This window comes from Cyanistes caeruleus, chromosome Z, assembly GCF_971803275.1.
Source record: "Cyanistes caeruleus chromosome Z, bCyaCae1.hap1.1, whole genome shotgun sequence".
NCBI classification, from domain to species: Eukaryota; Metazoa; Chordata; class Aves; order Passeriformes; family Paridae; genus Cyanistes; species Cyanistes caeruleus.
Genome location: NC_141732.1, coordinates 35,052,020 through 35,196,198, shown reverse-complemented (window position 1 = coordinate 35,196,198; position 144,179 = coordinate 35,052,020). Strand labels below are relative to the sequence as shown.

At 40.6% G+C, this 144,179-nt stretch overlaps 2 protein-coding genes and 2 long non-coding RNA genes across 5 annotated transcripts; 1 reads left to right on the top strand and 3 right to left on the bottom strand.

Annotated features, from left to right (window-relative positions):
- Positions 1-23,614: 23,614 nt before the first annotated feature.
- On the bottom strand, positions 23,615-129,319 carry CPLX1 (complexin 1). 2 transcript variants are annotated; one of them, XM_023944896.2, is made up of 4 exons: positions 129,046-129,319; positions 128,145-128,246; positions 64,299-64,474; positions 23,615-28,407 (listed from the first exon to the last, which is right to left on the bottom strand). In XM_023944896.2, the coding sequence occupies exons 2-4, from the start codon at positions 128,173-128,175 to the stop codon at positions 28,210-28,212; spliced, it is 405 nt and encodes a 134-aa protein (XP_023800664.1). In that variant the 5' UTR covers positions 128,176-128,246; positions 129,046-129,319; the 3' UTR covers positions 23,615-28,209. The 2 variants fall into 2 exon arrangements, with proteins under 2 accessions (XP_023800664.1, XP_023800665.1); XM_023944897.2 differs by having other exon boundaries at positions 128,960-129,210.
- LOC147648344 (uncharacterized) lies at positions 38,880-42,709 on the bottom strand. The gene is made up of 2 exons (XR_015280069.1): positions 42,232-42,709; positions 38,880-42,034 (listed from the first exon to the last, which is right to left on the bottom strand). It is a non-coding gene; the product is annotated as an uncharacterized LOC147648344 (long non-coding RNA).
- Positions 75,082-80,508, bottom strand: LOC147648343 (uncharacterized). The gene is made up of 3 exons (XR_015280070.1): positions 80,250-80,508; positions 79,998-80,129; positions 75,082-76,880 (listed from the first exon to the last, which is right to left on the bottom strand). It is a non-coding gene; the product is annotated as an uncharacterized LOC147648343 (long non-coding RNA).
- A 5,650-nt stretch (positions 129,320-134,969) lies between the features above and the next one.
- Positions 134,970-137,148, top strand: LOC147648342 (uncharacterized). The gene has a single exon (XM_086866909.1). The coding sequence runs from the start codon at positions 135,744-135,746 to the stop codon at positions 136,536-136,538; it is 795 nt and encodes a 264-aa protein (XP_086723035.1). The 5' UTR covers positions 134,970-135,743; the 3' UTR covers positions 136,539-137,148.
- The last annotated feature ends 7,031 nt before the right edge of the window (positions 137,149-144,179 follow it).

Below are 144,179 nucleotides of genomic sequence, written 5' to 3'. Positions count from 1 at the left end.
ATACTAATGTCAGTACCATTTTTCTCCAAGGATGGGTGAATGATAAACCTTCTTGAAGAAGAGGTGATACTATTACGGCAAGTCCTAAAATACTTTTGCAGTTCAGAGTAAGTAAAATTTGCCACTGTGCTATTTTTATTTTCTGTGCAACAAAACATTCTATTTTACTAGCTTTATCCAAATGTTACATTTCAGTTGGAGCTGTATCTCTGTGAAAGATGCCACAATACCAATACCTACACTATGACTTCATGCAGCATAAGACATAAAAGAACCAAATTAAGGCTAACATGCCAAGTGTTTACTATGAATCTTATGAAGACTTAACTAGAAATGATAGTAGCAAGAAATTACAATACACATGCATCTGAATTCCAGACTTTCCTGGACTTTTTGCCAAGTCATCAAGACTCAAGTAGAATGAATGGAAGTATGTCTATGAATAGATGGGATGAACTTTGTTTCAGTCAGAAAAAAGCTCCACAGAACTAAAGTATTCTGTGTTAAACAGCGAGAAGGATTTAAGGGTTGTGAAAATTTACAGGCTTACTCTAATAACTTCTGAGTAGGAAGATGCCACATTATCAGTAATTCCTACACTTTTGAAAAACCAAACTAAGATTCAGCCACTGGGAGTCATTTCCCATACTTGTTCTTAACATCAGAAAAGATTGGTTACATCTGGCATTTCAATGGGTTTCTACCATTCATTGTAGCTGCATATATTCTGCGTGATGTTGTTGATTAATTAGATTTCTGATAATAAATGATAGAAGAAAACAGATGCAAAAATACTGAACTCTGTATGAAGGGCAACTGGCAACTGGGCTTGGTACAAAAGTCCTCTTTTTTGCTCTGGCAAAGCCTTCAAAGTTGTTCAAAAGCCTCACAGTTCATGATGGAAATACAAAATTTTTGTTTCTCATGACTAGTGATAGGTTGGGAAAAGAATTTTTAAAAAAAAAACAATAAAACAAACCCATACAAAACCCCAAACAAACAAAAACTGAACAACCAAAAAAACATAGAGACTTTCTGAGCATCCAGCTCTTCTTCCAGGGGAAGCTTTGTGATCATGCTCAACTCCAGGAAAATAATAAAAAACCAAAATTATGATGTGTTATTAAAAGGAAAACAAATCCCAGAAAAATTGTCTAACATAAATAAAAGAAGGCAATGTCCCTGGCCAACAGGTTGAGTGTCTTTGAAATACCACTGAAGTTCTTGCTTCTACGAAAAACAAAATACTCTATTGGAAGTGAAATGAAATTGAGGCAGTAGAATTGTTTGAAAAAAAATAAAGTAATAAAAAGCACACATGGAGGGAAGAAAGGCAAAGCCACTTGAACTCTACGTGAAGTGTACTTGTGTTAGGCAGACACAAAATGCATATTGCTGATCATGTGGCAAACAAAGAGTAGTGTTTTGCAGACTTCTTTATAGGACAAGGCAAGACTCAGAGGGAGGGAGAGAGGGAGGGGTGCAGAAGGCAGGGACCTTCCAGGTTTCAGAGAAATATCATGTGTACTGCAGCTTGAAGACATCCTTATGCCAGCTGCAAGACTAAAATGATCAGTGATATTCAAAACATGTCCAAAGAGGTACAATTGAGGGAAGGAGAAATCTTGTATTTTGCCAAGTCTTATACCTGTGGATTGCTATATGACTTCAGCTGGAGGCCACGTGGGTACTGCAATGTCTTCTAAGGTCTCTTAAAGTCATATTTACAGACAAGGACTAATCCAATCAGTCATTTTTCTCAAAATATAGGTGGTCCATTCTGGACACAGTAATGCAGAAGAAACCTTTCCCCCTCCTCTGGAATGCTGATTCAAAATTCCTATTAACACAACCCTAAAGAGGTGCAGCAGAATCTTGCTGTTCTTTGTGAGTTAGTTTCACCCTCAAATCCCTAACATTATACTAGCCACCTGGCTGTCTTTCTCTCTCATATGTGACATTTGAGTTTTGACCCTCAAAATATATCACTTGTCTCTGTGACATTTCATCTTGTTGACCCCAGGTCATCTGTCCAATTTGTAGAAATCATTTTGAATTCTGTTCCAGTCCTCCTGTGTGCACCTTTCAGTTTGTGTCATCTGCAAATACTGTAAATGCACTTACTCTTCATCTTCCTAGTCATTAATGAAACAATTGAATAACACAAGGCTCACACAGTGTCCCATGGGGACCAATTTGCATCTCATCCCACAAATTAAAGTGATTCTTCAGTAACTATTCTGACTGCCTTCTAAGAAACAAGCAGACCACCACCTAGCCAGGTCTCAGTTCCCTAGATAGCTCCCTAGAACCACAGGTTCATTGTGTGCTAACGAGGAGGTGATGTGCAGGTTTACTGATAGTATTACACACACTAAGTGTACCCTTGCAAGTGCAGCCAGCTACTCCATACTTGACAAATGCCTTCTTCCTGTCTTTGTCTTCCTTTCCTCTACAGTGGGCTCTACTTAGTCCCAAATTCTGTGGTTTCTGCAGCTGAAGTTAGAGTGGTTACCTCAGAGCTCTCAAAGGATCAGATTTCCCTTTTACAAAAGTGGACGTATGTTTGCCCTGCACTTTCACAGGGCTTCACATTTCCTCTACTACTTCCCAAAAACAGTAATCTTTATGATTACTGTGGCTATTTCCATCACCATTCTCCAAACTTGGTTAGGTTTCACAGTATTTTTATGCCGTCCTTTTCCTTACTGTAGCCAGTGTTTTTTTGTACTATAATGTTGTCTAACAACTGTTTTGTGAAGATTAGTGAGAGAAAGAGGTCCAATATTTGTTCATATCACCCATTGTTTGCTTTTTTTTCTCATGTAGTAACAGATCTATACTTTGCTTTCAAATATTCTGTTGTTCTTAAAGAAGAGTAATTTTATTGCTTTCTACATGTCTCATACATATTCCTCCCTGTTTATATAATGGTACTGTAGCTTTTGAGCCTCTAGGGTAACATTTGTAGTAACAGCTCTGAAGACTTCCATCAGTGGATAGGAAATTCTCCTGAAGATGAGATTACCAATAAAAATGCAGATGTGATGCTATAAAAACGCAAAATGTGCAGAGCTGAAGGGGCAAATACTGAGTGTGGTTGGTAAGGTCATAACAGACCAGTAGAACATATCTGTGAGAGGTAAGACAAGAACATACCCTCATGATTTTGCATTCCCTTTGTGTTGCTTTATTACCTACTTTCCTGGTGTTTAGATGTGGACTGATACGATCAAGAAATAGATCAGAAAATAAGAGAACCCAGAGAATTTGGACAGTACGCTTATTTTTTCTGATGTTTTTGCTTTTTTCATGTCATGTTTCTAGGCCACAGACTCAGCTCCAGTCATTTCACTAGGAATAATCACATGTAGTTTGTGTGAAGACAGCTCTAAGGACAGCTGAATATCTAAAATGGCTTGGTGGCATAATGGTTTTATATGTCTTTCTCAATGCGAAGTTTCAAGCTAATGCATATTGCAGACTGTGGAACTTCAAGTGTAAATTGTTAATCAGAGTAACTGGAAGCAGTTTAGGACTATGACATTGATGGAGAAGTAATATTTGCAGTTTTTCAGACTAATGTAAGAAAATTAAAGACCAATCTTGCTGTTGGCCCAATCTTAAAAAGTAAGCGCCCACAAAGTGACAGCACATATGGCTTGCAAAGCTTGTATGAGAGAATTGGCATTAAATGCAAACCTAAGCTGGAGAACAGTTTCAGATTCCTACTGTTTAGTAGGGCTTTCTTGTCACAAGACTAGTCATTACGTATCAAACTGGGTATGAAATATATTTCCACTGGCTTGGTACTTAATGGGTAGAGGTATGGGTGACAGTACCTGCTCACTACAATGCTCATTCCCTGTTTGCTGTCATGTCTGAAGATGCCACAGGTTCATGAAACACCAGAAAATTATTTTTTTCTTAGTGAGGGTGAGTGTCACAGCTTCTTATGCCATCTGCTTCCCTATTTAGAAATTCTGACCTAAGAGCCCTTATCAGCATATACCACAGTGATGATCAGGAATGACTGCACATGAGGAAACTTCTTCAATCAGGTCAGCTTCTGCTCATGTGAACAAAAATACAGAGATGATGTGGTCATACTCTGCAGGGTCACATCTGCTTGTCTAAATAGCTGGTAAGCTGGCCTTTTAATTTCTTTGGAATAAATATGGGGATTCATCCAGATGGCCTCCTTGAGGATTCTTATTAAGATACTGGTCATCAGATGTGTGCTGAGTAGGCAACAGGCAGCAGATATGTGTATATACTTAGCTGACTGACATTGTGTAGCCTATTTGGTTTAAGTAAGTTTGGAGATATGTGTTTTTAATTTGGAAGTTATTTCTGTGTAGAATTAATTTTTTGTAGGCAAGACAAGAAATGAGCAATAACTGACACTCAATGAATGTTTACATGTAAGTGTAACTGATCCACATTATGACAGAGACCATTCTTCTACAATACTACTTTCAGTGAAATAGTATTATGTATAGGATGCCTTTTTCCATCATAGAAAATGTTTTGTCATATACAGCATTCCTGCTTGGGAAAAATACTCTCTAGTCTGAATTAAAAGAGCCCGGTCCCCATTTTCCAGTGTTGTGTTGAATATGAAGCCAATTGGTACTTGTTTAATGAGACCTGGACAGTGCACTCGGGAAGTTAAAGATGCAAAGTGTTTGACACTGTCCCACACAAAACACTTGTCTCCAAATAGGAGAGACAGGGATTTGAAGGATGGATAAGCTGGTGGATAAGGAACTGGCTGGATGGCTACACACAAAGATTTCTGATTTGTGATCAACAGCTCATTTTCTGTTTTTCAGTGACAGGCGATGTCCCTCCGGGGTCAGCGCTGGGGCTGACACTGTTCAACCCCTCTGTCAGTGACATGGACAGTGGGATCAAGGGCACCCTCAGCAAGTTTGCCACCAACACCAAGCTGTGTGGGGCAGCCAACATGCTGGAGGGAAGGGATGCCATCCTGAGGGGCCTGGACAGGCTGGAGAGGTGGAGCTGTGCAGACCCCATGAAGTTCAACAAGTGCAAGGTCCTGTACCTGGGTTGTGGCAATCCCAGACACAGCTACAGGAGGGAGGGGATTCTGTCCCTCTTGTGAGACCCCACCCAGAACACTGCATCCAGCTCTGGTGCCCCCAGCACAAGGAGGACACAGAACTGTTGGAGCAAGACCAGAGAAGGGACACAAATATACTAAGAGGGTTGGAGCACCTTTTTTATAAAGACAGACTGAGGAAGTTGGGTCTGTTCAGCCTGGAGAAGACAAGGCTGTGTGCAGACCTCTTAGTATCTCCTGCAGTATCTGAAGGGTTCTACAGGGAAGTTGGAGAGGGACCTCTGCTTCAGCAACTGCTGTGACAGGACAAGTTGTAGTGGGTACAAAATTAAAAAGGGGAAATTTAGGTTATATATTGGGAAGTTCTTTACTCTGACGATGGTGAGACACTGGAACAAATTGCCCAGGGAGGCTGTGGAGGTCCCAACCCTGCCAGTGTTGAATCCCAGGTTGGACAGGGGTTTGAGCAACCTGATAGAGTAGGAGATGTCTCTTCCCAAAGCATCAGGGGTTGGGACTAAATGATCTTTAAGGTCCCTTCCGACTCTTAACATTCTATGATTCTATTCAGCTTTGCCTCAGTTTTCTGCACAAAGCTTCATGTCTCCTTTCCTAGAATTTCTCTCCATTGGAATAGGCAGTCTGCAGTCCTGGGGCTTCTCTTTATTTCCTTCAGCACATCTCACCACTGATGGCTGCTGCCTCTCCTTTCACTAAGTTCCAGATTATTTGGTTTTAGTCTGGGGAGTACAATGAAAAATTATAACCTGTAAATTCTGGTTCTTCCTGCTCAACCAGTAGGCACTTCCTTTTCTGTCTTCTGTCAGAAAAAACCCAAAAAGGAACCTGAGTCTCTGGTCCTGACTTTATCTTCAGGAAGTCTTAATTTTTCTGCAGTTTTGCAGGGTGAGACCAAAGACGCATGAGGCAAGACTAAGGAAAAATTTTTTCATGCTTGCTCTTCTCTTTCATGCATACTCTCCCCTTCCTCCAGACTGAAAGCTTAATGTCTTTCCCTTTCTTCTCCTTTCTTTTTATTCCAGTTCTCCTCCTTTTCTTCCATCAAGCCCTTGATTTATTGCCAAGAATTTATGCATTCAGTCCCATTCACACCAAAGCAACTGGATGGGAATTTGTCAAGAAGGAAAAACAGTTCTTGATGACAATATCATAACAGAAGAAAAAAGAGGTTATTCTGGAAATGTTCCCCTTTATCATATTTCTTCATAACATCTGTGGAGACAAGCTTCATTCCAGGTTCCCTGAGGACATATTTACCAAGTATGCTTCAACAGGAAGGTAGGAAATTGAGAAGTAAATTTTGGAGTTACAGAGAGTCCTGCCTTGCAGATTAGATCCATGTGAGACTATCAGACTATCTTTAGCATAAAACTGGATGTGATGTGCTCTCTTTATTAATGGTGAACAAAAAGTCTTATTGTAAAAAAAGTGCAGTTTCCAAGGAATAAAAACATCTTCATACTTAATTGACAAATACCATTTTTTAGAAAAGAAAAAAAAAAAAGTCAAGGGAAAGGGTACATATAAGATTTGAAACATTATTTTTAAGCTATGAGGTTTCTTTGAAGTTTGACTTTAATATCAAAAGATTGCACAATCAAAGAGAGTATTAAAGTCATGTATTTGTTTGTCAGGCACAACACATCAAAAACCCAGACAGCTTTGGTCATAAAAGGTAGAAGAATTAAGGGGGAGGAAAATAGTCTTGCTGTTCTACACTGTTTGCTTCTGCAACTGAACGTGGGCCCAGCGTTCGTGTATGAAGGGAGGTTTGCACTTCTCTGGCTGAGAGCATTGTAACAACGTGTGCAGATGTCCAGCACTCCCTGTTGTGCATGGCCTTTGACAAGAAACAGGTTTACACAGTTTGGGACAAAGTGCAGATTATACTGGGCTATTTATGCTTAGCACTGGGAAGGCACATCAGAGCACTCGTGTGGTAGGCAGTGCTAATAATGCACATTAAGCAGAGAAGGCAAAAAGAAAGAAGGCAAAGCAGCAGGACTCTAGGGATAGCTTTGGACAGAGATTAAGGAATTCACAGGGATAAAGAGCTGAGGAATGTTTCAAAATACCAAATTCTGAAGAGGACAAGGTAGAAGAATCAGTATTTGCTACAGAATGCGTTGACCTGCTCATGAAAACTTCATTAATTTAACAGCTGTTTGTTTTTTAGCACTAATGGAATGCATTCATAAACATAAGAAGTTAAAAGAAAGTTTAGGAAAATCCTTAGGAAGGTATGAACGAGAAGGTAATTAAAACTTAATGCTGTACTTTGACTAACATGTAGAAAAATATGGCATCACAGCTTTGTGAAATGGGATGAAACATAAACATTTTTGAGATGGAAGAGTATGAAAACTTAAAATATTTTAGGAATTAAGATTTTCAGCAGAAGTGGTTATATTTCCTAGTGAAAATTGCTTCTGAATGAAAACCAGGCTTGTATTTATGGAAAATATTTTCTGTTAACAACTTCAGACATTTTTTTACACCTTTGATAGGGGAAGAAACATGCAATAAAAAAAAAATAAATAATTCTGACCAGGAGTAGCTAAAAAACAGTGAGATTGATTTGTTCTTCTCTTCGACACTATTAAAACAAAATGCTATTCATGTAACTGTGTCTTTTGAACACTGTGCTTCTGCTAACAGCATAGATCACCAGGATTTCCATGTCTTTTGAAGTTACAGAATAGTGAAAATGAGAAGTCAACCAGACATTGTGTTAAGCATAATCACATCGAGACATAGAAAACAAGCCTGCTTTCTGTCAAAAAGAGCTGGTTTAAGAGAGAGAAGAGGTCACATACCTTTTATCCAGGAACGGTTCAGAGTGCAAGCTATATAAAGAGGCTGGGGTATAATGACTGTGCATTTGAGGCTTGTTATCTGATTGTGATAAAAACAGGGAACAATTGTGCCAATTAGACAGCCATAAGACAGCCATTTGAGGTTAGATGTTGGTGGAATCAGCAGGAAATAATTGATCATGTCTGTGCAAGTATTATCTTATTTCCTGGAAGTGGGTAAATGCAAATGAACATGGAGAAGGCTAGTCAAGTGTGTCTGCCAGGTGTGCTGGGGAACACTACCAGTTGTATTGTGTACTGAAACAGACCTCTAGAACTAGATTTTATTTTCCTTTGTCTCATTTCTCTGTTTCTCTCAAAGGCTGGAAGGCAGGTCCTGGCCTCTGTACAATTAACAGATGTTCTGATAGTCATTTCTGTTTTGATTCTGGTGTTTGGTCTTAGCTTTCCCTGTTAATAGAGCTGCCTGGAAGAAGCCTAACTGTTTTCTTCTCAACAGTAAATAATTAAGTATTAGGTTCTTTGGGGTTTTTTTTATATAATGTCGTGATGAAATTAGCAATTTTTTTTCACTGTCAGTTTCTAGAGGGGAATTTAATTTTGCTTGAATTTATGGGAAAAAGAAACTTTTGACTGGCAAGTTTCCTCACTAAAGAGGACATAGTAAAACCTCAAATGGCATGAAATATTTACCAAAATAAAGCTGAAATATTAACCAAAAGAACAAGAAAGCGTTTGATGCTGCTACTGAAAAACTGCAGCAAGCACATTCCCTTTTCATGTTCTTTCATCTTGTCTGAAAACTCAGAAGAGAATAAGAAGTATTGTGGAAGAATTCTCATTGCCTCTGATAAGATTCTTTCTCCTTACTCTAAAATCCAGAAGATTCTTTCATATTAAAGTGAACATTTTTAATGAGTTCAGAGCACTCCAAAGACATTGATGTCTCTGCGATAAATCTGCCAAAGTGAAAGGACCTTCTCTGGGATTTACTTTATTGAGTTAACCAAACTACCTCTGGTGCTGAACCAAACGATACTGAGCATGTGCTCAACAGTCTTTCACCTGAATTTTTGGAAGAGTGAAGATCCCAGTTTATTTCAGCAGAATGAGTTCTGCTGAAAAAAGTCACAGAAGAGTTCAGAAAATAACCTCTGGGAACCTGCAGCTCCTCATGTTAGCTCTTTGACTTGTTCCATCCTCATAGACACCAGCTGAAGGGGACCTGAAAGGTACTTAGATCAGTATGCCTTTACTACTTGTCTTTTTCCCAAGTTCAAGCTTCACTTTGGAAGGTACTCTACCATGCTTCATGTCTTGAGAGGAACCTCCAGCTCCTTCTTTCTTGCGCTCAGAATTGCACATGGTACATGCCCTTTGACTGGAATCTGGGAGGTAGCCTATCCAGATGCCTTTGATGGTTCAGGTTTGTAAGGTCCAGTGGTATCCCATGCAGGAATCAGGGGATAATGGCCACTGCTTCTTCTTGCCTGCATGAAAATGAGTGCCTAGAGTAATGTCACTAAACATAGACTCACCAAGCCCATCTTCTTCCACTGTGGAACTGGAAAATGAAAACAGGCTACCCAAGAATGAAGGATTTCTTTCTTCAAACCACCTCCCCTTGCCCACAGATCTGCTTTAAGCAGAAGCTACTGTTAGCAATAAGCACGAACTGAAACAATGGGAGATGTATCATAACCTTGAATTGGGGAGTAGATGTCCCACTTGGGCTGCAATGGCCCTGTTGAGCATAGCAGCATCCCCAAGTTAATTTATTATCCAGTACAACTGGGAGTTACAAGGATAAATATCTGATGGAATCTTTCAGTGTGAGCTAATGCGATTAATTCATTTGGTTCCCTATAAATCTTGGCACAGGCCCTCTGAGACCAGCATCTTTGAGAACTTTTTCCTGTGAAATTCTGTGATGGTAAGTCATTAAGGAACCTAGCAGGAACAGGTGGCAGCAGCAGATTCTTCAGCTGTGCTCCCAAAACGTTTGTTTGTGTTCAGTATTACTTTGATGTAACAGGTTGGGGTTTTTTTTATATTAATTTTAATAAATACATGGATCCTGATGACTACTCTCAAAAGTCTCTTACCTGAGCTACTCCAGTTCAGGAGATAAAACTGAAGAAAGTACTTGGATTTGAGCAAAAAACCATTTAGATTATTGTCCCAACCTTAGTTGTAGGTGACAGACTGACATTTACATATCCTTGGAAACAACAGTATTACAAACAGAAACAGATTTCCCAAACTGACATGAAAATTATTAAGGCCCTAAAGCCTGTAAAACTGCAAAAACTCCTTTTATCAGAGATTCCAACTTATGGTTTCTAGGGAACAAAGCAATTAATATTTGCTCAAGGAAGGGATCAGCCTTCTGCTGCAGCTGTGCTTCCCTGTACAGAAAGATCAGAGCAAGCCACAAGGATAGTAATGTCAGCAAATGACCTCACTACTTAGTATAGACTTCCATTTCACTGCCTCTGCATGTAATGCTGTAAGGTTCAAAGAATGCTGTGTTCTGTACAAAATGAACTAAGCAATTTTTATAAAAGTTGGTATCTTAAAATTATTTTTGCAATTTTATCTCCTACGTAGTGATGAATCTGACAGCTCTGTATCACTATTAAAACCATGTACAAAACCTTCACTCTTGCATCAGGTTTTGGTTTTGCTGTTATTCATTCTTCTTAGTCAAAAGGATACCAAATTAATGAATAGGAATAAAGAATGGCAACAGAAGGGCCAGGAAGTAACATCATCTGCCTGGAGAAGCGGGCTTGGTTAGTAGGCTGTGCTAAACAAAGGCTAAGGATTTTTCCACATCTGCTAGGTAGGAGGGTCCATGCTCTGTAATCCAGTTCACAGCATTATTCTGTGTGGCCTGAATACAAGATAATCCTTGGTTAACAGCTGCACTATAAGAACACATACTTTGAAACCGTTGTCAGAAGGAACTGGGCAAAGCTCATACAAATCACAAGAAATACCATGATCTTCACGGCTCATCACAAGAGCCCTTCTCTTTGTCTTGATCTTCATAACATAAACACAAGTATTTTTATTTTACCATCCACATAGATAATATTCTGCCCAGAATGCTGGCCTGGGGATTATGTGAGTGTTTTTTCTCTGATCTCTGGGGCTGCTACGGGAAGAAACCCAGGATGAGAGCTCATCTGCTGTGCAATGCAGCCAAATTTTGGTTATAACCTTCTTATAGCCTGCCTATTTGTAGTTTTATTTAAGATGCTGATGGGTCAAAAACTCCCAGTCTCTCCTAAGAAACTCCCAGTCTTGAATGCAAACATCCACGTTAGCAGGAAGATAAGCAATTCATAGCCAACACAAAAATGTTCTGTGGTCGTCATGATGGCTGTCACAAAAGGAACTATTGAGAAGGAGTCAAAAAGGGAAAGAATCAAGGAATTCTACAACTGAAGTTTTAATTTAGCAGAACAACAAAAAGCTTAAAGCTGGATTTTCTTCTCTCCTCAATGGTCCTTTGAATATTTCATGTCTTCATGGAAAATGCATTCATTTTGATGGAAACATATTATTCATTGTTTCACTTTACCTATAAAGGCCACAGACAAATGCTTATTATAAAGAAAGCACTAATGTGAAACAGGAACGTCATGATACCATCTATAAAAATACCTGGAGGCAGTAAAGCCCATTCTGAATAGCATTTCAGGCCTAAAATTTTCAAAGCTATCCAAGAAATGCTGAAACTTTTTTCTTGATTCCCTTATCTGAAAAATATGTTAAGCTTTCCTTCAAACTCTCAGTGCTACCACTCAGAGAAAAAGTGTGAAACAAGACAGAAATTAAGCTAAACACTACTGTAAAATTTTCACTCTTTCTCCACATCTATAAGGAAGAAGTAACAGTGTTAGTGACAGTGCCAGAGAACAAATACAAATTTCTTCTGGTTGAGGGAAGAAAGCAGAAGAAAAAGAAGGTAAAATAATCTTTTTCACAAAGCAATAGCTAGACCAGTTTTTTTTACATGAAGTCCATGGAAAACAAGTTTATGGAAGAAGAGTATGCACTGGTCTCCAATTTCCACAAGACAAGTGACTAATGACAGGGAACAGTTTTTCAGAGTTATTGGACAGCCCACTCAGTTCTGACTACTGAATGACGTAAAAAACCCATACTGGGTTATCTTTCACATTTTGGATGAAAGACCTGGAAAGCAAAGAATTATGTAGGTTTAAAAAAATCCCCTTTATCAGACAATGAAAATATCCTTTCCTTTGATGGTCTTAAGACACTTTAAGTTACTTTTTAGCTTTAATTTTTGTCTTACTATAGCTGAATTGGAGGATTAACACGGTGCGCATTTCATAAAACTATATATATCCTCTTCTGGGAGAACACTGTCCCTGCTGTGCCTTCCATAGCCAGCTTTCTCCTGGCAGGCCCATTCAGATGATTGATTGAAAACGAGTCATTCTAAAAATACATTGTTTTTTAAATCCTCTTGCAAATTCAAGAGGATTTAATAGTGCAAATATATCACTGTGACAAATTTAATTAAGAAAGAAAAAAAGTCAGATAAAACCAATGTCTTTCCTAAATGATACAAAGTTACTTTCAGCCAATTAAGTGATGTCAGCTTTTGCTAACCATTTTCTTGAGAAATACCATTAGAAAAAAGGCCCCTCCAAAGATAGCTGAGAATGTGTAAAAAATGTTCAGATCCACACCCTTTAAACTCTAATTTAAAACTATTCTTCTTACCTGCATCTTTATGGGACTGCAGCTGATGAAACCCTTTCATTCTCAAAGGTAAATAATTGCTCAGCTGGAATTACTTTTGGCATGCTAGGAGTGTAGTGATTCTTTGTATCCTCAGCAAGTTCTGTCAGATAGGTGAGATTAGCTTGGGAACCATGCTGGTCCAAATTTGACAACATGCCATCCTAGTTTGCTTTGCAAGAACTTCCTCTTCTTCCCTGTGTTGTGGCATGAGAACTGCGCACAGGTAATGTGTGAGACTGAATTGGCACAGACCCCACTACTCAGCCTAGCATGAGCACAAGGCAAGTTTAAATCCCCTGCAAACCAGACTGGAGGAGGGAGAGAACAGAAAATGACAGAAACCGGATTTTTAGTAGGCATCAGGCTTTATCCATGAGGAAGAAGGAATGAAAAGGGATTCAGAAAGAGCACATAGCAGACTTGAAGACAGCAGCTGTTGAAGCAGGAGTTCAGAGCTGTACAGACAAGGTGAGGGATGTTAAGGTCAGTATCAATCTTCCACCAATTTTGTTCTGCAGAGAGGAAGATCTGAAAAGCAATGAACGATTAGAAGATTAGAGCAAGCACTTAGCAGCAACGGGGATTAATAGTATTCTTAACCCCTGTAAACTTGTTCACGCTTTTAATTCAGTTAATGCACAAAGACATGGAAAACTACTCTTCTACTAAATTCCTCCATGGAATCTGTTAACATCATAAGCAACACTTAGAAAAGCCATAGAAGGAAATTTATTCAAGGTTTACAAGGTTTAGAGATGGTTTCAGTTTTATGTCACTTACTTTATTACCATATGCATAAGTTTATGAATTACATCACCCCCCAAAAATAATATTTGACACAAAAATTAAATACAAATTGATTAGTAAGAAGAAAATTTCAGTAAGTTACTGCCTCTCTGCATCATTAGAAATGCAAGAGGTTTTCTATCTCCATTTTCTCACCCCATATTCTATAGCTCATTAACTAAAGATCCTCTCATTGCTCTGCTGCAGTTAAGCTGTGTGACTCTACTCTGGTATTCTCATCAATTTAAAATAGCACTGTCATTTCTTAACATGCAGCACACTGAAATGCACAATAAGCACATGGTGAAAATCCAGTATTGCCCAAGTTTTGACAGAAAAAGTTTTTACTGTCTGTGGATCTCTCTTTTTCTAAAAAGTCTTGATGATTATAGATCTAAATTTTATGCTTATTCTTTTGTACAAGTCCTATCTTCCAGCATGTAACAACATAAAGATGAGAGAACATTTCTCTACGTGTAGAAGCATCCCCTTGAGCATTTTGATAGCTTTAAAAATTTGATACCCTCATATATTTTGCATTTATAATTCATGCAGATTTCAGTCTGAAACAGCCTCTTTCTGGAAGTTTCTGCAGAAGGAAATCTCCTTGGAGTCTCAGATGTTGCTTTTTCCTTGCAAAAGGAATCCAATAATTAACCCATGCCACAGGATATAAACACCCACTTTCTATGGACTTCAATTTGTCTTATTTTTAAAGCAGCTTCAGCTCTGCCTTAGCAGTTTTCTTCTTCAATGTAAATAAATATCTTTATCATGATTCATATTCTAAGAGCATCTCATAGTCCCAGACACCTGAAGCCACGGTGGCACAGAGCACCTGAAAAACACCAGTGCAAAATTCCTAGATTCAAGGTGAAAGTAAACAAAAAGAAGAGGCAGACAAAAGTCATCCAAGGCTGGTCTTGTGACCTTGCACCTACTCCATTTTTTTTTCTCCAAGCTAGTGACATTCCACCATTCTTCCTCTGGGATGCAATTCACCACCACTGTAACAAGCCAGTTGTACCCCAGGGCATGAAGAGGAGAGCATTGTTCCTCTGTCACCCTCTTCTCATTCAGTTTCGTTTTGTCTCAGACAGAGAGAATCCTCAGAGCAGGATGAGACACCAAACACTGAATCTTCATCTTATTTTAGTGATATCTTTTGCTAGCCAGGTCCCAAAGCTGAGAAAAACGTTCAAGGAAAAATAAGCATTTGTGTCATGTTTGTCAATGAGAAAGGAGAATTCTGCTAGCAAGAGCTTTGTGTTTGTGGCATAACTTTAGCAGGTTTTCCAGTGGGCTGGGATATTTTGTCTGGCATATGTGTGTATCTGAGTGTGTTTGACTGATTGCACGTTCTATAGCAGCCTTTTCTCCTAGGAGCTTCACATGGCTTGTGGACTTCTGGGTGATTTGAATAGGTCAGACTCACTCATAGTCAGCTCTGAGACATGCTTTCATATGCCATTTCCTATTAGATCTGCAGTGTTTATTCAGTTCTTGTCCTTAGTATGGGAGGGAGGTTTTCAAGGCTGTGTTTATTGCTGTGGGATTAGTTCCTCCACTACTCCCGTCAGTTGCAATTGTTATTTTCACGCAGTTCCTTGACAGTGACAAATCTACACTTGCCTACAGGTTTTCATCCTCAAAACTGTGACTGCAATTAAATCCAGATCTCATTTGTTGGTCTGCTCTGCCTTTCTGTCCCCTCCCCCGCCAACCTTTGTCTTGAACAGTTTAACTTTTGTCCAGCTGCAAAAGTAACCGAGGTTCTTTTAAAGTACTGCGAAGATGTAATGCTACAGGTCAAAATAATGCCTAGCTTGAATACTGTGATCCCACTGGACACTTCACTGCAGTGATTGCTACTAAAATATCAGTGCTTGATAGTGACTGCTGCATTTAGAAGTTATTTTCATGTGAAGTGGATACAGTTTGGTTATTGTGTTTTACCCAACAATCTCACTGTAAACAAGCACTGCCTTTTACAGTAGGTTTTGTATGTGGAAAAGGTCTAAGGCAGAGGCTAATAGGAAAAATATATTCATTTAATTTTTACCATTTTACATGCAATGTTATAAGAAATCATCCTATGTTTTATGTCTGATCTTGAATTTCAGAGAAAACTGGTGAGTAATTGCCAAGTAAATTGATGTGGTTCTGTGGAAATGACAGGGAAAACATTGCTAGCTGGGGCTTCAGCTTGTCACTTAGCTTTAGAGCATGAGTTCACAGAAAATGTGCAGGACATCAGAAAGGTGTAACCTTGTTATTTTTAATTTTCTTGTCCCATGCTCCATCCCATCTGATATTCTTTTGGAAGACATCTGCTACTTCACATAAGGACATTTGGTTTCTCTGTTTTCTCAAGGTCTTCTTGTCAAAGAAGAGCCAAGCTGTATCTGGTGACTCACAGAGATACAATATTGTATTATCTTCTTAGAAAGACATTTCCACAGCAAGCCTGACCACAAGGGGAGAAGGAAGGAGCTATGGAGGAAACCCCTACTCTGTGGAGTCAAGTCTTGGTAGTATACCACAGCCATGCATCCTCTGCTTTAACCTTTCACAAGATCTCATGACACAGTTGGAATATGTTCACTTGCAACATGTCCTTGGAAGGCAATTTGTAGCACTTAGACTGCAAAGTCTGGTAGTTTCCCAGTGCTGTCTGGCTCTCCCTTCCATTAATCTCAACATTATTTGTACCACATTCTTCCCACACTGCTGCCTTGCAGTGATTAATGTTACAGCTTCTATTTTGGCACGAGGGCATGCTACAGTCACACGGCACCCATGGCTGCAGGAGTGTGTTTCTCTAGAAAGTCTCACTGCAGAGGGAGAGAGAGTAACACAGTCATGTTGAGATGATGCCTGCTCACTCGACCTCAGTGCCACTCAGAATCACCTTGAACTTAAAGACCTGGCTTTGGATGCAGGGCATTTTTTGTTAAGACAATTCAAAGTTTTAGGCATTGGAGGGTTTTGTCAGATAAGTATCTCTGATCCCACTGGGAAATGGTAAGAAGTGCACATTGTTTGATGAATCAATTAAAATTAATTTCCCCACAGCCAAGCCATCTTTGGGCTTATTAATATGGGTAAATTTCTTGTTAATCTGTCATTTTTCATCACATTAATACCATCCCAAGAGCATGGAAATCTTAGTATAGTTAATCCTCTTGAAGATGAGAGTTGTTGCTTTTTTTCCTCTCCCTTGAACATGAAGGTCTTCCTTGGAGAAGCATAAATAGAGTTTCTTCACTGTCAACTGCCAAACTCTATTGGCAATAGCAAGGCAGTCTGTGAAAGATGTAAGCTTAAGTCTCCACCAATTAATGAACCAGAGCACTGTTAAGTGCCTGCAGAGACCTAGGGTGGACCAGAGCCAGACATTCTCTGCCAAACAGCAACACACTAGGGAAAAGTGGATGTGCATTACCTCCAAATATGAGCTTACAGATGTGGCTGTTATTTTTCTTATTTAAACATACCAGGGTGACTGCACTTAAAAATGTTGCATGAGTCTGGGTGAAGTCCTGACTTGGTAAAAAAATGGAGCGAGGCTGGCGGAGAAATGTGCTTCTTAAGCCTACCACTCACAATAAACAAATCCTAGGCTCCTAGGCAAAAGGAACTGGAATTTTTACCTCAAATGCAAGGAAGCTCAGTGAGACTGAAGTGTCCTATTTAAGGGAAAGGATCTTTTTTAAATTTTCCTTTTTCAACCACTAATACCCAGAAGTTGGAGAAGACCCCAGGTTCTCAACAGGCATATTGATAACCAAATAATCAGGATGCCACTGGGGAGAAGGAAAAAAGTACAGAAGAAGTGTGAAGATTCTGTATGCTGTCACTGACCTTCTGTGTTCCAGTGACAGCTGGGGAACCTGCTGGCACGGTGTGCAGTTTCTGGGGATGGTCTCAGAACAAATGTGGACATCAGCTTGCCAAGCTGCCAATGAAGGCCAGGCTGTACGGTCCGCTCCACTGCCTGAAACTTAATCCTCACCACCTTCTTTTCTCCCTGGAAATAGCTTCTAGCATGCTTGACATGGTTGGCATAAAGTGAAAAGGGAAAAAAAAAGTTACTAATCCTGTGGTTTGGAGGTAGTGAGGGTGGAGGTCCCAGCTTCAAATCAATAGACACAGAAGGAATGAATCCTGCAAACACGGCAATGGAGATATGAGTCATTTAATTCAAGGGCGGAGTTGGCCAAAAGTGTTTTCACCTGGAAATTTCTCATTCTTTCTCTTTCCAGGTAAAAAGGAGAGGTTTGGAAAGCCAGTGGTGTGATATGTAGGTCTGGGATTTGGAGTAGGCCATGTGTTTCTTTGTGATCACTAGGCAGAGCAGGAAACAGCTTTCTTTGCTAGGCAAGGAAGGCAAATATGTTTTCTGGCAGAGATTAGTTGACATGAGAGATCAGCAGACAATGCTGCAGCAGGAATCTCTTCCAATATTTCCATATCCAAGCACTGAGCTTCCCCGGTTTATGAAACCTTTCCCCTGGCAACAGCAAGTCCTTCACTCTCAGCAAACAGGAGCACTGCCAAGAGTGACTGTGCAGAGACTCACAAACTGCAGAAAGGAGAGGTATGTACCCTAGTCTTGTCTCTCCAGAACATTTCAAGGGTCCTTCAGCTTTGCTGAGCAGCCATTCCCTGTTCCATAACATGCCACATCACTATTAACACGTGTTTGTGCCCTTCCTCACATCTTTTGCTTTTATTTAGTCATAATATTTGTGTACCCTGGAGAGAAGCAAGCCAGGAATTTACAAGCTAGGGCAGTCAGGGCTTAAGAGGTCTTTTATGGTCATCAGTGGAGAAAGGTGTCTTAGCACAGTAAGCCATGTCCTCAGTGCAGTGCTCTCTCTCTCACACTCATTTCTGCTCTCTTGACCAGACAGTCATCTTCTGACACAGGAGATCTGCTGGGCAGTGGGCTCCTGGCAGGCCTGTGCCTCTATCCCAACTGCAGCTGGTACCTGATATCTGAACCTTGGATGCAGCCCAGCCTGCTTCCATGGGGAGCTGTTCTTCACTGGAGACTTCCATCACCTTTAACAGTGACCGTGACCAGCCACAGGACTGTGGAACATCACTCATAATAAACTTGGCTTTTGTTCTGTACCTAGCACTGCTTTCCATGCTGACTACAGCCTCTCTTGGACCCTCACTCAGAACTACTAATGAGAAACAGGCAGGAAGCGGGTCTTGCAAAAGTTTTGCTCTTGGTTATTCTTACATTATGTATTAATATGTAAACCATTTAGAGTTTTATTCTTTATCAGCTTTGACTAATTTTTTATTTTTAATTTTTTTTAAAAAAAGGCAAATAATTTTGTCTTTTTGCTGTTCCTGGAAGATCCTTGGCCCTGACTTGGAAGAAGAACTTATGTAGAGGTACTTGACATTCTATTTCTGCTGAGACTTAATTTAACAACCATTTAACAACCAACAACATCTTCTGAATTCCTCAGGTAATGCAGGATGGTCTTCTCTCAGCATTTAAAACAGGAAATGAGGACTGAAAGAAATTTTTTGAGTGGAAAACACTTATAATCCCCGAGAAATAAAAAACTCCTAGGTGAAAGATGGTCATTCTCTGGTCACCTTTAAAGAGGCTTAGATTGGCTCATGCAGAGGAGAAAAAAGTCACCAACAGGTAAATTTTACCATCAATGAACTTTTAATTGTATTGAACTGACTATGTCTCCCCTGTTTGCTAAGCTTCTCTAAGGGAGCACTCCATGTGCTCTACTACTTAAGTATTAAGAGTGGAGTCTACAGCAGGTAAATAAATTTCCATCTAAAAATACATGTATTTAAATATGTGACTTTCATCTAGGTTGCTCTAATTAATATTCTTGGTGTTGTAACCTGCAGCAACATTTGGTAAGTGGTATCTTTTTAATCTGTTTCATCTCATTGTTTCCAGGAGTCTTTCTGACATAGATTCCTTTGATATTGTTGACATCTGTTTCAAGAGTCCTCAGAGAAGCCTGTTTATGTAAAGAGCATGAGTCTTGCTGGAACAGCTCAAAGATAGCTCAGTATCACTATTCTCACTTCACCAGCAGCTGAAAATGATTACCTCTGTTGCTCTAGCCTCCCCTACCCAGGCAAGTGAACTAGACAATGGGCAGTGTTCTTCTTGTTCTGCACAAAGGTAGATCTTCACAACCTGTTTTTGTGCATGACTTTAGTGTTCATGCTGAGCCATCCTTCATAACCACAGTAGATAAGAGAACTTGCATAGTCTCTCTCTATATATATAGGAAATTTCCGCTAGAATATTCTACTCTAATTTTTCTCCTCCAAATGTGTGAGTGCAGAGCTCTGTTGAGTTGACCAAAAAAACAAAAATCCCAAATCTATGAGCAATTACCATCTGCTTGCCCATTATTTTAAATGTTTTGTGGGCATTTTATTTTTCGTCTCTTTGTCATAGCCTATTAAGCTAGTCTGGCTCATGTCCACACTAAAAAAGACTGCAGTACCACAAAAAAAGGAATTATCTTATTTTTTAGGTAAAAATACGAGATCATTAGGAGTTTCCTAACACTATACTATAACAAAATGTGAAAAATTTCCAAATGTCTTGCATCTCATTTCCATTTAGCAGTGTGAAACCAAATGTTTTATTTAATCATCTAAATATGAAGGGCTTTCAATCTGTAACTTGATTGTCAGTTGGCAATACATGTGTTGGAATTTCTTTAAATATTACTTTGAAACAGATAATAATGGCTTTTGTCCCTGAGTGTCCCAGATGGATTTTTTTTTGTCAGTAGCAAGATAATTTTTCAGAGAATCAATCTCTATTAATCTATTTATTTCTGAGTGCATTCACTTTCAAACGTTCAGATTTAGTCTGAGATTCCCGCAGCATTCTCCTGGTGAAACCGTGTTTCCATGGTGCGCTGCTCGCGGGTGAAAACCCGCCGGGATGGCCAGGCCCAGGGAGTGGCGGTGGATGGATGGACTTGCATCCAGCCGGGCACCGCTCACGGGCGCCGCTCCTCAGGGCTCAGTTTTGGGGCTGCTCCTCTTCACTGATACCTGGGTGAGCAGGTCCAGAGAAGGGCAGTGGAACTGGTGAAGGGTCTGGAGCGCTTTTCCTGTGAGGATCAGCTGAGGGAGCTGGGGGTGTTCATCCTGGGGGAAAGGAGGCTCAGGGGGGAACTTACGAATCCACAGCTGCCTGAAAAGAGGGTGTACCCAGGTAGGGGTGGGTCTCTCCCCCAGCTAGCAAGTGACAGGGTGAGAGGAAATAGTCCCTGGTTGCCCCAAGGAAGGTCTAAACTAGATAATGGAAGATCTATTTATTTATTTGACTATTTATTTATTTATTTATTTATTTATTTATTTCCAGAAGGAATTGAAGAACACTGGAACAGACCAGAACAGGGAAGTAGTGGGTGGAGTGACCATTCCTGGAAGTGTTCTAAAAACGCCTGAATATGGCCCTTGAGGACGCTGTTCAATGGTAAGCATAGTGGTGGAGCTACATTTATGGCTGGGCTTGATGACCTTAGAAGTCTTTTCCTTCTAAGATTCTATGAATTGCCATGCTCAGTCTTCACAAAAAAAAAAAGAGGTTTCTTTGTGGCTGAGGGGTGGATATCTGATGAGCATCTGCTGAGGTCCTGATAATTGATTACCCTGAAAATTTGTCACAATTTCAATAATTTAAAAGCAAGCTTTTAGATATTGGGTTCATATGAGTAGGAAATTCACAGCTTATCCAGCTATGAAACTTATAGTCCCATATCAGCCATGCACTGGCTTCAGGTTGATGACACACATAAACAAATTTGAAGTGATTGTACACATACTTTGGCTATTTTCAGCAAAAGTAAAGTGAAAATTGAAACAGAATATGAAGTATTAATACCTTAATTACATTTCAGTACACATTTTCCCTTTCTGTACAGACTGGCCTTTTTTCAGTCTGACTTTTTTGACCATCAGCTGACAAATTGGAAAGATATGTTCTATTTTTCTATAAAAATATTTTTTTTTTCATTAAAAATGTAATAGAAATGAACTATGACTTCAGTCATACAGTTGTTGTTTGTAATGATCCAAACCTCTCACAGCCCAGGTGAAATGTTTACCACATAGGTTTTAAATAAGTTCTTTTCTAATTCAGAATACACTCAGCTGCTGCAGCTCAAGGTTCCCAAATACAATGTTATATCTGACCCTCTCATACAAAAATAGATTTTCTGAGAAAAGCAAATCTCAAATGAAAAAATTGTTTCCATCTCACAGCACTATCAGAACTCAGCTTCTCAGTACCAAAGGCTCAGGAAAGCATGGGTGTTTGTCATCACAAGTTCCAGCCATTTGTCTTTTTCAGATGTATTTTTACCACCTATCTCAAACTGTCTGTAAAATAACAGGTTACAGGCTGTAGCAGAGATATCTTCAACAAGGAATACCCCAATGCAGTTACATTCTTGATATGAGGGTTTTGGTAGGTGTTTTGCTGCTGCTGCTGGTGTTGATTTTTTGTTTTTTTACTGAAAGGGGGAGGGTAATTTACAGAAGATATAAAAATCTCAGTTGGGATTTTTTAACTGGGGATGTTTATGGCTGTCACAAACCTCCTGGGATGTTGATATACAGAACAGCATCGTACCAGCATTGTTCAGTAGCCTTCATTCAAATCACATTTTCAGAGAGAGCTTTATGGACCCTAGATCATCCATGGACTTCAGGAAGAAAATGAAATTAAGACATCAAAATGGACTTTTTGGGACCACGATGAGTATCTTTGTACTTAGATTTTCATTTGGAAGTTTATTATTTGCCCCAGGTATGTAGTCCATGCCACCACTGCTGTCTGTAAAGAGAGGGAGCTTCCAAGTAGGGCTAATAATTTCATCCCAGGATCAGTGTTTGAGAAATAAATCATGAATGCATCTTCATAACTGGAGTGATTTTTCACTCCAGAGGCCCTCATGGTATTTTTTTTTTTATTTTTTTCTCCTCTAGAGAAGATTTTACCTTACAAAGTATACTTCTAAAATGGGAAAAGGTAGACTGCACCAGCCTAACCACTGGAATTTATCCGGGGTTTTTTTTGGTTTTGTTTTGACTTTTTTTTTTTTTTTTTTTTTTTTTTTTTTTTTTTTTGGTAAGGAAGCAGAAGCTGTTTAAAAAGAATCATTTACTTCCATTACAAAATGAAGCCTGTCAAAATCACTTGCTTTCCTTCTTCCATATCTAGATCTTGTCCCCAACACTTGTCTGATATGATTGCTCTGGTTCCCATAAGCTCTCTGTTTCTTAGGGAAACTAGGGAGAAGTGTTTTCTTGCCCTGTTATCTTCCTCAAACCCAGACCTTGCCTGGAGCCTGAAGTACATGGAGACTCTGCCCTTGAAGTCACAGTCTGCAGCAGCATTACTGTGTGTTAGTTTTAGCAGAGATAGGCTCAGATTCCGAGTAGGTGTTCTGGCATGTAAATAATACGTGTCGATTCTTCGTGACAGTCCTGTGGCTGCTTCTGTACGTAAAACACCCCCAAAAAGTGAAATGATCAAACAGTGGTCCTAAGGAAGGGTAGGTAAAAAGGGTAAAAACCAGGTTTTCCTATGAGATGTGTGGTAATATTTTTTTCTAAAGTGATGCAACGTTCTCATGCTGAATGTAACAACTAATGATTTGTGCCTGGGCAAGAAAAATGAGGGTTATCTGTGTGGAACTTGCCATTCAAAGAGTTTTGTATATATATATCATGAATTCTGGATCCTGAGATACATTTAATGTCATTGCAAATCAGTGTTTTACATTTTTTGTCTTAAGATCCAAACACATTGTCACTAAACCGTAGCTAAATGTCTGTGTTTCTTTCAAAGGAGTGTTGTTCTGCTCTTCCTAAGGAAAGCTAATTCCTAGTAGCAAAACTTATTTAAAATTTGATAATGACCTGTACACATCAAGTGTCATCAGTGTTTTTGACAAATGAAAAAATGAGCATATTTATTCAAATAACGTCCATGTTGCTCCTCAATTTTGTTACCATTCTGTTTGTATATGAGCAACCATGCTTTGATTTCCAAATGTAGCCTGGTAGGAATTTCACAGGAAAGCATTGCAAACAATTTATGAAATCACTGGGGTTTTTATTGGCTGTGATTCCATTTTAAAAGAACATCATACCATTTACCCACATCATGCAGGAAAAAATACCAGGAAAATAACAAATTAAAATCACATTCACAATGTCTCTACTTTAAATCATCCTCAAGTACTGCATGCATCTGAAAGAAAGCTGGGGAGCATTTCTACTAGAAAATGCATGACTAAGTTAAATTTTGCTCTGTGTGTGTGAATGAGAAAGAGAGAAAACAGGCAATTTTTTTAATGACAGTACTAAAACATTTTACTAACTCAGTGCATGAAGAAACAATTACCTCAATAACATATATTCAGAACAAATACAGACAACTTTCAAATACAGAAGACGTTACATTTAGATCACAACAGCTAATTTCTAACAATGCTTGTTCTAGCACAAAAAGCTTGGCAAAAAGATGTATTCAGCAGCACTGGTATGGTCTTTCTTGATGAAGGAGAGAGGTTGGGAGGGATCTAAGCCAATGTATGATACTAGAAATATAGACAGAGGAGCTCCAAAGTGATTAAGCACATGATCTTATATTTTGTTTTATTAATTTTAAACTTAATAGTAGCATTGATAATTAATATTGCAGTCTGATTTCATATGGCTTTCTCTACATATAAATGTGAGTTCACAAGGTCAATGGCAAACTAAATCATTTACCCTCCAAATGTGAAGGCCCTTTGACTATTTTTTTACTAACCTGTAAGGTCTTGGAGCTGTGAGGGAAAATGACTGCAGTGTCTAGCCAACAACCTTTCTGTGTAAATAAAAACTAGTTATAAAACTAAAATTCCTCATTTACCTGAGATTGAACAGACCAGTGATGCAAATAAAACAATGTCATGAGAGACAAAAAGATATTCAGAATCCAAACAATGAACCATGCTTCTCTTTGGTCTCTTGTTTAAGTGCTTCATCACCTGCCATAAGTGCCAAGGGGAAAAGTGTGTGAGACAACGCTTCTGACTTCCAGACATGAGTCAAAGGTGTCTGTGTCCCTTGTTACCAGTTCTGAGTAAGGGAAATAGATGGGCAGAAGAGAAGGGAGAGTGCCTTGCTCTCAAGTCTGTTCAGCATGGCTTAGGCACTTTGGGACCGTGGAATGACTTGAGGAAAGGTCCACCTTCATGCAACTTGCCAAAAGTTATGTGAGGCAAAACCAAGCAAATCTATCCAGTACCTATGGTGGATCTTCTGTCATGTTTCTTATGGCAAGAAAAGGAAAATGAGAACTGCCAGCTCACACTCGGATGAACTCTCTGCTGTCAAAGGAGGAAGGGCTGCTGCAGGTGTGGCCAGCTGAGATAACAGAAGTGATGCAATGGCTGAGCTGGGAAGATCCCACAATAAAAAAGACTCGGTAAACACTATTTAACAAACCACCTTCCCCTACCCTCCTGCTTGGTGAGCCTGGAATGAGGCCTACCAGACTCAGTATAGCGATCCTATGGCCCTCTTCAGGGGTTCAATCCAGATGTTCACTCAGCTCAGGAGCTCAGCTCACAAGGAGAGTATTTTTAGTGTTCCGAGCCCAGGGATAGCACTACCTGCTTAAGAAATTTGAGTACAGTCTACACAAGATCCTGACTTAGGCTGGTCATTCAATGCCACAGCTACTGAGGCATAATTATCTAAAACAGTACCAAACATACTTTCTCTTCTCCTAGTCTTCTCTGATTTCTTCACCTTCCGCAGATGTGTGCACAAACATGCACATCAAGCTGCCAGAGACACTGTGAAAACAAGCAGCACTAACATTCTGAAAGGAGAATGATAGGCAGAAAATTCTGATCTTACATTGGGAACGGTATTTGGTTGGATGAAGAAGGGAATCAGTAACGGGGGTTAGGGAAAGGTGAGAAAGCAAGTGCTAGAGGAAAGCCAAAGTAAAGTGGAATAAGCTTAACTTCTCATTTGTTTGTATGTTTGCAGAGTTCTCCAGCACAAGGCCAGGGAAATACATGAATGGACATGCTCATTTTAGAGCAGGCACATTTCTGCTGGTACTACTTATGTAATAGAGGATGAATGCCACAGAGATTAATCAAGGCATTTCAAAAGCATTGATGTCTGTATGTCAGTGATCCAGGTTAGGATATCTAGCAACCAATGAATGGCTGAAGCAAAGAGCCAGGCTCTGCCTTTAAGCTTTCAGGGATGTTGGATACTCTGGCAGAGAATCAAAATGAGCTGCTGCCCTTTTGACAGAAAGAGAGTTCTCAATTCAGTGAGATTTACTTAAACAGCCTCAAGTTACTAGTTGCTGAATTTGCATGGGGTGAGTAGGACATTTCCTAGAAAATAGTAAATTTCAGCATTAATATGCTGTACCCGAGCACTGATTCACTGATTCATAGAATGCTCTGGGTCATTGAAAATCTCAGGAGGGAAGCAGTCATCTTGTTTTAAATGAAAGTTAGGGGGGAAAATGTCCCATTATCATTATCCAATGAGTAAAACCTGACTTCTCCTTCCTCTGGATAGACCTTGGCAGGTTGTACTTGAACAAACAAGGCTTGTTCCTAGATCCAGCCTGAAACAAGCTGCACCTCTATCAGCTTGTTCTGACTTGCATATCAGTCAAACCTCTTCAGCCTCCACCTTGGATTCAACAGAAGGTGATGTTTGAAATTATTTGAGAAGAAGCGAGGACTATAACACCTGAATAAAAATTGTGCCAGAAGGGCATATTATATTTATTCTCTTTCAAAATACTCTTTTCCTCTTACAATAGATGCTACTGGAAGGTACAGAGCTCTCACACTCAATTTCCTAACCATGGTACAGATTTCTTCTGCTTGCCTGAAAAGGTGATAAATGTCTTCTAAAATATCTTATTCAGGAAAATACTGAGATGTTTGCCTAAACTCAGTTACACCGAGCCAGTGCAAAGGAGATCCATTTAAGTAAAACATTAAATTTAGCTGCACAATGAAGTGTCTGATAGTATCCCCCTTTTCATTGTGAGCAAAAAGAATGTATTTGCCTTGAAATCTCATTCATGTACTTGGGAAATTTTTGCTGTTCCCAGGACAGGGACAAGCAATGCTAGTTCTGCCAGACAAACCCTGATTCTCCTGACAAAATTGTGAGACTGAGATGGCATGATACTCTCAGAGCATTGACTACAGAGACCTAGCCAGATGCAAAAATTGAGGATCATGAGGACCTGTGTTCAAAGTAGGTCTATGTATTGAATCTGTGTAGGTATTGAAAGTCAATATCTCCCTTAGAATTTGAATTTTCTTATGGAATTATGTGATGTGTACAGTGTGTCATTGAGGAGACTTCTGTATCTGTGTCTGCAAAAGGCCACAAAGATAATTGTGAGAAAAAAATCTTCTCCCACCCTGCTAGCATCAAGGGATACCACACACTTCTGTAATATTAATTAGCTCCTGCACAGCACTAGAGAAGCATCCTCACTGTATGTCTTTACAGTAGGTAGAGACTGAAACCTACATTTTACAGGTGCAGAATCTCAGTGGGGCAGAAAATAAGTGACCTCCCAAGGCAATGCAGTAATTTAGCACAATAAACATCATGGATATTTATGGATCTGCCATGACTAACATTCAAGCCACCACACACTCCCACACACTGCAGGAAAGGGACAGAGCCACGACAACATGCTGGAACCCAAATGTCCAACCTGCAAGCACTGCTGGAAACGGGATGGTTGAATACGGCAGAAAGAGAAAGATTGGTTAAACACAGCAGCAAATACACTTGTCATTGGCTTCAGAGGGGTTGGGGAGGTCCTCTACCAGTGCACTGTGCACTCTTCTATGGTTTCAGCTCTCTCAGGCAAGTGCCTGACCAATTTGCTCATTCAAGGTAAATGTATGGCTAATTCCCAAAGTAACATGACTCTTGCTTAGATTCTGAGGCATTTAACTTCTACAGCATCTGAGGGCAGATGACTCACTTCTTCTACAATTCTGAGTGATGTCAGCTGTGTAAGTCATGCATGATTTACTTTCCAAATGATCTTTTATTTATGTCACGGATAGAATTAAAACAGAAAAGCTCTGCTTTCATGGCAAAACTGAGATATCCCTTCTGAGAGCAGATGTGCTCAACAAAAAATGGCTGATGTGACCCAATCAATAGGAACATTATAATAATGATTAATTATTATCAATAATAAAAATAAGATAATTTAAAAAATTAAAGAGGCCACTGTTCATATTTAGTGAACACTCCTTCTTGCATTGGATGGAAATGAGATTGTTCCTTTCCTATGCTTGATGTGCAGTTGCCTTATTTAACATACATAGTACTATGGCTTATAATAAAAGTTGTGTAGTCTGCAGCTTTTTAATCTTTACATCCATTCAGAGGCATCTACTGGATGTGACTATGTACAAAATTAAGGAATGGATGAGTCTTGGGGCGGAGGAAAGGGAAAGAGACAATTGGAAGGGAATGGGAAGCAAAGGGACTCCTAGTGAGCAGTAGAGGGCAGAGGTGGGGAGGACTGCAGGATGAATGGCAAGATTGTAAATCCCCATTGGGCAAAAGAGAAATCCTTTGCAGTACTGTTTATGCCCATCTAACAGTCTGCAGCTATTACTTCTTGAACATGTCCTGCAGGGGCCCTGGTAAGTATTTGATGACTGTGTCTAGGATGCTCTCTTCTTCTTCCTCCTCCTCATCCCCACAGCCAGGAGGGATCGCCTTCTTTGGGCGTGTCAGACTCCCTTCAGCGTTAGCTTCCAGTGCAGCCTGGGCCTCTGCTTCCTTTTCTTCCTTCTTCTTTATCCCATACTGCAGGGGAGAGATAACACATTGTCTGAATCATAATATGAGAAATAACACATCTGCTGACACAGGAAGGCTGATGAAGCCAGCCATTGCATGTGGTGCCTCATATTCTGCAGTGAGAACATCACATAGTCTCATTTTGCTCTTTTACACAGACACTAAAAATATCCACAGTAACAGCCCTCCCCTAAGTATAGCCCAGTGGATGGATAGACTTCACAAGACAAGATGCTGAGATCACTCAGAAATAAGCACAGAGGAGAAACTGGCACTGTGCAGACCCAGGGGGTCTCTAGTAAAGGGAATATAAGCTCTGTGTCAGTAAAGTGTTAGGGTGGCATTTTACTGATGTTGATCCACCTGTTTTCTGTTAATAAGCCTGATGCCCGGGTCCATCATCCGCAATGATTTTGAAAGTCCATCTGCAGCATTTTATAGTTTATAGACGTGGCAAAACTTCAGGGAAAAATTAGTTATCAATAAAAGAAAGCAAACAGGTCAGGACAGACAGAATGGCAGTGAAGACAATAGTTTTAATATTCTCATGTGGAACATATCCTATATCATCCATCCATGTTCTCTTTGTATAAGTGGGACAGAAGGACCTCTGTGAAAATAAACCATCATGAGAAAATAAGCTGACTCATACTGTTTGAAGAGAAACATTCTGAACTCTGTGAGTAGAATGGGTACTTGAAATTTTTGCTAATTCATGCCACTAAGACAGTACATGAGTAACCAGAATCTTATTTAATGATATTACATTCAAAAGGCTAGATTTAATATAGGACTAAACATATGCATATGCTGCTCTTCCCATAAAGTTTGCAGTGCTTCAGATTAAGGTATACACCATAAAAAAAAAATAAATCAACTCAAATTGTTACATGCAAACCTAAAGTAAGAAGTATACCAGCAAGCTATCCTCTGTACTGTCAAATCACAGGATGGGTTGGCTGGAAGGTGCATTTCAAGGCCATCTGGCACAAGCAGTGAGTAGGAACATTTTCAGCTAGGTCAGATCAGGTTGTTCAGAGACCTGCTCTGTTTATTCAGATCAATTCAGATTTCCCAGACTGCTTCCACTTTTTTTTTGATAGCAAATGGAGGCTAAACTTTCTTGGTACTGTGATCATGATGCAAACTCAGGAAATGTCCCATTTCTCACTGCTTTCAAGGGTGCTTGTAGTTTCCAGGCTCACAGCTCCCTGTCTGGCAGCAACACTCTTCTGCTTATCCTTTTTAGTTTTTGAAAAGCCACCTTCATGGCTGCTCACTATCAGCTCCTCAGCCACCTCACAAGCTTACAATTGCTTACAATTCATTTTGCATGAATATGCTTGAAAGTAAAATTGAACAAAAACTAAATATGACTTAAAAAACATTGAAGAATTAAGTTGGTACCATGTACTCAGTATTTTCAAAAACCAATAAAACCTTACTGCTGAATAGACATTAATTAGATGCTATTTTTATTATTTTTTCTTTTCATTTTTTCTACTTCTAAGATTAGATCAAATTGTTAACCAGTAAAACCAAACCTGCACTGCTGCTCTCATGACTTCCTGATTTCAGAGGGCTGTTGGGTGAGACTTTTCCTCCTAAACATTTCTGAGCAAAGGCATTATTTTTGATTCCTTTCTCCATCATCATTTATATCTAAGATGACAGCTGGCAAAGTTGAAAGCAGTGGTTTCAAAACACTCTAGTTCTCTCAATAAATTCTCCCATGCCAAAATGTTCATTAAGGACGTTTGTCTTGAGATTTTTAAACCTACTGGGTATAACCTATACCTACTGGTCACACCTGATTTCATGGGAAAGATATTAAAGACAAATGGTATCTCCATCCACATGTGAGACAAGGAAAGAATTTGACCAGCTTGTAGTTACAGGGCTGTACACCACAAAGGAGATTCAAGACAGGACCAGCTACCACGCAGATGGAGTGACACACAATGCTAGATTGTAGTCAGTCTGCATGGCTGTGCTGACTCCACTCTCCCTCTCAGGCCACAGGCAGATGTCTCTAGGTGATTCCCAGTGTAATTTGTATGCGGCTTGTGCCTTCCTTTGGCAGCTAAAGGAGAACAGTAGCAGAGACAACATAAATCAGAGTAACACACAGGTACCCTGCATGCTTGCAAATCCTCCATCTCAAAGCAAGTATCAGCTCAAGATCTGATGATCATCTAGCTGGATGAATAAACATCCAGCTCACAGGAAAGAGTGGACCAAAACCAAACAGTTATGAGAATTCAGTATTATCATTTAAATTTGGTGGTATTTTGTAATGCTTTGCATTAACAAAAATGTAAGCTGTGAAGATTCATAGGTGAATAAAATGTCATACTTTAGTTTTGAAATTGTTTCAGAGGAAATAAAATTATAGAAAGGAAAGTCTTATTCTAACAAAAATTTTAAAATAGTCTACACATGAAATCATCCAGGTGAAGTTAACAGATAATTTTTAAAAACATGACTAAAAATAATCTTCTTGGTGCTCTGGTTTTTCTGAGGGCAGGAAATATTTCATTACTTCCATAATATTTGAAGGATGAGAATAGTTTCATTTTTATTCAAGGTTCAACTCCACAAAATTTAATATCTGAAGTTGTATCATTACCTGCTTGGCCTTCAGTCACATATTCATGTCTTCTACTATGCATAGAATTATGGACCTAACCAGGAAGATACTGAAACATTTTTAGTATGTGTAACCCCTTGCCACTCCTAGAGTTATTACTCTGTGGCCACATGGGAGTTGTTGTCACTGGGTCATGTTAGAGAAGCCTGGAGTCCTCAGTCATCAGGTGGGAAAAGCAGGGAAAAAATACCTGGGCCCTTGGCTTAACCCACACCCACTGACTGTCAAGAAAAAGACCAGATTAACATACTAACATACAACATCAACTTCCTCCCCTATCTCTTTTCTTCCCTATTCCCCCAGTTTTTCACAAGGCAAAGTAGGTGCCTTTCTAAAGCTGGAAACATTGTGGAAATTTGATCTAACAACAGTAAGAGGGTCAGGGAGGACTGTTGAGCCAACGGGATCTGCAGCCTAAAATGTGAACCTACCATAAACGTAGTTACAATTTCTTAAGACAAACCAACAGTTGCTACTAAAAATGAACATGTTTATCAAGCAAATATCTAGGCCATGGAATGAATAAACAGTAATATCATAGTTAAGACACTTGCAGAAGTAATGGTGTATCTTTGGGTCAGGAGTGGAACTGACTGCAGGAAAACAGCTGCAATCAACGTGCAAGGGAGCAGCTTTCCTTGAATCAGATTTGGAACTGCCTACTTAGAAACAAGTGATTTATCTGAAAAAGCTAAAGAACAAGAAAATGAGGCTTGTGGGCGATACAAAGACAACTCAAAGACTATACGTTGGGATCAGAGAAGTCAGGAAAAAGCTCTTCCTTCCAAGGTGCTTTGAGAGCGTGACCTCAGTCCAAATATTGCTTCATATGAAGTAATACTGCATGAAATAATACTGTGTATCACATAACACTGAGCTTTATCTTCTGGGAAAAGGCTGGCATGTGAATTATAGTGGTTACATTTCTCTTCAGGTAATTTTACTTCAAAGAGGTTTTGCATAGCTGCAGGTAGTACTGAAACTGTCTAACAGCTGCAGCAGATACAGCTATCTTTAGAATGACTATTTTATTTACTAGTTAAGTAAATAGCTACTAAAATGCTACTAAGATATTTAAATGCATACTCCTTATCTTGCTTCCTATAAAAGTTATGGGTGTCTATACTAACAGCTCTGTCTGTTAAATTTCATTCATATTCAGAACATCAGTACAAAAAAAGAAAAAAAAACATTCAGCCAGACTTGAAAGCATATGGTTAGAAAAGACACTGGAACAACAGACAACATGCACATCATTTTATCTCAAGAGTTAACTTGACCTGAGTAAGTTTTTTTCTTAGAGACTTCAACTATTGAAAACCTCTCACGTGTTCTGGAACTTAACTACCCTTTGCAATTAAAATATTTCTCTTCATGTCTAATGTGATTTGTCATGAAATACCTTAAAAAAAAAAAAAATCTGGAAAATATGCAGCTACTGCAAAAATATTTGTCTTTCATCTGTCCTTTTGGACATTATTTATCAATTGTGCAAAATTCTTATTTTTCTCTTCTATTACCAAAGAGAACATCAGCCCAATTCAGATCTTAATGCATGGAATTTTCTGCCACGAATATATGCAGGACTTAAACAAATTGAGAGCAACTGGTAGAGTTCAGCACTGACCTTTAGTTCCACAACTGTGGGAATCTAGGGTACAGAAAAAGACTCCTCTTTTATTTGACTTGTACAAACTTGGAAGTCTTTCTACATTATTTCTTTGGTCTCTCTTTGAGCGAGCAGTCTTTCAAATACAGGAGGTGAGGGTGCTGAAACCCAGAGCCCCAAGTATACTGTTCTCACCACTGTTTAAAGCACAGAGCCTACTTTTGATGCAGATCTGCCCAAAAATGTGCCCTGGCTTTTCTTTCACCTCAAATCTGCTGATTTCATTTTGTGTTAAATTTAGCTCTTTTTGCTTGTTTGTCTTTGTTGGTCTACTTGTCTTTCTAATCAATTCATTTATCCTTAGAGATAAATATATATATATATATATATATATATATATATATACACATTAGAGAGAGGTTTAGTCCCCAGGAAACTTCTGGGGGAGCCTTTTAACACATATGAAGGGAGGACACTCTGTCAAGTAACCCATTTAAGTTCAAGGTCTGCCATGAAGTGTTAGAATTACACAGAACCATTTCAGGCAGCTCAGACACACTGACCCTACATAATCTCTGTGTTTCCTGAGGAGTAATGAACTAAGAACCACAACCTGCCACACGGGCAATCATGCAAATTTCAAGCTGTGGCAAGGAATGAAAGGCATGAGAGAGAATGGTGGGTGTCTCAGAGGGTGTGAGGGGAGCGTGGGTGGGGGCTGTGTGGAGTGAGCGTAGGTGTGGGCATTTTCCTGTCTGTACCTGATACTGCACACCTCTGCTGACCCTGTCAATGTGTTAGTGGAAGAGAGCTGATTAATAATGGAAAAGAACAAGGCGAAGTCTGGCAACCGCAGTCCTAAACTACATTGTTCAATTGCATGGGAGCCAAACAGGAGCACAGCTCAGGAGAGAGGTGTCAGAGAGAAAGAAAGGAGGACAATTAAACTTCAGGTAGGGGACACTTGAGATGCAAAGGCAGGACCTCTCCTGCACAAGATGTTCTGAAACCATCTTCTTGGGGTTGTCAGAGTTTTTCAGGCAGTTTTCCAGCAGCAGTTATTTGTAAACCTGGCTCATGTCCTTTGAATCCTTTACCTCATCCAAGGTTCCATCTCTCCATACGTTCCCTGTGGCTACACATGCCTTGCTACTCTGTGCTAGCTCAGTCTTTTATCTCTGCCAAAATCACAGCAATTCTTCTTGCATGACCTGTCTTGTTTCAGCTGTTCAGTCTTATCCCCCTGTTTCTCTCAGGGGGCTCCCACAGCAAACACAGAGGCCTACAGGTTTTCTCTTGCACCACAAACACAGATCAGATGCAAGTTCAGATTTCAAAGGGCTCATCTGAGCCTCATCTGCCTCCCATCACCATCTTCTGGTGACACTGGGTGAATCTAGCAGTCTTTCCTTCTTCCCCTATGGCAATATTGCTGCCTGAGAACCACATCCCTGGTTTCCATTCCAATTATCTGTGGACCTGCAGAACAATCTGATAGGAATATCCAGTGCCCCAAGCATCCAAGGGTAGTGCTACCTTAAACAATAGATATGAAATTTGCTTTTCTACGGCTCTGCAACAGATGGAGTGCAAGATAAAGCACTACTCTCTGGAGGAGATCAGATCTGTATTCAACAGGCTTTGTTTGTTTACTTTGATTGTAAACAACATCGTATCTGTCCACTGCTGCTATTTAAGTGAAAAACAGAACTGCATCAGGTTCCTGGTTGCAAAAGCCATCTCTGAATTTTCTGCAAACTCAGATCAAGCAGAATCATTTCATTGGTTTCAGTGGAGACCAGCTCAGACAAACCTAGTTAAAATAAAGGGATCATAGGATTATAGAATGGCATATGCTGGAAGAGACCTTGCAAATATCTCCAAATCACCCCAAACCCCCCATAGGCAGGAACACCTTTCACTAGACTAGTTTGCTTAGAGTCCCATCCAACCATGGGAGAGAGAATAATCATCTTTGTGACACTCCTGTTGGACTTGCTCCAACAGGTCCATGTCCTTTTTATCTTCAGGATCCCAGAGCTGGACCCAGTGTTCCAGGTATGTCTCAGGACAGTGCAATAGAAGGATAGAATCACTTCACTAGATCTGCTGGCCGAGCTGTTTCGAATGCAGCCCAGGATAGGGCGATTTTCTGGACTGCAAGTGCACATTGCCAAGCCAAGGCAAAGTTCTCATCCACCCTCAAGTGCATCTCCTCAGGGCTGCTTTCAATACATCCACTCCCCAGACTGTATATGTGTCTGGGATTGCCACAACCCAGCTACAGGACTTGTTGAACTTCATGGGGTCTGCACAGCTCCACCTCTCCAGCCTGTCCAGGCCCCTCAGGATGGCATCCCTTCCCTCCAGCATGTTGGCTGCCCCACACAGCTTGGCGTTGGTGGCAAACTTGCTGAGGGTGCCCTTGATCCCACTGTCCATGTCACTGACAGAGGGGTTGAACAGTATCAGTTCAACACCAAACACTGAGAACAGCACTCATCTCTGGTGTCTGCTTGGACACTGAGCCTTTAACCACATGTAGAATACTAGAAGACAAGGAGGCTAAATTTATGTGTCTCAAACACTGATAGCCCAATAGCTGTGGAGCCAACCATGTTGGTAATAACAGAATTGTTACTACTACCACCAAGAATTGTTGGTAGTAACATGCCATGGGAAAGAACAAGACATGGCTGGAGATGGGGGCCATGTAGAGGTAAAGTGCAGAACTTTTCCAGAACAAGAATCCTTGTTCTGGCTCCTGTAAGATAAGCCACACACAGCACAACACAAGCACAGGAAAGAGGTAAGGAAGTGAGTATGGACTGTAAGGGGGAAACAAGACCACCCAAGATCCCTGACACTGGAACCTGTCCCTGGTGATTCCTTCCTCTTCCCCCTACCTCCCTTCCTCACTCTCTAATTCATCTCTTCTCTCTTCCTTTTCATCTCAACCCTTTACCCAAAATCCACTGCCATGTGCTTATATGGTAGGTCAGGGGCTAACTAATACTAATTTCCATGCCAAGTGTATAATTTACTAATAAAACACTGTCAGTTATCGAGGACCCTCTTACTTTTGTTGACACTTTTGACCACAAGCATTTTTTAATTTTGCATGCTCCCTTCCCCTTAAGGATGGGATGTTGCACCACAGACCTTCCTGCCCATCCAACCAATTCCTTAACCACCAAGTGGTCCAGCCATCAAATCTGTGTCTCTCCAGTTTAGAGGATCTGCTCCATGATCCTGCTGAGCATCTTTGTTCAGATTCATTGCTCCTGAGTTTGGATGCGGAGATCTGTGTATACTGAACAGATTTTTTGGCCTGCTATTCACTCCAGGACTTTATCCCATTGTATTCTACCAAGCAGATCTCTGAAGAGCCTAAAGTTTGCTCTCTGATACCCAGTTACAGAAGCCATCCACCACACCCCTCTGTTCCAATAAGATCCTGGCCCTGCAGGCGTGCACACATCTCTAACTCCTCTTGTTTTGTCCCCATGCTGGGTGTGTTTGCAGAGAGGCAGATGGGAAACACATTTTGGATTAATTTACTCTGTGTGCTGACTCTGCTGAAGCAAACTGGACATTCTGATCACTGCCCAAGTCATTGGACTATGCTAAGTTTTCCCAGTCAAATGCCCTTTTTCCCCATTACTACATACTGCATACAGGCAGTATGAACTAAAATTTGTGAACAAATTTACATGTCTTTGGAAACCCTCTGAGAAGAAACAACAGACATAGATATTACATACCACGGATTTTTCAGAATACTCAACAGAAAACATGTTTTCATTTTCTCTGTGCTTGCAAATATGTTTATTTTCTTCCTTTTGTGTGTGTAGCATCCATATTAAAACAATGCCCTTCTGCAATATGGTCAGCCTCAGTGAGAGGGAATGAGGTCTCGAAAGCTTCAGGAATGGAGATAATCAAATTACTGCTGACTAGCAAAGTTCTTCCATCTTGTAATCAGATATGAAATCTGCAGAGTAAGCAGAGAATATCTGGCTCATGAAGCAGAGCATGTGATCAGAGGCTCCAAAATACCAATTTTAGGTACCTGGAGGGTGGACTGAAATCAGTGCACTGACTCATGACCACAGAGCTCAAGATAAGTACAGTACATACTGTAATCATAAACCTGTTGGGCCCTGTGGAAATATCTCTCCCCCAGAATCCAACTTGCAGCTTCAGTTAAGAAAATCTGGGTCAATTCAATTCTTCAAAGCAGTTAAGCAGGATAAGAAGAAAGAAAATTTACATATTCCACAGTAACAACTGCAGTTAAATTGCTCATAAGTTCCAGTGAAAGTTTAGATTTGCTCCATGATCACCAAGAAGGTTCCCATGAGAACAGAGGCATTTTCCAGTGATGCAGAGCAGGTGCACTCCTAGCCAAAGCAAGTACTGATTTCTTGTGTTTCCCAAGTCTACATTTAGTTTTCCACTAGGAAAACTTCCCAGAAACAATGACAGAGTCCTGGAAATGGATAAATGCAGTTGCTTGTATGAGTTTAGAAGAATTTATGTTATAGCTGTGTATCTGATAGCACAAATAAATCCATAGGATATATCTTTCTTTATGCTTGTGCCACATGGGGTATAAGCTGCTCATCCTTCTTCCTGCCTCCTGCATTTATTTCCTTTGCCAAATGAAAGCCTTTTTTTTTAGTAAAGGCTGGTAAAATTATTTCCCCAGGATACTGAAGCAATTTAGATTAGACACAACAATTTATTTTCCATAGCCTGTGTTTGCCACATGTGACAGCTCTTTTTTGTTTTGGTTCTTGTTTGGTTTAGGTTTTGTGGGTTTGTTTTCATTTTTACATTACTAAATCTTATTTTGAAAGCTCTAGTCCAGTCAGTGTGTTTTTACAAGAACCTAGTACAAGTGCTCCAGAGGATACGGAGTGGTTCACCACAGGATGAGGAGTAATATTTTTTCTTGGAGTGCAAAAAGCATGATGAAGGTCCAGATAACTGCCAAAAGAAATATGTTTGTACTCTCCAGGGCAATGGGGAACTCATTGTTAGCTCATGAGGCTTAAAAACTTGTTATTATCCTGCCTTACAAGGTTTGTTCTTGGCGGGGTTCAGCATTTCATTGCCTTATTGATCACAAAAACTTTGGCAGATTGGAGCTTGAAGCCAGCTGAAAATTCAGAGGTTGAGCCCTAAATGGCTGATTCATTTTAAGTTCAGCTTTCAGTTGGTAAACTGTGAGCTCTCTGTGTCTCATCTCTGCAAATCCTTGGGAAGCCACAAAAGACATATTTTTTAAAAAACAGTTTCTTATTGTCAGTTTTGTTTCTAGCATATTGCTAGAACATTTCTCTGTGCACATATTAGCTATAGCTACTATGAAACTTGAGGTACTCCTTGACATTTTGTAGTACACTAAAAAGTGCTCATGAACATGTAGGATGGTATTATCAGTAGAATAATAGGTTATCAGAGCTCATCACAGAAGAGCAAGAAGGAACTTAGAACAGATTCTGGAAGCAGCACCCCTGTATGTGACTGAAAGCATGCTCCAGTTAAATTTGTGTTCCCTAGTGTAGTCCAGCACTGTGAGGGGCACTTTCATTCAGCTGTACTCTTCTACTAGACAGCAGGTTCGAGGGAAGTGAAAAAGAATTTTCTATCTAAAAAAATTCAATGGATCATAAACATAGACTATTATGCCAAAAAAACCCAAAAAACAACAAACCAAAACCAGGAGAAGAGGAAAAGAAATTAGAGAAAGAGCCAACTAACAGGCCCAGGTATAAAAGTAGCACACATATCACTACTGCTGAGAATTCCAGGAACTAACCTGGGAGCAAAAGAGGCCCTTAGACCAACATTTAGGTATGCATCTGCAATTTTTTTCAGCTTTCTGTGTGACCATATGGGAGACAATTAATTTCTTCTTAGTGAACAGAGAATTTAAGTAAGATTCACCCTTCTAAAGGGGCTACATTGAATCTGCTCTGAAACACAGTCGTTGCTTACAACAATGCATACTGAAATAGTAGTTGTTTCTGTGCCATTTATATTATACTGTCCTCAGAAACTCCCCTAGGTTGAGATGAATTTGACAGGACAATAAACTGCCTCAAATTTTCAGTAATAATTTTTTTTTTTTTCAAGTAACCTACAGCAAAGCTGTAAATGCTGACTTTGTTGACAGCACAAGATAATGTAATTCAGAAATAGTATAAGATAAGGAAAGATTAGTTAGGTGATTATCTTTAGTCCTTGCTTTGAGACTATTTAGTTGTTGTCATCAATTCCTTGGGGATTCTACTGTGTGGAATAAATCCTGCCATTGCAGCTAGGATCTAATTAGCACAACCACCCTGCCGGTACATTTGTGGAGACCAAGGCGTTGTCACAAACTCTGAGCCAAGACTCAGTAAAATCAGAGGTAATCAATTAGTTTCAAACCTTTGACACACTCTCCCCTCTGAAGTACAAAGAGTGTTTCTCAATCCCATTAACTGGCAAGTGAGAATTCTAACTCCAAAATGCTTTAAAAATAGGAAGAAAACTTTGACATACAAAAGAGAGTAGGAAATTATGAGTGTTAATTCATATGCTGCAGCTTTTCAGAAGGGCATGAAAAAATGAAGGGCAAGTCACTTCTTTTTCTCTAGCCCTTTTTTAACTGGCATATCAGTGCCTCTTCCTTGCATAATTGGAGGTAGTCTTCTTGCTTTCCAGGAGACTAGAGATGACATGTTTGTAGTGAAAGCTGGTAAGGGAAAATATCTGCTTCATCTTAACAATCCAACCAAACAGCAATAATGGTGTTGAAGTGAGACCCACTCAGTCTGTAGAGTGTTGCAAGGTTGGGTTGCTATGACAAACCTGAAGAACTGTTTTGAACTGTAAACAGCCAAGGCATAAAAAAAATCTCAGACCATTGCAACAGCAAGCAACTAGCTTGGGCTGATAGCTCAAAACCCATTCTGGAGATGAGGTGCACATTTTCTTATTTCCTCTGTGTGGAATCAGCTGTTGAGCTTTGTCCTTTCTCTCAGCTGGCCATGGTCAGAGAACAAATGTTTTGTATTGCCAGGGATATGTGAGCCGAGCAGATGGAGCTCACAGCCCACATCGAGCTAAGAGCTGCACAGCAGAAGCAGGAGATGAATGCTATGCAGAGGAGCTTGCTCTACTGCACATTTTCTTCAGGCACACCTTTTTTCTATGGCAACAAGACAAAGGTGTTTCATCTCCTACCAGCATCCGTTCACTAAAGTACCAAAAGGAGTCTTTTCAAAGGCTCTTTAACAATTTTTATAAACTGCAAAAGTTCTTGAGGTCTTGGTTGGGGTCTCCAGTTTTTCTTATGCCCTCTCCATATATGCAAGACCTCATAACAATTCAGACAGAAGGGTATGGAACAGCTGAAGTGTAAACTTCTTAATGCATGGAAGACATGCATTCCAGACAGTGAGTCAAGAAAAGAGTAACAGGGCCATTTTCTTTCTCTTTCTTGATCTAGTTGGGTAGGGATCTTCTGTCACAGTAGTGAGTGGGATGCATGCAGCATGTTGAATTCTTGTTGTGCCCATGCCAAAAAGCAGCAGTTCAAAGAACTTACTTATGGGGTAATTGACACCCAGCCATGCTTGTCTTATTCTCCTCAAGCTAGGCAAAGGGAAGCTGGCTCTCTATTTTATTTTCATATTGTCTGAGTACTTTGATGTCATTAATGAAACTTCCAGTAGCTGAGTGTGGGATGTGGGAGGCAGGAGAAGAGGGACCTTAAATCACACCTTGAATGACCTCAAAGGGCAAAGGAGTGTTGGAAGAGAACACTAGAACACATCAGGAACTCAGCCTGCACATAAATAGGACCATGCCTATCACCAACATGCTCAGCTGATTATTCTGTTCTGTGTGCCAACCACTATTTAGTACCTTCCCATCATAAAATATCTGTACATGCCTAACAAAGCCATGAGCAGCCTGTTACTTAAGAAAATCACATTGCTGCAGGCCATTAATGAACAACTATTCTTCAGATGTAAAAAAAGGAGTAATTAAAAAGATCAAGTAAGAATACACTTGACTAGCTTTTTTGGGAACACATGAGCTTTTTTGGATCAGCTGGTTGGAGGTTTTGGCCAAAGCCTCTGTTTTTCTGGTAATGGCCGTAGTTATCCAAATTGCTGTTAACACCTGGAATGTTTTCATGTAAGTTTTTGTTGAGAATCTGGGAGAAAAGTCCTTTCAAATCTCAGTGTTTGCTGCCACAAAAGAAGTTCTGTGTTAGCAGAAGCATACCTTTTACTAAGAGTAGAGTTCTTTAAAAGTTACTACCATGCAAGTACACACAGAAGAAACTAGCACAAACACAGTGACAAACCTAGGAACTCTTACACTGAGAGAAGGAGCACTGTGGCCTTTGAAAAGCCCCTGAAAGGAAGGGCTCTATGTGCAGAACACAGAAGCTATCAATAAGCTCAGCCCAGACTACAGCCTGGGCAGAACAAATAAAAAAGTAGAAACATTTCTCTGGGTCTGAGCTGGCTGGGCTGCAGGAATGAAAAGAGATGTTGTTTCATGCCCACTGACGGAGAGGTCCTGGCACCATGACAACAGGTCAAGCTTATACCCTGTGCTTACCTTTCAGATCTTGCTTAGCAGATGCTGAAGTGTGTGAGTTCAGGTACTTATTGTTCTTGACCTTATGCGCTTCAAGGGTGGAAATCCGTCATCTGCAGGATTTTTGTCAAAGAGATTTGTAGAGTGTGGGAGGGTAGGAAGTTTGCACATTGGCAAAAATCTAGTGTGCAGATTTTTAAGTTGGGCACAAGCTTCTAATTCTGGAGTACTTTCAAGAAGAGTGGGAAACATGGTGTGCATCTCTTTGCTGATAGAAAATCTTCCTTTTATTTATATATTCATGCATTCTTGGCATCCTTACTGGTAACAGCTTGCCTGTCACTTTCCCAATGTGGCAGGTTCCTCAGCCCCAGTTCCTGCTCTTGTTTGACTTCATTCTCACTCAAGAAACTAGCCCCTCCCACTTAAGTGTCAAGAGGAAAAAAGCATAAGTCTTGGAGATACACAGCTTCTGATTGTCTGAAAACAAGCACAGCTCAGTAACATAGCATGATCATAGCTGGCTCTAAAAGAACCTGCTTGCTTTCTAGACTGCCCATCAACATTCCACCTCTCACCCGCTTCCCAGTGCAGCCACAGCAATTCTGAGGACTCTGTGTTGTTATTCAGTAATGCTGTGCGAAAATATTATTTATCTGGTTATTCAGCCTTTTGTTTGGAAAATTACTTTTCTGGGGCACTAACTTCATCAGCCTTTATCAGAGCAAGTGTGTGGCTCCCAGGAGAAGAAGGTGCCAGTTCATCTGCAGGAGATACAGAAACACAGCAGACAATGGAGAACGTAGGAAGCAGAAAGATGATTTGCTTCAATGAATTTAATTAGGAGACATTAACAATTTTTTCTTAACAAATATTTTCCTGTTTTGATATAATCTGAAAAATATATTTAAAACGAAAAACAAAGCTCCAGACACTAGAACAATTACCTTCTAAACCTTACCTTAGAAATGCAGAGCAGTTCTGCAGCAGAAGAGACAAAGCCTGGGAAGCTGCACAGCATTGGGTTCATATGTCCAGGTGCTGACAGCAGGGGTCTTACAGGGGTGGCCTCTGTGACAAGAACTCAAGGGCTGCCCTTTGCCAGACACCTCCAGAGACAGAAACAGACTGCAAACTGTTTTAAGGCCATGACTAAGATTAACTAAGCTGCCTACTTAGCATGATGTCCTCCCATTTTGGGCACCCCTCTACACATGGGCTTTGCAATGAACCTGGCAATAGAAGACAAGGAGTGACCACTTGCTCAATAGTTTGATAGCTACAAGTTAAGCATCTGTTCTAAGCTCTTCTAGTCAGTGGGGAGAGGCATACACTGTGGGCAGCAGCACACTCCATTCTGAGGTGTGCACCTGGGACATCATGTTCTTGAGTATTCATTTCTCCCTAGTGGGTACCAAGGAAGAAATGACTGCCAGCTCAGGTGGAAACAATGAACAATTGAAACAATGAATGATTGCTAAAGTTTGGTAAGGCAAAATCATTGGTGGACCTGGTTACCCCTATAATGATCTCAAATATTCCCAAACCTTTCTCCTCACTTGAATTCATCTCTTACTCACTCTGATCTCCGTAGGTGCCCATTTTGAAGTCCTTTAATTTTTTTATAAACTTACTTAATTAGGTAATTAATTACTTAATTACCTAATTAACCTTACTTAATCACCCATCCTCATTCTGTCTGATTCACTAAAACTAGAAAGAATTGAGTTTCATCTTCCATTTTCTCTCTCCCTCTCTCTCTCTCTCCCCACTACCTCCTCTTAGAGGTATAATCCATAATCCATTCCTTCAACAGAAATGGAAGCAACAATAAATTTGGGCTCAGCTAATGAAAGCTGGCAATAGCAGTGAGATAGACTTCCTGCAATTCTCATTTCCCTACAAGACCTTTTTGTTGCATACCAGACACCTAGCTCTTTTTGAAGTGCCTATCACTTTGAGCAGACCAAAGATCAGTGTCACTAGCTCTGATGACTAATACGAAAGATCTTCCACAGAGTTAATGGGTTTCCAGTCAGGATGATAATATTCACTACCTGCCCAAAATGATAATTTCAGCAGGCAGGAGTAGATGAGCTCTAGCAATGTCAAAGCTTGATGTCAAAGCTTGATGTCCCACCTCACTAACTATCCCTGGTTTTTTTTATCCTGTTATTTGTGGACCTTTTTCAGTGATGCTGCTAAGCTGGATAATTCCTCCCAGGAAAAGGTCAAGAAACAAGCCTGGAATGTTTTTCTTTGCACATCCTGAGCAACAGTGCCACAGTGCAGTACGAGTCATCTTCCAGCAGCTCTTCTCTTTGGGTTCTGACCTGCCATTACTGCTCTCCAGCACTCTGAGGCCCTTGCAGACTCTCCTTTAAAGGAGCTGGTGGATCTTAAGCTTTGCATGGCTGCAGGGTACTTAAATTTCATTGGTTAGTCAGACTTTTGGAGAAAATTTTCTATTTCTGGTGAGAATTAAGATATCAATGAGATTTCATCAGGTGTCCCTTTATGACAATATGGAGAAATTATGCCAGTAGCTGTGTGTTGGGATAATCCAATGTATGTTTCTTGCAGAAGAGTGGGGATAAGACTGAAAGAGAAAGGAATCTTGGCCGGAGTATGTGAAGATCCATAGCTGTCAGAGTCAAGTTCAGAAAGATAAAGCATAATGCTGTGTAAAAATATTATCCCCTTAGTATTTTTCTGTATGTACTATCTCAAAGACTGACTTTGTCTTCCAGCCATTACATTAAAACTATATAGCCCTCTCTTAGCATCCCAAGTTCTTTCCAGTCCTGGAACTCCCCTAGCATCTGTTTCCTTCACTGCAGAAGATTAAAATCATAGCATGGTCTTCTTCTGAGCTTTGAGCAGAGCAGTTGTGCTGTGGTTTGAACAATGGACCCCATTCAGGTTCTTTCCTTTATACCTTACAGTAAGACACAAGACTGAGATATATTCCTTAGATTCAGGATGAATAAGAAGGAAATTTGAAGTAGAAAATACTTTGTGGTAGGATTTGTCGCAGAGTGATTTCCATGCCCACCAAAAGTGGAGAGAAGGGAGTCACCAGTGTTAACAGCCCAGACTTACTTGCTTCTGTATATACAGTAGAGATAAATCACTGTCTGGATTTAGAAGGAAAAGAAAGGAGAAAAAAACCCCACCACAGCTGAAAATGTGTAGCAGAAATGCAGCAGCACAGGAAAACTAAATACTATGTTACAAGAAGAGTCCAGCTAGCCAGAAGTTGCTGCTCTGAGGAGGATTGCAAGAATTAGGGTAATATTAAATGATTCTGCCTCTGGCAGCAACTACTTTCAGCCATCAGCAGTTTAGGGTCATCATGAAACAAAGCTTGCATTTGGGTTGTCATATTTATCTCTTCTCCATGAATGGATGTGGGTTTGTTTTTTTGGTTTTTTTGAGGTTTTTTTTTTTTTGTTTAAATCCTGTTATATTTCTCATTTTCCATTCTATTTAAAGACTTCAGAAATGATGTTTGAAAACAGATGCAACCTTCACACAGAACCACTGCAACCCACCTGAAACTGTGACAAGGATTTTATAAGATCTGCAAAGTCTTATATCCCTCCTCCTCTAATGAGCTGCTAGGGTGACTTGCCAAATCCTACTCTTACTGGGCATCTCTAAGAATTGGCTGAGATAGGTGCAATTGTCATACATTCTTCTTAGCTTTCATTTTGCAGCATCATCCCTCTGGTGCTTTTTCAACAACAGCTAAAGACAGAACTACTGCATTAAGATTAAATTTCAGAGAGCAGGAAAGTGAGTGTTGTGGGTGGATGTAAGCACTCTTCAATCTGAAAGAGCACTTGTTCAGTAAAAAGGTTATTATTCAACCAAATATAGCACATTTAGATAGCCTGTTAATAGTTCACTATATTTATTCAAAGGTATATGCATAGGGCCAACTCTACAGAATTCCACATGGAAATCTGAGTTCTGGCAAAGATTGAGTCCTGGAGGACATGCCTCCTAACTCATTTTTCTCACTCAAAGCTTTAGTGCAGAGCTGGGACATATGCTTAGAGAAATACTTTGGTGCACAATCTCCCTATTCTGTGCATTTTAAATTTGTAAAAGTTTTTAAAAAATCAAGGGACTCTTAAATATTTAGTGAAATCAATTCTTTACAATTCCTCATTTGTCTTCTCCGTCTCCTCTAGGCAAAACTGAAATAGTTTTCCAGTGTGTGCATGTCACAAATACTGGTAATTTGGTAAAAAAAGCTCAGAAACACATCAGCTCTTTGCTGTGTTTTGGAAGTGTATAATTAGAAAAAAAAAAAAAAAAAAAAAGCTTCTGACATTTTACTAAATGCATACCAAATAATCATAAAATCTATCCTATACATTTGTCATGCTGCTCTTTATAATTGAGTTAAGTGTTGTCATAGTAAGACTTTACTGAACTTCCTTAATACTAGTCTGTAGGCATAGACATAGGTCAGAAATTACTTTCTTATTTTCCAGATGTAGTTATTTCTAATTGCTATTCTTAGTATTTTCTGAGGTAACCCCATCCATATCCTTTACCAATTTACATTTTATAAATATTAAAGACACTGGGGCCATATTTTATTTATTACTTTGTGTCCTCTCATCTTCACACAAACTTTAATTCCTTAATGTGTTTCTTAATATATGATTGCATTTTCAACTTTGATTTCAAACTAACTTAATGCTCAAAAAAGATCAATTCATTCCAATTAACATTAATTAAAGTCTCTCAGTGATTTCTCTGAGCAGGGATCAGTCTTGGGACTCTCCTACTCCTTCTTCTCATCTCTGCTCAGTCGAATAATTTTTACAAATATTACTCTGCTAATCTCTTCAGGGCACTTGCACAAGGCAGTCTGTTTTGCCTAGTCTGCCAAGATCTAATCTACATGAGTGCTTTGCCTTTCCCCACACCACACGAATAGTGGCTCAATCAGATTCCTTCTTTTCTTACAGTATTGGAAATCAGTGGGATTACTGACTCATGCTGTAAAGCCACACAGTTAAGCAGGCATAGGTGTTCAAGGAATATGGAGCTTTTCCAGCTTTGCCACTAAATTGCTGCATTATCCTGATCATATCACTTAACTCATTTTGCCTCCATGTTTTTTGTCTTTTCTTAGTTATCCTGAGCTCCTTATGATCAATTTTTTTGACATTCCCTAACACCACAGAAGTCAATGGTACTCTTGGCTTTAAAAAATCCTCAAACTTCTGCTATTTTCAAAAACAATTTCCCATGTTTGATTTCTTTTCTTCCTCGGAGCCTGAGTTGATCTGTTCTAGTAAAATCAAGACATTCCACTTACACTGATCTTTTTACTTGCTGTCAACAAGTCCTTATTTGAAGATCTACTTCAGTGCTACAGAAAACCATTTCCTGCGACAGGGATGCGTCATCAGGCCACAAGCATTTGGTTCTTCTCTTGCTAGATCAAATCTCTTTCAAACTGATGTATTTTCTTCAAGGGTCTTCAACATCAGTGTTTTCAGCAACGTTTCCTTCTCTGGCAAGGGGTTGATGGAACTTTCAGAGCTACCCGCTGCATACATTCTTTCTGCTGAACAGTGATTTTGCTTTAGGTCTCTAATGCTCCTTTGACCAGAGTGGAGATATGCTTTAGTCAGTCAGTTTAAATTTGTCTAAAATTCATCCTGCACCTCTCTGCTCCTCTGGGAGAGGCAAAGAGTTTAGTCCAATGAGGCTGCAAGTACTCATACCAGGAAAGGGGAAAAGCAACCTGAAACCAATTCATATTTCAGAAAGGTTGGTGATTCAATTCTGGTTGAAAGCATCAATGGCTTAGGGGTAGCTAAGTGAAGTCATTAGTAAGCACAGCTGGTCTCCTATCCCAACATCATCCAAAACATAATTAGGTGTTTCATTCTTTCCTTTATTTTTCTGAGAGAATGCAAAGCAATTTCCAACTGTAGGAAACATTTTTGTCATTAAATGCCTTTTTCCCCTTTTTCTTTCTTTTAAAAATAATATATAATTTTAATGAGATTCAATAACAGTTCTCAGTAAAGCTGCAACTTTTGAAAGAATTAGATCTGCCTTTATTTCCATCACTGAACCACAGGCTCAATGGCTGAAATGAAATTCACAGCCATTGTTAAATCACACGATGATTCAGATGAATTTTTCATGGGACGTAATAGTTCTTAATCTGTTCTGCAGAAAACAGATTTTCTGTTCTTTCTATACACAACTGTCTGTCTCCATAATAAAAACATTCATTAGGTCTAGGGCCAAGGGCTAATCATCAACAGACTTAAAAGCTACCTATTTGACAAGGATTCTGTTGGCAAAACCTTTATTCCTTGAGTATGTATTTCAGGCTAACAATTCGGAAGAGAAACCTAAGAATGTCCTACAACAGAGTGAACCAAACCTCTAACCTCACACAAGAATCAATTCTTCCAACCTCATATCATCAAATGCAGGCTTACTGGCTCTATGTATTTTTAATTCTGTTCCTGATGTACCCACCCCACCAGACTGATATCTAGTATCTACAGTCTTAGTCATCCAAGTTTCCTCTTTTCACCTCAGTGCTGTTATCGTGCATCATCTTTGGCTGTGAATGACTTTTTAAATTTTCATCTCACATGCATTGTTTGTGTCTTCTGTACCTGGAAAGAAATGTCCAGCATTATAAATAATTGTGCAAAATTTATTTAATAGACAATTAATATTACTGGAACTATTTTTTGGGGGGACTGGGTGTTGTTTTTTTTAAATAAACATCTTATTGTCTTTCATTCTGCCAGTTCCAGAGTTCTGCTTCTGCTTTTATTCTTCCATTATAAATTCTGGTACATTTTAATAATAATCTTGATGGTATTATTCTTTCATTTTTTCTTCATTCCAGTGTCTTTTCTATTTTTAATACTGACTTTTTTTCTCTCCAAGACTGCCAGGATTTTTGTATAATGTGGGCATGCACATGAAAAAATTTCTTCAACAGTCTCAAATTACCGTTTCAAATTATTAATTATGTTTTCCTAGTTAAATATGATGTTCTAGCTCATTTAGCCCATTATTGTTTTGAACTTTCTGAAGCCACCCACCAGAATATTTAAACTTAGCCTTGCAAACATATTCAGGCAATAATCAGTTGAATCTGAGATTAAGCCACCCTTAAGTATTCAGATAGATTCATACTTTTCTGTCAAGATGAGGCTTTAAGAATTTCCCTGTGACTGGCAGCTGCCCAATTGGCTTCTGGAACAAGTGGCAGAGATCTACTACCATTTGCACACACATTGAAGCTTCTTGCATTAGTTACTGACAGAAGTAAAGCAAAATTCATCAGGACTTAAAGAGCTGAAGGACAGAGAAAACACTTTTTAAAATATACTCTTTTTAATATATAGAGAACATCTGCACTCTTGTAAGAAGATATTACGTATAACATCCAGTTATGACATTATATTATCAGTTGACATTGTTTCAGGAAAGAAAAATCACCTACAGGTTGTGTGGAAAGCAATCATGGGGCAGAAAGACTGATACCTTGTGTCAGATAAAACATAAAAAGCTATCCCATGAACAGGCACACCAGCAAACATATTTAACTTTCCACACAGAAAGCACTGCAAAGCTTCCTCCTTTGCACAGCATGCAATGTAAATGGCAAAACAACCCTGCCCTTTTTCCCAAAGAATGCTCTGGTTCAGAACAAAGAATCAGAGCACAAGAAGTTCTGAAAGATTCAGCAGACAGGAAAAAAACAGCCCTCAAGTGGAAAAGACAAAAAAATATTTAGATCAGCATAACAGTACAAATGTTCATGTATTGTTCTATAAGTTTTCCTTTAAACAAGTTAAATACTGTAGGATATTTCTCTGAAGTTTCTAAATAAAATTATAAATAAAACTGATAGCTACTTTGAATTGTAGATAATATTTCAGGCTGTTTTTTCTGAGTGGAAAAATATCCATGCATTTATTATCCTGTTTAAGCTTATAATCAGCAACCTACTGTGACTTTGAATTAATTGGCATTCTTTTTTTTTTTTTTCCCCTGCTCTGGGGGTGGTGTGGAATCTAAATGTGATAAGGGTCATAGACTCAAAACAAGCTTGTACCTGTTCTTGTTATGCTATGTGATGGTCTCCACAGTGGGATGTCTTCTTAAATGAGTGGTGTAGCACGAGCGATAGGAAGCGTGACAGATTTAGGTTCTGCTGTCATTATTAGGATGACACTCTGTAGTAGAATGATTAATAACACTTCTCTATCACTGTATTCTTCTCTTAGCTGTGGTATCATCTTCCTAAAATGTTCTGCCCCTCAGCTCAAGGCAAGCAGTTGAATAAAGGAGCCAGAGAAGGAACTGCAGCATCATAAACCAGTGGTTCAAGCAGGATGGAAGAAATCACTGATTTCTAGCAAAAGTCCTGTCATGTACCTAGACCACACCACAGCCCATCTCTGCATCTGCTTTTCCTGTCACTTTTCCCAGCTCTCTAGCAGTGCCCACAAGACAGCAAGAACTGTGTAGACCACATCAACCATCTCATAGCCTTATCTCAGACATGAGATGGAAAAAGAAGCCAGTCTGAGATCATAGAATCATGGAGTCATTAAGAAAAAGACCTTCCGGATCAACAGTCCAAGCTTTTACGTAGCACCACTACATAAAGTGAACACCTACATACAGTGTTCACCTCCAAACCACGTCCCCAGACGTGGGATGTCTGTGGGCTGCCACATCCACACATTTGTTTAACACTTCCAGGGATCCTCTTCTCCAAGCTATATTGGGGGTGAACGGGACATAAATGCTGCTTCATGTTTCACCCTGTCACAGCCACCATAACTTCTGTTTGGAAAGCCTGAGGCTGCTTACCGGGATAAAATTTACTGCAATTCCAGGTTATAAAGCTGCTGCAATTCCTGAATTTTTACATAAGCACTACCCATAACTACAAATTAGGATCTTGCTGTTTTTGTAAACTAGAAGCCATCAGAAGTTTTAGCCACTGTGACTAGGATCATATTGCATGCAAGACCAGTGATTTTTAAATGAGCTGAACTGTATGAAATAGCATAATTGCTAGAAAGTGCATGGATTACACTTTTAATTTGACTTGTGATAATAGTTTTGTCTTCTGTTATCAAAACCATGATAAAAAAGTCCAACATAGCCTTTCTTTAGTTCTGCACCAATTTAGAAATTAATCTATTTCACAGGCATCATGCTGTGCAGCTTTCAGGCTGATTTTTCATTCATATTGTGATGTTGTTCACTGTGCCCTTGAGAACAGTAAAGCCAGGGCGACCTGGCATCTCCTAGCGAGACCCAGGTGCTTTAATAACTTCTATTCCACTTAGCCAACACTTCAGAGCTTTCAGGTTTGATTTTAATTAGAGGAGCTGTGACATTTTTAGTATCTTTTAAGCAACTTCCTTACTGCACAATCATGATGCTCTGATTACAGAAGACTCAGCAAACAGGCACTGTGCAATGCTGTTTTAAGATAACTGCAGTAGAAAGAGCCGTAGTTTTGTCCTACAGGGCTATTACCAAACTCCTCCAAGCTGTAGTTACCTAGAGTTAAGCTTTGAACTTTTTATTTTGGACTTCTTTGTCAGAACTGTGTGCTAAGTTATATGTGCACAATAGTGCAGAGCTTCTGAGTCATCACTGAGCAAATGTCAAGAAATTCTCCTAAAAAAACTAGAGTTACATTTTTTTGCTAAAAGCTTGCAATGTGTACGGGTGAGGTAACAGAATGGATTTCATGCTGTCTGGTGCTATCAGGACAGACAAAGCATCTGCAGTGGTTTCTCTGCATCTCAACTACCTTCACCCTCTGAAAACCAAATAGCTGATTCCTCAACTCCATATCACATCAGATTTTGGTGGAATTGAAGAATTTTTGCATTTAGATTTTGAACCAAAAATTCAAATTTATTTCTGAACTACTTTCCACAGCTAAAGTTAAACAGTCCATGTCAGCCAAATAAATAACTTCACTAAACTTGAGGTATACGTTTTTCTTTTCTGGATATCCTTACTAAAAACAGATGACAAATCAAAGACAGTTTTTCATAGAGCTACTGTGGTTATGCCAGTGCTCTTATTTGCACTGGTCTGTGGTTAAGACACTTGCCAAGATACATGCTGTAGAATTAGACAAGGAGGTGCTTCACACTATCTTCTTCTACCAGGACTTCAAATATTGGTTTTGTCTGCCTCAATAATATAGGAAAAACACAACAGGTACCCAAAGCACTGGGACTGGAAAACAAGTTGTCTCCAAATTGCCCAAATGGTGAGACTTCTTAAAAAACATAATGTCACTGAGCTTAAAACCTTTCACCGAAAATGTTTTATCAAAGGTATGGTTCCATAATTGTCTTAAGCAGGTTTAATTTATTTTAGTGAGTTCAAACTCCATGTTACTGTCATGTTACTGTTACTTGCTTTTTTTACCTGTTATGTGGCACCTCTAACACACATGCATTCATGTATGGATCATTAAACTGAACAAAACTTAGGTCAGTTCCCAGTTACAGTGTGGGAGTGCAGAATCTAAAGTCTGCCTTTCCTGATGTCCCTGGAAGTGCTCTCAGTACTCAAAAGTCCCAGGTTTTTCCTTGAGAAATAGCGATATTTTACAGAGAGAAGCTGCCTGTTGGAAACCCAGAACAAGCCAGTAGAAGGAAAGGAACACAATCTTGTTTGTTTTGAAATCTGATTTTGCATTAGTGAGCCAAGAAGGGATCAGAAGCAGAGCTGGAAACATGAACTGACTGTTTTATTTGAACTGTACAAGTGAACGGCCAGAAGGGAGAAGAGAAAAATCAATACAAATGTTGGTCTGTTGAGTTCTCTCATAATCTGTGATTTCTTTTACCCTATCACTGTGATGGCTTCTGCCAACCAAATTCACTCACAGATTCTTGTAAAAATATTGATGATCAGACCTGTGACTCCAGTTTCTGGAAGGGCCCAGAAGATAGAAAATGACTTTTACACAGCTCCAGTGGGACATGTCAGAATCAGAGGGAGATTATAACTAGCATGACAGGCCTTTCTCCTTGACACTGACTGAGCCTGTCAAACAAGGTCAAGTGCTAAATCTCTGAGAAAATTGAAGCTGAAACAAGGGACTGCACACACTCATCAGGGGAAAGAGCCTTCAGAGTAGTCCTGAACCAGTTAGATTCCTGTTCCTTCCCTCATAGTGTCAAATGCCCTGTAGGAACACGGGTATCCTTATCTCTGGGCATAGCTTCCACGCTTCTTTGACATTCTCCACACTAGCTTCAAAGGGAAGCCCTGAAGCACCCCCTACCTCTCTCCACCTCCAAATCTACACCTAAAGCATACAGCGCCACAAAGTTGCCTTAAACGACTTGCCAGACACCCAGTCTGAATTACAGAAGGGTGGATATTCATCCAAAGGTGGATCCAGTGCTTTTCCACTTGTTTCTGTTTGCAGATCACCCTTCCCTAGCAAGCAACTTGGAAGAGGAAAGAATACTGTCACCATGCACTGAAATTTGACAACACCACATTGCTTTGCAACAACTTGTAAAAACTATATTTTTATGCTAACCCCATACTTAAAACCATTGTTTTGGGATGGTATGATTACCTTTCAAATGTATATAGAGAGAGGTACAGTGTTCGCACTGTCCAGATCACTCTAGTGAGAGCTTAACATAAAGCCCCTTTGCAGCTCTCAGCTCAATCTGTGGCCCTCAATTCCTCCTCCGAAATCCATCTTCTTTCTTAAGGCAAGGGACAAAGGCAAATGAAGAGCGAAAGCACACATCAAGACTGAGAGACTCTTTCAGGACCACATAAAGGTTATTGTCATCTTTATTGAAGGTTAGGATGAAAACTGACTCTCGGTAACAGGGCAGATTTGGAAAGGCTGGAAGACCAGCTGGCAGATGGACAGGAGTCAGTGGTGATGTACTTCCCAATATAAAAAGCACCATCGAACTTTCAGGAGTTAACTAAAATGCTTTTGTTAAACAGCATCAGACAGACCCTGTGTGAATTCAGGGAGCTGTTCATATTTCCAGAAGGCTCTGCGTCATCTCCAAGGCTTTGTTGAGATTCAAGCATGCCTCAAAAAGATCTTCCTCTGTTTGCTCTTTATAACTTTCCATTCATCTCTCATATCGGAGCTGACCAGAAGAAAAAACACTGCAGAGAAGAGCTGTAGTATTAGCAATGAGGTATGGATAGAGACTGTCTCAGAAGACCTGGTCTCCTAAAACTCGCAGCCTCAGTTCTGGATTAAAAATCAGCTACATTTAAGCCACAAATTTGAATTCCCAACTTGAGCCCTAAACTCCCATGTTATTGGAAAATAACTCAATGTGGATGGAGGCAGAAATGTCTTCCTTGTCATTCAAACAGACATTGTCTGCAGAAATTGGAGATGCTGCCCTTACTTCATTGCAGGCAGTTTACTAGATCCTTCCCTTCTAAGCAACCCTAATCATCCCTGCAAATTACAGTGTATGGAAAACTGTGATTACAACACCAGAAGGTAGGAAGAAAGAATTTTCTAGCCAAATATGCAGCTGTATAAAGCACACAGCTTGATGCTGATTCTCTGCTTCTCTGCAACACTGTTTCTTCACTTTTACCTTTGCAGGACAGATTTATAGTTTAAATTGGTAGGTTCTGCCTAAAACATCTTAGTCACTCATAAAATAGAAGAAAGAAATTCTTTCAGCACCATCCACTAGTCAGCATCCAGGGGTTCATCAGAAACCTCAGAATATGAGAGAACAGTTGAAGGATTTTCAAGAAAGATACGCTGGGATGCCTCTATCCCCAGAACAACTCGGCAGCAGCTGGAATAAACTTTCAATCAGGCATGCAAGTCCTGATTAAAAAACACCTAGAAACCCCACCGTGCTTTCTGTATTATCCAAGGGGCAATTTATCAGCTGCTTTTCTCACATCAGGCCTTGGACTATTTCTATTTCTGGAAGGAAGGATCCTTCCTCTAAATTACAGTCAACCTGTTAAACGAGGAGACAGAATTTACCTCCCTGCAAATGAGATTGCATGAAAAATGAAAAAGCATGACAGAAATAATCCAGCAGCTGTAAAATTAATAGTGAGATCCTACAAAACGATATGGTGCCAGTTTCAAAAGTAAGCTCTGCCCTGTTATGACCCTAAATTCCTAAGGGGCTGCTGGGAGGTCTGGCTTGGGACCAAGAGCATAAAAGCACTGTACATACTCTATACCACTTGGTTTAGGCTGATACTCTTGTGAAGACCATGCCAAGAGTTTCAGAAAATTATGGGAAAATTGAACATGGTGGCCTGGAACTGAAAGGCTGCATTCTTTCTCCCTCCATCCTAACCAAGGAAAATAAATTCTTCCATGAAGCTTTTCTCTCAAATGAACAACCCGAGTCTGTGCTTCCCAACAGGAGCAGACAAAGAGACAAAATTCAAGGCTGTACTGAAAGGGAAAGGAGAAAACCCTAGAAAACCACAGACAGTAGAAATGATGAAAAATCAAATGTTTCCCCAAAATTCCCTGCTTCTCTCCCAGCAGCAGCCAGTCTGTCTTCTCCAAACTCTCACATAGTGAGAGGAAGGTCACAGCCCTCCTTCAGCATCAGCAAGAGGATTATACTGGCCTGGAGCCCCAGAGAGGGCATTTTGCACTGGAGTCTGGTAAGATTAAGCTGGTTCTATTCTTGACAGCCTCAAAACTGGCCAGTGAGGGAGAGAACTCTTGAGACCCTCAGGAAGGCCATATGAATTACCAGCCACTATGAATGGGGCATCCAAACTGTCCTTTCCTTTCCCAGTTTAACCATAAGCAACAAGCATCTACGGGGAATGAAGACACACAGCAGGCAAAGCTACACAACTATGACAAGGAAAGCATGGTTCAGACTTTATCACCCTGTCCCATGCACAAACTCAGACCTTGCCTTGGATTAGGCCTTTCCTTTTCAGGCATGGGCTCGCTAATCCCCTCTGACAGTCTTAAATCCCAAGATGATGTAACTGGGAGCACTGCCAGGACATATGCAGACCTTCATGCTGGTTCCAGGACAAAGTTGTATCTTGCTCTAAAGAAGCACCAGCATTTCAAAAGCTGAGCCTGGCTCTGATGACTTTCATCAAAAGTCAAACAGAATGATGCATCCATTAGCTGAGCCATGAAGGTGCCAGGCTGCATTCTCAAGCAGGCATAACTCCACTGGTCTCATTAATTCCTGGTGAGTTATCTGATCATTCAGGACTCAGATAACAAACTGCCAAAAGACGAGACATAATGTGGCTATTGCCTGATTTGAAGCACTAATGGGAGCTCTTTGGCTGCAGCAAAAATGGAACAGACCTTTTAATCTTGTTTGGTGACCTTCGCAGTCCTTGAATTAGCTTGTCATAAAAAAGAATCAACAAATGTACAAGCCTTTCCCCTTCCATCTGAATTGTAAGCTAGGAAAAAAAAAAGTTAAAAATGAAAAAATGAAAAAATGGTGCAGCTGTACTTTTTAGAGGCAACTAATAGAATTATTCTCTTGTAATTGTCTGCATTTTGAGCCTGACACACGTAGTATGATCCAGAAGGATCCAAAGGACAGAGCTGTCTACTTTTAAAGATAAGATGAATGGAAGATTCTAAGTGGCTGTATTGGAAAAAACTCAGAGCTCCTGCAGCCACTTAGTCAAATTTTATACCATCCTGACTAAGTGGTTTTTTTTCCATCAAGGAAACAATATTTTATTCTCCAAAGCAGTGGAGCAGCAAATAAGCTCCTCTGCTTTTTGATGTTTTTCCTTGTTGGGTTTTAACCAAGAAATGATTCCATGTAGTCTTAGCTCTACTAAGGAATTAAGGCTAAAGGAATTCCAAGTGGACAGGAGTGGGCATGGCAACCAATTCTAGAGACAAGTGGCAATAGGAACATGGGTCATACAGACTCTGGGATGGCCTTCATTTTCAGGTTGCTCTGTCTGCTCCCTGTGGAGGTGTCCATGTTTTCAGGAGGACAAGAAACCCTATTTACACATGGGTTAGACTATATCCCTAGGCCTTCAACACAAAAATGTGATTTCATACTCAACCATGGCATGATTTTGGGCAAACTGCCCAATTTCTCCATCTGCAAATCACACACAATAATGCTAAGTAAAAATTAATATTAATACATTATTAATTAAATTAATAATTACTATTTACTACTGCATTGTAATTATATTATTGTAATAATACTATCTGCATTGTATTATACATTATATAATCTATATAATTTACATATATAAAATAGAAATAATTAAACTAACTAATAGTCATTTAAAAATTAGATTTTGGAGATCTCTTGGGAGAAAAGCCTTTCCTCTGTGCTCCATTACCAGCTGATGTGAGTAAGATTCAGCCACATTTACAACCACAAAGAGGCATTAAAAAGCCAGAAACGGAGCTAAATGGTATTTCTGAGGTGAATGCAGAGTTGCACTGGCACAGGAAAAGAGCTTGCAAATGATCATTTGTTGAGGTACATATTTCGTGACTTTCCAAATACACCAGCCAAATGCCTGGAGTTTCAATGAGTCACACCCAGGACGGTCTGAGACACCATTCAGATACCCTTCCTAGTTAAATCACAGCACTTGTAACTGTATGTCATATGTTTGGGTTTATTTTGCACCCAGTCATGAGTGACTGAACTTCTCAGTTCCACGTCAGCAATGTGCACAGGTTTTGTCAGCCAACAAGACAAAAGTTGTTTATATGAGGATTTCAGCTGAATCACTGTACAGGACACCCTAGTCAGTGAGTAACAGTAAAATAGGCTGCATTTCAAGTGACAGTTCAGTAACTTCAGAAGCATCACCCAGTGGGATTTTGTTAGCAAGTATCCAAAGTGACATCTACTGGTGCAGATTTGGACTAGCGCAAAACACAGAAATCAGGTTAGAGCAAGGCAGAGCTGCACAAGGAAGAGCACTAATGAGCACCAAATGTACTTGTAGGGTAGTCAGCACCTGCTGGGTTCTGCTGGATTATTGAACCTCTAACTGATAAGGAAGCAAATGAAAACTATGCCAATTTTCTTCTGAGCTCCAAAGGTTTGCTAAAGATGCCTTCCCATTATGAACTTTAAAAAATGGCCTACAGCTACAGCATAGGAAGGAATGCATGCAGTATTTCCTGGAAGGGAAGTTCTGTTATTTTAATGCGAAGAGATAAAGCCTGGAACACATGTTTTCCTTCAGATCACCTATGGAATTCTGTAGATCTGCCTGGTTGGATTCAGTCTGACCAAGACATGGTGCATATCCTGGGACTTATAAGGAAATAGAAAGATGAAACTTCTCAGTTTAGGTAGGAACAGACTCTCTAAATCCCCCTGAAGATGACTTCGTTTATTAATGGACTTGGAGGTCCTTGGAAGGAACACCAATCCCTGTTCTGTGCTGAAAAGCACATCTGGGAAGGCATCACTTCTCTCTCAATTTGCAAGAGACACTGTTAAACTTGGGTATACCCTCATAACTATATCCATTTTTTTAAATTTGTGATTGTATTTCCTCTTACAGAAGTAGGCCAGTTGGTTCACCCTTTCACAAAGAACAGTCACTGCCTTACAGACAAGAGGATGCTTTTGGAGATACAAAACAGAAAATTAAATTATGTCTGGTATTTTCAAAGGTAAAAAGTGCTAAAGAAGTGGGTGGTTTAATTAAATCGCAAAGGACTGCAGTTTGGAAACAAGTTTGATGGTAAAAATCTGTGTGCAAAACTATGGAAAAAACTGATACAGAAACTTCAGAATCTGACTCAGAGGCAACACAGGCCAGTCAGTACATCCTTGCATACAATTGGTTGAGGGTAAAAGTTCTGGCAGAAAGTCAGAAGTCTAGTGCATCACTGTATCCCCTTGGAAGCCTCTGAAGACCAACATGAAAATGATCTGCAGGGTTATAATGTTCTTGAATCACATTGCAAATGTGTTTCTTTCTTCCAAATCTGCCTGGACTTCCTACAACCTGTCCTCAATAACCAGTGTATCAAATGTGGGCAGAACACCAGAGGATGTTGTCTTTGCAATGTTCTTCTTCCAGGACAGCATGTGACTTAATGCTGCAAAGAGTGCAATTGTTACCAGTTTTCACCCTTAGCACTGTTAGGACTGTTCCCACTCATCCCACTCATCTGTTTCACTTCATGGAAGGCACAGTACAATCCCTGCCTTCAAAGTATCACACCAGCACTGTCATAGCCAAGTCTTTTGCTTCCTCATAGCCAGAGGACCTGTGACCCAGTTGTAAACACTTCTCTCTATACCACGAAGAGAATCTGCACTGAACTAAACTAAGCAGGATATTTTTAATTTTGTTTTTTATACTGAATTATAAAAATCCACTGTAGAAGCAGAAAAGTCCAGTTAATGATAACTCTCCATTTGCACAATACATTTAGATCTCAGAAAATCTATTTTAAGGCCCCAGTACTGAACAGTAGACTCATCTTCATTACATCACAAGGACTGCATAAAAATTTACATCACTGGTTTAATATCAATTATTTAAAAGGGAAGAGATCAAACAATCTTTGTTCTGAATCTTTTCCAAACCTGATTCTCTGTTCAGAATCTTCTTTTCATAGTAATATTTTTATCTTTGGAATGAAGAAACGTGATTTATTGCTGAAGAAAATATTTTAAGATCTTTCATATTTTGGCATGCAATTAATACAACATCTACACTTTTTTCAGTTGTCAATAGTCTCCAATGACAGATGTACTATATATTTCTTGCTCACAAGGCAAAACTGCACTATCAAAATTACATTTTCAGGCAGTGAAATTTCAATCCTTTGTACAGGGATTTTTAAACCCCTTGGCAATATCTGCATCTGAAGTTATACAAGAATGAAACGCCGCATTACGTCAAAGAGTTTAGCTAACAGCGTGAAACTATTTTATATCAACAAAGTTTTATCAAATTTAAGTTTGCACTCCTGAGCTGGGAATTTAGTTTCAAAGCTCTGATATTGCTGAAGAACAAACCCAATTCACATTCTGCTATTTTTCTTGTCCTAAAACAGGATTTTAGGAGCTATGCAGCAGTTACATAAGGAAATATGCTAATGAAATATTAAAATTAAATAATTATATGATGTTGCATCTTGATTATCTCACATAAAAGACTAGGACTGCAGTTATAAATCCTGATTGCCTTTTTGTCTGAGTGATTTAGTGCTAAAAGTAAGTTCAACAATTGGATTAAAAAAAAAAAAATTAAAAAAAGAAAAGAGAAAAAAAGAGAGGGTTCATCATGACAACACATTCCCACCGGAAAAACTAATGACATTAACTTACGGCTGCTCCTCTTGCCAGCAACCCAAATGTTTCTACATTCTTAAAAGAGTAAATTCCAATATCATCCACCTTGACCCATGGAAGACCATGAATTACATGTCTTAAATATCCACAAGGAACTGAATTGCTGTCATGGTTTTCCTGTGACACAGAGTGCTGTGTCCAGCTCTGGGGCCTCCAGCATGAGAAGGACATGGACCTGCTGAAGTGAGTCCAGAGGTGAGTCACAAAAAGGAGAAACAAGGGCTAAAGAACCTCTCCTGTGAAGACAGGCTGGGATGGCTGAGGTTCTTCAGACTGGACAAAAGAAGGCTTCAGGGACACTTGGAGCATCCTTCCAGTGCTGAAAGGGGGCTACAAGAAGGCTGGAAAGGGATATAGACAAAGCCTTGGAAAGGTAGGACAGGGGGGAATGGCTTTAAAATGGAAAAAGGGCAGGTTTATATTACAAAACAAGTAGAAATTCTGTACTGTGAGGGTGATGAGGCACTGACACAGGTTATCCAGAGAAGTTGTGGATGCCCCATCCCTGGCAGTGTACAATGTCAGGTTAGATGCGGCTTTGAGCAACCTGGTCTAGTGTCAGGTGCCCCTGACCACAACAGGGAGGGGCTGGAACTTGATGATCTTTCAAGTGCCTTCCAACTCAAACCCTTTTATGATTCTTTGGATAATTCCAAATACTGCAGAGAGTCTTACTGCCTAATCACTCAGAGCATTAAATGGCCCAATAAGAAATATGCAAAGAATTAGTGGCACACTTCACACCCAGAGACAGAAGGGACTCAAACAGAGCAAGGACTGCACATTCTCGTGCTGTGTGGTAATGGTGCCTGCAGGAACAAACCTCAAACCCAGATTTTGCCTTTCCTGTATGGCACAAGCAGTTCTGAGCATTTCCTGTTGTGCCATTGAGGCTCACTGATGGAACAAGTTGTTAACATTCTTCTGACACCAAAGCTTTAATCACATAATGACCCTTCTGCTTTCATAGCTCACAAACAGAAAAAACTGAACAAAACTTTGTCCCCTACCTTGATAAATACCAGAAGAAACCGTGTTTAAGATGAACTCCGCTATGTTAGTGAAGGCATAATAATAATAGTAATAGAGAATTAAACCCTCAGATGAGGAAATTCATTTTATTGCCATCAGAATTTTGATATTTCATAGTAAATGAGTTTGAAAACATATATTGTAAGACACGTCAGAGATGAAATGCTGAACATCTGTTTATTAAGGAAACAATTAACTTTGTATTATGCAATGGGAGAGTTGAGGTTCTCAGAAGTATAAATAAATGATCATGCACTGTGTCATACCTTTACACAGCATCCAACAAGGACAATTACAATTGTAGAGACAGCTTTAATTCTTTCGGATTAGAATTTTCCGTTTGACACCTTTCCATATTTTTCATGCAGATTTCATGGTCCATTGGAAGGGCAGAAATCCTTATTAATATAATTAAACTTCTGCTTTATTGGACATAAACCATGTGCTGTGTAGGACGTGAATCCTTAATAATGTAAGCACAGGAACCCTTATTAATGTAACTGATTTCCTACTTTATAGCACATAATCCATGTGCTATAAGCCATATGCTATATAGCATATGACCAGCCCTTAAGGTTGGTTAAAGACAAGCTGGGTCAGAGACACTTTACCCTTTTACTCAGAGAGCTGAGTATATAAAAAACTACTGAAGCAGCTCATGCTCTATCTCAAGTACAAATTTAAACCTGAATTCTGTCTTGAAGTCAAGCCATTTAGACCATGCTTCCACCCTCTGTGGTTTAAACCCAATATTGTATGGCTATCTCTGAGCTTCTGCTACTTTACAACAGGGGTTCAGCAATGCTGACTGCCCAAAACATGTGAGATTTTCAGGAAGCCAAACTGTGGACATTGTCTCACTAGGACAAGCAGAGTGTTAACTCCTGAGCATGGACTAGGGGCTCCTCAGGACTGGGCTCTACCACAGTGCTGGAAATAATTTATTACATAAATAACTAGTTATGGATTAGTACACAAAGAAATTAATTCACTTTCGCTGCTGAGGTGTGCACATACACAAATAACTTGTTTATAGAAGGCAGTACTCCACACAAGAGCACTGAAAACAAGAAAGCTTCTGCAGCATGGCAAGCTGACAGTGATGGCAAGGTAACAGGGGTATTATCCATCCACAGCCTCACCTGCCAGACAAAGGGCACTGCAGGTCTCTCAATAATCCTGCCTGTGTTGGTCAGGTGTGGCAGCTCAGCCCAGGGACAGTGGTGCAGGGCCCAGAAGATCTTTGAGGCATTAGTGTCAAGATCAAAACCAGATCAGATCAGAATACTAGCTGCATACACACCTCCTGAGCTAGGAGGAAGCTGGAGTGTACTCCAGTTATGCTCTTTACATTCTTTCAATACATTTTCACTACCAGATGCTGAGCTTTGATATTGAGTAGTAGGTCAGACAACTGGTGGTCCAGTTATTTCAAAATGTCCTGTTCAAATGTTATTCTAAAAATTAATTTCCTAATGAAAATACAGCATATTTTTAATGGGAGAAGCAAAAAACAAAAAAACAACCAACAAAAAAAAAACCAAAAAAAAAACCAAAAACAAACAAACACAACAACAACATAAACTCACAACTCATTTCTGTGTAATTCATACTACCCTCTCCCTAATTTCTATACCCAGCTGCCATGCTGGGTTGAGGGCATACATATCTCAATTAAACAGATAGGATTTAAAAGTTAACACAGGCTGGAATGTATATGTGGTATCTGTCATCATTCCTGCTAAGCCCTGCCATAGCTCCCACATTTCCTGAAGCCCTAAATAAGAGACTGCATTTGTAACACTTGTTGGAAAGCCAAGGCAAAAAGTCCAGCACAACAAGATCATCTTGTCTGAAGAACAAAAACATCCTTTCTGTCAGCCTCACCTAGAGTCATATGAACTCACTGGTGATGCTGTGATTCCCTGGATTGCTTCCCTAATATCCTGCAGCCACACTGAGGAATAATTGTGACTGTGGGTTCATAACCTAGGATACACACTTTCAAACACTTATTCTGCATAAATAAATCTGTTCCTATTCAGTCACTTGAACTAATTGCTCATTTTCATATGAGAAATGAGCAAATATCATAATGGAGCTTTCTAAAACTTAAAATGTCTTTGATTTTACTCATACCTGCTAACACCTACTTGCACTTGCACACATACCAGACAGAACATCTGCTTCAGTTTTCTTGTTTCCTACATTTTTGCTTTTACTGGAGTTAGAGAAGAAATAAAGGTAGCTTCTAAATAATCAAATAATGAAGGAAATTATCCAGCTATTTTTAAAAAAATATTTCAACATTTGTTTCATATTTCCAACCACCAATCATCACAAGAAGGGGAAGAGAAGAAGAGAAGGGGAAGAGGAAGAGGAAGGGGAAGGGGAAAGGAGAGGGGAAGGGGAGATAATCTGGTAAAAAATGTCCCTGCCCATGGTAGAGGGACTGGAAGTAGATGACCTTCAAGATCATTCCAACACAAACTATTTGACAATTCTGTGATTCTACAATTATAAAACAACAATACTTGATCAAGTAGAGGTTCCGCATTTGTGTCAACCAGTGACCACTTTTAAATTATCATATCAATACCCTTCTCTGGCAGTGTCAAAGGTAGACAGCTCCCTCTAAGTAATTTATTTTCTTAGAAGCATAATCCCAAATTTCTTTATTTGCAGAACAGTTCTCACTAACTGGTGCACTGTGCCACCAGAGAAATTTACCCTTATTCATGTTTCTATCATGAATCATAAGAACTGGGTCAGAAGTTTGGCCCAATGCAGATATAGGGGTTTTTTTAATATCTGTTTCCAAGACACGTTCTTAAAGCACAGAGGTAGGAACTGCACAGGGGAACACCTCTTATACTGAACAAGATTCTTCTGTTTTATCTACAAGTATGTTCTTTGGTACGTGATGTAAGTCACCTGACAGCCCTTCATCACAACCCACGTTTCTTTCCAAGGTATCTAAACACCAGGACATCTGATAAATATAAGTTATTCAAAAGAAACAGTTTTGACCTGATCTTGATGGTGAGGCATCCAAACTGTCTTCTCCCTCCATACATCAATCCCTAGTAGTTAAAGTATAAAAACTTTCTTTCAGATTAATCCCATGTGAGTGGCAGAAGTGCTAGCAGTAGAGTAGATTTGTCCCACATCACTGGTCAACACAATAAAACTTTGTAATCAATAAGAAGAAAGCTGCAACATATCTCTCAGAAATTCACTGAATTACGACTCTTCTCACAAACCACAAATGCAAACTTGGAAAGCATCCTCAAAGGGAAAAGGAAGCTTCTAACACTTAATATAATGTGAGTGCTTAATACATGGTAAGAAATACAGATGGATTTCTTCCCTCACCTTCACTCTATTTCAACTTTGTAGGGCTTTGCTCTGTGGGAGGTGTGTTTAAACAGGAACAGGGCTTGAGGAAGAGTGCACAAAATTAGAAAGTTCTGTGCGGCAGAGTAGCTACCTGGTTCTATCCAGGTGCCTAGGGAACAAGTCACAAATCAGCAGAAAAGAGGTGTTCTTCACTGGGCATTACAAGTTGACCAGTGTGTGCTGAAAGCAAGTTACCTACCTTGTCTCGAATCCCTTGTCTCATAACTTCTCTTTCAGCCTCCATCTTGGCATATTTGGCTTTCCTCTCTTCCTCTTGTTGCCGAAGGGCTTCCTGTCGTTCCTCTTCCTTCTTAGCGGCATCTGGGTCTTTCTCCTCATCCCCACCCAGCATCTTTCCCATGTCTTTGGTAGCCCCTAGAGGAAGCACAAAAGAAAGTCAGCCCTGTAAGAATGTGGTGAAAACCCCCAGGATGACAGCTCTCTCCTTCCCCACGCTCAGGGACATCTGTCATTCCCGCTGCACCCGGAAAGGTTTCTCCTTTCACTGAGGAGGCAGCACACTCTCCCCCCAGGCAGGAGGTGGGAAAGGCACTTAACCTGAACAGATAGGTTACCCAGCACTGGCAGGAGAAGCACAGCAGCAAAAGGAAGAGACTATACTTGTAGATTTGTATGATGGCAGCACAGTTTGTTTGCAGTCCTGAAAAGGACAAGCTGCCATCCATACCATGTTTTCACTTCATCAGCTCAGCCAAGTGACTGAAGGTTGATTTTGAAGGATATTTAATGTAATAGGCAGGTAACACATCCAGAACAAAATGACACCTGGGCTGGGAAAGGAATTCGAAATTTTGCAGGGATGAGTAATCACAGTCTTAATTGTTGTCAGAAATTACACATCCCATGACAGGTAGGACCTCATGGCATTAGCAAACAGTTGGAGTTGATGAATTCTAGACTCCTACCATGGATCAGAAAGAAACAGCATCTCTGCATGTCTCTTACCAGTTCTTTGACACCACCACCTGTAATGCTTAGTACCAAAGTGAGATCATGCCTTAGTCTTGTTCCACTGCTCCATACATATTGTTCCCAAAGTTTCAGTCCCTGTATCTTCCTGAGGCAGTTTTTTGTTGTGCAAAGCCCTTGCACAACCATGCAAATGAGGAGGTTTCCTGCATGCCCCTTTATCCCCTAAGTGCTGCGTAAATCCATTTATCCTTTATTTCAGAGACATTTTGATCAGTAAATGGCTGTTAATTGTCCAGCCAGGGGGAAAAACAGTTGCTAAGGAAAGGGGAAGAGCATGTACTGTGATACAGCATCATCAGGGCACTGGAGGGCAGCAGGATCAAGCCTGGTTGCATGGATAAAGACACGTACCCTTTGGGAGCAGTTTTGGGCCCTGCCTGCAGCAGGAAAACACTCCACATCTTTTACTAAAAGAGGTTCCTTCATCCTGAAAAAACACCGGAGGTCTTTAAATGCTGAGTCAGGACACCTCCACATTGGCTCGTTGCTAGCTGAGATTCAACTGAAGCAAAGATTTCTGGCCTGTACAAAGGCTTGGGCTGGAAGGAGACACTATCAAAGACCTGCCAAGTAATTGTTTGTTGGCATTATCAAAGGCTAAGTAAAAGAAAAAGTTCTCACAGCTCTTTATAAATTATAAGTTACTCTTCAGTGTGTCAACACGGTTGGAGGACTGTGACTGCTCTTGCTTTCCACATCCGTTCCTGGGATAGTGATTGGGAAACCTTGATCCTAAAGGGAAGAAACATCTGCAACATCTGTCGGAATGATTCCTCCTGAACTGCCATCGTGGTGGCACTTAACAGATCAACTATGGCCTCCAATAACCACCAAGGAATTTGTAAAGGGGAAAGCAGATCCCTTTTCTCCCCACATTTCTTTTCCAGGTTACATATTTTCCCAGAACCCTAAGCTGAAAGCAACCCTGAATCGAAACAACCCTCCAATCCCCCAAAATGTGACAGAGAAATGCCCCCTTTACATCTCACACAGAGAAGCATGGGGACACTGGTAATTTTAAGCTTTACAAGATCTGGTTGTAATACACAGGATTTTTTTTTTTTTGCCAGGTGGGAAATAACAACAGTAAACATGACTGTCTCTATTCAGCTGCCTAACCACAAACCTCTTGACACTTCCATTGTTAGGAAATCTGTGGCTTGAAAGAAAAAGATACCTAGGGCACCCCAGACGAACCCCCTATCTATTGTCAGCCTTCCTCTCCAACCATTTTGCATCCTTCATTGCAGGATCAGGGTAGTAGAGAAACTCTTGCATATTGATGGAAAATTTACCCAGACCATCTGGTGATTTCTCTCCTGTAGTGCAAGGAAGGCTAACTGAAATTGCAAGTAAGCTAAAATTTCATGGCAAGCAAAACTGAAATACAGCCTAGTTGTGTCACACATCCCTACTGTAGGAACCTCTCTAGGCAGCTTTATTGTGCAAATGTCATTGATCGCAAATCTTACTAGCACCTTTAATTTCTGGGTCTCCCCTCAAAAGATTTCTCCACTGATGATCAAACTCATTTGGGTTCAATAATCTACTGAGTTTATCCCTTTTTTAGCTTCTCTCCAGTTAGAGCTACCCAGACAGCATAATACTCTAGTTACTTAGGAAACAGAATTCAGCAGCAGAAAGAGATTTTTTTTTTTTCCCCCCTAAGCACTACTTCTAGGCTATCATTAAACTATAATGTCAGCTCAGCTCATCACGTAAGAAGTGAAATTGCATAACTTTCTTTTATTTCTTAGACAAGACCAAGCTTTTAAATATATAAGGCATTTTTTTCTGCAGCCATTCAGCATACAGGACACTTAAAACAACAATAATGTAGTTTCAGGATCTTCATTGATTCTCTTAATTCACCTCTGATTTCAAAGACACCTTCTAAGTGTTCAAAATGTTAACTAATTGAAGGAAATGTATTATGAGAACCAACATTTTACACTACACTTTAACTGAGGGATCTTGAATCTCTTTTAGAAAAGCTTTTTTTCCCCATCTCCTTTGTTCTTCATTCTAAATGATAGACTTTGTTGTTAACATTCCCTGGGTAACAGCTTCGGTTTTAGCAGTTCATCAGCAGAGATTCCAAAGAATTTATCTAGGTGCAACTGAGGTGCCTCAGTTATGGGCACCAGCAGAAGGAAAGAGCACCTTAAGCTTTAAACCCACTTTTGAACCTTCCAAGGAAACAGAGGAAGGACACACTTACTGAATTTGTTCAAATTATAAACCCAGTGGGTTTTTGTCTTTATTTTGTCTTTTTGTCTTTCACACCCCAATTATGACATATGCCTTGACACAAAGAGAAGCCAGAGACTTCCACGCTGTTCACTAATCAGTAAGGCTTTCAAATCAACATTATTTTTAACATCTTTAGACAAGGCTACAGAAAGGAAACAGAAATGGCTAAAGCTCCAGGACAACACGTACCAACTGTCATCTTTCTGGCTACAAGCAGCCCTGCCCTCACAGGATAAAAAAAACTTCCATATGGAAAACAATCCCAGAAGTTGTGTGAAAACAAGTGGCATGGCAGTTATTTTAAAGTAATAGTAATTCCCTCAATCCATATAGTCTGAATAGCTAAACAATCAGTGTTAAGCCAAATACTATGGGTGCATTCAGATATGATGTTCTGGTTTTGGCCAAGGTAGACTTAATTTTCTTCACAGATAACTACTAATGGGTTGCATTTTGGATTTGTGCTGAATACAGTGAGGATAGATACATATTTGATACCACTTACACTGTGTAAGTGTGGGCTTACACAGAGACAAGGCCTTTTCTGCTTTCTTCCTCACACTAGTGAGGAAGCTGGGGGTGAAAGAAAAATTGGGAGGGGACATGGCCAGGACAGGTGACCCAAACTGCCCAAAGGGATATTCCAGAACAGTATTTAAAGCTGGGTGCAAGAAGGAGGAAACATCTGAGTGATATCATTTGTCTTCCCAAATCACTGTGAGGCATGAGGGGCCCTGCTGTCCCAGAAATGCAAAACACCTGCCTACCCATGGGGACCAGTGAATTAATTCCTTGTTTTGCATTGCTTGCATGTATGCCTTTTGCTTTCCTTGTTAACTGCCTTTATCTCAAACCCACCAGTTTTCTAGCTGGTGGTGGGGTGAGGGAGCACTTGCATGGTGCTTGGTTGCTGGCTGGAGTTAAAACGTGACATTTGCATTCCTGTGAGTTTTGCTGGGATAAATTGTCATGATGCATCTGAAAAAAGAGTAACATGGTTGTTTCAGTACATGTGGGAGACATTCCCCAGTGAAAGAGCAGAAAAGCAGGTCACCTGTCTGGAACACAGTTTTATAGTAAAGGTTTTGTGGTGGACAACAAGCTGACCACGAGCTCACAATGTGTCCTTGCAGCAGAGAAGATTAACAGTCTTCTGGGATGCATTAGGAGCACTTTTGTAAAGAGGCTGAAGGATCCTTTCTATCTACTCAGCCCTGTTGTGACCAAATTTGGAGTGATGTGCCCAGTTCTGGGCTTCAAGATACAAAAGAGAGATGGAGCTACTGGAGTGAGACAGCAAAGAAGTGAGACAGCCATGAAGACATTTAGGATACTCAAGAATCTTTGAATCAAAAAGAGCTTGAGAGAGCAGGGACTGCTTAGCCTGGAAAGGAGAAGGTTTAAGGGGTTCCAGCAGTATGTGTAAACACCCAACGAAACAGAACGAATATGAGGGATTCAGACGGACAGTCAGTGAGAGAATGTGTACAAACCCAAGTAAAGGGAACACAATTTAAATATTAGGAAAAAAAAAAAATATTGAGTTGCAGAAAGTCACCGAGGAGTCTCCATCTGTGAAGATATTAAAAAATTAGTAAGCCACAGCCTTGAGCAACCTGCTGTAAGTAACCCTGTCTGAGAGTAAGGCTGGACTAGACAACTCTTGTAGATGAGCAACAACCTCAGGTATTGTGTGACTCTGTGAGACCTCACAAGTAAGTGTTGTGAATTACATCTGAAAATGACCAAAGTTAATTTTGCAAGGAAAATAGTGAACAGTACATGCATGCTCAAACATATCCCGTATCTGAAGAAAAGTAAATTCTTAACTGTCAGACCTCTGTTACAGAAGCACCACCAACCATGAGCTAACCCCTCAAGAGCTGACTGACATCAATCCAGCTTTCACACACAAAACCTAAACTCACAAATCAACTTACAAGAGTGCTGTTGAATTTGCTGCTTGATAAAAAAAAAAAAAGTCCTAAATAGGCAGGGAAAGCTACAGGATTAAGATTGCTAAGGATGATTTACAGAGAAATATCAACTCCTTAGGCCTTCTTAATTAATTAAAGAATGATGGAAATTTGCACACGCCATTGTTTCAGGTAAGATAATTGCACAAAATCAAATATCAAATTGCACAATTCTCATTTCATATTGTAGACAAGTAATACCCAAACCTGTCTTTCAAAATGAGTGCATGTGTGCATGCTTAGGTCAGAAATGGTGCAGATGTTCTCCCTCTCAACCACAGGTTTCAGAGAAAACAGCAAGAGGTTTACCTGAAACAGGCATGTGCTGAGGGAATTTTACTGGGATTTATTTTTTTTTTTTTTCTTGGAAGTACTATTTGTGGCTGAGCCACATTTAGATTGAACAGACAGGACAACAGATTCCTCAGAGTCTCTAAATCACAGCATGTCTCTATCATATCACGCAAACATAAGGAGCTAATCACAGAGTACTGTTCTAAGCAGGAATGGGTCACTCATTTTTGCAGAATCACTTCAAAACCAGAACTAAATACATTTTATTGGTATCAGTGAAGACCATCAAGGTTATGATATAAAGCATATGTCTGAAAAAACAACCAAAACATCTGACTTCCTCCTGCTACAGTTTCAATAAAAGTGAAACAGCCCTTCAGGAAGGTATTGTGTAACATTCGAAAGTGGTACTTCCATGAACAAAAAACCCTGTTTGTATATTAGAAATGAATAGCTCTAAAGGAACCCTCACAATTTTTCAATTAATGAAAACTAATACACCTACTGAAAAGGATTAGTGATTCCTTTTGGAAACAAAGAACTGATGCCAAGATCAGTTGAGGAACTCATTTGAGAAATCACAGTATCTTGGAGAATGCTATTTTCTCGTCTTTTTGGTGATGTGGGGATCTTTGATAAGGATCATTAACATTTTATCAAATGAAGAAATTCTCAATGAAATTTAAAGCTCAGAATAGACATTAATATCTCTCTCTGCTTACTTTTCCTGATTCACTCACCACAAAGTGAGACAAGATGCATTTGTATGCATTTGTGCTTCCTGGGACAATCTGTGAGTTGACGTTTATTTCCAGGTCAGTGAGAAGCCTGTCTTCTTCAGCATTAACTTTCCTGTGATACCATGGGAAAGATACTGGAAGGATTCCATGAGCTTCATTTAGACCTAACAAATGATGAACCATGGGTTGTGAGTCCTGTGCAAGTTATGTAGTGGCAGAACACAAACAGGTAAGAGGAGGGAGTAGAAAAGGAGCACCCAAAGCTTCAGTTCACTTTGTTTATAAATTAACACTACTGAAGAATGGTGTGCTACTGGGGACCTTTGTTTCAGCCATTCCCCTTCCCCAGACTCAGCTTTCTCTGTCTCTGGCATTTTACTTCAGTCTTTTTCTGTCTCTCAGTATCCAACCCAGACAAACTGTATTGCCAAACAAAACGTTTTTTCTTGCAGGGAAACAAACTGGTAAGCTGAGCAAATTCTCTCTAAAGGTACATGAGATATTTAAGGATATTTGAAGGCATTTAGAACACCAACTATTTTGAAACATCACCACTATGGTAATGTGTCATTTCTCCTGCAGACATCAAGGTAGACTTTAAAGGCAGATGTTGAAGGGCTTTTTGCCAGCTTGGTAGAAAGGCAAATGGAGGCACTCTGAATTTTCTAGAAATTATTTTTCCCACATTATTTGAGGTAGTAATAGGTTGTAATGTGTGCAAGATCTATGTTTCACTCTGCAGATGGGTCTTGAAGCCAAAAAGTGAATGAGGATAGATAGTCACTTTAACAGAAAATGTTTTTCTTACAGGAGGATGAATAGTCTTCTTTGGTGGATAATGGAAAATATGTTTGTACTGCGGGACACTGTCAGCCTCGTTAAAATAATTTTTTAGCTAAAATCTTAGTCTCCATGTTTTTATCTTCACAAAGTCTTCATCTCTATACATTGACAGTTCCTCTCTAGCTACACAGGACAGTACAGTACTTGCACGCAAACAAACATCAGTCTCCTAGTACCTACACATTTCTGTAACAAGTGGATAAATCTCTTTCCTATTGTCTCTTTCTAGGTTACAACTAGCAACTCATGTTTGTAAGTGAATTCTTCACTTAGTATATTATTTACTGCTTTGCACAGGCACATGTCCTTTTAATACAATTTAACTAAAACAATGAAGCTCCCTATGAAATTTATGTGGAGACATCATTTTTGGGTAACATTTGATCTATATTAGACCTGCAGTCCAATATCCTGGACCTTTGGAGCTCTCTTATTTTTCATTAAATCACAGGATCATGTAGGTTAGAAAAGACCTTTAAGATCATCAATTCCAATGACTACTTAACACTGTGAAGTCCATAACCAACCATGTACCTAAGTGCCATGTCTACACATATTCCAAATGCCTCCAGAGATGCTGATTCTACCACTTCATTCGTACACTCTGTTCCAATGTTTGAGAACCCTTCTGCTGGAAAAATTTTCCATGATATCCAAGCTAAACCTCCACTGGTACCACTTGAGGCCATTTCCTCTCACCCTGTCCCTTGTCACCTGGGAGAAGAGACCAACACCCACCTGGCTAAAGCCTCCTTTCAGGCAATTGTAGACAGGTAAGGTCACCTCTGAGCTTCCTTTTCTCCAGGCTAAACACTCCCAGTTCCCTCAGCCACTCCTCATCACACTTGTGCTCCAGACCCTTCACCAGCTCCCTTGCCATTCTCTGGATATGCTCTGGATATGCTCTGGATATGCTCCAGCTCCTCAACATCCTCCCTAAACTGAGGGGCCCAGAACTGGGCACAGCACTCGAGGTGCGGCCCAGGGGACAATCCCTGCCCTGGTCCTGCTGGCCACACTATTGCTGATACAGGCCAGGTGCCACTGGCCTTCTTGGCCACCTGGGCACACTCCTGGCTCATGTTCAGCTGCTATCAATCAGCAGCCCCAGTTTTGTTATTGTCATTTGGTTACTGTTGTTTGGTTATTCTGTGGTGGTTGTCTCTCACTTGCAAATCTGAAAACGTTTGTCCTGGCAAGATGCAGATTCAGTATGAAACCTTTACTCTGCATAAACTTCCATAAATACGTTGCCTTCACAAGCATGTAGCTAAAGAGTGTCAGAATGTGAATCCAGGTCCTTCTTTGCTGGGCGGCTTTCCAGACACTCTGCCCTGGTCTGTAGCACTGCATGGGGTTGTTGTGACCCAACAGCAGGACCTAGCACTTCGCTTGTCATTTGTTTTTGAGGTTTTTTAATTTGCCAACCACAATTTCCACTGTACGACAAACTAGAAACCACCACTGGCCTAATACATATCTGTTATTGAAAATGATCCTATAGGTGTGTTTTTCCAGGTTGAAGTGGATACTGCATTTTATAATCAGTTTCTGAAAGATGTCAAACACTCTTGATGGCTTATCAGTTATATCTGATTTGTATGCACCACAGTTAGCGTTCTTCCTATCTCATACTGTGCCTTGCACTTTTGATTTAGTTTAGTTGATATCTCTGAGGAGTGAGATATTCACTTCAGTTCATTCATTAGCTTGCAAAACTCCTCTGCTGCAAATAAAACAAAAACTAAAAAAATAAAAAATGCACACTTTCTAGTTGAAATATATTCTCCTAATATTGTCTGATGGACTCATTCATTCTCTTTCTGCTCTGTGACCTTTCATTAAGCCTAGAAGGAAGCATGAACAATTATTTTCTGAAACACGAGTGTATGAAAAATAACTATAAATATAAATATTAAGATGACACCATTTCATGCTGAGAACTACAAAATGGTGGTACATGATGAGATGATTAACACAAACATACAACACCAATGTGCAAAGACAGAAGATTATCAGCTACCTCTGGCCTGGGCAGGGTAAGGCTTTGCAGCAGAAAGAAATCTACTTTCAGTTCCATATGTAAACCCATTTCACATTCTGCGTGGATTTCATTTTCATCTGACTGCATCATTCTGCAACTGAAACCATGGTGAAGCACTTCTGCCACTAACACAGTCCATTAGGATAAGCTACTGCTTCAGTCACTCATGAAAGTAATAATTGCATTGATTGGAAACAGATCGTTTGGAAATGTAGTGAGTTCACATAAGCAAGTCCTGTTGAAGATGAAAACAGACAACTGGATCAAAGAATATAATTTTAAAACATAATTTATATTCCAGTTTTGTTATACAAGGTTTTACTTTGGTGTGGATATGTGTTTAAGTAGCACACCCATAACTACAAACTTGTTACAAGAAAACACCTGATTATGCACATGCAAAGGTCAACATTAGCAGTGTCAATGTGTCTGGGTCAGCCTGACCCAAAAATCTGGGTCATTTGCCTTGGGCTGGGGGCACACCATCAGACAAATGCAGCTCATCACATTGCTGGCTCAGATGTCTCCACAGACAGAACTTGGGCTTTCGCTCACACATGCTTCACACAGATATTTCAACCAACAGACACCATGAAGGAGCACTCTCCCTTCCCCATTCCACACTGATGCCTGTGTCCACTGCAGAAGAGCACTAGGTTGTGAGTCTTCAAGATCCTGCAGCTGCACAAAGAGGGGCCTAGAGCAGATATCTTTGCTCCTGAGATCCCTTCCAGTTAAATCCTGCTACAAGGCAGCAATAGGAAAAAGCAAAAAGCTGGAAACAAAAGCAATCATCAGTCTCCAGCACCCAGCACTAGGAGAATATTCAGCCACTGTGCCCCCACTGGCTACAGGCAGCTTGCACAGGAAGAGAAATGAAAATGATGCAGACATAATGGCAGACATAATTCTGGGGTACCAGACTGAGCTGCCAGCTGAAGAGTCCAAATCTATCTCTTCTTTTGGAGGGATCATTACTACTCCAAGATACCTGGAGGGCCACAGTCTTCTACTTATGCTGCAAACTCTGTGCAACCCTAGTTAAAATGCACTCTGCCTTGCTTTCAGGCATACTGTATAAATACATTTCCACATGCACTACATGAAAACAGAAATCCACGCACTGTTCTTTTGAACCACTACACAAATCTCTTCCCTAAAAGGCAAAGTGATGTCTTTTATTACTTGGCAAGGGATTAAGAGACATTTTAAGATTAAAAAGATTTACATAAATCAAGATAATATAAGTTTCTGTTACTGCCTCTGTTCTAGAGCTGCTGCACGCACCTTTGGGAAGTACTCCCATTTCTCCTTCTCAGGAATTGTGTTGATCTTCATTATTGCATTGTAAAGTCTCTGGATGCAGGCAATTTTGAGCCAGATCTACACCTGGAAAGGTGCAGTCCCTTTTTCAGGGGAATATTCCATAAAACCCTACAACCATAAAGCAGGAACAGCTTCCTGTATCACATAAATGCAGAGGCTTCTGTTCTGGTTTTGATCAATAATCCCTGGCAAATGCTTGTCCTGTCCTCCTGACCACTGTGACCCAGCTAGGATTTAGCTGTAAATAATCTCTAAACAGGTTCCCTTCCTAGTCCATGGAGGTCTATTCCAGCTGGTCAGGGATCTTGGGATGAGATTCTTCAGGCCAAGTGGAAGCACCTACTTTAGGAGGAGAATCTTCCTCTGGATATCAGGCTTGCCTGATATCTACTGATGAAGAAATGAACATAGACATCTTGCTCACAGGAGCCCACCTGCACTGCAGCATTCTGGCATTAGTCACATGCATCTTGCAGTTCCAGCAGAAAAAAAAGCAGAACTTGAAAGCAGATCTGCTTGCCACAGTATTTATTTGCCTTTAATTTATGATTGTTCGAGTCCTGCTTTCCTGCCTCAGAAAAATTATTCACTTCAGCACAAAAAGAACAGCTGAATAAAAAAAAAATAAAATAAATAAATTGCTAACTGTGTAAATCTCTGCTGCTCTAACAGATTTCCTAAATTCATCCTGGTGACAGATTCCAGATCTTCTCTGTTGCCTTGGAAAATGATGGTCTTCTCCATGGTTTCTGACTGACAAGGTTGATGAGTCTCTTCAGAAAGCCCAGAAACATCAGTCTGTAAGATAATCCTGCTGACTGGAATCTTCCTGTTGCTCTAAAGAAAGGCTAACAGAGACTGGAGCAACACCATAGAACAGCAGATTCTTTGACACATTTAGTACATATACCTAGAATATTTCTCCATTGGCAGCCAGCACAAACCTATGTAAAGACAGCTGAGATGGAGGAAGCCAGAAGAACAAGACCTCCCTCCGGTGGGAAGCAAGTCACCTATCTCTGCTGCCATAGAGGGGCATTAAATGCTGCTCCTATAAAGACTTCCAAGTTCCAGATTACTCATGTTATAGCTGGGGCAGGGGTGGAGGAAGATGTGGACTAGATAACTTTTTAGAGGTCCCTTCCAACAAATTATTCTGTGATTTCTTACCAGATTCCTCAAAATAATATGTTAGCACCAAAGCCAGCTGAATTTGTTAAGTAGTACTAAGAGCAAGAGAACATTTTTTTTAAAAAAATAAAATTTAAAAAAAAAAAAAAAAAACCAAAAAACAACAAAACCAGAAATGCAAAAAAACCTAACTAACTGAATAATACAAAATAAACCAGAAGACCAGACACGTTAGCAAGATACTATGGCTGCCTCAGTTGCTTCCTCAGGGACTTAGGAAGGAGATTGCAAACTGCTGCCCTGGCCCCTTGCAGATTTTCTAAGAAGGCATGTCTCCTTGAAGGAGACTAATGCATTGGCAGGAAGAAATGACACTGCATAAGGGCACTGGGAAGAGCCGTAAGATAAAACATAACTGAAACCATTCTCATACAGGAAAGTTCTAAAGAGAATCAGTCAAATCTTTTAGAATCTTTATAAGCTTCTCCCATGCAGGTGAGCTCTTACGATGCCATTAGGAACTTCTACATAGCAGCAAGAGAAGTTTAAACAGCTCTAATAGAGCAAAGCTGGTAAAAATATAACAGGAAAGGTAGGAACTCCTTAGAAATAACTACTTCACCTTCACTTATTTTCTTAATATACTTCAAGCAATGTGGATCCTTGGTAACAGCAGCATAGCAATACCCTGGTGCTTCTTGGTAGCTACAGTGATTTCAGTGGGATGATACTGTACCAGAGAAAAGCATTCTTTGGAATGCACTTTTACTCTAGTTAGGCACTTGTAAGTCTCATCTTATTGAATATAATCAAGTTTTCTTTGAAGAAATGCTAACATAATTTCTGTCAGTGATCTGTCATGTTTTCTCAAGCCTGAGGGCCAGTAGGCAGGCTGTGAGTGGAGACAGGGTTGTCATAAGAAGGTGTGGAACTTCCATAGAGAAGCAATACCAGTGACTGCAGACACATCGTGCCCAGGAAGAAATCTTTAAATTTGGGCTGTTCTCAGTGGTTTCTTCATACACCCACAGACAGTAACATAACATACACACTCACATACACACAAGCATTGTATCTGCTAGCCAGAGTAGCTCTCTCTCCTCTCTCTGCAGCTAGGGTTATTTCAGTTCTATGTGGGAGTTCCATCTAGGATGCAGCACTGATGGAACAGACCAATCCATCTGGAAGAAAAAATTGAGACAAAATGTCTAAGTGTGCCTCCAGGACTTCAAGAACAGAAACTATCAAAAATCCATTACCTTTCCTTAATAAAAAAAAAAAAAAATCACTTCAGAGAGGTGATTTCTCAAGTCACTTCTGTTGTAACCACCACAGGTTTATTAACAGATCTAAGATCCCATGACATCATTGAGGATTCTTTGTCAATGCCATTTAGTGGACTATTTTCAGAAAGCTGCAAAAATGAATAAAAGTACCCAAAAACAGGAGAAGAAGCACTGCTAGAGTACTTGGTCCCTTGTAAGTTCAAAGCTTTCAAGAGATCTGAGATGCCAAAACTGACATGAGAAGAAAGTAACTGAAGTCACTTTCAGTCTAAGAGGTAGGGGTTTATTTGAAACAAAGTAGTAAGAAAAATCAATGGCAAGATGGTGATTAATGTATTAAATTGTGTCATATTCTAACAGACTAGAGATGCAAATGCAAAGTTGAAAATACGTTTTTAAAAATAGGGGATTAAAAAAACAAAACAAGAGAAATAACTTATAGGAAAGATCTGCTGAACTATTTTTCATGCTTCAAGTATGATAATTAGGTAAGAAGCGTGAGGTTTTCAAAGCTGTCATTTGGTTATTCTGCATTTATGTGATACAGGTGGTTGTCTCTCACCTGCAAACCTGAAAATCATTGTCCTGGCAAAATGCAGATTCAGTATGAAACCGGTGCTCTACATAAACTTCCACAAATAAGTTGCCTTCACAAGCATGTAGCTAAAGAGTGTCAGAATGTGAATCCCTATGCCTCTGGACTCAGGAAATACAGCTCCTGTATTTGCCCTGTGGCTATTGTGTCTCTTTTCATGTACACACTCTGGTTTAGCCTTTAGCATTGATTAACACAACTCTGAACCCCACATCATTATCTTCCCCTCTATGAAGGTGACTTCACACTTTTTTCACTGCCTGCAAATGCTTTTCAAGGACCTCATTATGCAGTTTTCAAGTCAGGCCTGTGAACACCTCAAAAAAAAAACCTGCCTCTTAGGCTGTGAGCAGTAAATCCGATCTGACATCCAGAAAAAAAATATCTTCTAGGACTAAGAACATCCATTTCCTTAAAATATCTGGAAAAAGAAAGAAACATCTATTCCCAAATAGGTGTGTTAGCTTTTTTATTGAATATGTTCCTGCCTTGCAGTTAAGCCTTCTCTTTCACTCCAACATTTGTGATTCTGGGTCCTGAAGATCCTATAGGTCCCATCCTCAAAACAAAGGCTGCTCTTTCTTTTTCCATGGACAGAAACAGATTTGTGAGACAGTTCCCCAGTCAGGCTTTATTTGTTGACAAGTCTAAGGCCACTCCAAACTATGTAACATTACTGAATGAACATTACTGAGGTCTGTGCCTCAGCTTTGCTCTTGGTGCCTCCTCCATATCCTGTCTTGTTCAGCCTCCATCACAGTGGGAACTGCACAACCCATTTTGAATATTCAGATATCATAACAAATGTTCTTAAAGGAAGGTAGGTAAGTTTTCTTGCAGAATTTTACAGTCATTTGCTTCATGAGAAAAAAGCCCCACAGTGCTGATGAACACTCAGGGAGCAAAGACCTCTTGTAAGTCACCTTGTAGCCTTGATTGAACAAGATGTGCTTGTTCTATTTTCAGTCTTCCATCAGTAGCTCTTTCTTTCACCCTTTTTAATATATAGGCCATGACTGCTATTCATCCATGTACTTTACAGCATAGTATGGAGTTACCTCAGTCTATAGAATTACTCAGAAAAGCTCAAGGGATCAGGAGATAATTGAGCAAGAAAAATAATTGATGTAATTTTTGTACTTTTTACTTTAGGAGAGTCAAAAGAAAATTGAAGGGCATGAAACACTTTTGAACCAGAAGAAAATGTTTTTTGAAAACTTTCTATGAAAGACTTTAAACTGTTGCCTAATTTGAGATTTTGCATCCTCATTTAGGGATAAAAGATGACAAAAACAAGATTTCAAGAGCTCACAACTCTATATTAACCTCAACTCAGAGAAATAATACATAAATGAAAAGGTAACAATACAGTACTAAAGCAAAAAAAAAAAATTTTATGTATGCCTATCTAGTGAAAAGGACAAGGGAAGAGTTGTGTAAGACTGTTGCTCTCACTCCTTGAATTCATCTAGATTTACATGGAGAAAGCTTACTGCATAAGCAACACAGCTTCATTCACCCTGCATTCTTTACTTGTATGAATATCACCCTCTCCTTTGCTCCAAAGGAAGTATTGTAAATGGTGGTCAGCTGCTCAGACAACTACAGATCAAGCAAGCACTTATTTTTCCTTTGGGAAATGTTGTCTATTGTTGTAAGTCTACTAAGCTGGTTCTCCAGAATACTCTGTCCCTCTTGTTTCCTGAATGGAAGGTACAGAAGGAACGTAAAAAGAAGTCCTCCACAAGGCTCTCTCTACAGGCCACAACCACATCTGTTGCCTTATCTTACCAACAGAAAATCATGGTTTGAAATACCCTCTGAGGGGACAGACACACCCAGAAACTTGATACTACACTCCCGTATAGGTAGGGCAGGAAGCACCATACATAGTTCTAAATACCCAAACATCAAATCCAGCACAATCTAGGAGAATTACATCCTGCTGTTCTTTAAGCATTTTAAGGTAGGGGCAGCGGAATCCTTCAGAGCCATGAAGAAAGGACAACCATATTAATTTGGTGTATAAAATGACTGCTTCCCATATCATGCTAAGAAGCTGCAGGTTTTTTCTGTGGCAAATAGATATTCTACTCAGGAACACTGGTCCTTTGTATTCACAGATTCACATCTGAATTACTACCAAACCAATTGTCTTACAAATTGTATTTGGTGGTTTGTCAAGTAGCTTAATCATGTCACGGAAGCATCATAGCAGGGTCTCTAACCTAGAGGAAAGATGACTACTAAATTATCTTTTTCCAGTTTTTTCACAGTATATCCTCTATGGACTATACTGAATGTAAATATGACTTCATTTTGTCATTACTGCCAAAATGGAACCAGAAATAGTAAAATTCAGACTTAAGAATGGGCTAACTGGAAGATAACATGAGATAACATTGGCAACAGCTTACCCTGAACAGAAAATTCTGCAGGTCCAAGTTTGGTCCTGTTTGATGTTTCTGTCAGCTATCCTGTTGACTCGGGAATAATCCATATGTACAAACATTGGTTACACTGACCTCTCCTTGCTGTGATTCTGAGCACTGCAGTATTAGCAGAGAGAAGAGAACACTGTCATCAAATGTCAGGACAGTATTCTTGGTGGCTCCAGAGTTTCTCCTGTGTCTGCCCTAGACAGACACTCACAATAGTAGCTGATGTACCTGAATTAACCCAGATGAGACATATTCAAGGTAGGTCCTCTAACACATTCCTTTCAAAGCCCTCCTTAGCAGTGCTGCTCAACCCAGTCATTCCCAGCCAGCTGGGAGCCCACTGGCCACCTAAGGCTTCCAAGAGAGAGCAGGGAAATATCAGAGCATTTCAACACATCTGTGATTATCTGCAGAGTCATCAGCATCCAGAACCAGAGTCTTCACTGTGATGTCCTTCCCTACCCCAGGCCAAGAGAAAAAAAGCCCTGGAATTTTAATACCTACTTACTATGACAGAATGTGGAATTACCATCTCATAAAGACCCCTCATCCCTGTATGTTCTACAGCTATTACACTGCTTTGCTGTTCTCCACATGTCCACAAACCCTGAGACCCAAGGGAGAACAAGGACCAAATATAAAGCTTTCATTACCAAAAAAAAAAAAAAAAAAAAAAAAAAGGTGAAACACAGGGATCCCAAGCCTTTATGCTTCAACTGGGAGAGACTGGTATGAACTCCACTGTCAGAAATGCAGTAAAACCATAGTGAACCCAGTGCTGATAAACACAATGCACCATTTGCGACGAAGAGACTCATTCAGCATTAATTTTTTTGTACCCTTAGTACTTGCTCTGGAATCAAAGGTCACCGGAGCAAGGCTGAAATGACAGTGTGATCAGAATCCTGTCAAGGCTATAGCTTGTTTGCTGTTTGAAACATAATCCAACATGTAGCCTGATGTACTAGCTGACATGCAATGCTGTAATCATACACACAGACATGCACAGGAAAGGAGGGAAAAGCACAATTAAAAGCTTTGTACAGAGAAACAAATACTGGTCACTCCAATAGCAAATTAAATATATTTAGGATCCTCACTTACAACCAAGAACTGCAGGCATAAGCAGGGATATCAGAAGGGCAACTTCAGCACTGAGATTTTTAATAAATGCTCTCCAGAAGAATCAGGAGGAGGAACTGTTATTTTCAGTCTGTCCACAATCACAACTGCAATTGGATTCAACCTCATTTTTGCAGACAAATGGGTTGCAATACTGAAAAGCCACCCATTTTTTCCTGTGAAAAGCCAAGAGCTTGTCATTCACCCTATGCTTGGGGGGAAAAGTGAATAAAAAACATATTTAAAGGTAATATAGTCTCAGCTATAGGAAATGAACATACTTTAAATAAAATTAAAAAGTGCATCCTAATCAAAGATCATCTTTGAAAAGATCTTACAGTAGAGGAATAAAGTTTATGAATTCACTAACAGCAACAGTCTGAAGGAGTAACCTAAGAGAAGAACAGTGGATTTTGTGGGGTGTGTATGCAGACGGCATCTGTCATGAACAGGTGCACATTCAAATAAATAGGTAATTTGCGCTGTGCAAAAGGTTTGTGCAGCTTGTCAAGGTAAGTGAGATGCCATGAAAGTAGGCCATCAGGAGTGATAGGAATGTGACAGTTTGGCTACAAGAAACTATTAATAGATGGAACTTTCCAGTCAGGGAAACATACCTTGCTGGAGCTCGTCAGAATTGGGAATGACTGGGAGAAGGAATGAGTTCTCACTGTCTCTTTAAACAAAGGACTTAGACAGAAGGCAAGTTTCAAACAGTTTCAAACAGTCTGAGGAAACTCTGAAGAAACAGAATAATGTGGTTGTTCTTAAAGCAAGTAACTGGCCTATGAAACTCCTTGCCACAGGATATTGCAAATCCAATAAACTGTCATGGCATGGAGAGGAGAACAGAGGACTTCCAGAAGAAAAAAGAGGTCTGCTAAATATAAAGAAGCTGCTTCCTGTGTAAGAAGTTCTGGAACCAGTATGGCTGGAAACGGGGAAAATATTTTGTGAAACATTATTCTAAGCTTCCTCTATTCTTACAGCCTTCACTATGAGCAGCCACAAGCAGCCATGAGCAGCAATAACATGTAGAGTTCAAATGATATGTGATCCTCCTGGACTGCTGGTCCAGCTATGCATGATGTCAAGCCTACATTAGAATTAATTGGGAATTGTATCCATAGGTTATTAGGTTTCGACACTGGGCTGGGAACGAGATAATGAATGGGAATTAAGGCCTTTGTGTTAGTGTTCTTAAGCAAAAAAAAATTATTTAAAAAAAGTTACAAATTCTATTACACTTTATGGAAGGTGAGGCACATCATATTTCCTAGTATCCCAGCAGTACATGATTTTTTTAGTTGCCATTTATTTTCCAAAGAGAAAGCAGTCTGTGGGTATTTGTGTGAGTATTTTATTTAATTTATTTATTTTATTTAATGTTGCTACATGACATGGATAATTTTTTTGGTGTTTGGAAGTTTCAAACTTCCATTCCAGTTTCAAACTGATGGCTGTTACCATCAGAACACTTTGACATACCTAGACTGTTCTATCAGAAAGACCCCCCCTTCCATTTCTTTCCCAGTTGGGGAATGAATCCTTCAGGCCACAGGAATGGACTCTGTCAAAGGAAAATCATGCTGACTTTCACAGATTAACTGAATGCTGCAACAAAAGTCTCTTGCTTAAGATTGAACTACTCCTTTCTGTCCTTCAAGTACACCCACTTCTAATAGGATTATTTTGTCCTTCTTGTTTAGGAAGAAACTGTATGCAACAGTAAGGATGTAAAATGCAAGATGTAATGACAGCCTGACATTACACAGCTAAAATCTCTTCTCATCTCCTCAGGACAATTAAGAATAACCTTCTAATGTTTGTTTTTTTTTTTCTTTACTTCTCATATATGAACTGCATTTGTGGATGACTACATAGATAAATTAGGTCTAGACCATGTAATAGTTAAATAACTGTTAGTGAAGGTGAAAAATAGAGCTGGAAGGAAGAGAATATTATCCTTTAGCATGTGGAGCATGTTACATATTAGCTAATGAGTTTAAGAAGATAAGCATGCTGTTCAAGCTCATCAGCTCTTTGGTTACAGACATTTAAATTAAGCTTCTGGACATTTTTCTGCTAGTAATTTAGGTGGCACAAGCAACCTAGTCACTCAGGAAATGTGTCTGGAAAATAGCATCCCCAAAACCAAATAAAGCCATTTCTGTCATAATTTTGTTTTGCATTGAGAGTTCACACACTCTGTTACACGTAGAACATGCTCCTATCAAACAAAAAGCTTTGAAATATCTAGATCAATGAGACACCCAAGAATACTTCAGGTTTTTGGAATTCAATATGTAGACTAACACTGTACTTCAGTGTAAAACTGAAGGTTACAACAGAAATTAAAATTAAATTAAGAACACCATCAGAATTTGTAGCAGGACAAGGAGATCATTCCAAGCCCATCATCAAACACTTTGTTTATCCCTAAAAATAGATTTTATAATTGAACAAAAAAAAGGGAAGTTACTTATTATTCATTACAACTTCATTCTTTTGCAAGAACATAGATGTATGTTCTTTAATCCTGCCAAGTTCAGAAGTTTGAAAACAGCTCTATTAAAAAAAAAAAAAAAAAAAAAAGCCCATGATGTACATGATGTAAGCATTTTACTTCATCAGTATTTTTCCATCAGCAGTTGTCGAACTGTGAGGGTTCATCTGTGATGTACAGTGTGTCGTCTATATGGAATACAGCAAGCAAGAATACCTCATCTCCCCATCTGCTCAGTGACAGAATTACAGGGCACCCCACTGGTCATGTTTTGTCAAACACTGACACAAGTACTTCCAATTTAAATTGCAAATTTTGAGGAGCTATTTATCTAATACCAGCTCTCCTCAAAGAAGCATTTACAGTTAGTGGACTGTTCCCTGAAGAGGGAAGAGGGGAAATATATATAATGTATAGATATTCAGAATTTTTCTATTCTGTGCTTTATTTTGGCACTTCCTTACATTCCAGGTTCTAACTTCATGCATATGTGTGTGATGTTTGCCTGTGCTAGCCATTTGGTTGACTTACTTGGGATAATGGTGTTTAGCTTTGGAACTGGATGGTTTCAGGTATTATGGCACTTGTAGACTGGAGTTGGATTTCAGTTGTTCAGGGGTAAATAATTAAAGAATCTCAAAGGTTCAGCAGAGTATTGATGTCATTTTAAAAGGTTATGTGTGTAACTCTAGACATTGTATTGTGTGTCTTTGTACTTTCTAGCTGGTTTTGAGTGACATTTTCATTGGTGACAGACTTTACCACATCAGGCCCAGTGATGAATAGGTAGGATGTGTCTTTCACTATGAATGTGAAATCAGCTAAGGTAGGAGAATACACAGTTTGACCAGCACAAGGACTCATGATGAGGGAGATTTGGGGAATGACACTAAAACACAAAACTTCTTTTAAAAATAAGTTTGAATAGCTTGCTAAGGACTTTACTCTTTCTTGGATATGGGCTCCTCCAGAATTATTCAGCTTAATTATGGGTGCTCTAATTATGGTAGCTTGATTTATAATTTTGCAGATTTTTTGAGCATGAATTTTATATAAACTTCCTCTTGCAACTGTGCCTCCTTCCTACTGTTGTGCTAAATGCTGCTCCACAGTGTAGCTGAGATACACAGATGTAGAAAAACTTGCCATGAAAGTGTCTGGTGCCCAAAATCTTCTTGATTTTTTGTTTTTTTTTTTTCTTGAAGCAGGCAAAGAGTCTGCTGCCAGGCTAATAACCTCTGCTGTTATTCATCAAAATACACGCACTGGTGTATACTGATATTTTGCCTTCAAGCACTAAAATGGAAGAATTCCCAGTTCATTCCTCTTACTCCATCCTTCTATTAGAATCCTAAACATCCCTGTACAAATCTTTCCAGAGTTCTCCTGAAGACTGGGATCCACTATAGGCCACCTGTTCCAGGGGAGCAATGCCTTCTTGCTTCAGACACAGGAAGCATCATGCTTGCAAGCTCTCATCCTGATGGGAGACTTCAACCACCTGGATCTCTGCTGGGAAAGTGGCTCAGCTGGCTGCAAGAAACCCAGGAGACTCCTGGCATAAGTAGAAAACAACTTCCTGGTCCAGGTACCATACAAGGCAGCCAGAGGTGAGGCGTTCCTGCTGCTCACCAGTGCAGAGGGGCTCAGTAAAGAGATGCTGGTTGGAAACAGCCAGGGCTGTAGAGAGCAGACACCCTGGTTGAGCTCAGGATCTCAAGGAACACGAGGTGGCAAAGAGAAACTCCAGACCCTAAAACTTGGAAGAGTGAACCTCCAGCTGTTTAAAGGGTTCGTGGACCAGATCACCTGGGAAACTCCTTAAGGACAGAGGAGCTGATTAGAGCTGGCAATTCTTTAAAGAAACTTCCCTTACAGCACATTCCCATTTTTAAGCAGGGGAGACAGGAAAATCCAGGGAGCTGGTGGATGAGCATCACCTTTGTGCCAGGGAAGATCACAGGGTAGATCCTCCTTGCACATATACTAAGACATATAAAAGACTAGAAAGTAACCTGAGACAGCCAACATACCTTTACTGTAGGCAAATTGTGCCTAACCAATCCAGATACCTTATGGTGTGATGGCAATGGCCTACAAGACAAGACCAATGAATTTCACCTACCTAGACTTCTGTAAGGACATTGGTACAGTCCCGTATCACATCCTTATCCCCAGATGGGAGAGACATGGTTTTGACAGGTGGACTATTCAGTGGATAAGGAATTGGCTGGATGGATGCAACCAGAGAGTTGTGTTTCCATGTCCAGGTGGAAGCTGGTGACAAGTGATGTCTGTCAGGGCTCTCTGCTGGGACCGGTGCTCTTTAATATCCCCATCAATGGCACAGACAGTGGGACTGAGTGCATCCCCAGCAGGTTTGGAGATGACACAAAGCTGAACAGTCCAGCTGACACAACAGAAGGATGGGATGCCAACCAAATGGATCCAGTCAAACTTGAGAGTTGAGTCTATGGACTTCATGAAGTTCAACAAGTCCAAGTCCTGGTGCTGCACCTGGGTCAGCAATCCCAGATGTACAGACTGGGAGATGAACTCACTCGTTGAGCACAGCTCTGCAGAGAAGGACTTGGGGGTTCTCGTACATGAGAAGCTGGGCACAAGACACCAGTCTGTCCATCTAGCTCAAAAACCCAATTGAATCCTGGGAGATGCATCAAAAGTAGTTTGGCCAGCTGGTCAAGGGAAGTGATGTTCCCCCTCTACTTTGCCCTCATGAAGACCCACCTGGAGTACCGTGTCTAGTCTGAGTTCTTCAACACAAGACATGGACCTGTTGGACTGGGTCCAGAGAAAGGTCACAGAGATGATCAGAGAGATGGATCTCCAAGAGCGCTGAGGTTGTTCAGCCTGGAGAAGAGGCTGAGGTCAAAGAGACCTCATTACAATCTTTCAATACCTTTAGGGGGCTTGTAAAAAAGTAGGAAAAGGGACATTTTATATGGACAGATAAGGGGCAATTAAACTGAAAATTTCAAACTGACATAGGACAGCTTTAGATTAGATGTTAGGAAGAAATTGTTTACTATGAGAGACGTGAGGTCCTGGCACAGGTTCCAGTGAGAAGATGTGAATACCTCACCTCTGGCCATGTTCCAGTTCAGGTTGAATGGGGTCCTAAACAACCTGACTTAGTGAATGGTGTCCCTGCACATGGCAGGGGTTTGGAACTAGAGGACCAAACTTAAACATTCTATGAATCTATGGATGGGAACCTGTGACAACAGAAATTGCTATATTGAGGATGCCAACATCCTTGGAAGCACATCTTGCACATAAAAACATTTTTCAAAAGCCTCAAAAGTCCCATAGCAATTAAGCACTTTTCAAAAGGCAATCCTCTTTGTTGTGTACAGACCACATACATATTGCTAGGATTCATTATGCTCAGGCATTAACTCCTGTCCCTTCTTTTTCCCACCAGAAATTATCTTCCTAAAGTCTTCAGTTCCAACCATGTGGCTGTGATCCAGGGTGACTATGAAACCTAACTGGCAAATTTTATTGGTCTGTGACGCCTCCAGTGTCAATGAAGCACTTTTCTTTTTTGAAAAAAAAACTTTTCTGACCCTTCAATATATTCAGCTGCACAAGGAATCTTGCTATGAAATACACAATAATATAAAGGTGCTTCTAATCTATTGTTAATTTATTCCAGGACAGGAAAAGATCAGGTTAAAAGAGTTTAAGTCACTTTGATACAACACCTGACTGTGTCTTTGAATGCAGTCATAATATCAGCACAATTATGTAAATATATAATTAGGTAAATATACTGGCATATTTTCATATTCATCTAGCAATTTTTATTTGAGACCACACTGCCTAGTACGAAAGCACTAGGGCTACACAAAATACAGTTGTCTAACAATAGACTCAGAGTTACCCATCATATAGTCCAGGCTGCAGTAATAAGAGACTCTAGCTTAGTATTAAGTGACTATTCTCAAAAGCAGTTACTGCTGCTAGATACAGCAACTTCCTGCTGACCCAGGTACCAGAAACACCACCAACAGCCACAAAAGGATGTCAAATTATTCCGTAAGACACATCCATAGTGGAGCATCCAGTCTCAATGTGAGTAGCACCACAGGCCATTCCTGGAAGTGTACCTTTTCCAGCTCCACCTAAACCATCAAGGACTATCAAGCAAAGATTTTTCACAGCTAGCTTTGTTCTTATCCCTGCCAGGCTAACCAAGGAGAAAACATGTAACATGCTCCAAAATAGAATTATCACAAACAAAACATTTAGAGCTCTCCATACAATGATAGGGTTTGTAGAGACAATCTCTCACAGAGGGCCTTTGTTTATGGAAACTGGGAAAACAGACATCAGAAGGACCAAGATTCTTGTGATGTACTGGGACAGTCTTTAGAAGAAGCAGTGCAGCTTGCTCACATATTCAGGCCAGAGTGAGTATTCAGGCTAGAGAAAGTCTGACTCATGCTGAAGCAAAAGTTGTAACAAAAACAGTGAAGAGACACTTACCAACTTCAGCACATTGTGGAACATATTGCATCTGTGAGCACTAATAAAACCAGAGATTTCCTAATAACAGGAAGCCTAGTGCTTACAATGTCTTATTAGCTGAATAGGATTCTGAGAGGAAACAAAAGTGCTAATAACTTCTGACACTATTTTTCGGTTAGACAAAAATTGCCAGTACTGAACTTCTCTAATCCTTTGGAGACCTCAGTGACTCCTGCCTCGGGAAAAATTATCCCTTCACAGGTCCCCCTGACCATTAATTACTCATCAGAGGACAAGGTAACCTTCAAACTAGCACATAACATACAGAAATAGTTTATTTCAACTAGTTTCTAGGTTACCACAGCATACATGCTCTGTACTCTTCTGCTTTTTGCTTTTCATAGAATATAGAACACCAAGTTGAAAGTATCCCCAAATATCTTTTGGTCCAAAACTTTCTTGACAAAAACACAGGCTAGGCAACATGGGCAGCCCATTCAGATGACTCTTAGAAGTCACCAGTGCTGAAGTATCCATCACTGTCCTGCGGAAATTACTGCAATTGCTGATTTTTCTCATTGTGAAAACTTTTCCTCCTATGGCCAATTGGAATCTCACCAGGAGTACTTTGTACCCTTCTTCATCTTTTCCATGTGATTCATTGTAGAAAGGGAGTCTTCATCTTCCTTGTAGTCACACTTTAAATACTGGAGTATGTCTACCCTAAGCCTTCTTTCCTCAAGGATGAACAAACCCAGCCCTCTCAGCTGCTCCCCATGTAACACGTTCCTCTTTCCTTTGAACCTCATTTGTTGTGCTTCTCCAGACCCTCTCCAGTCCACTCATAATTTTCTTCTTAGAATCACGGGATCATGTAGGCTGGAAAAGACCTTTAAGATCATCAATTCCAATGACTACCTAACACTGTGAAGTCCATAACCAACCATGTCCCTAAGTGCCATGTCTACACATATTTCAAATGCCTCCAGAGATGCTGACTCTACCACTTCATTCTTACACTCTGTTCCAATGTTTGAGAACCCTTCTGCTGGAAAAAATTCATGATATCCAAGCTAAACCTCCACTGGTACAACTTCAGGCTATTTCCTCTCTTCCCTGTCTGGAAGAAGAGACCAACACCCACCTATTGTATGTGGGTGGTGGCTAAAGCCTCCTCTTGGGCAATTGTAGACAGGTAAGGTCATCTCTGAGCTTCCTTTTCTCCAGGCTAAACACTCCCAGTTCCCTCAGCCACTCCTCATCACACTTGTGCTCCAGACCCTTCACCAGCTCCCTTGCCATTCTCTGGATATGCTCCAGCTCCTCAACATCCTCCCTAAACTGAGGGGCCCAGAACTGGGTACAGCACTCGAGGTGTGGCCCAGTACAGGGGGACAATCCCTGCCCTGGTCCTGCTGGCCACAGTATTGCTGATACAGGCCAGGTGCCACTGGCCTTCTTGGCCATCTGGGCATTTGATGGCTCATGCTTAGCCAGCTGTCAATCAGCACCCCCAAGTCCTTTTCAAGTGGATCCCTTTTCATTCCCCAGCCTGTGCCACTGCCTGGGGTTGTTGTCACCCAAGAGCAGGATCCTCTCACAAATGGCCTCAGCACTGCCCAAACCCTCTGCAGAGTTCTCCTACTCTCAAGCAGATCAGCACTATTCTTATTTTCCATTACATTTGCTGCTGGCAAAATACACAAAGCCTTGAACATCTTCTGGGCTTAACATACTGACTCCATTTGTCATTAATGACACATCTCAAAATGTAGTTGTTCTCAACAAATTCAGGAAAAATCACACCCTTCCTTCTCATCCAAATTGTGAAATGAAGGGATTTTCCCTGCTTTTCCCAAGTTGTGGGGGTTTTTTTCTTTTTTTTTCCTTTTACTAACCATCAGTCCTAAAACATTACATTTAGCTGACAAGCTCTATCAGGCTTTCTGCTGATCTACATGCAATGTCAGCTTGCTTTTTCTCCCTCTGTCATTTTTCTTGTCTGTAATATAAAACATGAACAAGGTCTAAGAGAGACTTGACAAGATCTTTATTTACAGCGTAGGTAATGTAAGATTGGTATGCAGCCATCAGAGAAATGTACTCTGAATATTAATCTGATATTGCTAAAAAACAATATATTGGTACAGCAGCTTACATATTAACTTCAAAAATCCATGCAATGAACTTGTCAACATTTATAACTCTAAATTAACTGTCATAATAACTATAAATACAATCAATCCTGTTTCTGGGTTTCAGGCAGCATTCAAGACATCAGTCAACAAACTGCAGTAGCCTGGTACAGCCTGATCTACCACTAGCTGGGCTGTAGCTCAGAATAAGTAAAGCACACCTTTTTTGACAGAGCTTCCATCAATATTTCTAGCCTTTCTTGAGCACTTCTTCAGGTACCTTGAAAAATGTCTGGTCTGAGTCTAATGTAGATTGTCATGTAGGATAAAGAACAAGCAAGGAAAGAAGACCTCTTCTTATACACTTGCATGGACTTTCCCATCTTACTGCTAGCCCAAAGCATAGACAGCTGGTAATATTTACTGTCATACTGATCAAGAACATATTTCCATTCTAATGCTGTACAGAGGTGAATAAGAAGGTAAGAGGATGGGGAACTCTTATCTGCTGTCCTATTCTGACCATGCTGGAAGTACAGTTTCATTTTAAATGAGGCTTATGCTTTCACAGCTTAAATTTGAATACAGAATTCAGTTGTTTACACCACAAAGCACAGGCAGGCCCTAGAACACAGTTCTACCCTTGGGAAGAATGCTAGGCCTGTTTAAGCTGTCATTATAGAGTACATAGGCAATCCTATCCCATCACTAGAAAGTGATCATTCTGCTGTTTGTCCCAAATATCCAAGGAGCCACTGGGAGGCAGAACCCAGGTTCCCCTTATTTCACAGCCTGGGCAACTAGTTCCCTTCATTAACAGTAAGGTGAATACATCAATACAGAACATGGAATCTAAACCTTCTGTTATGGACCTCACTATGCACCTCTCCCAAATCATCTGTCTGCACTTGCAGCATCCTAGAACAGCTGCAAAGCCTTTCTTGGCTAATTCACTTACTGAAAACATTAGCTGAAAAGCGATTGGGCATCACACACCTGGAAAGAACATTGCAGATAATATGGGAAGTCTTGGCAAATCTGTGTACAAGCAGCCCTAATTCTCACTGAAAGCCATTAAGCCATTACTTAGTACCTGGGATCAGTGTGCCATCCAAATAATGCAGATTTTTGTGGCACTTCACAGGGTCATGAGACCAGCTGAACAAACAGCAGCATGGTGATTTACCTCTGCTTTTGTCAATTCAGCACAGTCTCACCAGCCCTTCCCTTGCCAGTCAATTAACAGTACACAAACTCATGCCTTCTGTTTAAAAGGACATTCTGAGACAGACCAAGGATTCAGCTTTAGTCCTTCAGAATATATTCTAAAGTATTCAAGAACACTTTATATCCTTATATAGTCAGTAATAGCATGCAGTGCCTACCTTCCTGTGTTCCAGAACCTGAGGTAATCAGGTTGCAACAACACTGCAACTCTGTCTTGCATGTCATCCCATTTCCAAATGGACTTGGCTTAGCATGACATGACGCAGTTTTAAGAAAATGCATGTTAACTGGCATTGATTAAATCACACACGTTGAAGTATGCACTTACCTTCCTTGTGTCAGACATTTTCTTGGTCTTTCCAACATACAGATGAAGTTGGGTCATCCTTTTTCCTTTTCAACATTCAACTGTGGAAGTAATACCAGTTTTCTTCTGGACTTCCCACAGCATTCAAATAACATACCATGAAAACACAAGCTTACTTTTTCAGATTTCCTTAGGAAGCAATTTTGAGATCTTGCAAAAGCTCTCCTTAAAGCTCCATCTTAGAATGGAAATATTTCACCAGTCTTATGCATTGTGACTGTACCATTTGTTCTAGTAAAAGTACCTACCAAATGTATTCTTTCCTGTGCAGAACACTCCAAGCTCAAATGTCATTGAAGCAACTAGGTGTAACTATTTGCCTACCTGGTAATTCTTCATGTCTCCCTTTGTGTCTGAGTTGAGTTTTCCTTTCTATGCTAGCTTTCTCCATTTTGCTTATATATCCACATAATTCACTCTAATTTATTGTTGGAAAAATATTACTCGATTGGAAGTTTTTTCTCAATACTTAAAGAACACACATATAATTTTAAAAAACAAGGGTGAATGGTGATCAGGCAAGAAAGGTGAATCTCACACTAAGAGAAGTATTTTATCTTTCCTGAGAAAAAATATTTGCTGAACTGCTTTTAATTATTGCTTTTACAGTTCTTACCAGTATGTAGATAGTTTGGCACTCTGAAATGCATACATATTATCTCACTTCCATTTCTAAGAAGAAATGTTTTTATTAAAAGAAAACAAAACATACACACAAAAATGCCCTCCCATGCACACCATCTGATCATTTCTGATCTGTCTTTCAGCTCTTATCCCCATAGTGCACAGGATGGGCTGGGAAACTCAGGTCTGGATCACTAGCTAAAAGAATAAAGTCTGAAGCACTTCAGGCATTAGTGTACCATCTTTTGGCTGTGGGTACAGACCATCAAGCTGAACATTTGGGAGCTCTAGAAGAGATGATGCTGCATGCACAGCCAGAGTCACACAGGCTGCAATGAGGTCTTGATGAGCTCGCAAAACTGATTTTAATTGCACTATTTCTCATTTATGTCCCAGCTCACTTTTTTTACTTCACAGCTCAAGGGCAGAGCCTGAGATTTCACACTCAGTACAGAAGACATTAGCAGAAAATCACATCATGTCCAGAACTTTTTAATGACATTGGGGCTTTTGGAAAAAACTCAGTGATTGATACCTCCAGTTTCTAAGTTCAAGCATCCAGCTCTGATAGATCAGACCATCAAGATTTTTCAATTTGATACTGATAAACCTCTGCAGTCCCTTGGCTTTCTGCTGTCTTTTGAGAAATTAATGTTTCTGAAAACATAAATCCACATCTATATTCTTTTTCTCTGCCTACCTTACCTGCTAAGATCAGCTTTCCACCAAGGACAGAGGTACAGTTTGTACAGTGAACTCTTTTTTCTGTGTTAAATATTTCTGTTCAGTGGCGATGTGAGACAAGATGCCTTTGGGTGTTGCCCTACTGCACTCTGGTAGATTCACAATCTCTGCAGTCCCAGCAATTCATTCTTTTTTGTTGTTTTTTTTTTAGTTTTTTGGGTTTTTTTTCTTTTAAATTGAGGAAGATATTCCTGGGGAAAACCAGGGCTTTGCAAGTGTGGCATCTAGAGCAAAACACACAGTAATAGGTCCAGAATACCCCCCTACAATTCTGGCAATGGCTAAATCACTGAACACTTCAAGATGGAAGGGATCTCTGGGGACCTTTAACAAAAGCTTTCTCTAAGCAAGGCCAGCTACAAAGTTAAGTCAGGCTGTCTAGAGTCTTGCCCACTCATGTTTTGGAAATCTCCAAGCATAGGAATACCACAACCTCTCCTTTTAGATTTATTTTCTAAGTGAAAGCACAAGAAACATAAAAGCTTACAGAGGGTGCTTGCTCACCGAAAATAACTGGAGGACAAAGCCTCTTCCTCATCCAGATGTCTGGTATTCTCCAGCATCCCCAACCCTTACATCCCTGACCAAAACATAGAGTCATAGCAAGATGCTCAATAATGCCTTGAGATGTTTATATCTGCCCACTTTCTATCATGTACATTTGTATTTGCACATCCTTGACTCCCTTTGGAAAAGCACAGTGAAATTCTGCTTTGAAATTACAACAGACTGGTTTACTCTTCATCTTGGTTTATTTCCAAAGGTCTTCACCCTTCTGTTGCAGGACATCTTGTGTTGCTACTATCATGCCCCACCCTTTGTTTCCCCCCTCTAATTTAGTGACATTACTTGTTTCTATCCTAGACAAACAGCTGTCTGTCATACTCAAGAAAGTGCTATCATCCAGTGCACTCCCCAGCTCTGCCACTGTAATTTTTATCACCTTATGCTTTGTAGATAAATTAAGGACTTCAAAGAGAAGATCTAGGAGAGAGTCTTTCTTTTCAGCTTTCTCTCCTATTTCTGCCAGACCTGGTTTGATGATGGCATAGACATTCTGCTGTCCCTGAAACATAATAAATAGCAGCACACAATGAACTGCATCATGTGGCTCATAGATTCAGTTAATTACTTAACTACTTAATGCCTCAAAGGCAGCGATTATTTGGGAACTGACAAAATGGCTCAGCCCTGCGAGAGAACTTCTCACATGTTCTCCAGGCTCCTGGTTTCTTTGCAGCCTTTTTCTTTCATCTTTGCATTAGGTGCTTTTAGTCAAATAACACAGTCAAATAAAATCTACCTGACTTCAATTTTATTTTTAAATATTAGCAGAAGGGTCAGATTTTCTTACCATTTTAAGATTCACTGTACCCTAGAAAGATAAAGAAAATTTATTTATTTTACTTCATTCTGTTTAAATAGAAAGGAGAAATTCTTAGCAAATAGCACCATGGCTTGGGATTGCTTTTTGGGTTTTTTCTATTATAGCACAGACCTATTAGGCATGAGCTCAAAACCAAATATCATACCAAACACTGAGGAACTAACCCTAAAAAATCCAGACAGCTCTTATACATGTCTCTATCTGAAATTTGTTGAAGGCTTACTTCATGAAAATAAATTCTGTGTCTCTGTGGGTTTCCAAAAGTTCTCATCATTTCATGGTCCACAAAATAATGCTTTTGTGCATTACCAAAGTCTCATTCCCTGGAACTTTACTGAGTAGAAATACTACATTTTCTTCTGTGGTTTCCAAGAGGAATGTCTGAACAAAAAGTCGATCCCACTTTGCTCCATAGTGATCATGAAGAAGGAAACTCTTACAACTCACTTCAGGTCTTCCATCATATTGATGCTATTTCTTCCCACTGCTTAGGTGGGAGTCTAAGAAAGGACTAAACTTTAGAAGTTCTAGAGAGGCAGTAGCAGGCAGATACCTTCCTACCTTCCACCCGTCACGTATGTCTTCTTTCTGCTGCAAAGCAGGCCCAGCTACCAGAGCTAAGCAAACAATTTCCAACACAGATACAGTCAAACTCAATATAAGGATATGGGCTTTGTATGAGGGGCCATCCAGAAACCTTGCAATGGGTGTGGGTAAGTTGATTATGGCCAACCACTCCTCCCATCCTTATGGCATTCAGTCCTCTGCAAAGACTGCTTTGCAGCCAGGTGTAACCCATGCACAGGTTGACCTCAGGTTTCACAGTACAGAAGGCCTGCTGATAAGGGATGTGGCCAAAGCAAAACTGGCTTCTTGAATTTGGTCACCAGCAATCAGAGCTCACAAAGTGGAGAGAGAGCTCTGTCAAAGCAGAAGAGTTTTCTACCTCAAGTCATTCATGCCCACGTATTTTCCTTCTACTACTCTCATTCCTCCTTTATTGCACCTTCCAAGGACATGACAGAAGGCCGTGCAGACTTTGCTACATAAGTAATGACAGAACAGCCTTCAGCCCCCCTGAATGAAGAAGGGGGTGTCATGCTGCTTTTGGTGTTGAATAGTGCTGAAGCCAGTGTGACTCATCAGTCCCAAAGTTAAACATCCTGATAGTGAGGTGAAGATGTGTCAGAGTGGGTAAAGGACCTGATAAAGGAACAAACAAGGGATACTACTGATGACTTACCTGAAGATGCTGAGCTGACACAGATGGCCTGGAGACATCTGACAGACAGTCAATCATCCCAGTCCCATTTTCTAATGGCAGAGTATTTTAATATACCTCTTCTAGGAGTGTGTATGGAAAATGTTGCTAACTTTAATATATTTGCTTCAATATAATTGCTTTAATATAATTGCTTCAGTATGTTTCAAAAATAGTACACTATACTATATTAGTAGTTATAGCTACCTGAGCTGTATAGTAAGTAATTCTGATTAAGATGTCTTAGTTTAATGAGTATCAAATCACTTCTATTTATATAAATATATCTGGTTTACCATGATTAAATGTGCAATACATAAATTCAATTTTTATAAGTTGTATAGATTCAATTACACCTATAAAATCCTTTAGACATAAACCACTGACAAAGTCTGGGGCTAAGAGAGTACCCAGCCACACATAGACTCCTCCCTGAGAAGGAGTTTGAAAAGCAAGGCAGTCCTTTCTTCACCTTGTGACTTGTCACCTTGTGTGGGGTGTTAGCTTCTCTAACCAACTTTGTCTTAAACTCCCATTCTGCCCACAACAACCAGGGAGAAAACACAAAGGTTAAAACAAAGGTGAGAATGTCTGAGGTCCAAGTTTCAGCATCCAGTCTTCCAGCTGGGCCTGTTTCTCATACACTTATACACCAAGTAAGCTGAGTGGATCACTCAAGCCTGTACAAGGCTTAGGGAGTCAGCAAAATGGCTTTACCTATTCGTGCACCACTTAGTCTTCTAAACACTTGGGATTTACATCCTAGATTTGAAATCCTAAAGAGATGTAGGCCAGAATGGAGAAGTACCTGTTTATCAACAGTAAGTAGATGGGAGGTTTGATCCAGAGAAAAGAAATCTTTCCAGAAAATGCCTGCCTTTGGGATGTGCTCATTGAAAAGATGGTTAAGAGCTGATTATGTACTAGAGTTTTGCAGCAAGATTATAGGTGTTCCCTCAGTTGACAAACAAGCAGATCCATAAAGGTTCTGTTCTCACTCATTACACCTCCTTTCAAAATCAGAAAGGAGATTCCCTGTATTTTTCAAAAGGGTAGAAAATGGTGGGAGGTGTTACTCATTTCAGCCCCCAGCATTGGCAGAGGCCATCTGGACTCTAGACTGCAGCTAGACTGGACAAGGAGTTGAGCAGCAGAGCCCATACCACTGTAAGCATAAATGAATGCAGGTATGCTTCCACCCCTCTAAAAACCATTCAAAACAGGATAAAGTGACACAGGTATGACATATACTCTGTTTGATTTCATGCTCTTACAGCTTATTGCAGAAACCAAGAGATGAACCAGTGCTGTCAGGTTGCAATCCGCACTTTCTGCAAGTTTTCCCAGCACAGGAGATTAACAGGGACTTGTAAAGTAACTTGCGGCTCTATATATATAAAGAAACACACACACACGAGTGGGAGGCAGGCTAATAGTTTTGTAGGAACCCATTTGTTCATTAGCACAGACAAGAATAAACTTTAACACCGTTTTAAAGTGCAGGTGGCTGCCGGTCCTCTCCCCAGCTTATTATCAGGGCAAAATATGTGACGCTTTATCTGCCTCCATGTAACAGAGGTCACACAACCCTCTCAAACAAGGCATTTCTCTTCCCCAGCATCTCCTACACTCGAGCACAACAGTGTGCTCAAGTGGCCATCTTTCTAATGGCTTGTTAATGTTGATCTTCACCAGCAAACAAGTACTTACTAGTCAGATCTTCTCTTTCCCACCAACTGACAAGGTCAGCCCAGATCTTTGAAGGATTTGGGAGTAAAACATATTTTGTAGCAATGGAAAAATTTACCCTCCAAAGCTCTACTCTGTGCCTCTGAAAGTGACCAGGAAGAGAGGAGCACAGCATTAGGCACAATGACAAATCCAGTCCTGTGTTGGGAGCTTATTTTGCCAGTCAAAACTGTCTCTTAACCAACCACAGAGAAGATGAACTCTGCAAGTTTTACGACTGGTAAAAATTATTCATTATTTCCCTGATCACGTAGGCTGGGAACCTGAGTTTTGGATGAAACCTAGTTTCTCTTTCAAGTTTGGAAAAAAGAAATTATAGTCTGGCATACTCCTTATATTTCTCTGTGGCACAACGGCAGTGATTCAGTGAACCTAATGACCAAGCTTGAAGAGTTGAGCAAGATCAGTTAATTCCCTGGTTAGGCTGTGAGCCCTTGAAGTGCTTTTCTCATTATCCTCCTACTTTGATTTCAGTCTCTCCCACTATGGAAAAACCTGACTTAATTCAAACTAGCAGATTTTCTCTTTTTCCACTTTAAATGAGAAAGTGGTAAGACTAGTAAAGAAAACTTTGCAATCTAATAATAAGATTTCTGTATATCAAGATGTTCAAAGAACACCCCTGCAACAAGGGTCCTAGTTCCCAAAATACAGCAAATCCCTGCAAAAATAATAATATTTCAATCAGTGTTCATAGTAAGATATTCATAAACCAGATGGTTTATTCATCTACAGGCTTATTTTCTACATCTTTTTAAGTGATTACTTACTACAAAAGCATTACTGTCCAGGGGAATCCTGAGAAGCAAATCCCAGTTTATATTCAGTTAAAAGTATCTGGAATAGTTTGGAGCACTGTCTTTCTCTGAAAGACCTCTCTTGGCAGGGCTGGATAGGACGTTTTTATCTCCTCAGAAAAAAATACCAACTATATTAACTTCCGCATCTTTCAGTTTGGTGTTTTGATTTGTTTGGCTAGGTTTGGATATTCTCCGACTCTTAGCTTGCCTCTTTGGAAGATTATTAATATGACACCACCCTGTGGTATAAACAATGCCACACCATTCTTCTTTCTGCTCTCCCACTGACAGAGGGGTAGAGATGATTTCAGCCCTGTTTTCCAGTCATGCACAGGTAAAATGGAGCAGGCCACGAGCACTAGCTTTCTAACAGTATCCCGGCTACTTTTCATATCCTGCTTGTTCCCACTCCTCATTTGCTTTGTTCTTTCCTATACTGCCCATCTGTATGGTCAGCGTTGGTGGCTAAAGAAATGCAGACTGATCTTCTGATCAATGCCTCTTAGGATAGTAAAGGTCATCACCTCTGTGCCTGTGGATGCTCATTTCAGTTCATCAATCTTTCCTTATTCTTTCCTTATTGTTTCTTTATTCTTTCCTATTCTGCTTTTTACATAACAAGTATCTTATAAACTTACCATGACACCATGACACATAAAATTCTGACAATTTTATGATCCACAGAGGCCTTGTTCTGAACAGTTTTACTTCCACCAGCAAGCACTTACTAAGAACACCAAGGAATTATGCTAGCTATTACCTTCTGGTCTAGGAGTAGGAGTATTCCAGCCATGGAGCCAGGAAATATTTCCACTCTCCTCATAATCAGCTAGCCATGCACCTGGTGCTGACTTCACTCACAGAAATAGCTGTGGTAGGAGCCAAGCTGGGTCCTTGATTTCACATCATGATGACTTACCCAACTTCACTGATTAACTCTGGACCTGTATACTGGACACTCAAAAGTCTTGGGGATGACATGTCAAATTAAAATGGTTTCAGAGCACTGAAACCATTCCAGAAGAATAGCTATCTACCAGAGAAAAAAACAAAACACCACCTCCACCCTCCCCCAAAGCCCTAAAACACTTCTTAAACATGTTTTGTAAAAACATGCAATACCAGATGCATCATATGGCAGAACTCAGGCTAGCTCTACAATCAGAGCAAGAGAATTCCCACTAACAGGGCCCTTAATGAGATATTTGGAAGTCATTCCTCATTTTAGCAGTGATCTCATCATTGATTCATGCTTCTGTTTGCCCCATAATCCATCTTATCATAAACGAAGGGGCCAGGAGGAGGAAATTTAGCATAACTTGAACAGACCAGGTGAAAATGCATCATCCAAACTGCACAGTGAGAAAAAATACATGTATCTGAAGGGAAAAAAAATCAATGACAAACAAACAACAGGGGAAAAAAAAAGGAATTTGGCAGTTCCCAAAGAACAAGTTAATTATTACTAATGAAGTAATTAACACTTTTTTTAAAACCTCTGAAAAAATGAAATTGGCTATGCAAGTTCTAATTAATGCTGTAATAATTTATCACAACGTAAAATGAGAAATCTTTGCTCCTCATTAAAGCAATAACTCAGTAGAATTTTATCAGGAAAAAACAACCACGGGAAATAGGGCTGGAAAAATCCCAAAGAAACCAAACACTCAATTCTCCTACCATGACTAGAAAGCTGCTTCTGCATCATTTTATCAGATGGATTTTTATTTTCTTTTTAAATGTTGTTTCTTCAGAGGAAGAAATTCTACCCCAGCCCACCCCAAAGAAGGAACACAGATTTTTCTCTACCAGGTATCTGAATTCTGTCCACTTTTCCCCTCCCCACATCAGTATAAACTTTGCCATCATGTGCATGGAGAACTTCCTTATTCCTTCAGCAGTAAATATGGAGATGTTTCAAGCCTGACTGTGTGCCATCATGGGTATTTTAACCTGACCCTGCTTAAGCAGTGAAGTTGAAGATCTCAAGAGGTCTCTTTCAGTTCCTGACATCCTGTGCTTCAATAAAAGAATAGGAAAGACCCAAAGCAGCAGGCACTATCTGTCAGGTGAGGGTTTAGTCCAAGACAGACCAGTCTGCTTTTCTGGGATGGAAAGAAGCTACTTGAAGACCTCATTAGTTCACATTCTCTGGCAGTCATGACAAATTTTGTCAAACAGATCTGTCTCTATGTATTATAGACAGCTCATTCAGGAATCTGCCTCAATGCAAGATACTGTGATGATATGGAGCAAAAACTGAGCTCTAAAATGCAACCATCATCTCCATGTCCACTTGGTGCAGCAAGGGACTCTGCCGTCACTGCTGTGACACCTCACCTCACAAAACGAGCACAGCACATGGCCCGATGACAACCGTGCTCACAGTTGAAAAGGCAAGACCAACTGAAGGACAAAGAAAGATTCATAAAGCTTTTTCCTGAGTGCTAAGGAAATTCTGGGCTGTTGGTTGAATCACAAATAACAGTTTGCTGTTTGCTGTGTGACCGCAATAACAACAAAAGCTTCCAAGGCATCCATTCTTTAAGTTGTTTTCCCAGCTTCAGGCACACTTTAGGACTTAGATCAGTTACCATGAAAAAGTAAAAAGCACAACAACAGCAATACTCCCTGTAGTGTACTTTTCTCTCACCACAATGAATTATGAGCAAGATGGTTGTCTTAATATCAAAAAGGGATTTTAATTTTCTGCATGTGCAAAATATTATTTGGGATGACACATAAAAAGCTGTGGATCAGAATAACTGGTATACAAGGAAGCCATTAAAAGGTGGATACTTATGTTTCCTCAAATTTCCTATCCTCTTCATGATCCCATTCACTCCCCCTGAGCATCAAATCTAAATGCTGGTTTTTTTCTCTTGCACTCCAGTTATTGAACTGACTCTTTATCCAATCAAGGCATCCTATCAAATGTGGTTAGCACATGCTAAGAAAAAGAAACTCATCATTCTCCTCTGAAACTATTCAGACAAGGGCAATAGGTAAAAGAACGCTGCCAGTAATTTCATCTGTTAGAACTCATATCCACAGGCAAAATATTAAGGAAAAATCTGGGACTTCTCTGCTTCAAAACAATCAGAAGCCACGTGTGTATTTGTTCCTCACAGAAATTAATTTTTCACTGTGACACAGGACATTGTGGCCTGCACAACAATGTGCCATTAATGGGATTTTCTTTTGAGGAGAATACGAAATTGAAAGGCACAGCCAACACAGTTTACATGAGACCCTCCAACAGATTGATGACAATTGTGGATGACAAACTGTGGCTGTTTTATAGGCAAAAACTATCAATGCTTACACCACAGAAGCAAGCTAGCATCTTCAATTAAGTTTTTGTGCAACTTCTCCAAGGAACATGAGGAAATGGCAAATTCAACTCCATGGAAACAGCTGGCAAGTCTAACTCCTTGAAATCAATTTACACTGAAATATTTGTGTTTTCACTATCAGAATGATTACCATCCTGGTAAACCCTGTCTAATATACCTTGGCTACAGATGCAAGGCAAATTGTTTCAAGGCAAAATTACTTTTTCTAAAGGAAGGCAAGAGAAACAAGCCAGTTCTATAACCTGCACAAAATACACAGCCTCTGGGAAAAGAAAAAAATAAAACAAAACAAAGAAACAAACACTCCCGCCCAACAAAACAAAAATGAAACACGGCAGTGTTTCAAAAGCACTTGTGCATTATACTTGTAGACAGAATTTTCAATTTCATGTCAGAAGAATTCTTACTGCCATCTCAGGCAACTAAAGAGCCAAGACTTGACTTATTCCAAGGCCTATCTTGATTCTGACAGTTTTACAGATACCTTGTGCTAAAACTGTTATACTGAGTTTGATAATAGAGGAAGTCTGTATTCCCAGCCCATGAAAATTTTTAATGGCTTAAGTCATTATTTAACCAACTGGAAAGTTTCTTAGAGTTTCATGGACACCAACTTGGTATTTGTAGATAGTCATGTGTTTCATTTTACCAAATGACAGAGGAAAGATACAATTGACGAGTTTCTGCTCTTCCATAAAGACCTTCCCACTTCAGCCTCAACCATTTGATTTACCCATCTCTTGTCAGCATTAGAGCATTTTTCTCCATTTTTTCAAATGAATGCTATTTTTTCAGTTTAGCTTAAAAACTAAGTAAATACAACAATAATAATAATAGCAATAGCAATTATATTTTGGAATTACCAAGAGGGAACTGTCCCTTTCATCTGAAAGCAAAAATGATAGAGAAAGCAAATCTGTTTTCTTTGATGCTTTTCTTTAAGAACCTTCTTTAAGATCAAATATGTGTGACCTAGCAGTGACCTGGGTTCACATCTCAAGCCACACACATCAACTTTTATAAAATCAAGCCATCATACCTGAGTAAACTGGTGAAAGAACAAGCAAGTGAGCCACAATCTTACTCCATATGCATTGTTATTTTGCTGCAAATTTAGTAATATCCCTCTATCTTCTTTAATACCTGGGTTGCTGTTGTTCATTCTTCACATTGCCAGCAGATCATAGTCAGATGACTGGCAAGTGATGGAGCTTTCAGAACTCATCCTGCTTCTTCTTTCTTACATCAGAAAAACAACCATTTATTTAGGTGAGACAGCATTTTCTACATCTACTTAACTGATTTAGTGAATATTTAGAGACAGCTTTGCAGAAAGAGAAAGGTTTATGTCAAGTAGACAAATAAATTCCACTCATTTATGAAGACTAAGCAAGTGTTGTATAGCAAGAAAACTATACAGAGTCTCTGCTCTTGATTGATCAGATTCAATTACTGCCCAGGATCAGAGCTATTGCTTTCAAGAGTCCCATTTCCTACAAGTGCTTTTCAAGAGTCTTGGTGAGTCTGCTTCAACAGCACAGCAGTGTACCCTATGTCTTTCACAAGTCCTCTTAGAGTACCAGGAGACAATGTGGATTTTGCCACTGAGAATGTGATTTCCACTTTTGATTACGCAACCATCTTCAATAACAACTTCTTGAATACTTGAAATGTGCCCTGGGAATCATGCACCTCATAAGAATTCCTTTAGGTGTGCAGTTATAACAGATGTCTTTGCATTTCCCCATTCCAATTTAAATTCCACAAAATCAGCTGAAAGATCAGGTGAAGGGATGACGCGCAAGATACAAAACCCTCAGGCAGTAGTGGATCTTCAGGCAACATCCAGCAGGCTGGTGGAACACCTGCATGTAATGCTGTGGACACTAGAATGTTCCAAAGGACGTTCAAGGATAGGATGGACAAGCTCACAGCAGACAATTCCACTGAGAATCATTAAATACAGAATTCAGATAAATACCTATATTCAGAAAGCCACTCGACTAAAACTAGAGAATGAGAGGGACAGGAAAATATTAGGGGAAATTATTATTTTGCCTTGTACTTCTATTTTCATAAAAAGCATTGCTTTGGCCAGTACAGAAGACAGGATGCTGAAATATAACAGACCACTGGTTTAATACAGTGTAGACCTGCCCTCCTACACACTCTTCTGGAGTATTGGATCCCAGAACAGTGAAAAGGCCCTACAGCAAGCAGATGATGTGAGACTCTGGTGAAACAAACAGTGTGAGCTGCCCACACCACACAGGATCATAAAGGTCTGTGTTTCTCCGCTCAGCCTTTTCAGAACTTTAAAAAACCTACACATTAACCTCAGTGGTACAGGACGTAGGCAGAAAACTGCCTACCTCTTTGCAGAAAAGGACAGCCAAAGCCAGCATCTAAATGACGGTAGGCAACAGCTTTTTGGTAAGATTTTCTAAATATTATGTATCCTAATTACACAAATGGACAGCAAACGAGTTGCAAATTCCCCAGTAAAGCCTGCCTAGCACAAGATCTTTTAATTCTACCTTTGAAGTGAGTGATTTACAGGAAATGAGCTAGAGATTCAGTGCTGACTGCAATCAAGACCCTTATCTTAACAATGAGCATGATTTATAGCAATTTTATGCTAATAGCTCTCACCCATCATTATCACAAGAGAGAATATATGTCAAAATTCTTTATTCACCCTAAATCACACATCAGCCAGGCTTCCCATTCAAAGTGTCTGATTGGGACCTACAGAAGCAGAAGGCACAGTGTGCTGCACACAATGACTTTCACAGCCTTTTAAGCTCTCCTCTTACTTTGGACAGCTTATAAAATGGCAGAACACTGTTTTGAATGACAAATACAGTTCAATACAAGCTGCAGGTTTGGGGGTGGACATCCAGTTTTAGAAAACTTACGAATATCAAATTTTTGTCCTTCTTTAAATATCATATCTAATTAATTTTTTTTTTACATAAACACTCCCTTGCACCCAAACAAAGAGCACTTATGACTATCAGGTCTGTACAGAGGCAACGTGCATGGATTTGAAAACCATAGCTATTGCAGGCTGAACAGTGTTATGGGTAGACCCCCACTACACTCATGCAGTTGCTGCCTTTCCAACATTGTTGGAGGCAACACTGAGCTGGATGGTCCCTACGTTTAATCTGACAGTCCTGCCTTTTAATATGCCTTTGAACTGACTGTATTGAAACAGATTGCACACAGCTCTTCTGGTGTGCCCGCTTTTCAAAATGAAAGATTAAACTTACAGCATGAGGGAGTACAATAGGAATTAAATCTTGAGGGAGTTTCAGGGATTGTAGGTGCAAAGCAACTCCTATGAACTAGCAGAAGCTAGGGCACAGAAACAGAATTTTCTTTATTAAGATTTGTCTGCCCAGTGCTTATTCTAGCTGGATTTGAAGTGAAGAACTTCAGCTTACATGATTGGAACTGTGTTGTTTTCAGCGAGCCAGCCCAATCCCGCTGCATACTGAGCAGCATTGAGTGCCACAAGGTGGTATCTTTCTTGCTCAGCACTTTTTCACTTCCTATCAGGATCCCCTCTGTGTTCATCCTGGATCTATTTATAACAAATGCTTTCCTATAGGCCTGCTATGCCAAATACCAAAAATTGCTCCCACTCACTGCAAGGCAGAAATTCTATTCCTGTGTAATTTATTCTGTCTTTACAGTTCTAACCTAGAGTACTGTGCAGATTCAAACCATTTGCAACCTTTCATCATTTTCAGTTATGTGTATACTGCAGCAGACTTCTCCCACATAGATTAGTCAGCTCACATCACCAATAAGTAAGTGCGTGTAAGGGGGACACAGAAGCTTCTGCTTTTGAAAGACATATGTAAAAGCTGAGTTCTTACATTTTGTGAACTAGCCTGCATCTCTGTGAAGTCATATCAATGGAGAATATGCCCTGGTGATTAGAGACCTGCAATCTATTTTGGTACATGTCAGGAGAAGTGCAGGATGGGTAACCTACATGCACAGTGAAAGTCAAAATTGTAGCTCATCCTCAGGAAAAAAATCCCTGTTTTCAGATGTGTCCTTGTTGTATAAAACTTTAGGCTGGTTTAGGCTGTAATAATCAGTGTTTGATCAAATATACATCCTTCCTGGGATAGCCTTCCTGACCATTTGTTATCAGTAAAAATATGGGTATCTTTTTTAATACCCTCCGCTTTATTATTTTTAATCCTTTCCAACTAGACTGTATATGCTGCTTGCATGTATTCTCCTCCTCAGCACTCTAAGTTTCCACATGAGAGTTGGGCCTTCTCTCAAATTCACAGCTGGGAACAATATCCTATGCTCACCTGCGTGTCTACACTAAAACCATACCAAAATGAACAACAGCCCAAGATGAGTTTCTCTGTGGGAGCTTCTCTGTGTGACATCTCCCTCACCGAGGATGCCTGGTTGACCCCAAACTCCATGATGTGGATCACCTGTGCAAAGAGCCTTTTCCATGACTGCTTAGCCACATTCCTGGGATCAGTTTGGTCAGTGTTGTACAGGTAAGACCTCTCATATGGTATACACAAGAGTGTAAAGGTAAAAGTGATCATACACATATACTTCCTTTTGGTACTCTTGTAAAAACAACAGGTTGCCAAGAGAAGCTGTGGGTGTTCCATCATTAGAAGTGTTCAAAGTCACGCTGGAAGGGGCTTGAAGCAACCTGATCTAGAAGAAGGCAGAAACATTGAAACTAGATGACCTTTGAAATTCCCTTCAAATCCAAAACATTCCATAACAACTTGACAAAGGATTGCCAAAGGATTGGCAGTACTGATGATTCAAGCCCCCCCTGGCCCAAATCAGATCGAAGCTATCTTCCTCAGGACATCAAAGCACAGTGAAAACCAAACATCACAAATAGGAAAACAGATACTAGAATGAGCGTCCCCATCCCAAGGTTATGTCAGATACCCACCCCCAAGGTACAACCCCCACTCACTGAGTACAATGTATGACTAAAGTCACTCAAGCTCCATCTAAACATAAAGAAGCAGTATAAAAATTTAGTTAAAAGCAGTTTAAAATACAGAAATGTTGAGGGGAAGACTTCTGGGATCTGTCAATAGGCTGGACCTGTCTTCTCCCCATACAGGACCACCTATTGGGTTAGAAAAGTATTCTCTGCCTGCTGAATTATTATCTCAAAGGGGTTTAGAGCTTGTTAGTGTATTGCTTTGAACTAGTATATTACTTCGAATATACTTTCATAGTCATATATCATCCGCAATTCTCAAACCTTAACCTGTCCCAATTTTATTAATAAAGAGAGTTACTCTGGTCAGGATGGCAAAGTCACCCGGTTCACATATGATTCAGCTTTACCTTTAAGCTTTAATTCACTCTTCTGTGAAAAACAGTAAATACCTTTCCACACTTTGGAAAATGCCTTACTGTCTAGCAGCTCTAAAGAAGCAGGATCCATTGTTAATACCAAAAAGGTGTTCCAGTGCATGCAGGAGCAATTAGGAGGCTACTATCTCTATGGCTGACAACAGTGTAAGAAATCTAGCTGCTTTCCAAAGAAATGGTTCATTTTGCTGCTACTTATCAAAAGAGCAGAAAAACAGTGGCTACTTAGCCCCAGGAGGACGGACAGCCTTCAGACATTGTAATTACAGGGTATCATGAGCTCCCCCAAAATGAAAATGAAAATCCAAGTGTCTCTGTGAGCTAATGAGCCCCTAAGCCTCAATTCCAACTAGCAGCTGCTTATCACAATTTAAAATCTGCTATGCAAAAGAACCCAGACTCACAGCTGCATCTGAAGCAATACTGGAGACAGAGAACTGATGCAAAGAAAGATGGGACATGACCTAGAAGCGTAGCTGGAAAAATGTGTGACTTCACACTCTTCAAATGGGCCAAACACCAAATGCTTAAAATGAGGGGTGAACAAAGTTTTCTGCTGCCAAGAATAAATGCCAGTGGCTGCATGAAACAAGGCCTAAGGACTGTCTTATAAAGAGAGTTAGCAACTGATGACTGCAGCCTGCATCTCCCCACATGTCTCAACATGTTGTGGCTCTCACTGATGGTCTGGCTAGCTGTCAGATAGTTCTGCACACATTTTCTGCTCTCTGTCACGCAGAGATCACAGTCTAGGCCAAGACAACAAAGAAGGAGCAAGTATAAAGGCTCAGTAAGTTTTAGGTTCCTCAAAATGTACAGAAAACAAAGGAGCCCCAAGCTAGTAAAGCAGCAACACATATGCTTAATATTAGCTCATGCTTTTTACTTTACTGACCATTATTTATATCTTTTCAAGATTAAAGACACAAATCATTAGCTGGGATCAGAGCAATCGCATTGATCTACATCTTATGCTACACATCCCAATTTTTCAGCTGTAGACAAAGTCATATTTTAACATTGGGTAAAATGTTATACTGTTAAGGCAAGAATCAATACAACTGTTAAAAGCTGATGATTTTTTCACCCCTTTTAAGTCTGGCAAGGTTAACAGTGATTTAAAGAGAGATCAAGAGATGGGGAGAAATGGGGAATATGTTTTTAAGCACTTTTTTTAAAACACAGTTTTTGCTTAGACCGTAAACCAAAGTCCCAGTTTCAAACATAATATAAAAGAGAGAACCACTAATAGAGAAACATTTGAACGTTCTTGAGGTAAACTTTTTTGTTGAGTGTCATCCCTCAACTGCAAATGGAACAATCTGATTAATCCTTGAGTCACTTCCATTCTGTTTCTTCCTTTCGCAAACACTACCAAGGAATTTCCAGTTACAAAATTTAAAAAGAACAGACCAGGTTATCTCTTTTTGTGAACTCAGTACACTGTTTTCCAGCGCAGAAAGAAGTCTTCCCACCACCATACAGGCAACCTACACACAAGGGGCCACTACATTGGCCACAATCACTGGGAAATCACACCTCCTCCTAATAGAGCATGAAAAAATGGTTAAATGTCAGTGCTGCTAGGAGTCTCTAACATAGTCCTAAATTAGCACACCTGAAGACCACCATGGGTTTAGACTTTTTTACTAACGGAATGGAAGACAGAATTAAGAAGCACTTTTTGTCTCTTCAGGTTGGAAACTTGAAGTGTTGTTTGACTGGTAGGTATATTCAAAATTCATGTGTCACTTGTAAGTTTATGCCAGTTACTCAGTTCAAGAGAAGTGCAACTGTCACGGATAGTCAGAACGAAGGACAGCAGATCTTATTTACAGCAGCTTCAGGCAATTACTCAAGGGACCTACTCCCAACACATGCTACCATACTCTTCTTTCCAGCTCCTGTAAATCCTACTTCTCTTCTTGGGAACATGGCAATCTCAGCTATTTTCCCCCATATCCTCACCTCTCATCCTCATTGTATTGGCCTTGTTTTAAGACCAGCCTCTTGTTGATTCTGACAAGGGAGCCACAACACATAAAAATGGCTCATGCTAGTTATGTCTTCCTTTCAATTAGAATAAAAAGCAACATCCCTGATATACATACCACCATGCAAATTGCCTCTTGAATACTGAAATAAGGCTCAGACTCTTCCTGCTCTGATACGAACAAAGCACTCCTTTGAGAGGACTCCCATACTCATAGAAGGTTTTAGTTTGTTCCAAAAAAGACCAGTATCCATCAAACCACAAAGCAGACTGAAGAGCACATGGAGAGAGGTAACAGGACACTGCTAATTAAGCAATATATATTGCACAATAATATATAGCAATATATAATGCACTTATAAAGAATCCAATACTTTAGAAGACATAACACCAATAACATCTTGGTTTATTGGTTAGAGTGTAACGCCAATCACCAAACTCATAGATGCTTTGCCAGCATTTCTATCTAAATTCTAGAAGATTAGGGGCATGTCTCCATTCAAGGATATCAACAACTCCGAGGCAGGTAATAACACAAGACCTGTCGGACACCATATTCTGTTGTCAGGATATTTCCTCACACCACTCAAAACCTTCCTTAGCTCCACTGTACCTCTGCTAATTCCACTGCCCAACCAAACTTTCACAGGAGCAAGCCAAGGAATAAAAAGAGTAAACCATTGCAATGAACCAATAAAGTTGACTGCTGTTTAGCAAATTTGAAAGCAACTACAAACCTTCCCCTTCTTTTTGAAAACATTCCACACCAAAGTAAATTGGATCTGCAGTTGTGACTTTCTGCCAGGAAGACAATCCTGATAGGAGGAATCTCAGCTAATGTGGGCAACCAGCAGGTATGGTAAAGAAATACTGCTCATGTCCTCTCCTATTACCTTAAGAGAAACCATTGCCTCTCACAGGCTCCTTAAAAGGTGAGTAAATATTGCTTCTTTGAGGGAACCTCAAAATTTCCTAGTTAACAGTGGTAGCTGTAGCTATCAGTACGTTTGTAGAAGCAAGCACAAAAAGGCTTCTGGAAAATACTTCTGTTGCTTTGTCAAGTATGGAAGCTGATGTACAATTGATTTGCTGTCAGGTTGGAAGAATGTGCTCCTGGTAGAATATTCTGCAAGGTCTATCCTTTATTTTAATTAATGGTTTGAATGACAACATGGACACTTATCCCATTGTAAAGTGCAAACAAGGTGATATAAGAAAGCAATAGATGCAAGGCTTCTTAGGAGACAGAATACTTTGCATTACAAGGGAAAAAAACAGACCAGCTTTGAAGCACAATGGCATTTCCACAGTTCTGTATCTGGAGGAAGGCAAGCAAAAAGGGCTGACAAAACTACCAAAACAGAACAAAGTTAATATTATAAATCTTCTCAAATGAAGGAATGAAAGAGATAAAGTGCAAAACCAACAGTTCCTACTAAAAGAGGAATATTCAAGTGCACAAGTACATAAACACTTTCTGCAAGGAACTCACTGGCAGTTTTGTGGAAAAGATGAGGACAGATATCTAAGTTACTGTCACAGCTAAGGCATAGAATAGACAAGATGACATTTTTCTCTGCCCCTACAATTACTACAAGATCATGATGAGAGGAAAATCAATGCAATAGTTTTGATTTGAAAATAGCTTATATTGGAGTTTAAAGAGAAGAGCTACAAAATACTGCTCTTCCTCATCCTGACATAGTATATCTGGCAGAAAATCCTCCCATTCTTCCAAGCCATTGTGTTCTGCTGGAAATGTTTAAATGACCTTATAACCTCTACCCTGTTCTTTTTATTAGTGGCCAGAATATTCTGGCCAATGCTGTATTTCATCCTTCTCTAGCAAAGAACTATCACAGGTCCTTTTAATTACTCCATTATCACCTTTTGGGCCAGAGAAGGAACACATGCTTACTGCAGCCGTAAATGTTCCTCAGAGATCTGCTTGGGGAAACATGTTTTTTAGATGTTAAATAATGAAACACTAGTCTCTAGTTAAAATGGTATGTGTTACCTTGCAATATCCATTTGAGTTCTGTAATGAACTTGATCAAGATCTTCAGCTGGAATGTTACACAGACAAGTTAATCAAACTGAAGTTGAGATAACAAATAGCTTTTCATGACAAATACATCCTATCACCAAAATGAGTCCAAGTCTCTGCATGCTTTGATACTGCGTGGCTAACTGGTTTGTAGCACAACCATGTATTTGTGCTTATGCTTACCTGCATAACCACACAGCAGTGGAACCATTTTTTCAGACAGACCATGACAGCTGAAGTCCAGCCTACCTGTGCCATGACACTGAACTGGAATACTATAGGCCTTACCCCAAAAAGTAGTGACAGCACCACTGCCAGACCAGCTGGTTTCCTCTCACACATTTGTTGCTATAGGCACAATTTCAGAAGAAAGTAATGTTGGGTTCATGCACACATTCTGCCCCCTGGAATAAACCAGACTGAGCTTCTCATAACCTGGAGGCCTGCTGACAATGCACTGGCAGCGAAGAAAAAATGTCTAACAATTGACTGCCATCCAAGACCAGAGGTCAACAACATGTCAAGAAGGAGAGCTAAAGAAGTAGCTCTGCTTCAGATAGTGGGCTGAGGTGATGGTGGGCGAGGAGAATAAAGCTCTTGGCTCACACCTTCTGTTCCCCAATACCCTTCACAGGCCCAGAATACTCTGGAAAACAGACAAGACTTTCCATATCACCTGTGAAAAATTATCCCATGGGCCATAAAATAAGAGAAAAATCTGTAGGTGGACAGTCTGTCTCATTTACCATACAGGCATGTGCTCATGACCAGAGTCAGCTAAAGTCAGACAGGTTTCTGAGTAGCTGATTACATGCATTTTGCTCTCTATCCTTAAGCAACAAGGCTGCAAGGTCAGGACATTCTCCAAGGAGCAGACAAACTGTGACAGTACTCTTCTCTCACTATCCCAGGTGCACTGCTTGTTTTGTTTTTGAGGGCATGGAACAGGATTTAAATAAGAAAAAATCCCAACAAGTCCTGCCCAACACAACTAATTTCTTATTTTTTAGAGAGCAATTACTGCCAGTTTTAATACATGTCTTAAGGAAGACTGATTCATGAGCTGACTCCCTTATAAGGGCTTTGTAGTTAAATAGACTGAGAATAGACACCTTGTTAAAATAAAGCTCTGCTGAGCATTTTGCATTTCAACACAGTTACCTCTTATGACTTTTTCTATTTGGTTCTCTAATTAAAAGCTTAGCAAACATGAACAGGGAGCATTTTACAGAACATAGGGAACCTTAGGTCTCTCTGCTTGAGCCCTGAACTGAATTTAACTACTCAGAGACTGTCAGTGATATAATCATGGTGCATTAACCCCTACAAATGTGCTCCACTGGCACTTGCAACAGTTCTTTCAGAAGCACCATTTGCATATTAGCCCTGTAATCCAGACTGGTGAGCTTTGCAAATTCATGGCTATCATTTCTCATTCTTTGTCCCCACTGCTGGGTTCAGCAAACACCTGTCTCTAAATAGCAGCAAGCACTAGAATCTATGGTTGCAGGAAAAATGTTGCAGCTGTCCAAAAAAGGGTAACAGGTTTATTGGCGGATAAGTGGAGAGCTGAGCCCTCTAAAAAGAATTATTGTTCCACTTCCCTCCTTCCATCATTGTGATGGTCCTGATAGATAACTGGTAGGAACAATCCCTAGAATTTCTATGAAGCACAGACAGCTCTAGCTGTAACAAATAGCATTAGCAAAATTGCTGTTACCACCCACCAGCTGCACCTTAAATGGTGTCTGCTCCTAAAGAGTACATGAGAAAGGGATGCCCAGCAGTGCCATGGAGGTAGACAGGAGTGATTTACAGCCCTGTGCAGGGCGATAACATGGGCATGAATCACCCAGTGCTTTCAGAGAGAAACTAGATTGGAGGTTGTGTGGTGAGGGAAACTGGAAAGAAAGCATTATCAGACTTGTCCATCTTTCTTATATGGAATATGTAAAGCATTCTTGATCCTGGGCATGACTAAACAAATCCCCACTGCGCCTTCTCAGGACATTGCAGCAGTCCCAAAGTAGTTGAGACAAGTGATGCCAATTAGATCCTCCTCCTGTTAGGCACTGCATTTTAGAGGAGGATAGTCTGATCCTGGTGGACACATCCCAAGAGACAGTTCCTAAACTCTCCCGTTAAGTGGTTATAGTGCTATCCTAGCACAGAAGTAAATCAGAGAGATAACATTCTGACATGAGGGTTCTTGGCTTGAGGGAGAAAAAGTAGACTGAAAGACAAGCCAAGGTCCATGTCTGTGCCTGTCAGCTATTAAAAGAAAATTAACCATTAAAATCATTATTAAAAAAAAAACAACCAACAAATAAGGAGAGAAAAAAATCTGAAATCATGTGTGTTTCTCAGATACTTTCAAATTTCAATTGACACTTGAAACTATCTGAAACTTCAGACTATTTGAAATTAAATTTGGCTTTCCCCATGATGTCAGTCATCTTGAAGTCAAGGTCTTCTGAACCTTCAGGGTCTTCAAACTACACGACTATTATATTCTATTACTGTATTATATTCTGTGCATATCTCTGATTAATCCTTCTCAACAGACAAAAAATTTTCCTAGAAAGATGAACAGCACTTCATTCTCATAAAATATTCGAAGATGCAGTAGTGTGATCTTTCTCTTTTGCTCTAAGTGAGCTGTACTTGGAGCAGATCTGGCCCTAGTCATAACCAATTATCTCAGTCATCAGCTTTGTACACTGTCTCCCAGAATATCTGCATACTGCTTCCTTACCAGCCCATTCCTTCCTGATAGGGATGTTCAGCACAAATGCAAGAAGGGGGATTTCCAAAGACTTTTGTCCATCAGCTCTTCTCTGATCCCTGAGAAAGTATCATCCAAGATATGAAAAGAAGATGGGCATAGATGGACACTCCTGTTTTGCTGAAGCTGAATGGGAATCCAGGCAGGTAAGGGGAACAGCCACCTCATGCTGCAGAGAACAGACTTTCCAGTTCTGAGACAGCTTTCAAAAACTGAAGTGGTGAGCAGCAAGACACTGCAGCTGAAAATGGGTAACGGGATTTTCAGAAGAGGAACGGGTTAGTTTCCCCTGCCCTCTCATCAAGAAATGTATTTACAGAATCATCTTTCCCCACTGTCAGAGACAGAAGTAAAGCAGAATTCCCATTGCTTTTTTTTACCTGTTAAGTCATCATGCTTGACTGTGCAGGTGGCAACACTGATTCCATAACACAGTAACAAGCCACGCTGAGCATGCAGCCCAAAGAGACAGAAGGTACTCCTCCTGGCACCTGGGAGTCCCTGAATAAATCTGGTGCTGCGTTCCAAGCACACCTTCATCCCTGCTGCAGACACCTCCCCAGAGATACCTGCCTAGAAATGTAACAGATCCTACAAGTCTTCAGGGCTTATGAGTTCTTATCAGATCCATTCACTCTTAAACTTTATGAGAAGAAGAATTGTACTTTCCCAGTTGTCCTGCACTGAACAGGCTTACTTTTGGTTTGCTCCCTGGGCCTTAAGTGAGGGGAGAGAATAGATGAGGAAATTTATACAACACTAAGACAATGTCAGTTTTTATTGACTACAGTGTTTTTAGCATGGACCACATGCTACCTGCTGTCATTAACCTAAAGGGTAATTTTGTTACCAAAGATTGCTAGATGGGAGCTTGGTCACCTCCTACTACCTGGATTACTTATTTGCCTTCCTAATGCCTCTAATGATTTATCAGAGAATTTGCACTGCATAGAAGTTATAAATAATGCAAAGTGTCGATGTGTTTTATGTATTCACTTCAAACAAAATATAAACCATGCTGCCCTTGCATTTGCTGACTTTGTGCCTCTTTTGGATTTAAAGCTTATTTCAAATCTTTTATAATCTAGACTATTACCTTTCTTTTCCTGCCATGAAATGCACACTTTTTCAATTAATCACTTTTGCATTCCATACTGACAGCCAAGGCTACTGTGAAATATCTGTCACCCAAAAGCTACTAAACAAAATGTTTATCACTTAATCCTAATCATAATTTCCAGCTAACCAGTAAAGCAAAAAATAAATTACTTTATCAGCTCCACTCTCTTTACATCTGCTTTATTCCCAACTGTAACATAACCAGTTATAATTGAGTTGCAGTTTAATCAACTAAGTGGGCCACCCTGTGAGGAAAAACGGAGGGAAAAAAAAAAGAAAAAGACTAAAAAAAAAAGAAAGAGAGAATCTAGGTCGCTCTGTTCAGAAGACAGCAAAATAGATAATTGCTTCACTTCACAGCATCCATGCTGCACTTGAGGTATGTTTGAGATCTTATGTAACTAATACCAATCCTAGGTTAGCCAGACCATCCCTAATAATATGCCATAAATACCACTTCCATGCACATGAAGGTGATAGATCTGACTTATCCTTTTCAGGCTGCGTGAAAACAAGGACTATTCCAAGCCATGAGATTCGGAGAGGATTTTTGTGAGTTTTTAAGAAGGGGAAGAAAACCCCTTTGATTATTTTATTTGCATATGCAATAAATTTTAAAAAATGCTGGTCTTCAGCAGCTGTAGACTGACAGATCTCTGTCAAGAAAGACAGCTGAAATTTGTAAGTTACATTATGCTGTATCAAAGAAGTGCCTGTGCATGCTCAGGATCTTCTTGTGAACATTCGAGTGCTGAGTTTCCCTGTTCAGCCAGAGATCATCCCTGTTGGGCTAGATTAGTTCTACTGTCTTTTAGTTAGAAATAATTTTTTGAGCACATAAAAAAGACCTAATATAGAAGGATCTTGTATAGTACAAAACAAAATGTACACTAAAGTGATCCCTAAATAAAAAGTAGACAACTACATAAGAACTAACAATAAGACAGGATGCCTGTAATAGAGAGAAAAAATTAATGGGTGCTGTTAACTCAGGGCAGCCAGTTCACAATAGTCAATTGGAATAAAAACAGCATTGAAACTGACATGCTACATTTAAACGAGGGAGAGGATTCACTATATGAAGCAAAGTCAAAACTTTGCACTTTGACTTCACTTTCCTGTGTGGAAATAGAACACTTGTTTGTGGTAGTGGTCGAGAGGATGCATTTTACCCACTTATTTTATGAAACTGTTATTGCATCTGCCAGCACAGCAGGAGCACATGTGACTGTTTTGGATGAGAGGTGCTGAGTAACAGGTGGAAGGAGAACCACCTAAAAAGTTCTACCAGATTCAAAACCCAAAACCAAAAGTCCCCATCAAGCACCTCCACCATGAGGCAAGTCATTGTGTCCTCAGCAGGGGATCTCAGGCCACATGATCAAAGAAGTTGTTAAACACCTTGACATGGTGTTCAAAGGGATGTGAATTGCAGTGGGATCTCTGCTTGGCCCAGTGTTCATTGGCAATATAATAAGATACACAATCAGGAGAAAGGGATGGCACGCTCACCCTTTTCCAGAAGCCACCATCTTGCAATGGCAATGATCTGGTGTTCTACCCCCCACCGGTGTGCCCTTGAAGGTTTTGTTTGGGTAGGCACTCCTGAATTAGTCAGGCAGCTTTAAGGAGACTTGGTTGCAAAGTTATCAACCATGGGGAAGGAACCTCGCAGGGCTACAAGAGACATTTGATCCCAGAAGATTCAGTCCTCTCTATAAAGTACGAGTCTTTCACCAAGCGCTTTATATTTTATTTATATTTTTATATATATATATATATATATTAATTATATTTTAATTTTATATTTTATTTATATTTTATGCTTTATATGACCCTTTTCTGGGCCAGCTCAAGGCACCCTCTGAAATCGCTGCCTAGATAAGAGTGACTTATGATCTGAGTCACACTGTAATGTGAGCCTGAATCCCAAATATTGAGATGGCAGACAGCAAGTGCATAAACTATGGAGCGTATCTGAGTCTAAAAATCAGGAAAATAGTTAATATTGGTACTGAGGAAGATGAAACACCTTATTTTCTTATAACACCTTATTTTCCAACAACTGCTTTTTTCAAAACCAGGAAGAAGTTCCAGAGAAACACTTAATTCTTAAATTACTTTTATTTCAACTGAAGCATAAAACCAAAATATTACCAAATGCATTGAAAACAGGTGTTTCTTTATAAATTGCAGGTAGAAGTCACCATGGAAGGAATTTCAAGTTATGCTTGTTACATGAAACTCAAAAAAATCCTTACCTGGGCTGAAACACCACAGCTGGAGATACCCAGTATAGCCATCTGTTCTAGAAATTACTTGTAAATCCACCAAGACCTTTGAAATAAAATAATTTTCAATCTGAATCCAAAAGTTGATATCAAAGCAGGCATGGGCGTTGACATAATAAAGCTGGCAAACCTCTTCTGTCATACAAATACAAAGGGGCTAAAATGTTTTCAGAAAAGGGAAAATTTACCACAGCTCTGTAACTAACTCACCCAGAGGAACACAGTGCTGGTTCCCACTACGCTAGGTTTAGTGTCTGTTCTGGACACCACAAGATGTTATCACATATTGGAAAAAAATGGGAGAAATTTAGTGTAAAAACTAAACCAATCTTTAGGGAAATTCTGTTATTATGGACAAGTGAAAACTCATAGACATGAACTCTCTATTGAGATACTCAGGACAAATAATTATTTCCTGCCTCACTGGCCCTACTTCTCTGAGCATGTACAATTATTGCAAATGCACCCAAGACTCAGTTTCCATTTCTTTGTGCTTGCTGCAGCAGCAGGATTCCCCAGAGAGTGCACCTCTCTTCTCTCCCACAAGTCAAAGGACAATAATTTCTGACTCAAGGATGTTCATGGCCAATTTATTCACATCATTCTTGTATACTATACTTCACTTTAAGTAGTTCCTCCTTCACTGCAGTGTTCATCTCTTTCATGTATTTAGAGAGAGCAGTTGTGTCCCTGCTTAACCTTTTTCCTCAGCATTTTAATCTAGTTCCATGTAATTATAAATTTCCTTTCATGCACCTCTTAATCTTGTCATTTTTCAGCCCGGGTGACATGGAACAGAAACTTCTGATGTTTAAAGAAAACATAGAGGAGAAAGTTGCAATCATCAAGAAAAGTGTTTTAAGAATTAACAAATAAACAAACAAACAAACCCCCCACAAATCAAAAAATACTCATCTGTTTCTAATGAAGCCAAACTTTTTTCTAAATATTCTTCCAAGCACTTTTATTCCTGTGTCGAGAAGGAACTATATATTTATGTTGGAAAAATCTCTGAAATCACTTTCTCTTCTCCTCAATATTTTTACTTACTTGTATTCTTTGCTCTTGTATTATGTTTGGGTTGGTTTGTTTTTTTTTAATTTAGAGAAAAAATAAATCTGAAGGAAAATGCAAAGAGAAATCTAATTCAGAAAGAGCAAAACATTTAACTCAGACTCAAGGAAGAGTAGCATGCATAAACTTAGCTTCAGCATAAAGTAAATAACTGCCAGAGATTAAAAATACATTGGTTTGGACATGATGCCTTAATCTCTTGTAGTCCTTCGTGTTCACAATATGTCTTCTTTTCTTGATTGCTGAGAAAAAAAAAACTTAGGTGTTTAAAAGTTTTTCGTTAAAAACAAAAAACAACACAGCCTTAGTAAAACTTTCCCAAAGTCCTCTTGCTAAATTTAAGATTTTAATTAGTATATGCATTTTCAAAGAATTCAAGAGACAGACACACTTAGGACAGACACTAGAACAGAGGCCAGGCAGTCCCACACAGTTCCTGTCCCTCCAGGGGGTGTGCAGAAAGCTTCACACTACAAGCACGAACACCATGGTAGTGAAGTAGAAACATCAAGAAAGTTTCATTGCCAATAGCAAGTCAAGGACAAATTTTCAAGTCCATTATGTCAGGTAGTTCAGCTCTGTCCAGCACTAAGAAGCAGAAGGAGTGATAGAAGGACAGAAAAATGGTGTTCATTTCCCATGAAAGGAAGGGCAGCTGAGTCTGTTGTTGTCCTGGGATGATGGTGTCCTGTAATGCTTTCTATGCAAGGAGACTGGGAAAGACACCATTTAACACAGAGATCAAGTGACCTTCCCAAGCATACCCAGGGTTCTCCCACAGAGAAGGCCAGCAATTGAGACAACCATCTTACATTCAGTTACCTTCAACAGACTTCTTTTCTGCTGGCCAAATTTGCCTGAGCTCGCCAGCAAAAACAAAAAAATGAGATAGATCCAGGGACACAGAGACATGGCAGCTCAACTATTTGTCAACATAGGCATTGACACACATTTATTTCCCATCCTTTTTTCCTTTAATTGTTGTCTGCCTTCCCCTTCATTGCTCTAATTTTCTCAGGAAACTGAAGTTATCAAAACAACTCCACTATTCCCCACTTGGATTACGTTTTTTTATTTCTTCCTTTATTTTCCACAGAAGGTAATTCACAGCCATTTGAATCCCAAATTTATGTTGATGTTGTTGTATGTTTGACATTCCTTCAAGGTCAGTATCACTGCAAATAAGCCACGAGACTCAAATCATGATGCAGAAATGCAAGTAGCTACTAAGCAAATTCATTCTTGTAGGTAATCACAAATTCAAATTGCAAAAAGATGCACAAAGTCAGCAGATTAAATTTGTTGTTTGTATTAATGCACTTCTGCAGTGACAGCATCCACCCATCTCAAAAGCAGCTCATTTAAAAATACAGGAGAGAGGGGGGGAAAAAAAACCAATTCTCAAACAGCACAGTGTGGTCGTCAATTTGTCCATAGCAGAAAGACACAATTTGTTTGAATTATTTTGTTTCTAATATGCACTGTGATTTGTACCAGTGACAGATCACTAGTAGCCTCTGCCATGTTTGTAATTGCAGCTGTTACGCTTTAGCAAACCACATAAGCATCTGCTCAGCAATCGTTTGAAACTTTCAGCTTTCTCAGCAATGTTCTACATCCTGAGACACGTACTCCAGGCCCAAAAACTAACCTGAGAGAAACATGACTATATCCAAGCTCTCACAACCAGACTCTATGTGAGAAAGTATGATGGCAACCAACAGAGTGCTCAAAGCAGTAAGTCAGCAAATTGCAAAATAGAAGAAGTTTGAGGTTCTGTGTTGACTTGATCAAGTGCTTATTTCAGCACATGGAATGCATATTACAAAGGCAGTGCAGAGGTACAGCCTCACCTCAAAGAAGAGCATCCAAGGCTAAGACAGAGTACTTTCTGCCCCACCACTGAAAGAGGAGAGACAGAGAATTTGGAAGAGCCCTCAGCATGCTGTTGAGGGTCTTTACAGTTGTTGGAAGTGGGCATAGAAACTCGCAGCTTTGAGGGGCTAACATCCCAGCTACCACTTCATGAACTATATTCTCTCTCCAATGGCCTGAAAAACTACGAATTCTCACCCTAAGTAACACTAGCGGAGTCTCGGCACCTATGTCTAGATAGTCATAGATGTCTATTCCCTCTCTTGTCTGAACACTATCACAAAGCTCAGAGAAGGGACCTTGGTCTTCAAACAGAAGAACATGACTTTTGCATGTCACCCTCTGGCATGAGACAAGCCAGTAGCAACACACTACATATCTGTCCCTTTCTTTCTGCCAGCCCTCCCTGCTTACTGCCATTCCTCTCCCAGGCCTCCTCAACAATTTAGCAGGCTTCAAACACTGCTGGAGGACTTCCCATCTCCATGCAACTGCCACATGAAATTTCCTGTGATGCCATCTTGTTGCTAGCAGGATTTTTGTGCTGTTGCCTTTGGGGGAATGCCCCAGGATGAAAGAGACATCCCCATTTCTGTAAGGGCAGGACACCTGTCTTCCCTTAGTGGGAAGCATTTGCAGAGGTTACTTAGAGCTTTTGGAGCCCTATACTTACTGCAGTGCTGACAAATACCATACAGTCTCGATTTAACTCAGCAAGACTTCTAAACCCAGCTAGCCTTCATAGATTTGATTTCATATACCTTTATGAATTCAAACCTTATCCTTCTAGTCAGAGAAGAAAGCCCTCCCACATACATCAGACTTCATATACATCAGTCTTCTCTAATGTCTGTGCTTTTGCCAGCACACTAGCAAGTGAGTAGGTCTCTACAGCTAACAGTTGAACTACATCCTCAACTTCCCTCTCCTTAAGAGCCAACACAAAGGCAAGCCAGCAGCTTATTATTTAGAGCATCCCATTTCACCAGGAAGATCTCATGGATCTCTCAGCCTAATGGAATACTTCATCCATTAGGCTCCTGCCCAGCTCCAAATCCGCTGCTGCAGATAGCATTTCCTATGCAATGCAGGCTAAAATTTCAGCACTGACAAATCCTATTTGCGCCAAAACCACGCATCTGGCAAGAAACCACCACTTTGCTGCAATTATGAAAGGGGAAAAAAAAAAAAAAGTCAGAAAGATTCAGGTATACAACAACAGATATTAAAATCAAGAGCATGCAGCACTTCCTTCAAAGTGGACAGAAAACCAAGAATATTTTTTTTCTGCCAGGAATCAATCCTAGACAGACTACTTAATATATGTGAAATTTTGTTATTTCTCCCTCTCTGGGAGAGAAAACTTCCTGCTTATCCATGTTACTCCACTCCAAGCAGGCTTTTGGCAAGCAGATTGCCTGTAGCACAAATCTTAGTTAAGCTCCTTGTGGCCTTCCTCTACAATCAGCTGAAGGCTGCACATTTCCTCCAAGGATACTCCAATAAGCACACTGCTCACAGTGCCTGCTTGCAAGTAAGACAAACATAAATAAGATCCCAGCAGACACAAGGGAGAGCTTTGTATGATTCTAACAGCAACAAGCCAAATAGAGGAAAGCACATATAAACGGAAGTCTTCTCAAGAAAGGCAAAGGAAAAAAGGACCTGGTCAGTTTTTCATGTCCTGGTTTGGATCATGGATGCATTAAATAAGTGACTATCACTATAGCTGTTTCACTGGTAGCACGTCTACAGCAACCATTTGCTGCCTTGGAAGACATCTTGCTACTTAATAAAATTTCTGGAAGAAAACCTCTTTGCCACCAGGATACATCAGGAAAAAAAAAAAAAAAAGCCTTTAATATGATTCATTGTGAAAAACGTATGCAACAGATACGCCACCTACCCCAGGTTCCTGCCTCCTGCCACTGGACCCCAGGAAGAAGGGATCAGCACCTCCTTCTCCACTTCCTCTGCTCAAAAAGCTTTTGGGAGCAACGAGGTGACCCCTCTCCCTCTTTTTCTCCAATACAGAAGAAACAAGTCCTTAGCCCCCCCTCAGAAGACATTCCTTTGAGCCCTTTCACTAGCTTTGTTGCCCTCCTCTGGATGCATTCAACACCCTTAAAAACATTTTGAATTTGTGGGGCCCAGAATTACACACAACACGGTGGAAGTTATCTGAGAATTCAAGTAAATAAGTGGCTCCCCCAACACCTGTCACACGCTACAGTGGGCTTGAAATCTCATGTCTCTTGCCAGACTCTCCAGTCTTTGTGACTTGGATGCACCTGACTGCAAAATGAAAGACCTAATGCGTTAAATGTTTCAAGGATCACGAAGAAAAGAGACCTCAGAAGTCAATACCAGCACTATTTGTTGGCATTACGACTTGCACTTTTGCATTACAGCTTCTGTCCTGCTACAGAACTTCATACATTAACAGAAGCAGTGGAGCACAGCCTAGTTGATGCATGAGGTCCCAGAGCAGCACAGAGGCTCAGCAGAGAACTAGAAATGTGAGAAACAAGAGAGTGAGTTGGAGAAGGAGAAAACAGAAACCCCTGTGTTTATTTCACAGTGTGTTCCACCGTGAACAGGTCTGTATTGCCATTCAATCTTGTTAAATTCTGCAGGAAAAATTAAGGACTTAATCCTTACTTCACAGGCTACTAAAGTGAAGCAAATGCAGCAGCAGAATATACAGAAGGTCACTGCTAATATGTTAAACACTAGTGTGATTTTCATTCAGGCTTATCTGGCATTCACACACCCTCACATCTTCTCTAATGTAAGCTTAGCACAGGAGCTGCTCTTTCAGAGCTTAAGTCTCACAGTGACTTAAATCCCATTATCTTCATGAGGGTTTGGATCTCTGTCTGCCTTCAAGAACAAGGGGACTCCCTCTGGACTGTGTTTTGTGATACACCCAGCTGAATCAAAGTTGCTGGTAAGGGACGTGAAGTGCCCCCCTGCTGGCATGTTCCAGATGACAATCAGGTTGCATTTGTCTTGTCCCTATAGTACTTAAGAATCCTTCTGAACCAAAACAAGTGTCCAATGATTTTTGACAGGCTGAAGCAGATGTGAAGCAGCAGTCCCCACTCTAAACCACTGTCAATAAATCAGCAAATCATGCCTGTATTAGCTATCATAGTGAATATCTATCCAGATGTACCCTTCCTCCTAGTGGGGTTACACTGCTCTATGAATTCAAGGGGTGCTGGAACCATGAAGAAATTTAGACAGTGCCACTCATATGCACTGTTACATGTGAAAGGATTTGCATAATTTACCTACAGGCTGACATTTTAAAAAGGTCAGTATATAAGGCAGACATCCCAACCGTTTACCATTCAGTTCTTGCCATTTTTCCCATTCATGGCAATAAAAGTAACACTTTAAAAGGGCTCTGTGCAGCTTCATATTTAGAGCTGCTCTGTGTTCTGTATATGACAATTTCACAGTATTCTTCTGGTCTGCAGAAATGTTGCTTTCTGCAGTAGGAAATCTCCCTCTTCAAACACATCACAATCCAACATTCCAGTAAATTCGTCTCACTTGCCATAGGTTTCCTCTTTTCTTTTTCGTAAGAAAATGTCTCAGACTTTGGCCCTCAAATCACCCAGTAACAGACTGACACCCAGAAGAGCTCCATGAAGTTCACTGTCTTCTATTTCAAGCCAGTTTCCCTATTTGTCCAAGCCAGCACTGACAGAGGAAGTGATACAGCGTAGCACTACATGGGAGTCAGGTGCCCATGCACAATTTGCTTTCATGCAAACTTAGGAAGAAATAAGCAATGCACAGTGAAAAAAGCATTACAACTAAACTTCTTCAGGACCCATTCTGGATCCTCCAGTTCCTGCTCTCTCCTGGGAAATCATAACATTGGTCATGATAACAGTAGCCTAGCTCTGACCTGGCTTGGCAAAGAGCACATCTAATGTAAAATACAGCCATGAAATGAATCACGTTGCCCTCATTTAAAGAGCAGTCACAGGAACAGAAAAGTTACCAATCACCCTGGCTACACACCTCTGTCAATGTCTGTGATGTAGCAGGATCAGAGGTACAAAATATCCTCTTCCTGTTACTCCTGTGGGAGAAGAAGCAGGAATTTTGTGCCTTTAGGCATCCTCTGGCTACTTTCTTCTTGTTTTACACAACTAATAAGCGTCATGACTTCTCCATGGCTTCTGTCACTGTCAGACAATAAATAGTGTGTCCTCCATATAGGGTGTTGAAAGGTCTGAGAAGCACAAAAAAAAAACAACAAACCAACAAAACAAAACAAAAAAAACAACCAACCAAACAAAAAGCTACTGAAGGAAATCAACCAAAAAACCTACTATTTTGTACTGTGTTTTCCTGGACCACAGTCCCCACTGCTAATGAAAGGGTCAAGAATTTTGCCATGAAGAGACCAGGAATTTAAAAAGACACATTTCAAGCTGGTCAACCTCCAGGCAGAAATTCTGCTGCCAACACAGCAGCAAAATCCCAGCGCTGGCAGGACAGCAGAGGATGACCTTCCACTGCACAGAAGCAGTAGACTTCTGCACACTCTCTTCAACCACAAGCCAGGGAAAGGACACATTCTACTTCAACAATACATAACCTGTCAAAATGATTTCACAAAATCTAAATACCCTTGTCAAACAGACTTCCAAACAAAGCAACTTGACACCACATAACTGCCTTTCCTTGGCTGCTCACTTGCTACTTAGCTCACCTAACTTTCTAAACACCTCAGTGCCTTCTTCCCCTATGGGCAAAACTCCAAGGAAAAGTAAAATATGATCATTCTGTGCCATTAGAGACAAGGCTAATATGTTCAAAGTTTGCATCAAAGGCAATGGCAAAACTCCCACAGAAGCTTTCTGCTAAGGTTGGTGTTACTGCTAATTAGCAGAGAGTGAGACTGTCTTCCTCAGTAAGGTGAGTGAAGAGGTAGGAGAATGATGTTCTTCTTGACCACTCCCCATGACAAAACCTGGTTCCAAACTCCTCACATGCTTCAGAGACCTGCATACTCCAGTAAGAAAAGGTCAAAAGCAACCACCTGCAAACAGTTTTCAAATCCAGGCTCTTAGCTATCATAAGCTCTGGGCTAAGCTCCATTTTGGGGCTGTATACTGGGAAGAGAAAATGACATACCCATTATAAAAATTACATACCCATTATGGTCTGTCAAGGACACCCAACTGGCCCTCAGCCTTTGTGGATTTTCACCATCCGAGATATCTGAAGAGTTAAGCTACCTTAGCTGTAGATGCTCTGCAAGCAGAATCTATAGCAGGTCTGATTCTGTGTGAATTAGAGAGGACCTTAATGACAAAATTGCAGTATTTCTTTTTTCTTTCTTCCAAGAGTGCCATAAGAGATTATGGTAATGGGATAAGAACTTCTGCACCATTCAAAAAATCCAATCAAACAGAAAATTAATTCAGAGGTGTTCTGGGAAAAGCCATATTAAACTAAAATCAAAGAGCCATGAAATCCACCCAAAGACCTCCCAGGAAGTGAGGGTAATAAAAATGGTAACTAGCAGATCAGACCATATACCCTACCCAAAGAAAGCCTATCAGTGACTAGAGGTTTGGCGCTTTGCTTATTTTGACCATCCTTGTGGATACAATTTACAGATTATTCTGAGTTGGAAGGGACCCAGAAGGATCATTGAGTCCAACCCTTAAGTAAATCTCCCTTTGGATGTCAGAACTGGCTGACAGACACAATTCTGGCCCCAAAGCTAAGGAAGCAAACTATAACCTTTAGTCCTTGGTTTCCTGTGCCAGTCTGCCCAGCTTGGATGATTTGCATCAGCTTGGGTTTTAACTCCAGAGAGAAAACAGTGTCCAAAACTACCTTTATTTTCCATATTATGTTTGCACTGGGAGATCTTGTTTTATCTTGTTGAAACCATTTGTAATTTAAAAATAGGACTCTGCTTAATGAATTAGCATTTACTGGATTTTACCACTCTGCAGAGACTTCTCCTTTATTGAGTAAGTGGGTAAGTTCCAGACACATTAAGTCATTTGGCAGATGAGCTAGTGCCCTGGGCAGCATCTTGACAGACATCAGGAGCTCAGACTTCACAAAAAGATGCTTTTTGAATTTACCTTCTCAGAGTGTCCTATTATCATACAAATCCTGACCTTGGCATGCAACATCATGTTAGAATGAAGGTCTGCCCAGGGTGAATGTTGTAAGCACAGGCAGACACAGCTTCCAACTCACATTAAGTCACCAAGCTGCAGAAAAAAAGCAGGCATCGTAGATGTTATTCCTTTGCTGCAGCCCTCCTCCCCCCGCCTTTAACTGCAGTCTCTAAGCAGTTATTTCCCTGTACTGGATTCATGGATCTCCAGCTGTAGTGGCTGTATCTCCAGTTTTCAGGTACATTGGTTCCTTTCTGTGCAAGCGACCTTGCACTACAGCAAACAGTGCAAAGCCTGCACATCTCAACACTAATTCTCCCTCAAAACAGGCACTGAAGAGTGAAATGAAACAGCACTGCTACCACACAAACTGTTACCTTCTCACGAGATGTCTTCACACCTTGATATTTTGTGCAACCAAATGAGTCCCTTTCTTCTCCAGTTTGATCTCCCTGTTTAAAATGCCCCAACTAAAACTTGGGTTGCTTGCACTGTTCTTAGCATTACAATTTTTCTCCTCTAGTGAAAAACACACCACTTTCAGAGATGAAAACATTGTTCCCATGCCATGGGCTAGAGTCCTGCAGTAAATGTTGAAGTTGTATATGACATCAATATCACCACACATTAAACATTTACACAGTCCCATGATACTACATTTTCTTCAAAGAATGAAAAATGCACACAGGAGATAAGAGTACAAGAGAGAATGATCATCTTCCTCTGAGGCCAATATTTCAGTTCCCAACAGCATCCAGCATCACCTCAGTGATGCTTAGACCGTTGCTCAGACTGAACGTCCAGGTCAAGCAGCCTAGAAAGTAACTGAGGTGGGAAAAAGGAACCTCATTCCCAAATACTAGTTCAGTGTGCTTTCAATTTGTCCTACACAAATCCCTACTCCTTCTATTTCACACCATTAGGTTAAAACAATTCTTTACACCCATTAGCTAATATACAGAAAATAGAAAATATACAGAGCATAGAAGATTGGCCTCAAATCCAGGTGAAGTATACACTTTACCTGGATTTTTAGGAATACTTTATTAACATTTTCATCCTTAGTGTGGCAGTGTTCTTACTAAAAATAACTCTCAAAATATAAGGGACAAAAATTTCTGCTCTGGCCTTTTTTTTTGTTCAGGATTTGGCCAATCTTTGGGACAAAGATGAAAGAAGGCTTGCACACATGGACAAAATGTCACTCTTTCTTTGGGCTTACTCTGCCTAAACCAGTCTTCGTCCTTTGTAATACCTGTCTCCATGGAATGGCATGAAGCAAATCAAGACCTGCACACTGCACAGCAAGATATGCATCCAGTTGGTAGGGTGCCAATTAGGCATGACCCAGGGCCAGCACATCTTGTGTGGGAAGTCTCTTCTCTGACATGGGGCTTTGGTCTCTGCTTGTTGCTGCCCTCTCCTGCTCAGATTCTTCAAACACTCCACTCTGGGATCATGAATCAGTGACAGGCATGCCCTTCCAAGTTCTCAATAAGCTATTACAGGTGCAGACCCTACCACAGTAGACCATCCTCTCTCTTTCCAGGTGCAAAGGGGAAGGGTAGGAGGGATTCAAGGGCCCTTGTGTGCCAATCACACTTACCTCCTAGAGCTTGTTTCATAACAAAATCCATGGTTTGTTGTTTGGGGTCCTGCCCACTTCACACCTCACATGCACAAAGACGGGGAATCCTTGGGAGGCAGCCTGCAAAGAGGCACAGTCAAAAGAGGAATAGTGTCTCTAGGAGAAGAAAAGGCAAACGCCTGGTCTTCTTCAGCTCCCTCCCCACAGCCTTCCTCCCTCCTTTTGTCTGAGTGCCGACAAGTTTCCAGCCCTCCACCCCTCCAGACCCTGCTTTGCACGACAAGGCACCCGAGGAGCAGAGCTGCATGCTGGCGAGCGGTCAGAGGCTGGGAGGAGTCAGGGGTACACGGTGGCTCCCCCAGACCGGGCAAGCGCCCGGGAGCAAGTGCGGAGGAACAATGCGGTGCCCTTTCATGGCTTGTCTCTTACAGACGGGCAGGAAGGGGTTAAACCTTTGAACTTTCTCGTTTCCCCGCCTGCTTCTCGCCTCTCGGTTTTCAGAGGGTTTGCTCCGAGGTGGCAGCTCCGCCCGGGACCGCCGAGGGGGCATTTGAAGGTGAAGCGCCCTGCAAGTGCCCGGGAGAGCAAGCGGGGGATGCTGGGCGATCAGGATGCGCATGCAGTCCGGGTGACGGGATGGAAAGTCCCCCACCAGAACCCCTCGGAAAGCCCCCAGCGCAACGCCAGCGAGGGCTGCACCTCCTCAGGGTGAGCCGGGACGGCTCAAGGTTGACACCGACCGGCCCCAGGTGCAGCACAGCAACCCCGCCGCTCCGGCTGCTGCGTCCCACCCCCAGCCCGGCTTCGGCACCGGGTCACAGCCGTGTCAGCACCTGGAGGGACGAGAGCTGTCCCCGTCTCTGTGTGCCCGCACCCCGCCTCTCCTCTCTGCCCTTCCCGGCTCGGCACGGCCCGATACCTCGCTCGGCGACAGGCGCTGTGCTGAGACGGGCCGGGCCGGGGCAGGCGGCTGCGGCTCCTCTCCTCTCCCACGGGCTCCGGCCGGCGCCCGTGTGCCCGAGGGCTGCCGGGGAAGTTGCGGGTGCGGAGTGGGGGAGAAGGAATGAGTCCAGAGCTTCTCCTTACTTTTCCCCCGCGCCCCTCTTTTTATCACAGCATTTCCGGACCATCCCACCGACACGGTCCCTCCTTCCTCCTCCCCTCGTTGCGGGAGCTGGACTCTCTCCCTCCCCCTGCCTCCGGCTCCCCCGCCCCTTCCCTGCGCCGCCCTCGCCCCTCGGTGCTCGCCGCCGAGCAGGGCGCCAGCGCTTCCCAAGCCCCGCGGAGGGGTGCGTGTGTCTGCATGCGTGTCCCCCACCCCATCCCCGGCTGTCTCCAGCAACCAGGTGTCCTTGTGCTCTGCCGTGGGGGGAAGGAGGGGTGGCTGTCAGCCCGCTGTGGCATTTTGCAATTGCTTCCTTGCCTCTCCTCGAGAGTCTGTGTGTGCCAGGGGAAATCTCTGCAACCACGGCTTCCTGCAAAAGGGGGAGGGTGTGGGAGAGCGTTCTGCATCCTCTGTTCTGAGGGCCTTCCCGGAGATCCCCTCTCGTTCCCTAGGTCCTGGAACGAGTTGGAGAGGCAAGGAAGAAGATAGGGAGGGAGCAGACTCTTCTCCTCCCCCTTGCTTCGCCTCGGATTAACTGTGGCCGGAGAAGAATCGCCTCTCGTCTCTGTGCTCTCGCTATCCAGGTTGGGGGGGGGGGGGCCAGGGCGGGGGTGGGGGCGGGATGGGGGAAAAGAGAAAAGTCGTCTCCCTGCGATTGCCGCTGAAGGACGCGAGCGCAGCGATCCGTGGTCCAGCCCGGATTCGGGACGGCATCTGAAGGTGAGAAGGAAGGAGCTGTGTACGGTGCGAGCGTACGTGGCAAAGCAGAGCAGTATCCACTCCAGAGCACTGGCGCCCACCTTTAGGGATGCCGACAGCCGGCTTGGAGCTGAGTGGGGAGGAGACGAGTTCTGCTGCTGATCCGCCTTTTTGTCGCCAACGGGAGAGGTGGGACAGCAATCCCCAAAGTAACCTATATGGGTCTTAAGGGAAGGACAGGGCTAGGGTGGAATGCTGCCGGCAGTAGTGGGAGCCTGGGGATGGGGAGCAGCGGCGCCTCCCGGGAAGACGCTGGCACGGTCCGTGGGCGACGTCGTCTGAAGGTCAGGGAGGACGCCGGGGCCGCACCTGGCACGGCGCGGAAAGGCATGCAGACCCAGCAGGCATGACAGGCAAGTCAATCCCTCCCGGGGCAGCGATGCCGGCCATCGGGGCCCCGCACTCTGCAAAGATTTCAGATGCCAGCTGCAGATGCCGGAGTGCATGTTTCTACACTCAGGGCAGTGTCTATCACCTGGCTCTGCCTCGATGCCCCATGCCTGTCTAGTGTTTCAAAGACATTTGGATAATGCCCTTTATAACATATTTTCATTTTCTGTCATCCTGAAGTGATCAGACAATTGGACTAGATTGTCTTTTTGGGTCCCTTCTCCTGAACTCTTCCTTCTATTCTGTAAGCACCCAGAAAAACACTTTTGCCACCGACATTAGTCTAAGAAACTCACCTGGGTGAGCATGTGCTGCACTTTTACTAATAAGTTTCAGAAAGGAAAAAATAATACCAAGATTTGGGGGGGGGGGGGGGACCCTCTTGTTTTAAACCTTAACTCACCCCCAAGATATTACCATTCAAAAGTCAGGATGAAGTATTTTTTGATGCTTTTTTATACATAATGTAAGCATGTGTCAGCACAGATTACCATGCTCGAGAAATGAACCTAGGAGCCTGCTGGACATGTGCGCCCAGGTATCTGTGCTATTAACACAGTATTTCCAGATCTATGTTGCCTCCACAAGTGCTTTTATGACTTTGAGCAGGGTTTATAGTTCTGGTCTGTCATATCACACTTCACATTCCTTCTCCATCATATGATTGCTCTTAGAGAGAAGGAAGGACAGTGTCCCCACTCCACGCCACTAAATGTCCATATGCATACTTTGCTCTTATATCCTGGAGTCTGGGAAGGAACAATACCCTCAAGCAGAAGGATCAGAAAAGTGTGAGCTAATAGAACATCCAATTGCCTAAAATCAGCTTTCTTCTTGTTATTTTGGCAATCCTGGACAATGCTATATCAAGGAACTCCTGTAGCAGCTGAGGGTCAGCATAGCCAAGTAGGGTGGCTGAGAAATGCCATTGTTCCCATTAATAGGCTCCTTGCAAGCTTTGCGATAGTGAGTGTCCTCCCTTTTGTGCAAAGAAGGGTGATGTCATCCACAGGGACTTCTGAAGCCAGACAAAACAATGGGGACATCCAGAAAGTCCCTGACAGATCCTTGTACTTCTGGTTGACCTGTTCATAACTGCTGCTCTGTTTCCAGAGCCAGCTGACTCTCCAAGGGTCATGTACCCATGGTTCTGCTTCCAAACTGTACCCACTTTTTCCAGATTACACAGCTGACAGAGAAAATCACGACACATGAGACAGTGAAACAGCTCTTAGCACCAACTACCTCACAGTTCCCTCCTCTTCAGGAGAGCAAGGCACATCATCATCAAATCACAAACTTCACTGAGATACTCCTAGTCCCAGCTTCAACATCTCTACCCTGACTCAAGAACCAGCTTCCAAATAAATCCCACAGGATGTACCTTTCAGATGAAAATCTAATCACTTGGAAGCCTGACTTGGGTACCTCCTGTCCAGGTGATACTCTGACTATTCAGTCAGGAAAGTTCCCACCAGTTCACTCCTCACCACAAGAGGACCAGGGACAGAGGCAAGAAAGGACACAGTTGAAAGGGTTGATGCAGTCTATAGATCTGTGTCTATTCATAGTCTCAGAAGGGCTTCTGGAGAAGGCTTTTACCTCGAAGGCAGAGCCTTTACTCAATTTGCTGAGAAACCCAGCTGGAAAGATGGACTCGTGGGGATCTGTTAGGTGATTTACCTGCCATTCGTGATGTCTGCTACAAGAGAAATAACAGCTCCTGCAACCACGGTAATGATATAAGCAGTGCCACATGCATTTTCTTTCTGATGGCATATAACAATATACTTGGTTAATAATAATTTATGAGTATGTATCCGGCAGTAATGCAATTTTATAACATTTACTGGACAGTAACAAATCTCAGGAACAGCAGTGTTTTCTCATCAGAGTGAGGGATTCAAACTGGTACCCGTGAATGGGATCTATCCCAGTACCATGGACAGGGAACAGCTGCACGTGCCGAGGCTACCCCTTGGCTACCTCCAAAACTTCCCCAAAGACCAAAGCGAGTTCTTAGTCTCGTTTGCACTGTGTAGCTGACATATGCCTGCTCCTGATTGTGGAATAGTCGTGTTCTTCCTTGCAGAACCAGAACAGTAGGAATCCATTTGGTGGTCTTGCTTGGTGTAGTTGAAGAGTACAGAAAACTGAGCAAAGATATCCTCCAAGGAGTTTTGTGCATGGAACTCCAATTCCTTCCTTGGCCACCATCTGGGAATCTGTGTTTATTGATATCCATGTAAGAAGTGGAATAAGCCAATAATTTGGTTTGCTGACATTTTCCATAGGAAAAAAAAAAAATCTGCATTTGTATCTCCGAAAAGAAGGAAAGGTCTGTTTTCAGAAGAAAAAAAATAAATTAGTCAGGATGTTTCATTTCAACATCTTAAACGGCAATGTTTGATTATTCAATTCCATATGGTGTTTGACTACTAAACGGAAACCAATGCCATGTGAAAATGATACTAATAAAAAAGCTCACAAACAAAGTGTAAAGGTTATAGAAAATACATAAGCAGCTGCCCAAAATGAACACACTTTGTTTCTTTTTCCCTTTCTTTTTTCCTCCCTATCCTATTATGAGCTCTCACCATTGTAACTGCTGCACTGTTCAGTGCACTGCTGGCAAAACCTGCACAGGAGCAAGATGATTAGCTTTTTATCAACACAGCTACTGAGACAGAGGAGTCAGGTACTTGCTAAGGGTGGTTTGTGTACATCAGTTGCAATCCCTTCAGTGGCTGAGTTCACTCAACACAAATCTACTGTATGTTTCATTTTCTCTTCAACTGTCAATTCTGACTGTCAAAACATTTCAGAACTCAAGCATTTTTTGCCTCTTTCAAAGTATTGCTTTGTTTCTTGTTGTTCCGTTCCACTTACAGCAGGCTTTAAGGTTTTTATTCTCCAACCAAATAGAAACAAAACAAAACAAAAACCATAATATTCTTTTTAAGAAGTGTGTGTTTCCCTTGAGCCAAAATTATAGAAGGATTTTTCAGACATTTCTGATAGCTCTGAAACTCTGGTCCCTTGAGATTTCTTGAAGATGAACTTTCTAGTTGAGCATTTGCTTTAGCTATCACAACACTGAATTTTAGCTGCCCACCCTCAGAAAAACTGAAACAAACATATATTGTTTGTTCAGTCTCAATGATATGTTAACACAAGAATGCAGAGTGTATATTTTTTAAATATATCATTTGGCTTTTTGGGTTTTTTTTAATGACCATGAATGTCACGGCCTATTTCATTAATGAGCCCCTTGAAAGGCTGCCATTTACAGGTTCTATCTTGTAAGCTGACAACCTCTTGTTGTCATCTACATGTTGCATTCTACCTTTTCTACTCCCCTAGTCCCTCTATCTCCATTCCTTTTCTTGTTTCCTATTCTCTGGATAAGCTCTTGCCTTACCAGACTGATTGCAAGTCCCTTCTCAGCAGGACTCTGATTCCTGTGGATAGGCATGATCAGGTAAATATCCTGTAGCTTTTACCTCCAGGATTAACAGCTCTACATTACAAGGCTTCTTTGGCAGACAGAAGTTGTCCATAAAGCCAAGAATCCATCTTTATCTCTGCAGTGATTAAGTAAAGATGACTCTATCCAAAGCATATCAAGTTTCTGTCATGAGATTATTATTTCAAGTACTTTTGGCAGAAATTTTTCCACCAGTGAATAAGTCATCCAAACCAGAGCATGCTGTGATGTGTTATCTTATACAGGAGTTTAGAAGCAAAGAAGCTAAAAAAAAAAATTTACTGTTCTATATTTGATGCAGTTGAAACATTCTACTTTGATGTAGTGAAAGTGCTGCACCTTTTCCATGACCAAATCACTTTGCCTTGACTCTTTGCTTCAAGCAATACATATCTATATGAAAAATAAACAAAATCATAGCAAAGTAAATCGGGTTTTTTTCAGAATTCTTTTGTCATGGAGAGGGGCAAAGAGGTCACACTTTTTTCTTTATTGCAATTTATAGTGCAAGCAAGATTCAAAATGTCAAACACACTTTACAACAGAATTTCTATTTTCCCAGGTAATTCTGTGCCTTGCCTTCTTTTATTACTATGTGCCTTGGAAAATGATCAGAGGGAAACAGCATACTTGGGTGATATGATAGCTTGGTGTCAGATGCTATAGCCTGTAGATCTTTTCCTGTGTTAAAAGAGTAGTCTCAAGTTCTGACCTTGACTTGGAAGGAAGATCCTCACCTCAAAATGTCAATCTCTGAGCCATAGCAAATTTAATTAACATTCTAAACTTTTCATTAAGCATGAAGTGAATATGTCCGTGTGTTTAGTTTAGCCTGATTTTTGGTGGGGGAAGCCGCAGAGGCAGCTTCTGAGGAGAAAAAAAAACAACAAACAAATGCTCGAAGCTTCCTATGTCTAGCACAGCCAAACCTCAAGGGCTCAGAAAATGGTCATAGTACTAGCCCAGCTACAGAAGTTGATAATGCTTCTGTGATAACATATTTAAGAAGGAAAAAATTCACGTGCATGCTCCCGTTCTTCTTGTTCTGAGGGGTGGGGAGGCGGCCGGCAGGGCCCATACCTGTGCGCCAGGACCAGGGCCATCCTGGTGCCACAGTGGCCTCGCAGCCAACACCCTGCAGCCAGGGCCAGAGCTGCGAGCACCCTGCAGGCAGGGCTCGCAGAGAGCTGTGCCTGCTTGGCCGCTTTCCGCCGGCCGTGCTGCGAACAGAAGGGCCAACAGGGGCGGCGGCAGCAGCTTCTCCTTCTCGGTGCCCCGCATGAGGAGAGGCGCCGGCTGGGGCCGATGTCGCGGTGGCACCGCCCGCGCGGCTGTGGGGAGACCAGGCGGCCCAGCCGAGGGGCAGGACGAGCAATTCCCCAGTGCGGAGCCCGGATGGGATCAGCCTTTCAGCACTGCGGAACCCTGTAAGAACTTTTCAGCTGGCAGAACTTGAGAACAGACAATCCCACAGACACCGATTCCCTCCCGGATCAGGGAAAAGGGAAAGGTGAAGACACGTGAGGAGAACAAGATGGCGACGCTGAGGTCGATGAAATGGAGGGAGGGAGGGAGAGGAGGAGGTGATCCGGGCATCAGTGCTGAGATTCTTCTGCAAGCCGTGGTGAGGACTATAATATAACAAACTGTTTCCCTGTAATTCATGAAGGGCATGGGGGGATGTAGAATTCACCTGCAGCCCATGAGAAAGAGGTGCTTGCACTGGAGTGTGTGGATGCTGAAAAGCTGTAATCTCATGGGAAACTCAAACAGAGAGTTAAACCAGAAGGGAAGTAGCTCCAGTTTTGAATTATATCCAAGGCTAGAGGGGCCCTGCCTCTAGCAGGAAGAGGCATGGGAGAATTGGGTCTTTTGGATGGTGTGGATCCAATGGTCTGGCACATCAGAGCCACAAAAATGTAAAGTTTTAGTTGACACTGGCATGCAGTGCACCTTGATCCCTTCAGGACATGTTGGGGCAGAACCTGTTTCCATTGCTGGGGTGATGGGGGGATCGCAGCAGTTGACTCTGTTGGAAGCCGAGGTGAGCCTGACTGGGAAGGAGTGGCGGAAACATCCCATTGTGACTGGCCCAGAGGCCCCGTGTATTCTGGGCATGGACTTCCTTAGAAATGGCTATTACAAAGATCCAAAGGGACTCAGGTGGGCTTTTGGAATAGCTGCTGTGGAGGCAGAGGACATTAAGCAATTGAACACCTTGCCTGGCCTATCAGAGAACCCATCTGCAGTAGGATGGTTCCTGAAGGTGGAAGAACAGCGAGTACCAATTGCCACCTCGACGGTGCACCGCCGGCAGTATAGGACAACTCGAGATGCTGTGATCCCCATCCACAAGATGATCCGAGAGCTGGAGAGCCAAGGGATGGTCAGCAAAACCCACTCACCCTTCAACATCCCCATCTGGCCTGTGCGTAAATCTGAAGGAGAATGGAGATTGACTGTGGACTATTGTGCATTGAATGAAATGACTCCACCTCTGAGTGCTGCCGTGCCAGACATGCTGGAGCTCCAGTACGAGCTGGAGTCCAAGGCAGCAAAGTGGTACGCCACTATTGACATTGCCAATGCATTTTTCTCCGTTCCCATGGCATCAGAATGCAGGCCTCAGTTTGCCTTCACCTGGAGGGGAGTGCAGTACACCTGGAACTGACTGCCTGCATTCTCCACCAAAATTGTCATGGTTTGACATTGGCCAAAGCCAGGCACACACAGAAAAGACCCACTATTTACTCATTCTCCTCTGCTGTAGTTGAGCAGAGGAGAATGAGTAAATAGGCTTTTCCTTGGGTGCCTGGCTTTGACCAATGTCAAACCACTGCAGTGCTTATCTTTAGATATTTCAGACACTTGTAGAGCAATTACTCTTAGGTGTGATGCAGATGCTGTGAAATTAGGCTGTTACAATACTATGCACTTGACAGTCAGATATTTCTGAAGACACCATGGTAGTTAGATGCAGTCTGAAAGCTCAGAAATCCTCATACCTTCCTATTTCAGTTTTAAACTTGATCTCCACTGCCTCACTTTGATAAGAAACCTAAATATATGATGAAGAAATTTTCTAGGTGGAGTGTATTTGCTTAATGAGATGAAGGGAATAGCAGTACCTGAAAATAAATCTAGGTCATCCACAAGAAATAGACATATATGTCACCTTAGAATGTGTTTGTTGTTTTTGTTCTTCACCTCAGCAGAACTGTAAAAAGTAATGTGTAATGTCACATAATAAAAGTTTCCAGCTGGCTTGTTCCCTGCCTTTACTGGTATGGCATTTCTTCTATTGATCCATTCCGTGTCAATGAATCAAGGGTGCCACAATGTTGTGGGAGCAAGGTTGCATCCAGGTAGCAATGCTGGAGATTCTGTCCCCTTGCATTGCACAAACACACACAAGGAACACAAAGCAGTGAAGGGACCCATCTAACAGGGTACCCACAGCCTAATACATCACACTGTTCTTTCATCAGCTTCTCTCCATGGGGCTCCACAGACATACACTACCATCCCTTTTTCTTCTTCATCTTTGTACTGCCAGTTGATCCTCTATGTCATAGTCCCCATAATAATTTTTCCTTCTGGTAGTTTTTTAAGATTTCCTCTCTTCAGCAACTGGCACAGCTTTCTGACAATACTGTAGGTTTGCATTTCATCTCTGGCTGCAAGTTCTTTTTTTTTAAATGTGCAAATCAATGCAATGGAGGAAAAATGTTGCACCTTTTATTGATTCTTCTCCCACTGGCATATTTTTTGCACCACATCATTAGACCTGCATTATTATCCTAATGCCTTCAGGGGCTATGACAACTAGTCAGAACAAGGATTTAGTCTAACCCTGTAATAATCCTTATAGCTAGAACTGATTAAAAAATAGTTAATGATTTTCTTCTTTTAATTTTCATATTCTCCCCATATCCAGCACATGCAAGTGAAATCCTTAACAAAAAAAAGAAGAGCTAATTGTGCTGTAAAATGTCAGTGGAACACATCAGCTGTGATCACATTAAACAGTCACAAAATGGGTGACTGCCTACTGCCCGGTAGAAATGAGTAGCCTTAATAGTAGCCTTAATAAAGTTCTTACGAGTAAATATGATGAGCATTAGACAACTGTGGCCAAAACACAGATTTCGATTTAAGCTAAAGCACTAGAGAGTTAAGCTTAATAGACTGAAATAACTGGACTTTGACACTTCCATTAGTGCATGTGTGCTGAATCCAAATTAGTTCTTCTGAGCCTGAACATCTCATATGATGAGTTTCCCTGAATAGAAATTATGTGATTGTAAACATCATGATCTGTCAACTTAGCTTACACAGGGCCTTCCTGTATAATCAGTCTTTGCTAAAAATTAGTAACAAAGTAAATGAGAAAATTCACTGTGTTTAGAGAATCTTTGGGAAATGCAAATCTACAGGAAAAGGTCCTGTGTTTACAGTCAAAGCATTTCAGTATTTAATAACTTGAATGCTTAAACACTAACATATGTGAATCTCTGTGAAATACGTTGTTCCTTACATACTCATCAGCCTTTTAATTTCACATTGCTTTTCACCGATTAGGCACATGCCATTTCTCACCTAATCTCCTTTTGTAATATTTAATTTTGAAATGACAGCATTTGTCAGCCAGATGATGTGCACAAACAAAGCAGGTCACTGTTCTTGCACATAAACATGAATGCCTCTGCCCAAGCTCTCTCTTGATGTGCCAGTAACAGTAAGAGTGAGGTCATTTGCCCACTTTCTGAGACTGTCTGACACAGGGTGCCAGGGTTGGGGGAGCTGGATTAGGGAGGCCTGGTTGACATTGCTTCAGGCTCAGCCCATTTCTGTGTTCAAAGTCAGCTTAAGCAACCACACAAAAAACTTTGTTTTTCTATTCCATTTATGTTACTTCTCAGGTTTCTAAGCTGCCTAGGAATGGCGGCAAGTCTCCTGCTGGGCTTTCTTTCACAAATCATTTCTTTTGTTCCCACTCAGTCTTTACCACAATTATAGCTGGACTAAACCCCTCATTTCAGAGAGTTCCTTGTTCAGGTATCAGAGTAAAACAGTGAAAAACACTCAAATAATGGGTTAGGGCTCTGTGGTTAAGCAACCTGCCTGAAAAGCAGATTTAGACCTCAATATGAGAGAATCAAAGTTATTTAATGTGTATATAGGGCATATATAACCCACCTGCATATTCCTTTGGTATTGTCTATCCATTCCATGACTTTCTAATCTATCAGCAGGTTTCAACCTCAAGTAACACAGGAGTATAAATCTCATATTGTTAGTTTTGATTAATTTCATGAAAATTGTTGGCTTGTTAGAGGAGAATTAAATTTTATTAAGTCTTCATGAGAGACTAATTGTACTAAGAATCTCTACTAGGAAATAAAGAATCTACTCAGGAGAGTTTTCAAGGAACTGACATTATATTAAATTGATGCACATTTGGGTTTATTTCCCCTTCAATTTGAAATGGTGAGAGACTCAACTGAATTAATCTCCACACTTTTTTTTTTTTCTACTTGGAGCTACCTTTGTCACAAAATTACTTTATAAGCCAGCTCTAAATGACTATACACTTGTGGATATGAGATTTGCCTTTTGCTCCATGCCTTATGAGACTGCACTACCACTAGAAAATTAAATAAAAACTAGAAATTGAACTCTGGGAGGCACTAAAAGTCTGCTACCTGTTATGTGCATGGATTTCAAAGTGCCTTATTCATTTATCGAAAATTTATTGGACATGTATTTCTTTCACTCCTTATTAAGATATATACATGAAGACAGTCCTACACCGTGAAGAGAAAAGGTAAGCAAAATAAGAAAGTCATCACCTTTCTGCAAGAGCAGACTCTGAACACAAGTGTCTGAAAATGAGTGTAGAGTGAATTCTTGCACCTAATACAAACCAGCAGTTCCAATATTAACATACTGCATCATAGCACAAATACAGATACCTGAAGTTCATCAGCAAGGTCAAGTAGGAGTGTTGAGATCGCTACTAAGGGAGGGCATGAAAGAAGTTTGACCCATGAGAAGAACAGTACTGTATCCAGAGGAAGATCTATCCCAGCTCACTAAGTGATGGCAGCAGATACAATCAAGCCAGGTTTCCAAGCACACAGCCAGGTTTATCTGGAAGTTCCCTTTCCCTTTCAAATGAGAAATGTGATTTTTAAATGTCCTAGCAGTAGGCAAGGTGTCAGTCCCATATGATCCTCTTAGGAGTTTGTTTATGCAGAGGTAACACAAAAACACTGATCATTCATGGATGGAACATTTTCCTGAACAGAGACTTCAAGGAACAAGTGGGATTCCATTGCCCATGTAAGGCCAGACCAGAGCTAGATGTTGGATTTTTGCTTGCACCCCAAGGGAAATCTTGCCTAGACTGAACCATGTTCAACCATTGGCTAGTACAACTGATATGGCTAGATATCTCTCCTGTCAATCAGAAGTATGTGGACACCCAGGGAAGAGCACCTCTCCCTAAAGAGCTGATCTCACTTCCAAGGTACTGCAGAAAAGGATGCTGATGGAGTCAATACTTGTTAAGGTGAAGAATGGTAACATGGTAGTTGGAAAAATTTGCAGACCAGAACTAGTTCCTTCTCAAAAGCATCCTTACAAAAACTTAGTTTTTCCTAGTCAAAAGAATAAAAATAATAATTTTCTGTGCTACCAGCATCTTATAAAGGAAGGCCTTTGACTATCAGATCCTGCCAGTATCCTGCATTTTTGAAGGTAAGGTTGAAGGTCTGAAGAAATGGCTGGCTTCAATGATGAAGTATTGGTTTTGAGGTCAATTGGCTTGAAAGATGAATTATTTCAAAATACACTTGAGTATGTGTGCATGCACCCAAGAAATAGCAGAAGAGGTTTTATATGAACAGACTGTATTGGTAACCAAGGACATAGGAAAAAACAATCAAACTGCTTAATACTGGCAAACTGATGAACTGACCCCAGAAAATGACTGCTCTCCTAAGCAGATCCATGTGTGACCTGTCAGTGACACCTTTCATAAGGAAAGATGGCAACACAGTTATAGTGTATCCTATTCTGGTTACTTTTCTCCTATCTCCACAAGAAAACACACTCCACTCTTAAAATTGTCTAAAAATCAGGAAAGGAGTACAATGGGCATATCTTGTTCATGAAGGTTCAAGTAAGTATCAGTGTAAAATATTTGAGGATTCCTGAACTATATGAAAACCAGTTAATCCAAGAACCTACCACAACAAACCCAAGAGACACAGTGGAGACTCAGGAGTAAGCGCCCATTGTCCTCTGTGTCATGCATCACTGATCGTAGTCGGAGCAGCTGGGCACACTTGTCTTGGTGCTGGTGACTGGATGGGAAAGTGTAAGCACCAAACCTTAACCTACTTGGAGTAAAACGGTTTAAAAATAGTACCTCACCCTCCCATAAGGTCTTGCACTGAGTTTCATTACGTTTGTCTCCTACAGCATAGTGGAAAAGCACAGAATAATATGGCATAGGCTTCCTAAAGACCCAAGGAGAAGATTAGTGGGACGTATCAGGTCACTTTGGGACAGAAAAACTCCAGAAATGTCATGGTTAATTGGTGACCAGTTCCCTCTTCAACTCCCAGCATAGGATAAAACTATGTAATTAGCAGACAAACAAGTTTGGGAAATCTCATTACAGTTCTGGGACTGAATTATTGTCAGGCTAGAATGAAATGGGTATTCAGCAGGTAAAGGTCAATCTTTCTCAATTGAACGTCAGTCCAGAGGGAATGGAGAACCCCATCTATTCAATTCACAAACCCCAGAAGAAAATTCAAGTCATGGTGATATATTTAGCTGTCTAAAAAGGACACTCCCTGTGATGCAGCTGAGATGAGAGTTCTTCTGACTTCATGGAGGCTGCAGCTCAAAATATCACAGAAGGCAGAAACTGAAATAAATGAAGCAGCATCTAGCAAGCAAACACTAATGAGAACTTAACTCCCAAGGAAGTAAATGTAGCTTGTGAGAACGGTGTTAAACCTCACCCCTAGAAAAGAGAATTGAAATACAACCCACATGAAGATAGTGTCTTTCATGACAGTTTCTATAAAAGGACTTCCTTACTTTAGTTTAGTTGTACTTTTTTTCATTTTTTTCTTCAAATTATTTTTGATTCCATTTTCACAGGGTTCAAGAAATGTTACACAAAAAAAATTCAACCTCATGCATTTCTGTCAAAATCACATGAAACATCAAAATCTTCAGCAGAAAATGCTACAGATAGACTTCAGGAGACTTAAAATGTTATTGCTCATTTCTGCTTCTACTTTCTAGGAGAAAATTGTTTTCAATCACGGAAGAAATTTTGCTTTAAAAAAGCCTTTCTTTTAATTTTACAAGGAGTTTGATCACTAAGAAGTCTAAAACAGCTCTGTTTGTGGAAAGGGATTACACAGAGCAAAAGGTAAGAGTGTGATATTTTTTCCCCTAGGAAAGATTGCGAAATACCATGGTAGGATCCCTTTGTCAGCTTCTGAGACTAGATGAGCTTTTGGAGAGGAATAAAAAGGATAGGAACACAGAGTTCCTCCTTTTAAAATAAAGGCTTTCAGAGCAAAGACACAGACACTCTTAGAAAGCCAATTCTCCTGGGGCTTCTGGAAAAATAAAAAATGTCTTCTACAGGTTCAACAGTAAGGGAAACTACTAACTGGAAAGTACTTCTGTTTTCTGACAGGCCATTTAAACACTGCCCAGGTCTTACTAGGAATTTCAAAACTGAGGGGCTTAATAATTAAACAACCTTTTCCACATGATTATCACATTGGAATACAGAGCTGTGATTGAGTTATTGCTTGATGACACTACAATTTCATGTGGGTCCCATTTTAGGTTGATTACTTGCATTGCTTAATTATAAGGTACATCACTGCTTGAGCTGATTTACTGTTTTGCTTATTGCATCACATGATTGCCTGATTCACAAAAGCAATTATGCTCAAACAAAATCACTACCAAAGGCTTGGAGAACTGAACTCCTGCAGTGAGCAGACTGTGTCTTCCCTTGTGAGTTTTCATGACTGTAGATTTTTTAGACTTCACCCTTTTCATTTTTAAGCTTTGTGCTTCTTCTTAAGTATAAAATAGCACATTGATTATTTTCTCTGGATGGATTGTGTGAGCTCATTTTTTATGGTGCATAAAGCAACAGAGGTGAATTATGTTCTTCAGCTGTCAGCTGAAATCTAACAGGCCTGACATTGCTGTGAGTTTGTCAGGAATGGGTGGAGGATGGCAGCACTCCCAGATTGTCATGTCACCAGCCCTCCTCAAAGGAATTTAAAGTGATATTTTCACCTGTACATTCCTGCAACCAGATAAGAAGATAAGAAGATATAATGTATAAAAGAGGAATTACCAAGGAAATTCCAAACAGAGGGTTCTCTTGTCGTCTTTTGGGGGCTTTAAAGGGAGGCTGTAGTATGGAAATAGTTTGGCCCAAGAATACTGAAGATGAAGTTACAACTAAGGCCATATGTGATGTAGCACACTTGGGCTGTGACGGAGAGGCTTCTGTATTGTGACATCCAAAGTTAAATTCAATCTTACAATCAGATCCTGATCCTTATTGGGGAAGGAAGTACCAGCAGAAGAAATAGGAAAAGAATTCCTGAATTTTTTGATATCACCAAAATGGAAATATATTACCTGTTGTAGTAATTCACAGGAAACTTCCTGTCTCCCACATCCAAGTCTGCTTCATCTGACTTGCCAGAAGCATTTTAATCAGGTTCAAAACTGCAGCAGAAAGGGAAGAACAACACCAAAAAAAAAAATTACTACATGTTCATAATAGAATCATAGAATGATTTGGGTTGGAGGGGACCTTAAAAATCATCTCGTTTCAACCTTTCTGCCATGGGCAGGGTCACCTTCCACTCAATCTGATTGCACAGAGCCACACCACACCTGGCACTGAGCCTCTCCAGGGGTAGGGCATCCACAGCTTCTCTGGACAACCTGTTTAATGCCTCACCACCCTCACAGTAAAGAATTTCTTCCTAAACTCTAATCTAAAACTACTCTCCTTTAGCTTGAAGCTATTACCTCTAGTCCTGTCACTTCATGACCTTGTATCCCCTTCCTGTGCTCCCTGAAGAACCTGCAATTTCCATTCCATTCCTCTCCATTCATGGAGGAATCCCTTCACGTCTTGGTGATGCCAATAAGATTATGGCCCTGGAAGCAGGCACGCATCACTAACTCCTCTTGTTCATTCCCCATGTTCTGCATGTTTGCACAAAGGCATCTAAATTTG

What these genes read in the sequence shown, in the direction of transcription:
- CPLX1 (XM_023944896.2), bottom strand. Translation starts at nt 128,175, where the DNA reads ATGGATTTTGTTATGAAACAAGCTCTAGGAG. An exon ending in TATGAAACAAGCTCTAGGAG is followed by an intron (nt 64,475 to 128,144) that starts GTAAGTGTGATT and finishes TGCTTCCTCTAG; the next exon opens with GGGCTACCAAAGACATGGGA. An exon ending in GACAAGGGATTCGAGACAAG is followed by an intron (nt 28,408 to 64,298) that starts GTAGGTAACTTG and finishes TCTCCCCTGCAG; the next exon opens with TATGGGATAAAGAAGAAGGA.
- LOC147648342 (XM_086866909.1), top strand. Translation starts at nt 135,744, where the DNA reads ATGGTGTGGATCCAATGGTCTGGCACATCAGAGCCACAAAAATGTAAA.